Source organism: Sylvia atricapilla, chromosome W, assembly GCF_009819655.1.
Source record: "Sylvia atricapilla isolate bSylAtr1 chromosome W, bSylAtr1.pri, whole genome shotgun sequence".
Lineage (NCBI taxonomy): Eukaryota > Metazoa > Chordata > Aves > Passeriformes > Sylviidae > Sylvia > Sylvia atricapilla.
In genome coordinates this window covers 21,317,169-21,461,347 of record NC_089173.1, presented here as the reverse complement: position 1 = coordinate 21,461,347, position 144,179 = coordinate 21,317,169, and the positions used below count along the sequence as shown (strand labels likewise).

At 42.7% G+C, this 144,179-nt stretch overlaps 1 protein-coding gene and 1 long non-coding RNA gene across 2 annotated transcripts; one reads left to right on the top strand and one right to left on the bottom strand.

The window, feature by feature from the left end:
• Positions 1 to 19,667: 19,667 nt before the first annotated feature.
• Positions 19,668 to 22,056, bottom strand: LOC136373273 (uncharacterized). The gene is made up of 2 exons (XR_010745611.1): positions 21,917 to 22,056; positions 19,668 to 20,101 (listed from the first exon to the last, which is right to left on the bottom strand). It is a non-coding gene; the product is annotated as an uncharacterized lncRNA (long non-coding RNA).
• A 5,708-nt stretch (positions 22,057 to 27,764) lies between these two features.
• LOC136373267 (mothers against decapentaplegic homolog 2-like) lies at positions 27,765 to 127,072 on the top strand. The gene is made up of 11 exons (XM_066338173.1): positions 27,765 to 27,835; positions 49,139 to 49,431; positions 102,544 to 102,633; positions 103,772 to 103,965; positions 104,461 to 104,595; positions 114,944 to 115,018; positions 116,703 to 116,756; positions 117,814 to 118,026; positions 119,822 to 119,959; positions 120,121 to 120,265; positions 126,824 to 127,072. Exons 2-11 carry the CDS (start codon positions 49,196 to 49,198, stop codon positions 126,945 to 126,947), a joined length of 1,404 nt encoding a protein of 467 aa, XP_066194270.1. The 5' UTR covers positions 27,765 to 27,835; positions 49,139 to 49,195; the 3' UTR covers positions 126,948 to 127,072.
• The last annotated feature ends 17,107 nt before the right edge of the window (positions 127,073 to 144,179 follow it).

Below are 144,179 nucleotides of genomic sequence, written 5' to 3'. Positions count from 1 at the left end.
CCTTAGTATTACCACAGCACTTCTCTTTCAAATACTTTGCCACCTCAGCTGGGTTCTGAATTTGTTCAGATGGGAAGTCCCAGACTATAGGATCAGAAAATTCCTTTAAAATTTGGCCTATATCTTCCCATTTCCCACTCCACTCAAGATTTCTCTTTGTTGGCTTTACCCCTAAATCAGGAGTCTCATTAGCTCTTTTAGAAATCTCAGCTTTCATTTTATATAAACTGCAGACAGTATAGAAAAGACTTACTAGATTAAATGCCAGAAAGATGGTCTCTTTAACACTCAGGGGAAACTGAACATTTTCTAATAGAGATGTAAAAAATTCAAAGGAGAAGAGGGAAGACAGAGGCTGAAAAAACTCTTCCCCTGCTTCTCCCCTAACAAACTGAATGCACCACCATAACAATGAACTATACACTCCTGGAACAGATTTAAGCATCTTAACAGCCCTCCTATAAAACATCACAAGCAAGCCCAGCCCAATGAATATTCTGGTTAGTGCCCCACGGCCCCAAAAGCTACGTATTAGTAGCAATACCAGAGCTTTTTCTATATAAGGGAATAACCCTAGGTACCACAGAGGTATTAAAACCTCAAAAATCCCTGGGGACCAGAAATATTGGCAGGCTTTCACCACGAATGACATTATGAATCCAGAAAAAAACATCCCAATACACCCACAAAACAACTAGAACCACCAATATTATTATTAAGGTTTTTCCACTTTCTCTGGCCCTTTCCCGGCCAACGCACCAAGAAATGTCCTGGTTTGGAGTAAATTAGGGAAGAACCTCCAAAAGGAGTCCCCTAAACCAAACCTCCACCACCCCTTCCCCCCCCAGCCCTGGGTTCGGGAAGGAAAATACCTCGGAGGAAAGTGGAAAAACCGGTTTATTGACAAAAATACACTCCCCAACACCGAATAGTGGGAAAAGACAGGTTACTGTGACGATGGGGAGGGTGCTGACGCGTCTCTGTCTGGCCCGGGTCTTCTCCAACTTCTCAGGTCAGGTCAGGTCCGGAGCCGGTTCAAACCTTGGGGGGGGGGAGGGGGAGAGAAAGGAAGGAGGGGAAAAAAAACAAACAGAAGCAGCGGGGGGAAAGAAAAACGGCGGCAGGGGCAGCCGGAAAGCAGAGCGAAGCAAAGCAAAGCGAAGAAGACAAAAGCAGCCGAGCCAGCTGAAGCAAGAGCCGAAAACAGCCAAGAAGGAAAAAAGGAGGCAGGAACTGCAGGCTCCCGCCCAAGAGGGCGGGATTCAGCTGCGAGACATAACAACATATCCAAGATATGGGATGGATATATGGGATAGGAGGCAGCTCAACCCAGAACAGTCCCCAACATGAAGAATATGAGTTTGTAGTAGATACTGGGGCAGATCGATCTAGTCTCAAAAAACTCCCCACAGGAGTAGCTTTAGGAAATAAAATATGTGAACTTATGGGGGCAGAAGGAAAACCATTCAAGGCATCAGTCATAGAAAATGTTGAAATACGGGGGAACTCACGACAGACTGTAAGTGACTTTATCTATCTACCAGATGTGGAAAGTAATTTGCTGGGAAGGGATTTGCAAGTCCAGTTGAGGGTGGGAGTTGTCCCGGAAAAAGGAAGAATGGTAGTAAGAATTATGAAACTAACCACAGGAGATCTGGAAGAGATAAACCCAGAGGTCTGGGCAGAAGAGGGAAAAAGTGGCCTTCTTAACATCCCACCAATCAAGGTAGAAATACAGGCAGGGATCTCCCCGATTCGAATAAAACAATATCCGATATCCCCAGAAGGGAAGAGAGGGTTGGCACCAATAATTGAGCAATTAATAAAAGAGGGCATTTTAGAACCATGCATGTCTCCCCATAATACGCCCATCCTGGCTGTAAAAAAGACAGAAGGAAAGTATCGATTGGTTCAGGACCTAAGAGAAATTAACAAAAGAACTATCACCAGACATCCTGTAGTTCCCAACCCCTATACTCTTTTAAGTCAGATCCCCTGTAAACATGCCTGGTTTACTATTATTGATTTAAAAGATGCATTTTGGGCATGCCCTCTAGCAGAAGAGTGCAAGGACTGGTTCACATTTGAATGGGACCATCCGGAGAAAAAGAGGAAGAAGCAATTGAGGTGGACACGCTTGCCCCAGGGGTTCACTGAGTCACCAAACCTCTTTGGACAGGCCCTAGAGAAATTATTAGAACAATTTACCCCCGAGGAGCAGGTGCAAGTTTTACAGTATGTGGATGACCTATTAGTATCCGGAGAGAACCAAGTTAAAGTAAGAATTACAAGTATACAACTCTTAAATTTTCTAGGAGAAAAAGGATTAAAAGTATCCCAGAAGAAACTGCAGTTTGTTGAACCTGAAGTAACATACTTAGGACATCTAATTGGAAAAGGATACAAAAAGCTAAGCCCTGAAAGAATTACCGGCATATTATCAATACCTGCCCCAAAGACTAAAAAGGATATAAGGAAACTCCTGGGCCTCTTTGGGTACTGTAGGTTATGGCTAGATAAATACACCCAAAGTGTAAGATTCCTCTATGATAAATTGACTCACCCAGAACCAGTAGAATAGACAGAGGAAGATGAGAAACAACTGAAAGAATTAAAAACCAAACTATCCACAGCACCTGTTCTAAGTTTGCCAGATCTTAAAAAAGAATTTGACCTATTCGTAAATACTGAAGGGGGAATTGCCTATGGGGTAGTGACTCGGGAGTGGGGAGGGTGTAAAAAGCCAATAGCTTTCCTCTCTAAACTATTAGATCCAGTAGCCAGAGGGTGGCCCACCTGTTTACAAGCCATCGCTGCAACTGCAATGCTAGTGGAAGAAACTCAAAAGCTGACCTTACAGGGAAAGATACGGGTCCACACACCCCATGACTTAAAAACTATCTTGAGCCAAAAAGCCCCAGGATGGATGACAGATTCCCGAATCCTTAAATATGAAATCACCCTGGTAAACACCAAATATTTAGAGATAACTACTTCCAAAAATCTAAACCCAGCACAGTTTCTCTCCGGAGAACCCCCTTCGGAGTTGGAACATGATTGTTTAGAACTCATGAATTTTCAAACCAAAGTGAGAGAAGACTTAGAAAGTATACCCCTAACCTTTGGAAGAAAGTTGTTTACTGATGGGTCTTCAAAAGTAATAGAGGGGAGAAGAATTTCTGGATATGCAATTGTGGAGGGGTCAAACACAGAGAACATAAAGGTCACAGAAAAGGGAAGATTACCTTCTACATGGTCGGCTCAGCTTTGTGAAATTTATGCATTGAAGAGGGGGCTAGACTTATTAGAGAGGGACCGGGGAACAATTTACACAGACTCAAAATATGCTTTTGGAGTTGTCCATACATTTGGCAAAATCTGGGAAGAACGGGGGTATCTAAATTCAAAAGGAAAAGACCTGGTACATAAGGAACTAATAAAATTAATATTGGAATCCCTGCTAAAACCCATAGAAATAGCAGTAGTACATATAAAAGGACACCAAAGAGGAAATATACTGGAAACAAAAGGGAACCGATTGGCAGATGAAGAAGCAAAAAGGGCAGCTCAAAGCTCAGAAGAATCAATCAAAATTCTAGCATTAACCAAAGTTCCAGGGGAAAAAGAAAATGAAACAGAACCGATATATAATGAGAGGGAATTAAAAGCAATAGAAGAACTAAAAATGCAAAAAGGGGAACAAGGAGAGTGGTTAACTCCGGATGGGAGGAAATTTCTAAACAAGCCCCTAGCAAGAAAGATGCTAACTGAAATCCATAGATTAACCCACTGGGAAGTCCAAGGGTTATGTGACCACTTTCTCAGAGAAAATTTATGCCTGGGAGTATATAGTTTAGCAAAGGCGGTAACCCAAGGATGTGTCATTTGTCAGAAAATCAACCAAAAGGTAATGAGAGGAGTTACACCCAGGGGAAGAGAGCTAGCTTTGAGGCCGTTCCAAAGTGTCCAGGTAGACTTTACTGAAATGCCCCCTGTCCAAGGTTATAAGCATCTCTTGATAGTAGTTGATCATCTCACTCATTGGGTAGAGGCATTCCCAACAAGAAGAGAAACAGCAGAAGTAGTAATAAAAATTATTCTTGAACACATAGTCCCTCGGTATGGGTTAGTCAATAATATTGATTCAGATAGGGGACCCCACTTCACTGCTTGGATTTTACAGAAAACAGTTGAAGCATTAGGAATCAAATGGGAACTCCATACCCCCTGGCACCCACAGAGCTCAGGGAGGGTAGAACGAATGAATAGAACCCTTAAAGATGTGTTAACTAAATTAATTGAAGAAACACAACTAAATTGGCTTAAATGCTTGCCTCTTGCCCTTCCACGAATTAGAACCAGGCCCCGGTCAGATATAAAAGTGTCTCCTTATGAGATGATGTTCATACTCCCCTTCTTGCTAACCCCCTATAGCACCGGAGGTTACCAAGAAGGAGAGACTGGAACCCAGAAGTATATAATAACAATTGGAAAAACATTAGAAGATCTCAGGAAAAAAGGGTATCTTCCCCAAACCTCTCCCCTTGATTCAGACATTCACCAAATTAATCCTGGGGATTGGGTGTTAATTAAGTCCTGGAGTGGTACACCATTTACCCCAAAATATGAAGGTCCCTTCCAGGTGCTGCTTACTACCCATACCGCAGTCCGGACACAAGAAAAAGGCTGGACCCATGCCACCCGAGTAAAAGGACCAGTGCCACCCCCAAACAATTCATCAGGCCCGAACTCTCCGAGTAATCCTCACAGGTGGACTGTTGTCCAACATCCAGATCCTTTAAAAATAACCTTCAAGAAAAGACCAAAAACCCAGTAACTATCCAAAACGTCCTGGTATTACTGTTAAGAAGGTTATATTAGTAATAGTATTGTGGTTAAAAATTTGTATCAGTTGCTGAAGTTGTAATATTGTTAGAGGTTTATCACAGTTGTTTCGGGTTAATACGAATTATAGTATTGTATAAGTTGTTAAAATTATTGTTATAACAGTTAAGACAATTTAATTGTTGCAAAAGGTAATCACTGATACCAAGCACTTATTACAGGAAAAAGGAGTCAAAAATCTCTCATAGGGCACACTCCAGAAAGCTAACTAAAATTAACAGACAGGTGGAATCATATAAGGAAAGAACTCTGAAGGCCGAAAACCCAAAGAGCTCCTAAACCCAAGAGGCAAGGCCAGGTGAGACCGAAGGATGAAAATGGTTCATACTGGACTCTTGGGAGGACTGATGATAGTCCTAATGATGAGCAGATACATAGAGGGAGCTTGTTCAAAGTGCTATTCCCCCATATATGATGGGGAAAACCTGCAATCCCTAATCAGAGTTCATACAAATGTGAACCCCACCTGCTTTGACATCACCCAGCTCTCAACCTGTCAGGAAGAGGGAAAACAATATTGGGTCGCAAGAAATGCTGCCACCTTTAAGCAGCGCTTGACTGGAGAGTGTCCTATAAGAGAATGGTTTTGCCTAGAAGAAATAAATAACCTAGAAGGAGTCATAGACCTCATAAAAGAAAAAAACACTAACTATAAAGAAGGCTGAAATAAATGAACCCCTCAATAAGAATTTGTTTATTGATTTGATAGAAAGAATCAGTCATGAGTTACCAAAAGTTACAAAATGCATGTTCCCAAAAATAAAGAATTGATGCGGGTTAGAACCCGATCAAAGAAAAAGAGGGGGAATTGAAGTGAATAAAATTAAGGGACTCCTAGTTGTTCAAGTGTTAGAAGTTTGGTTACTGTTACTTGTTACTGTTGAGTGCACTGGTATCCATAGCAACTTGCATGCCCCTTACCTTCTCTGGAAAGTTTGTATCCCAAACCCCAGTTTCTCACCCCTTGTATTGTACACCCCTTGCCCTCTGCTGCTCCTCCCACCTGCCCTCTGCCTGCTCCACTTCCTGCGTGCTCCACTCCCTTTTCCTGACCAGTGCCCGGCCTGCCCATCAAACTGCTGTTGACACCCTTATGGAAAACCCAAGGACTCCCATGAAGCTCTGCTCCAAGAGGAAGTGGAGTTGCTGGCAAAATGGTCCAAAAGCTGCAACCCAACACAAAATCCAAATAAAAGAAAAACACTACAATACTGAGAGGACCCTCAGCTACCGGAGGACTGATTCTGCCTTCTCGCCATGACCAAAGGAGAACTGAGCAAAGGTGATGACCCTAGACTAAACGTGCCAAACTGAGTTCCTGAGAACACCCGTGAGGGCAAACTCCTGGCTCTGCAGCGCCTCTACAGCAATGAGGGCAGTGGCAGGACCGACTTGGACCTCCTCCTCGGTGGAGCAGCAGTGGCGTGGGCCATCCCTCGAGCTTCCCCTTCTTAAATAAAGGCATTTAAGGAGTTAATATCATCTCCTGCCCTGGTCATTTCTAACACAAGTGCTCCCCCTGACCCTGTGAGAGGCTCTTAATGGCGTTCCATAAGACACTTGTAGGAACCCAGAATGAGATCCTCTCCTCCCACAGCTCCATGCCAAAGGGAGCAGAGGCTCCTCTCTTCAGCAGCCCTGGCAGGAACTGCCCCCTCATTCTCCTTTACAGCTCTCACCTGGGGCCGTGTGTCCCTTCACCGTCCTGCGACAACTCGCACCTGCAGCTGCTGCCACTCCGAGTGTGAGGGCGGGGGCAGAGGGGACTTGCTGCTCATTCCCTGGACAGTTCCTTGTCTGCACCTGAGCCGCTGGGGCTCCGGGCTTTAGGACCCCTCTTCTCCCGCAGGTGCCCAAGGCTCAAACTGGGATTCCACCTCCAAAACTCCACATGCCTGAGATCCATCATTCCCAAGGAAATTCCCCAGCAACCGTTACCCTCCATTTACAATTTTTTCTTTGGAACCATTACTACCTTGTCTTTCTGTGGAAAGTGTTTCAAACATTCATTGAGAGTTCAGGAGCTGAGTTGGCTTTTTCATGACTCAGCTGACAAGCCCAGGCTAAATCCAAACCCCCAGAATTAAGGAATGTGTGGGGCAGGAATAGGGGAGGGAATCTATGGGGCAGAGATCTATGAGGCAGGAATGGGGTCAGGAATGTGTTGGGCAGAGATATGTGGGGCAGGAATGGGAGCAGGATGGGGGGCAGGAAAATCTGTAAGGCAGAGCTGGAGGGAGAAAGATGAGGTCAGAAAATCTCTGGGGCAGAGCAATCTATGGGGCAAGAATGTGTGGGGCAGAGATCTATGGGGTCAAGATGTGGGGCAGGGATCTATAGGGCAGGAAGAGGGTGAGGATGTCAGGCAGAACTGAGGGAGAGAAATGGGTCAAGAAAGCATAGGGCAGAAATGTGTAGAGCAGAGAAAAGGAGAAAAAAGGGGTGAGAAAATCTCTGGGGCAGGAATGGGGTCAGAAATGTGTGGGGAAGAAATGTGGGGCAAGGAATGGACTCAGGATGTGCGGCACGATTCGTGATCTGTGAGGAAGGGAATGTGCAGGAATGATGTTCCCTGCCCCACATATTGTCGCCTCATAGATTTCTCTGCCCCACAGATTTTCTGACCTCATATGTCCCACCCCCCAGCTCTGCCGCACACAGGTCTTGGGTAGACCTGTTGTCCCTGGCTGGCCTTCAGACCTGCCTCTGACCTCTTGGGTAGACCGATGGTCCCTAGCTGGCATTAATACACGCCTTTGGGCTCCTGGGTAGACCTGTTGTCATACGGCGGCCTTCGTACGTAGCTCTGGGTTCCAGGGTAGACCTATGTACCAGGCCGGCCTTGATACCTGGCTCTAGGGTCCTGCATAGACCTGTTGTTCTAGGGCTGGTTTTGTACCTGCCTCTGGCATCTCAGGCATTCCTGTTGTCCCTGGCTGGCTGCCAGACCTGCCTCTGGCCTCAAAAGTAGACCAGTAGTCCCTGGCTGGTCCTCAGACATCTGCCCTCTCAGGTAGATCTCTTGTCACCAGCTGAACTTAGTACCTGGAACTGGGCTCTTGGGCAGACAGAAACACCTCAGAATTCAACCACAAATCAACCCCAAATTCACCCCACATTGAGCCCAAAAATAGCCCCAAATCAATACAAAATTACCCCCCCAAATGGCCAAAACATGTTGAATATTGTCCCAAAATTATCCTAAAATTGTCTTAAAACAACCCCCAAAATACAGTCCCAAATTTTCTACAATCAGCCCAAAATTGCCCCCAAATTCAGACACAAAATCAGTGAAAATTCACCCCAAAAATGACCACAAATAAAACGAAAATTCTCCAAAAAATTAGCCCAGAATTGTCTCCAAATTGTCAAAAATTGAGCCCAAAAATCAGACAAAATCGGCCCAAAAACCACCCAAACATCTACTCCAAATGGTCCCCAAATCAGCTCAAAATTCAGCCCCAAATGACACAAATTTCTCCCAAAATACCGCAAAAAATTACCTCACAATCAGCTCAAAAATCAGCCAAGATTCAGCCCAAAATGCAGCCAAAAATGGCCCCAAATAACCCCCAAAACCACCCCAAATTTGGCTCAAAAATGGCCCAAAAATCAACCAAAATACTCCCAAACCAGCCCTAAAACCAGCCTCAAATTACTCCACAAACCAGTGAAAATACAGCACAAACTCACCTCAAAATTCAGCCCAAAATGACCCCCAAAATAAGCCCACCTCACCTCCAAATTCTCCTAAAATTCAGCCCCCAAAGTAGCCCAAAACAGTCCAAAATTCAGCAAAAATTACCCCCAATTCAGCCCAAAGTTTCCAAAGCTCAGCCCAAAATCAACCGCAATTTCAGCCCAAAAACAACACAAAATTACCCCCCAAATGCCCAAAACCTACTGAATATTGTCCCAAAACTCTCCCAAAATTATCCTAAAATTACCCCCAAAATTCAGCCCCAAAATCTATAAAATCAGCCCTAAAAATGATCCCAAATTCAGACCCAAAATCAGTGAAAATTCACCCCAAAATTGACCTCAAATTAAACCCAAAATTACCTCAAAATTCAGCCCAAAAATCAGCCAAGATCAGCCCAAAAACCACCCAAACATCTGCTCCAAATGCTCCCCAAATCAGCCCAACATTCAGCTCCAAATGACCCAAATTTCTCCCAAAAGAGCCAAAAAATTACCCCAAAATCAGCCCGAAATTCAGCCAAAAATGGCCCCAAATCACGCCCAAAACTGGCTTTAAATCAGCCCAATTTCAGCCCAAACAGTCCCAAAACCAGCCCCAAAAGCAGCCCCAAAATACCCCATAAATCACTGAAAATTCAGCACAAACTAACCTCAAAATTCAGCCCAAAATGACCCCCAAAATAAGCCCACATCACCTTCAAATTCTCCTAAAATTCAGCCCACAAATCAGCCCAGAACTGCCCAAAATTCAGCAAAATTACCCCAAAATTCAGCCCAAATTTTCCAAAATTCAGCCCAAACCAACCTCAAATTCAGCCCAAAAATATCCACAAATCAGCCCCAAATCAGTCAGCATTCAGCCCAAATTGCCTCTCACTTGTCCCCAAGTCTGCTAAAAATTCAGCCCCAAATCAGCCTGAGAATCCGCCTCCAAAGACATCCAAATCCACGTTCGGGCGGCAGCACTGCCCTCGAGCTCACAGCCCGGGGCTGCCGTGCGGCTCGCTGACGGGCACGGGGAGCAGCTGCAGTACCGCCCTCTGCCCACACGGTGGCAGCACCGCCGCACAGCCCGGCCCGGGGCAGCGGCGCACAGCGGGAGGCAAAGAAGCACGTGGCCAAAAATGCCCTTCCGAACATCCTCTCGAATAAACGACCCAAAAGACCCCTAACCACAACTGCAAGAACCCAGCCATCAGCCAAACTGAAACCAAAAAAGCCTTTCGTTTAAGCTATGTTTCAATTTTTTGTATTATTTTTTTTATATTTTATTTATCATCATTACCATTCGTCTTTTTTATTCATATCTATGTCTACTGCATATAATACGTTATAAATATATTTAACATGTAGCGGTATATATTGTACTTATTTTTATTACTGATATTTCTTGTTATTTATTTTTCTATTTTTTTAATTCGTGTTTAACATATTAACCAATAAACAATATTTTAAACTAGATGAAATCATCAACCTAACACATCATAACTGTTAAAAACGGGCCAGGAGACCTGCTCCTTTGAAAAGCCTTTATTAGTCAGCTCTTTCAAGGGGGAACTCGAGGGGTCGCCTGCGCCGCCGCTGCTCCTGTCGCCGCCCTCGCTCCTGTCGCCGCTGAGGATCAGGTGTCAGTCGGACCTTCTGCTCTCGCCGCAGCAGAGTCGGGAGGCTCCGATCTCGCGGGAATTCCCGGCAACCCAACTGGGCTCGTGTGGTCTAGGGGTGTCACTTCTTCCCAGTCCCTTTGTGGTCGTGGCGAGGCGGCAGAAGCAGAATTCAGTCCTTAGGTAGCTGAGGGTCTTCTCGGTGTTGTAGTGCCTCCCTTTTTACCTGGATTTGGTGCTGGGTCGCGGCTTTTGGGTCCGCTTGCCGGCAGCTGTACTTCGGTTTTGGAGCGGTGCACCATGGAAGTCCTTGGATTTTCCTATTAGGCGGGGCCGGCAGTTCGAGGAGCCGGCAGGGAACGGCGACAGCCTAGCCCGACGGAAGGGGGGGGCCCCGGGGTTTTAGAGGGGGTATACAACTTGGAATGAGATTTTTGAGGGTACAAACTTTGGTACAAACAGCTTAACAGACCGGTTTACAACTGGCATAATATTTGAAACAGTACAACTTTTTAACAAATGGCAGACTGTGTAAGAAAATGGGAATCTCTTACATTTTATTCATTTCAGTCCCCCCTCTATTTCTTTGATCGGGCCTTTGCCCGCATCAATTGGCAGTTTTTTTTGATTCATGGGAGTATATCTTTTTTAATTTCTGGTATTGGTTATATATTCTTTTGGCTTTATTCAGTTCTTCAGTTTGGGGTTCTAGTCTTATTTCAGTAGGTTTGGGGCTTGCTTGAATGGTTGCAGTTCGAATTAAACAGGGGAATATGCAGGGAAGGAGTAGGAAGCTGGCAAGGATGCTTATTACAATAAATAAGTCAATAGGTAAGTTTTTATTAAGGGGCTCATCAATTTCATTCAGTGGCTTTTCTTTTATTAAATTTGCAACTCCCTTTGGATTGTCTAATTTTTTTTGGTAAAACAATTCTCTTATAGGGCACTCTCCAGTTAGGTGCTGCATAAACGTTGCAGCAATTTTTACCATCCAATATTGTTTTTCATTTTTTTGGCAAGTAGATACTTGGGTTATATTAAAACACGTGGGACTCACATGAGTGTGAACTCTTATAAGGGACTGCAGATTCTCTTCATCATAGATGAGATGGTAGCCCCTAGAGCATGTTCCTTTGGCATGTTTGCTTATTAATGGGACTATAATTAGTCCTCCCAAGAGTCCAGTATGAACCATTATCTCGATCTCACCTGGTCTTGCCTCTTGGGTTAGGGAAGTGGGATAGTCATTCTTAGGGCATGCTCCTTCGGTGGGTTTGCTCATCAATAGGACTATAATTAGTCCTCCCAAGAGTCCAGTATGAACCATTATCTCGATCTCACCTGGTCTTGCCTCTTGGGTTGGGGAAGTTATTTAGCTGGCCTTATGGAGTTCCTTTCAGTGTGCTCCCACTTGTTCAGTTTTTGATTAGGCTTTCTGTGGTGTGCCCTATAAGAGATCTGTAATGATATTATTATCACAACCTTTTTAACACTTTATAATAACTTAGAACAACAACTTACAGAGAACATTTTATGATCTAATTGGGCTTTGGTCGTTTCTTGAAGGTTATTTTAAGTGTGTTTGGATCTCTAATGGTAGTCCATTCAGAGGGAGTCTCTGCTGGGGTAACAGAGTCACTGGGAAGTGGCAATGGTCCTTTTACTCGGGATATGTGTGTCCAACCCTTTTCTTGGGTTCTCACTGCAGTGTGGGTTGTGAGCAGGACCTGGAATGGACCTTCGAATTTGGGAGTTAGTGGAATGGTATTCCAAGATTTAATTAGGACCCAGTCCCCTGGCTTTATTTGGTGTACATCCGCATCTAAGGGGGAGGTTTGAGGAAGATACCCTCTTCTCTTAAGATCGGCCAATGTCTTTCCAATTGTTTGAATATATTCTTGAGTGGCTGCCTCCCCTTCTAAATAATTTGCAGTGCTGTAAGGAGTTAGTAAGAAAGGGAGTCCAAACATCATCTCATATGGTGAAGCCCCTATGTCTGACCTTGGCCGAACTCGGATTCTCAAGAGTGCTAGGGGCAGACATTTTAGCCAATTCATTCCAGTTTCTGTTATCAATTTAGTCAATACATTTTTGAGGGTTTTATTCATCCTCTCAACTCTCCCCGAGCTTTGGGGATGCCAGGGTGTATGCAACTGCCATTTAATTCCCAAGGCTTTAACAACATCATGCAGGACTTGTGCTACAAAGTGGGGGCCTCTGTCTGAATCGATGTTATTTACCAGTCCATATCGGGGGATGATGTGTTCTAATAGTATTTTTATTACTACTTGTGCTGTTTCTCTTTTTGTAGGGAAGGCTTCTATCCAATGTGTTAAGTGATCAACTATAACCAAAAGGTGCTTATATCCCTGTACTGGAGGCATTTCTGTGAAGTCTATTTGTATACTTTGAAAGGGTCTTAATGCTATTTGTCTTCCTCCTGGTGTGGGCTTTTTCATTACTTTTTGATTTACTTTTTGACAAATTAGGCATCCTTCAGTCACTGCTTTGGCTAGGTTATAGATTCCAACACATAGGTGTTCCCTCAGGAAATGATCACACAACCCTTGGGTGCCCCAGTGGGTTAAGCTATGGATTTCTGCCAGTATTTTTCGAGCTATTGCTTTATTTAGGAATGTTCTTCCATCTGGGGTCAGCCATTCCCCCTGCTTCCCTTGGTGTAAACCTAACTTTTTTATTTATTTTAATTCATTTTCATCATATATTGGTTCACTAACTTTGTTAGCTGGTACATCATTTAAAGTAAGAATTTTTATTGGTTCTCCCAGCCTTTGAGCTGCTAGTTTGGCTGCTTGATCAGCTACTTGGTTGCCCTTTCCTTCAAATGTGTCCTTTTTTTGATGTCCCTTGACATGTACAATTGCTATTTCTTGGGGCTTCATAAGAGATTCTAATACCAATTTAATTAATTCTTTATGTATCAGATTTTTCCCCTTTGAATTTAGGTAGCCTCTTTCTTCCCAGATTTTTCCAAATGTGTGTACTATTCCAAATGCATATCTCGAGTCTGTGTAGATTGTACCTTGGTCTTGTTCTAATAAATCTAATCCCCTCTTGAGGGCATAGATTTCACAACACTGGGCAGACCAATGGGGGGGGCAGTTTTTCTTTTTCTATAACTTTTAAATTGTCCCTTTCTGTACCTTCGACTATTGCATAGCCTGATATTCTCTTTCCCTCTATCACCCTAGATGATCCATCAATAAATAGCACCCTCCCACATGGTAGAGGTGTATCTTCAAGATCTTCCCTTACTTTTGTTTGTAAATCTATGATTTCCAGGCAATTGTGCTCTAAGTTTGGTGTGGGTTCCCCTGAGAGGAACTGGGCAGGATTTAGACTTTTTGATGTGATTAGCTCCAAATCACTGGTGCCGGTTAAAATCACTTCATATTTTAAAATTCTAGAGTCAGTCAGCCATTGTTGAGCCCTTTGGCTCAACACTGTCCTGAGATCATGGGGTGTGTGTGCAATGATTTTTCCCTGCAGTGTCAGTTTTTGTGCTTCCTCTACAAGAACAGCTGTGGCTGCTACAGCCTGGAGGCAAGCCGGCCACCCTCTTGCAACTGGATCCAAAAGTTTGGAAAGATATGCGACAGGCTTTTTGTGTCCTCCCCATTCTTGGGTTAATACTCCATAAGCTATTCCCCTTTCGGTGTTAATGAATAGGTCAAACTTTTTCTTAAGGTCTGGGAGACTCAGGACAGGGGCTGAAGACAATTTTGTCTTTAGGTCTTTCAATTGTTCTTCATCCTTATCAGTCCATTTTACAGGTTCAGGTTGGACTAACTTCTCATAGAGAAATTTAACACTTTGGGAATATTTTTCTATCCATAGCTTGCAATAACCAAATAGTCCTAATAATTTCCTTATATCTCTTTTTGTGGTTGGAGCTGGGATTGAGAGTATACCTGAGATTCTCTCAGGGCTTAATTTTTTACACCCTTCCCCAATGAGGTGTCCGAGGTATGTGACTTGTGATTCTACAAACTGTAATTTGTTCTTTGACACTTTGAGGCCTTTTTCTCCTAGAAAATTTAAGAGATTAATACTGGTTTTTTTCACTTCATCTTTCTCTCTCCCCGATATTAGGAGGTCATCTACATACTGCAGGATTTGTACATTATTTTTAGGGATAAACTGCCTTAGTAACTCTTCTAGGGCTTGTCCGAAAAGGTTTGGGCTTTCAGTGAACCCTTGAGGAAGACGAGTCCATCTTAGTTGCTGCTTTCTCTTACTTTCAGGGCACTCCCATTCGAAAGCAAACCAATCTCGGCTTCCTTCTGCCAAAGGACAGGCCCAAAAAGCATCTTTTAGATCTACTACAGTAAACCAGGAATGTTCTCTAGGGATCCTGCTCAGGAGTGTGTAGGGGTTTTGTACCACCGGGTGCCTGGTAATTGTTTTTTTGTTTACTTCTCTTAGGTCTTGCACTAATCTAAACTTATTTTCTGCCTTTTTTACAGCCAGAATAGGGGTGTTGTGGGGTGACATACAAGGTTCTAATATTCCTTCTGTGAGTAGATGGGTTATAATTGGCGTTAGTCCTTTTTTCCCTTCCAGAGAAATAGGATATTGCCTGACCCTTATAGGAGGCGTATTTTCTTGCATTTTTATTTCTATAGGTGGGATATCTAAATATCCATATTTTCCCTCCTCGGCCCAGACTTCTGGCTTGATTTCTTTCAAGTCTCCAATAGTCAGCCTCATCATTTGTACTACCATTTTTCCTTCTCTAGGAAGAATCCCTACTCCCAACTGAACTTGCAGGTCCCTTCCCAGCAAGTTACTGTCTATTTTGGGTAGATATATTAAATTAGTGACACATCTCTTGGAATTTCCTTTAATTTCTATATTTTCTATAACTGAGGCTTTGAAAGGCTCCCCTTCTGCTCCTAGGACTTCACAGGTTTTTCTTCCAATTGTAATTCCAACTGGAAGTCGGTTAATACACGATTTATCGGCACCAGTATCTACTAAAAATTCAAACTCTTCATGTTGGGGACCTACTTCAAAGTTTACTATGGGCCCTTCTTGATGTTTCGTGGGGTCCCCTAACGCATAGAGCCCATGACACCCCTAATCCTCTTTGACTTCTCCTTTCAATAATTTTTCCAATGCCTCTTGCTCCCCTACGACAGTCTCATCAAATGACAATTTTTTGCAATATTTTTTTAAGTGTCCTATTTCTCCACAATAAAAACAGGCTCGGGTCTCTCTCGGTCTCTGAGGAGTACCCCAAGATGGTGGGTTCCTTCCTCTTCCTTTTTCTGGTAAAGATTTTGTGTTCCTTTCACCCCTAGCATCCTCTTTGAGATCCCTTACACTCTCCCTGGCCACGGCTACCATAATCCTGGTTTTTGCTTTTGTTCTTTCTTCATCTCTCCTAAGATATACTCTTAGTGCTTCCCTTAATAATTCATTTATTTCTCGGTCTTGCCAGTCCTCCATCTTTTCAAGTTTTCTTCTGATATCTGGCCAGGATTTTGTGACAAACTGTAACTTTAATAATATCTGTCCCTCTGGGCTATCTGGATCCAAATTAGAATATTGCTGGAAATTCCGTCTGAGCCTGCTCAGCCAGGCTGCTGGGGTTTCATCTTTCTCTTGGGCCCTGTCAAAAGCTAATTTGGTGTTGCTACTCCGAGGAACTGATTCTTTAATACCTTTTATCATTAGGTTTCTATAATCCTCCATATTTCTCCTCCCTTCTTCTCTGTTTGGGTCCCACCCTGGGTCAGCTATTGGCAACTTCTGGTCACCGGGGGGGCCCATTCGGTTTTCTCTCTCCCAGATGCGCATTCCTGCTGCCCTAACCAACCGAAACTCGTCCGGATTGAAGAGTATATTTAAGATGGAGTTTAGTTCTCCCCATGTATAAATATTTGGGCCTAAAAACTGGTCAATCTGGTTGGCAATTCCCACTGGGTTTTCAACTAGATTCCCCAGTTCTTTCTTAAAATTTCTGACTTCTGACGCTGTTAAAGGTGCATTGACAAACCCTATTCCTCCAACTGCCCCACCCAATGGGACCTACCTCCCTTAGGGGAAAGAGTTTGGTTTTTGACCTGGTGTTACTGTAAGGTCCTTCTGGGGTTTTTATTGCCTGGCAGGACGCATTGTTAGTTGCCAGACCTAGCTCCCAGCTGTGAGGGGGTGCAGGGATTGTGGATGGTGAAGGAGAGGAGGTTAGACCAGTGTTAGGAAACGGCAGAGGGTAAGAGGGGTTATAAGCTGGAGGGGGGCAAGTTGGGGAAAGAACAGGGATTACAGTTTGAGAAGGTGGGATATGATTTTCAAATGAGGTTGGAGGATTAGTAGGGATAGTTTGTAGCCCTTCGGGATAAACTGGAGGAGGAGGCAAATGTTCTAAGGGGTCCCAATTATGGCTAGCTTCTTCTTGGTTCTCCTGCTTTTCATTCTTTTGTTTCCCTTGCTGTAACTTACATATTTTTGCTGTTTCATTTTTGACTACTTGTTTCTGCCAACAGATAGCATAGAGTATTTGTTCAGTACTTGAATCTCCTCGAGATTTCAAGTATTGAGTTAATTGTGAACACATCCAGGGGTCTCTAGTTCCACACCATGGCCATCTTTCAGGTAAATCTAGCTTAGGCCAAGCCTCTATGCAATAATGGATCATCTTGATCCTGTCCAAGCTTTTAGTGGCTTCATCAAACTCCCATAGCTCTAACATTTGTCCTAGTGGACTGTCTGGTGGAATTTGTTTTATCTTTTTCTCTCTCTCTTCAACTGGCTCCACTCTACTTATGTATGCCCCCATTTTCAGTGGGTCTCAAATAAAAACTACGCTGTTCTTATTCTGACAGAAACTTTACTTCAGGGCAACCCAAAGCAAAATTACTTGTCTTTGTTTTAATTAAACTTCTTTAAGGTGCCCCTATACCTACACAAGTTTAAAGGTGTGCAGCCCAAATTTTAACTCTCACTCACTCTTTGAGCACTCGTAAGTAGCCCCAGGGACCCCCTCAGGGTCTGGGCACTACCCCTGCCAGTGCTCGGAATGCCCCACAGGTAGCCTGGTGACCCGCCCTTAGGGCCTCAGCCACTACCCCTTAGCAAGCACTCCTTTACTCCCCTGCACCCGGACAGCGTACCTCTTCCCTGGGCACCCCCGACCAGTTCTACCTCTCGAACCCGGAAAGCGTACCCAAGATACCCCCGACCAATGCAGACTTTTATCCCAGCACCCTGACAGCTACCCCAGCCAGTCTCCAAAGCACCCGAAAGCAGCCTCTTTGCTACCCCAGCCAGTACTCAGACGCTCTGGGCCGTAGCCTCAGCCAGTACTCTTTATCCCAGCACCCCGACAGCTACCCCAGCCAGTCTCCAAAGCACCCCGAAAGCAGCCTATCTTTGCTACCCCAGCCGGTGCTCAGACGCTCTGGGCCGTAGCCTCAGCCAGTACTCTTTATCCCAGCACCCCGACAGCTACCCCAGCCAGTCTCCAAAGCACCCCGAAAGCAGCCTATCTTTGCTACCCCAGCCGGTGCTCAGACGCTCTGGGCCGTAGCCTCAGCCAGTACTCTTTATCCCAGCACCCCGACAGCTACCCCAGCCAGTGCCAACTCACAAGCCCCGAAAGTAGCCTGGGCAACCCGCCCTTAGGGTTCCAGCCGCTACCCCAGCCAGCGCTAGCCTCCTGTGACACCCCGGGCTATAGCCTCAGCCAGTGTGGTGCGTGCCTCACTTACTTCTTTGACGTGCCACTTACTCTCTAAATTCCTCCGCACGTCCAGAGGGGGGCGCCTATGCCCCTGGAGACGCCTCAGTCACTCTCAGTTCACTCGCTTCCTGCTTTTCCCGGCCGGCCCCCTCGCGGGGGTACCCAGCAGTCTAAACTTGCTTGGGGGGTCCGAGCTGCCGGCCCCCACTCATTCACTCCACATCCGCTCGTCTCCACTCCCGCCACCGGTTATTCTTACCGATGCTCCCTCAGTGGCGTCCCACGAGGCTGGCGAGCGAAGTCCTCTGCTCCGGGATGTCCAGCTGTCCAGGAGGTCCGAGGTCGGGCTGCGCCTTCCCGTCCTGGTCCTCTTCTGGGCGTGGCTTAAATCCCGGACGAGCCCCCAAATTGTTAAAAACGGGCCAGGAGACCTGCTCCTTTGAAAAGCCTTTATTAGTCAGCTCTTTAAAGGGGGAACTCGAGGGGTCGCCTGCGCCGCCGCTGCTCCTGTCGCCGCCCTCGCTCCTGTCGCCGCTGAGGATCAGGTGTCAGTCGGACCTTCTGCTCTCGCCGCAGCAGAGTCGGGAGGCTCCGATCTCGCGGGAATTCCCGGCAACCCAACTGGGCTCGTGTGGTCTAGGGGTGTCACTTCTTCCCAGTCCCTTTGTGGTCGTGGCGAGGCGGCAGAAGCAGAATTCAGTCTTTAGGTAGCTGAGGGTCTTCTCGGTGTTGTAGTGCCTCCCTTTTTACCTGGATTTGGTGCTGGGTCGCGGCTTTTGGGTCCGCTTGCCGGCAGCTGTACTTCGGTTTTGGAGCGGTGCACCATGGAAGTCCTTGGATTTTCCTATTAGGCGGGGCCGGCAGCTCGAGGAGCCGGCAGGGAACGGCGACAGCCTAGCCCGACGGAAGGGGGGGGCCCCGGGGTTTTAGAGGGGGTATACAACTTGGAATGAGATTTTTGAGGGTACAAACTTTGGTACAAACAGCTTAACAGACCGGTTTACAACTGGCATAATATTTGAAACAGTACAACTTTTTAACAAATGGCAGACTGTGTAAGAAAATGGGAATCTCTTACATTTTATTCATTTCAATAACCACACTTAATGAGGATTAAATGCACCTGGGTCTCTAAGGGGTCAAGATTTAATTTTTATTTGAAAATTACTGGCATATTTTCTCTTTCAGTGTTTTGTTCTTGGGGGAGTGGTTGTGAGGGGTTTTTTTTGCTTTGTTTTGGATTTCTTTGGTAATAGAAGTTATAAATAACGAGTCCAATTTCATTTAAAAGGGCCAATTTATTAATAGAATTTTGTGAATCAGTATTTTGTGGAAAAAGCCAACATCAATGGGACAGCATATAGCCCCCGGGATTAAATGCTGGGTGCACCTCAGGTGTGACTGCAAAGCCGCACCCCTCCCCGCTCACAGATTCTGCCCCAGACAGTCTCTGCTTGAAGAAAAAGGTTGCCTCTTTCTCTTGTCTACTCTGCAGCTGTTTTCAAATCTACATTTCTTTTCTTTTCCTCTGCTGCTCTGATGAGTGGGGCTCGGGGCAGATACTTCTGATTAGTTTTTCAGGAACTTGGCATACGCACGGCCCCGGGGCAGAGTGTGGATAAAGGCTCAGTCAGGCGAGGAGCATTGAGTCATCAGTAATGTCATCTCAGGAGAAGGCCCATCTCCTTCAGGGAACTCCTCCCTTTATTTTGTAGATGGGGGGTTAACGGCATCCTGGAAACAATCACGGAGCTGCAGAATACTTTTATTTCAAAGAGACATAGGCATTAGATATCGTACGTGTTTTATACAGAATGTTTTACTAAAAGAACAAATTAATTCCACCATGGCTATAATAATAACCAAGGAGGTTCGGGGAGTTACAAAAGAAAGCGTCGACTTTGTTTTGTGGCTGCCTGTGAAATACACCCCAACATCAGGCTGCTGCTGGCAATTCTGTGCACGGATGGGACGAGACCTGTTTGGGGGCTGAAAGGAAAAAAAATGGCCCCGGGGGGTTCAGGGCTTTCTCCGTTCAGCTGTTTGACCCGAGCAGAAAACACGGAGCTTTTGCTGAACTGCGCCCTCCATTCTATCCACACGTCCAGGGCACGTGGAGGTCATTTTTCAACTTCTTTCTTGCCAGCAGCCAAACTTCCACAGCCCCGGGGAAAGAAAGAGTCTGGGGAAAAAAGGAACAAAGAAAACATGAAAAAATAAAATAAAAATACATAAAATAAGAAACAAAATTAAATATAAAAAGGAAATAAAATTTAAAAGTAAAAAACTAAAACTAAAAATAAAAATAAATAAAATTGAATAAAAAAGTAAAATTACTAAAAGTAATTAAAATTAGCTAAAAAATAATAAAAGAATATTAAAATTAAAAAAATAGGAAGAAAAAGGTTTTAAAAAACACACTAATGAAAATAACACACAAAAAAATCACAAAAAATAAACATAAAGAAGACAAAATGAAACATAATAAATAAAATACAAAATCAAATAAATGCAGCTCTGCCCTCATGCCCCTGCCTAACACAGCTCCAGGAGTTTCCTGGATTATGCTGCAATATGGAAAAAACAAACCCAGTGCCTCCCACAAACTAAGGTTTTCTAGACAATGCCCAGTTTTGCTTGCAAACAAATTCTGTCTTAGCGGGAAGCTCACTTTGGATGAACATCCACACATGTGCCAAGGCAGGAAAGAACCACCTCACTGTGTCCCAGGAAGAGCAGCCAGGCCAGGACTGAAGTTTTAAGGGGATCCATGGAATTACAAATGCAGCAAATTGAACTTTACAAAGAGATGAATCATGGCCATGAAACACTTGGCAAGTTTTGCTGGGAATTCACAGAATTCTGTGGGTACGGTGCTGAACAATGCCTGATTTTACAACCTTAATTTGGTAAATTTCCTTGGAAACGTGCCCTAAGACATACTGAAATCCCAATTAGGATGGAAAACTAGCATTTGCAATAAACATTCCCTTACTAAAACCAGGGAGAGGAGAAACATGAAAGAAAATGAAGGAATAATACCAAAATCCCAGCTTGCCTGGAAAACAAGCTCACAAATTCCTAACACTGAAAACTTTTGGCACAGTCATCGAGTTAGTGGAAGTTCATGGAATGATGATTTAAAATCTGCTTCCTCTGCTCTGATTTTAAAGGGAAGTAGGAATTCAACAGGTCTACTTGCTCCTATCCAAGAGTCACCTGTAGTTTGTGGGAGTAGATGCAAAGAAACTCAAGACTCACTTGTATTTGACATCTGAAACTCTGTAGGGCAGGAATGTGTGGGGCAGAGAAACGAGGTCAGGATGTGGGGCAGGATAGGTGTAGGGCAGGATTATGTATGGGGCAGAGCTCAGGGAGAAAATCAGGGGTCAGAAAAATCCATGGGGCAGAGATCTGTGGGGCAGGAATGGGGGAAGGAATGTGTGGGGCAGAGCTGGGGGAGAGAAACAGAGCCAGGAAATCTACGGGGCAGAAAAATCCATGGGTCAGAAAAATGGGGTCAGAGAAATCTGTGGGGCCGGAATGTGTGGGGCAGGGAACATCATTTCCACACATTCCCTGCCCCACAGATCACAATCATGCCCCACATCCTGACCCCATTCCAGTCCCATAGATTTTCTAACCCCTTTTTTCTCCCCAGCTCTGCCCCACACATTCCTGGCCCTGTTTTTCTTCCCCCAGCACCGCCCCACACAGCTCCTGGGGAGACCTGTTGTCTATGAAGTTATGTCTTAAAAATGAAGTTTTTAGTTTAGTAAAGATCAATTTTTGCTGCTAAAAATTAAGGAGGTGGCATGCTGGTGCTGGTGCTTTAACCTTCTAACATTAGAGGGTATTTGCAGTAAAAATTCATTATTGAAGCAGCTAACTTCAAAATAAGACTTAACCACACTGGTAGCCAAAAGAGAGTCTCAAAATCAAGATACAAATCTCACAGCTATTAAAAAAACTTCTGCCTTTGGAGCCTGTAACTTACCAGCCCCTCATGTTTTCACGAAGACAACGCCAACATATGACTTATTCCATAACTATTAATTTTTACCAAGTTGATGATTAAAACCTACTAGAAAGCTTAAAAAATTTAAAAATCCATTTCCTCAAGTACCCTCAGCGGGGAGGTGTCTGGTCCCTGGGCTGCTCTGCCATGGATTTTATCCCTCTGCATCTGAAAGAAAGTTAGGACAACAGCCAAAGTGCTGCAGGGTAACTTGACAGCTCCAGACATCTCGTGTCAATCTAGGAATACCCTCGACAGGCCAGCTACACACTACGTGACAGATTCCAAGTCCCTGGGCCTTGCCCTATTACCCCTATCCCCAGACTAAGCAGCAAGGCAGAGCAGCTCCGGGCCAAACACACACAGATACCTGTGACACAGGGCAGGACAAACGAGGGGACACAACAGGGACAGAAATCTCTTGGCAAGAGGAATGACCGCAAGGACTGAGAGGACTCGGGATGAGATGACCGAGGTAAGACTGAGGGTGAGCTGACCAGGCTCAGAGAACCCTGCAGGAAGAAGATGCCAATGGGATGGCTTATGCCAAGAACCAAAAAGACGGATGCCCGAGAGTCCTACGGTCAGAATCCCCTACCTATCTTTGCATTCCTAAAAGACCTAATCCTCAAGAATGGATCGTGGCAGTGCACAGCTGTGGACACAGCTCAGAACAAGACCTGAAAAGGCACCAGACCGGATGCTTGTGAAGAGAGATGGATTCCAATGTGCCTCTGAGCTCCTGAGTCAAAGGCTCAATGGCATCAGCACCTGGCCAAGGAATAGGGAGATGTTAAGAATGATGCCTGATATTTCCCACAGGCTCCTCAAAGGGCTAAGGCAAAAGACACCCAAAAAAACCAGAGAGAGCACAACAGATAGTGACACACCATGCCCTGGGACTGCTCTGCCCTGCGCCCCTCAGCACTGTGAGACCTTCCCTTGCACAGCCTTGCTCAGCCCAGCACCATATTTGTATCCCCTCTGTGGCTCCAAGCCCTCCACTTATCTCTCGGATGTCAGGGGATGACATTCCACGTCGGGTGCCAGAGAAGGCTGCCTCGCCCTCAGGGAACTTCCTGCTGTCTCTCAGTCAGGTACCATAAAGAAATCCAAACATCGAGGCGTGATCTCGGCAGATCTGCCGGCTGGTCAGTGAGGGGGCCCCTGTATAATACAATGGACCACCTGAAACACACAAACAGTGACGGATGCTCAGAGCTGCACCAGAAACACCACTACCCTAACCACACAAATACATCAATTCCAAAAACAAAACCCCAAAAAATCCACAAAAAACCCCCAACTCTTATTCCTCATAGTCAAACCACCACATATAATAAAAATAACCTCATGCCTATTCCCCTTAAAAAAAACCTCCAAAATATCCACCCAGGACCTCCCCAACTCAAAGACCTGCCTCTAACCAAATAAAAAGCAGAAAACCCATGTCTTTTGAACTACATCAATTCGCTAACCTCACACATCCAAACTACAGAATTTTAAACCCTTAGTCAGGACTAGTACACCATACACACCAATCCCATCACTTACACAGAAAATGAAAACCTATTTTCTATTACTAATGTAACAAAAAAGTCACAACTTTTACTGCAATAAAACCTAAAAACACCTAATTAAAAAGAAAACAATCCCATTATAACTAACCTAAACCACCAAGCACTCCAAGCTAATTTCCTCCAAAACAAATCTTTTAAGTACCAAAAACCCTCAGAGACATAACTACTTCAAAAATGCCTTCTGTACCTTTCAGACTGATCTTGAGAGCAAGGCAAGGCAAGACAAAGCACACAGCTGGTTTTAAGAAGACAGTGCTCACTCCTGTGCATTCCTTCTCCAGTATATTCAGCTCAAGCACAGACAGACTGCAGCACAGAGAGATGCCTGGCTCTTAGCTTGTTCCACCTAACTAGGGCAGAGAAGTCCCTTGGACTATTTTGTTTCCTTTTTCTTAGGACTGATTAAACCTGCTGCAGACTGACAAACCCAGAGAAGCACCGAGAGCTGGCCCCTGCAGCCCACGGGGCCTGGGCCTCAGCATTTTATCAACACCAGAACAGCTGATAGGAGACCAAAGGAGCTCAGCTACAACCCACAGCAAGGACTTTCTAATTTTACCATCTCACTTAAAAATAGCAAGAAGTTTCATTATTTCATGCTATTCAATCTTTATGCTTGCACACACTTCTTCTGTCAAATAAACAGGTTTTTTTCCATTTTCTCCAAGGAAGTTCTTTCCCAAAGAGAGCGACCATTTGGGTTTACTTTCCAAAAAAAACTACATAAAAGTCTTCTCCCAAAATTACCCTAAACCATGACAACAACAAACAAATCAAACTACAAAAATAAAAAAATAACACAAATATATGTAAATTAACAACACCAAAAAAAGTTATCCCTAACCTGATACATCCATAATGCCTCAAAACCATCAAAACAAAAAGACCACCTATAAATACACACAAAACCAAAAGACCCGTTCAACTACAAACAATACCTCCTCAATTATCCATAACTAAGGAATATATACTGTTGTCCAACAAGACAAATTAGTAAATCCCTCTAACACAATAAACAATAATTCAATTGTAAGTGTTGGAAACCTTAAAAATGAACTACATCACCCTACCTCAAACCCACCAAAACAAACACTACACACTCATGGTGAAAGTCTGCACTATTTCTCACACCACAGCCAACTACATCATAAACCTTAGAAAATATATCCTTGGAAAACATAATACCCCACCCAAAAAAATTCAACAACAAAACTCAGCTCAAAAGTACTCTGATTAACACGTAAACTAAGAAACCTTACACAAAATAAATAGACCAAAATCCTCATCATACACCATCTACGAGCAAAACAGAGCTGTACAACAAAATATTTAAAAACACCTTAAAACCACTAAGCAGAAAAAACTGGTCCAAGCCAATCTCAATGCTTACACACAATAAACAAAACCCCAAAACCACATATCCCAAGTCTATAAAAAAGGCTATCTAAATTAACTCCTCCTCAAATACAGACAAACACATCCATAAAGTTATCTTCACTCAAAAAACAAACTACACACAAAAAACACCAAATAATCTAACAAAACTCTTCATACCACCCAAAACAGTAACACTGAGTGAAAAGCACATCTAAGTACCCCTATGTAGTCAAACTCCAAGTCAGGAGGCATTCCATGCAGTTTAAACACAGACAAGAACAAAACAGCAATTTCTTCATTCAACCTGAACTCCTTTTATCTTCATAACCCCTTCTCCTTCTGGGAGCACTGGGGAGGAACTCACAACACAAAGCTGAAAAGGGAAAAGAGAAAAATCCCCCTCATAAACCCACACTGACTTACCTGGTACTTGGCACGAAGGTTTGTTCCTCAGCACCCCTCAAAACAATAATCCCACCTGCAGGTCCTCTCCCAGACACACCAAGAGAATCACATCGTCACATCACAAACCACACAGAGCAGCTCAGCAAAACCACCCCTACTCACAAAACCCCCCTCAGGCTCCCCTCTTAAACCATCCCCAACAGGGACTGTCCCCTATTATCCTTTACAGCTCACACCTGGGGCCACTCTGTCCCCTCACCATCCTGTGACAACTCTCACCTGCAGCTGCTGCCACCCCGAGTGTGACGGCGGGGGCAGGACAGGGCCGGGGCCGGTGCTGGGGAAGAGGAGCCGGGGAGATCGGGGCCAGGATCGGGGCCAAGATCGGGACCAGGGCCAGGGGATCGGGGCCGGGGCCAGGATAGAGGCCAGGGCCGGGATCAGGACTGGAAAAACAACAGCAATAAAGTTTCAAACGTGGCCAGGACGCCCTTGCTTCAGGCAGACTCAAGTGCAGCTCCCAGGCAGAGAGGCCGGGCCGTGCCTCGGGCAGCTCCGGGAATCCGGGATCGCCCGTGGGATCCGAGGGCCGGAAAAGCGCACCCGCCTGCCGGGTTCAGTGCTGGGACACGGCGAGGCCTCGGCTCAGGGGCAGAAGTTGGAGCCGGGACTGCAGGAGAGCACCCCAAAGCCCCGTCAAACATCCAGCACTGCACGCAGCACGCTCCAGCAGAAACTCGGGTGGGATCCAAGGCCCCCGGACGCTCCGTGTTCCTTGCCCTCGGCAGCTTTGCCAGGGCCTCCCTCAGAACACTGACCTCACCGTGCAGCTCCTACAAAAGAGGAGAACTCACGGCAATCACCCAGCAACCCACGGATCTCCAGTAATTATTAAGAAGCAAAGCTGCAGCAAGATGTGTCCAAACTCCACTGCAAACCGGCAGGTCTGAGGAGACGCAGGAATTTATTCCACAGGGGTCATAAGTGTCCCTCAGCCAGCCAGGATTTCTCTCAGGCTCTGCCCACTGCTCTCTGAGGACACAAACAGCAGTTTTTCCCTGGAGCTCCCCTTTCCACCAATGCCAAGACTTCCGTCCTCCTCCAACTCCAGCGCCAGGTAGGAAAACAGGAATGTTACCATTGCACAGACCGGCCAGGAGAGTGTGCCTGAGGCAGGAGCACCAGCTCCCAATGCACTGCTGCCTCTGGATTTCTAAACAGTACCTACCATCCTGCCCTTCCTGATTTGTTAAAAAAATATGGATATTGATCTAATACCAATATCCAACTATGACGGACAAAGACTCTCTAACAGTTTGAAGTTACAAAGTGGATGTTTATTACGACGCCGGGCAGTGTGCGGGATAGCTCCCAAATACACACGCGCAATTTACAGATGATCACAGGGTCTTTTTATGTACAAAAGTGTTGAATACCCAAAACACAAATGCATATTCATGACTCTGGTCCACCACATTCCCCGCTTCGTATGGTAATTAGCCAAAAAGCAATTAAGCATGCGTAGTTTGTTCTTTGAAATGGGTCGGTGGTCCTTTTTAGGGGGTGGAGTCTCAAAATGATGAAGTAAGATGCGTCTTCCTCGCTTTGCCTTTTTAACCTTTTAGTGTTGGTGACACCTGGATCCTGTTTTCTCAAGACTATCTGATTTATGATCACATTGTGTTCTTGGGGTCTATTGATTAAGTTGACAGGTCTCCTGATTTATCGGTTCCTTAAATCCGGCTTATGTTAAAAAAAGGAAGTTTACCTCAGCAATGTCTAGTTAGTAAAAGGGGAGTCTACGTGCTAAAGTCTTTTATTCTTCAAAATGTAAAGGGAAGTCTACGTCAGCAAGTCCACGTCTAATTCTTTAACTAAAGTCCTTAATTCTTTAAAATTAATATCTCAGTTGGCCGCCTGAGGGCAGGAGGTCCGGATGAACAGAGCGGAGGGTGGTATCACCGTGCCGGACCCGCCTCGGTTCCTGAGGTAATTTATGTCGGGAAGCAGCGCGCTACTTTTTTCAGCTCCCACCTGCGCTCGGCGCGGAATGTTATGGCAGCGGTGCGCGCGTGCGCTCATCCTCAGTGCGGCTGCGCGCCTGCGGGTAACTCAAACTTTCGCTCCGGTTGTCCTTTCTTGATCAACCATTCCTAATGGGCGCGTGGAACGAGGAGTGATCAAAAAGCGCCGCGCCGCCCAGCCGGATCCATCACTCTTCCCCTCGCGTCTTTTTTTTCCCTTTTTTTTTTTTTTTTTTTTTTTTTTTTTTTTTTTTTTTTTTTTTTTTTCCGGGCCGCGTGCACTCTATTGGCGGCTCAATCCGCCAATCGGCGGCTGGGGTCGGGCCTTGGCAACCGTTGCCCAATCCTCGCCCACTGTTTCTCAAGTGACGAATGTCTGAACCAGTGCGCCACCTCCCTGCCCACTGCTGGAGGCGGGTCTGGGCGGGAGCCAATGGGTGTGGGGAGGGCGGGCGCCCAGGGGAGAGCAACGCTGAGGGAGTACGGCGGCTGGGCTGCTTGCTGAGACGGAGGTTGGTTTTGGGGTGGTTTCGGCGAGCGGTTCGGTTGCGCTGTGGGAAGGAGTGCCCCGGCGGCGGTGTATGGGCTGACTAGGCCTGGCCTGATCTCGGTGGGAGACGGGGGCTCGTCCCCGCGCACCTCTTCCCCCTTTGTTATGGTGGGGCACTGCTGGCGCTGAGGGCGGCAGAGGCGCGGTGGGCCCCAGTGGCGGCGGCTGCTCGGGAGGCTGCCTCTCTTGGCGGAAGGAAACTGCCGCGGGGGAAGGAGGGGGGGCGCGGGGCGGCTCCTGCTGACTGCTCCCAGGAAGAAGGGCCGGGGCGGAGAGTGTCGCTGTCACCCCCTCCGCCTTTCACACGCTGCAATAGCCCTCGGCGCGGGGTGTTAAAAGGTGGGAAGGGTTGGCCTGCGCCCTCAGTATGTGTATGAGGGGTGAGGGGAGGAAAAAAAAAATTGCTTTTCTGTTCTCTCCTCCCTCTCTTGCTTGGAGTTTTTTTTTTTTTTTTTTTTTTTTTTTTTTTTTTTTTTTTTTTGTGGAAGTTAGATGTGCAAAGACTGTGCCGGGGTGGTGGAGAAAGCTAGAAGCAAGTTGGAAAGAAGTGTTTAGGATTGCAAGGTTTCACTTCAGCCAGTGCTCTTTTGTGTATTCCAGAGCCATGGGTATGAAATATACACAGCTTACATGAGACATGTACATGCGAATTGATTAGTGGTTTTCTTCATGGTATTAGTATTAATGCTATGGCTATCCATACATTGTAAGATGTAAACAAACATCATCTGTTAAGTATGTCATCTACCTAGATAAGCACATGGGAAAAGTTGTGTTGTGATAAATGCAAGTAGTTGGTGTTACTGCTGAGTTCCTTTTGTAATTTTGTGGAGTTCCTATTTGTAATTTTTTTTGTAGGGGTGGAGGGGAAGAGAAAAAGTGTGACACTAGCCTTTTAGTCTTCATTCTGGGGAAATAAAAGAAGGCTAAAAAGTGGGTGAATGAAGAGCTCTTGTGATAGTCTTGGAGAGGTGTTGAATTGAACAGCTCAGTTCATACTGCAGCCTAGTCCCATGTATTTTTGTTTGTCTGTCACAGTTTTTGACTAAAAAAACCCCAACGGGGGTGTTGTGCTCTTTTCAAATCCTTTACAAACAAGTGGATAGCATTAAGAAAAAGTTTTGCTTACTGGGTTTACCATCAGATTATTTCTGAAAATAGTGCTAGTGAATGCTGCAATCTGTGTAGAGCTCATGTTATTACAGTTCATGATTATAAATCACAGTTCATGGTTATGAGTCAGATTCCATATGTAACAAGAAGTTTATAATAACAGCTTATTAGGAGACTGCACATAACAGCAGGTTTGTCTTTTCTTAAGTGTTCCTCTTAGCCTGGAGAGCTGTACTTTCAGATTGATTTGTGACATTATTTCTGTGGAGACTGGACTGTCTAGTGAGAGACTGATTAGTCTTTGTTCTGTTCTTCAAACTGGGAAAAAAACCCAAACCAGCAAAACTCCCTCTTATTAAAGTAAAAGGCTTCCCTTAGTCTATACAGGAACATCCTTCTTCTTTCCTATGCTCCAGTGTTGGAGCTTGCATTGTGTGAGTAGATTGACTGTGTGTTTTTTCTGAGGTATAGCTTTGAAAATTTATTGTTTACAAACTAGTGAATTAGAGGAGAATGAGAATGTAAGTAAATAGGTTTGTGAAGTCTCTTCCCCCGTTTGCTTAGCACTATCATGATGAAAGATAGCATTAGTTACAAATGCCTTTAAAAGAGAAAGGGGAGGGTCTCATTTAAAGTGGCTTAAATTTAACTCAAAGACTAGTCTAAGCACATATTTAAGAGCATATTGTGATTTTAATAGAGTAACCTGGTATTGATGTTCTGCAGTTATGTGGGCCAGACTCAGACTACACTGGCAGTTACCAAAAGGAATGAGTATTTGAAGATCCAGTTTTCTTTATGGAAGAAGCTGGGTTTGTGTAATATAATCTTGGAGAAGAATTTGTCAACTTCTCTGAGGTTCTGCCTGATGATTAATAAGAGTAACACAACTGGAAAAATGAGGTTAAAATCATTGGTCTCTTAACTAATCTCTTCTTTTAATCCACCTAGAAGCTAGATTAATGAACAAAATCAAATAATTACAGTGAATCTCCAAATGAAAGTCCCTTCTGGGTTCTCTGTTTTCCTGTTCCACTTGATCTTTCCAAAGTGTTGAGCACCGGTTGATATACTTGAGTTTATTTGAGCTCCAAAAACATCTCTGCTACTAAACACAACTTTAAAAAACTTGTTTCTACCTCTCCAATCTCTTTCCCACAAAAGCACTGTGAGAACAGGCCTGGATAATGACCCAGATCTCTGCTTGAGACTGAAATGAATTCTTAAGTTTTGTTTGTATGAAGAACAGTGAACAAAACTTTTAATTATTATCAAAAGTATTTATGAGCTTTCAAATGTATTCAAAGCTGCCTTAATGATTGTGCGTATAAACGCCCTGTAATTGACAGCATCCATTTATGGGCCTGACTTGCTTAGTGAGTTGTAATTTCTGCTTTTCAGATTGGATTTAATGACTTTTATCATAAAGCCATTAACTGATTGTCAGGTGTGCTGAGAGGCAAACAATACCTAAGCTTACTTTGCCAAAATATTAATAATTGTTGATTTGTTAAACTGAATTGCTGCAGGTCATGCAATGGGATTAGGGTTTTTTGTAATAGAGTGGAGAGTACAGGCAGGCCTGTGTTCAGTACTCTGGGCTACTGCAGGAAACCTTCTTAAACATTCCTCTCCACTTTCAATAGAGAAACTGTTACAAACAGTAAGACTTCGTTCCATATGACTTTTTATTATGGTGATGGATGATAGCCATAAGTGGTCAAGTAAGACCAAGAAGAGACTGTGAGAGAGCAGTTCCTGGGTGTCCTATCAGTTTTTGTCTGGGACTCAAGCTAGATTTAAGTACACTGGAGCAATATGAGCTTATGCAAAGTGAACTCTGCTTAACAAGGGGGTTTGATAAATGTTTATGTTTGGCCTGTATTGAAAGTGATCTTGTGTTAACTTATTGTTAAATGCAATTGTTTGGGGTTTAGTGAAGTGGAGAAGCTGCTAAGCTCTACAGATAAAAACTGAAACAGGTACCTAGGTACCTGTGAATATTCCTGTTAAAATTAGCCCAGGAGTATTTATTTTCTAAAATAATGAAGTTGACACTTTGTTACACATGAAAAATCTTAGTCAAAATTAATGAGGTAAGGGCTTTAACTCCAGTGGTTTGGAGTGTTTCATTGGTGCTTTTATGGGGCTATTATGGCCTTTTAGCTTTAAAGAGTTAAACTGTTAGGTTGTTCATAACACTAAGTGGAAGAAGTTTGCTGGTTTGCAGAGACAGGTGAATTGGCTGACTGCAGTTGTAATTTTCCTCATTTGCAATTCTAGGGGAGTTGCTAAAATACCTCGATCCTATTAGTAATTTCATCAAAGGTTAGTAAAATTAACGTCTTTCTTGTGTCTCCAGTTGCATGCAATTTTAGTATACTATGAATGAATGTGTCACAGAGTGCAATTTTCTAATAGCAATATAGCTTCTCATTACTACATTTGGATGTCATTTGCAGTAGTCCTTAGTAATTAAAAAAAAAAAAATCCAACTTCTGAAGCTTTCCTAATGTCATGATTGTGCTTATTTTAGTTCTGTGTATGAAAAATATGAGTTTTCTCATTTGATTCATAACCAAACTTCATGAAGAGAGTGCGAGGAAAAAAAGTCTACTTTCAAAGTAGATGGGTAATTCTGTTTTCAGTGAGCTATATAAAGGTACTACAGTTATGCAGAGTTTCAAGATGCATTGCAATAATAGAGCATAGTATACTTAAAAATTGTGAATGTTGAGTCTCTGTAGGCATGTTTGAAATTCTCATTCTTAAGCTGACCCAGAGCAAGAAGAATTTTCCTTGGTCCTGTCCCCGTTCCCCCCCCCCCCCCCCCCTCAGATCACGAGCAGCCTGCCTCATTGGCTCATGTCAATGCTCAACCAGGACCTTGGCTTTTTACTCCTTGGAACTTTGGGCTGTGAGCTGGCCAGATGGAGCCCCTTAGGAGGGAGCTCTTCAGAGCCATTCCCCACTGCTGGGCTAATTGACTGAAAAGCTGAACTGAGAGGTAGATTTGAGGGCACTGCTCAGTAGGGCTGCATTCCTCTTCCTCCAAAGCAACAAGATCTAAAACCTTAACACCCAAAAACCAGTAAGGGAATACTTGAAGCTGTCCTACGATGACTGAAATATTAGAAGATGAGCACCAACTCATTTTCTTGTGTGATTGTTTTTCAGAAAAGTATGTATGTGACAGTAGGCTTGAGTTTCTCCAGTATGACAAAAACAGGTGTCTAATATTCATTTGTAGAGAAAAAATTAGCCCTTATGAAATTGCGACAGGCAGTTTTTGGAGGGATTGTGGCTGCAGTAGAAGTGAAATGTCTTGTCTGTTACACTGTGTAATTTAACTAGAGTGTATTCTATCTGAAAGGGAAAAAACTGGCTTTGATTTTAGTTTGAAGTTCATGCAAAATTCAGATTTCCTGCAAGTTGAGATCATTAACATGGAGAACTTTCTCAGATTCCACAGAGAATAAACTGTCTCCTTGGATGAAATAACACAGCCTGAAGGATTGAGAAGCAGACAAGAAATTAGTTTTGTTTTTTCTTCTGTTCAATGCAAGATGAAATACTTGTTTTATTGTTTTTCTAAGTCTTAATGACTTTGACTTAATATAGGAGACATGCAAGTACTGCATAAGCTATGCCTTTTAAAACTTCAACTCTCACTATTGTTTAACCTAAGGTCTTGATTCTGCCTTAAATAGACTATGCTTCAATTAATGTCACTTTATTGTGAAACCAGTAATATCACAGGGATACATGTGAAGGGAAAGGGTGGATATACCCATGTTTTTGAAAGATCTGAAACATTGTGCAGTTGGTGAAATTGATAAAGAATCTTGTCCAAATTCTGGGAATAATGAAAAAAATTGCCTTTAAAAAATCTCAAAAATGGGACTAAAATTGTGAGGAAATGAGGTTGTAGACACTTTCTCAAATACCACTAATTATTTTCCTTGATATTCTTTCCTTAGGAGCTTAATTTCTGTCCTCTTTATTCCAGAACAGCTCTTGCAAATGAAATTCCTCTAAGACAGAATGTTTCTAGTAAAACTAAGAGAGATCAGATTTCTTTATTTTCAAGTTTAAGATGAATAAGTAGACTGATATGAAATATACTGCATAAGACTTTAGAATAATTTAGCCAGAAAGCACTTGATACTTTTGGTAGCAACAGTTTGTTTATAGTATGTTCCAGGTACTCAGGAAAGGAAAAATTCTCTTGAAAATGTTAGTCTGATAGCATGCTGTCTTTAAGGTTTACTTTGTATTTTATGCTTAGTTATTGCTGGGATAATGGGCTTAATATTTACTACTTGTTCCAGAGAACCACAGTAGAATGGAATAAATAGCAGACATGACTCAAGCTGTGACTTTAGAAGCTGCCAGCTATGACACTGTTTGACACACTATAGAAATGTGTGCATCAAGAAGCAGAGATACTATGAGGGCAGAGATGAAATTAATATCACCAGTTTGGCAGTTTGTAGCTTTTCTAGTATTAATCTGTTAGGAATAACAGCATGTGTTCCCTGTGTTCCATCAATCTAAATAAACTCTTGTACCTCTCTGGGCAACAGTGAGTGCACCTTGAGTATTCAAAGCTGCAGTTTTAAGGTACAATTCAGAGAATGTGGAAAGGGATAAAACAGTGGAAGTTTTCTGCTATGTGTTGCACTGCTGCCTTGATACTAATAGTTCACCTATAGCTGAGCTCAGAAAGGGGCCTTAAAAATCTCTCTGCAGTTACTCAGAGTCCCTGTATGTTGGTGTGTTGTAGTGGAAATTAAAATTAGTACGTGGGAATTAAAAATCAGATTTGGGCTGTGGTGTTGGGCCTCAGTAGAAGAGAGTGAGCAAAGGAAGAGGCAGTGAAAAGAATAAGTGATTGTGAAACACACTTAAAATCCTTAAGAGCAAAGGCTGTAAATGAGTACTTATTTTTTTGAGATGGTTGGTTGTAGACTACAAGGAAATCACAAAAACTATATGGCAAGGAAGAGAGGATATTACATATTTAGCATGTACTTAATTTGCAGCCAAATTAGCAATGTGGAAATGTTTCTTGCATTGTTGGCAAAGATTGTTTTCTGGGTGTGTTTGGGGAAAAAGCCTTTTTTTTTTTTTTTTTTTTTTGTGAGTGAAGAAAATGTACAAGGCAAAAGAACTGGAGCAATGTTTTTAGCAAGAGGCTAGTATCAACAGTGCCAGAGGATGATTCTTTAGGAACAAAGATCAAAACCTCTATTACTGTATCAATTTGAAGGCAAAAGTTACAGTTGAAATGGGATTTACTGGGCAAAAATGAGCTGCCAACAGTAACTCCTAAACCTGTTACCATAAACATGGTGTCTGAGACTGGATAGATATTTAGAACCCAACACAGGTGTAGGGCTCCTCATTTTTGAGTTCCTGCCAGATATTCAGCATCAGATATGCACTCTGCCTTCTGTGTCCAGTTCCTGAAGAGGTGTAGATTTCTGTCTTTGTACTTTTTATTTAAATTATAATGTTGAGAGCTTTAGGATAATGTGACCAAAAAGATAAGTGAGAAGATAACCATAGACTGATAACAATTTTTCTGTGGTCTTTAGGTCAGTCCTTAGGCAATGTCTTTGAGTATTTGTAATTTAATTGAAGTAGTAAAGCTTTCAGGCTTGGCATCTCTCCAGAGGAGCATCCCAAACTGTTTGAGCTGTGTTCAGATACTTCTTTATGACAAAAGGCTGATGATAGCCCTCCATTTGAGGGAGGGATGTGATTCAAATGTACAGAATCATGAAGCTTGCAGGCAAGATGAATACAAACAGTTCTTCAGCAAAGCTTGCAGTGGTAGTGTTACCCACAAAAATCAGATCCGTTACTTGGTGTGGAACAAGCCAGTAATTACACACTCGATGGAGATATTATTTATTTCAGAGTTGCACTAGCCTGAGTGATCAGTTGTATTCCACAAATCAAGCACACCAACTATTAAAACTTTTTACTATTTATGCATTTTAGCAAACAAAGGAATTAGTGTTCATTGGCTACAAGTTACATAGTTATCTTATTAATTAAAATTCTATCTTCTGTTGGTTAATGATTCCCTTGCTTCTAATGCTAATTATTCTGCATGCTCAGTCTTTCTTTTCTTTTGAGTCCGTGGGTTTCTTGGGTCAGTGGTTCATGAGTCTGTGGTTGTGAGCTGATTCAGCACAGTTGCTGTTGGCTTTAATAGTTTCTCCCTTATCTTGGGAGATCTGCCAAATGTCCTTGTGGCCCATAAATTCTGCATTCTTTGTGTCCACTATCAGTGGTCTATCTTTGTTTCCAAGCTTTGTTAACCTCCCCTTAGGTCTGAGATCATTGAAACACGTGAGCCCTAAACCTTAAGGCAATTCTACTAAGTAATTTGTCTTTGTAACACCTGGTGTTTTGGTTTGGGAAGACAGGTATCTGCCAGGGAAAGCCGGAGCTTCCCTTGGAATGGAGAATGTAAACTACCACCACCACCCTTCTTCTCAATTATATTTTTTTCAGTTAAAAGCTTTTAGGCAAAAGATTTTGGAAATAGAAATAGCAGTTCTTTACTAATATATAACAAAACAAACAAACACAACTACAGCATTGATAACAAAAACAGTACCAAGAACTTCGAGGATTTTGCTTCAGAAAAACCCAGGGCAGTTTGGTCTCGGTGCCTTTGTAGGATCCTCAGAGCACCAAGCTGGGAATAGTGGAAAAAAGAGTTTCGGGCTGGCAATTGCACAGTGGCAGAAATGTCCTGGCAGACCGCAGGCAAGTGTCCCAGCAGGGCAGGGGGATGCAGGGTCAGGCTGTAGCAAGAGGAGCAGCGCTGATGGAACTACCACGGCAGGGCAGAGCTGGCCCAGCTCTCCCAGGGCGGCAGAGGAGCCCAGAAGTCCAGGGTGAGCAAACGATGACAGACTTCCGGAGACTGGACCGCAGCAAAATCCTCCAGCAAGAGCACCCGAACGCCGAAAACCAGACTGCCTGGCTACCTGAAACACTGTCCTTTTTTCTGCCCCAAAACCCCACCCCCTTCGAGCTTCAACCATTCCTTTGTTTTGTTAAATAGTCTTAAGTACGACATTTAGTCTCCTTGGTAATTTATGGGGAAAAAATTCTTTAGAGTAAAAAGGAACAAAACCTAACCTCCAACACCTGGACATCACTTAGAGCTTGTTAGCTGCTCCCTGTTCCGTGCAATAAATCTCCCTTCTTGTTGATTAGGCTTGAAAGTATATAAAGATCAAAGAACATCCCTTCTTAAGAAAATTTTACATATTCTACATTTTGCAGCAGTAGGAACAAGAGACACTTTTTGAAACTAAAAAGATGATAAAGAAAATAGCTACAAGTAGTTCTTTAAACAGTGAGACGTTAAATTCTGGTACAGTCTGCCACGAGATTGTGGAGACAGGTTCAAAAAGTAGATTAATTTTTGGGCAGGAGGTCCATAAATGGCTGATAAAGGGAATGGGTAGGCATGTAGCCTTTAATTTACTGCTGTAACAGTTTAAGATGCTGAAGAATTATGAGAACAGGCTCAGAAAAGAGCCAGGTTCTTGTGCTTTCCTTGACTAGCATGTCCTTTAGTCACTTTGGAGATGGAGTGCTAGGCTGGATGTACCACTCCTGACAGAGCAGAGTATTTTTTATTAATTTCTTTATTGCTACATTTTCCTTGCATAATTTGCATTTATCTAAATTGCTCAATTCAACCTAACCATGCCTCACACTTTGCACTGTCTCTTCTAGGCTTGGAGCAGAGTGCTGCTCTCCTCACAATTGGCTGAAGTATTAAGATGAATGAAGTCCTGTCCTACTTGTGTCATATTTTCTCTGCTCCATCTCTTTGAAAGATACAGGGCCACTACTGAAATAACTTCGTGAAATTCTTATTGATACTCCTGGCAAATCCCTGATATGGCAAAACAATATCTAGAAACAAGTAGCTTGTTTAAACCTCCCAGACTTTGTCTGCAGCTGTGGTGTATGTTGTGGGTTTTTTTTTTTTTTAAATAAGCTGTAATAGTAATTGTAATAAAGGACTCTTTAAGTGTGTCCCTTTGTGGTTTATATTTTTAAAAAGCTACTTTTCAGTGGGGTTGATTTGTTAAAAAAATATGGATATTGATCTAATACCAATATCCAACTATGACGGACAAAGACTCTCTAACAGTTTGAAGTTAGAAAGTGGATGTTTATTACGACGCCGGGCAGCGTGCGGGATAGCTCCCAAATACACACCGCAATTTACAGATGATCACAGGGTCTTTTTATGTACAAAAGTGTTGAATACCCAAAACACAAATGCATATTCATGATTCTGGTCCATCCCATTCCCCCGCTTCGTATGGTAATTAGCCAAAAAGCAATTAAGCATGTGTAGTTTGTTCTTTGAAATGGGTCGGTGGTCCTTCTTATGGGGTGGGGTCTCAAAATGATGAAGTAAGATGCGTCTTCCTCGCTTTGCCTTTTTAACCTTTTAGTGTTGGTGACACCTGGATCCTGTTTTCTCAAGACTATCTGATTTATGATCACATTGTGTTCTTGGAGTCTATTGATTAAGTTGACAAGTCTCCTGATTTATCGGTTCCTTAAATCCGGCTTATGTTAAAAAAAGGAAGTTTCAATGTAAAAGGGGAGTCTACGTCAGCAATGTCTAGTTTAACTAAAGTCCTTTATTCTTAAAGGGAAGTCTACGTCAGCAAGTCCACGTCTACTTTAACTGAAGTCCTTAATTCTTTAAAATTAATATCTCAGGGTAGTGGATCAAACACTGACAGCTTCTAGAGAAGCTGGATGAGCCCGTCTGTAAGGGAACTGGTTTAAACTAGGTATGATATCTGGAAATTTCCAATTAGTTAGGTCTGAACTTAGAGTCTTTTGGAAGTGGGAAAAGAATGATTTATATTTTTTCCCCTCTGTGTATGTCAAAATAGTTTAAGTGTTTAAATATACAGAAAAACTGAAATGCATGGGACTTCTAAATTCTTTCCTGCTGCAAGACTTAAATTATTCAAATGTGCATTTGAAGCAGAAAGGCAAATCTTGGTTAAAAGAAAAAAAAAAGAACACCGGGGAATACAGAAAATGATACATAGATCAATCTTAAGGGAGAAAATACTGCAAAATTGGACACCTCATCAGAAGGAGTATTGTAAAGCTGAAAAATTGGATAAAAGTATTGAGAATCCTTAGAGGGCCTGGAAGAATAGGCAATTTACCTTGGTGGTAAATGAGACCATACTGAAGTGTGTGTTTTATAAGACTGACAATCAAAGGAGTATTCTGGGGCAATTAAAGATAAAAAATTTGAAGCTAAACAGGAAATATGTATCTCATTATATTATATCTCAGTGAACTTCATAGATGAGGAGAAGAAATGGTGTGTGGATAAGCAGTGATAGTGGTATTTGGTTGCCCACACCTTTCAACACTGAATTTAATGTTCAAATATTATACCATCAATTGCTAGTATTTAAAATGGGATCCTTAAAGCAAAAGAGATAATATTCTTTGGTCTTTTTCAATTTCTGTCATATGCCTCTGAAGCATCTGATGTTGGCCTTGCTCAAATACTGAAATATTTTTCTAACACTCAGTGTAACTGCTGTTCCCTGTTTCACAAACCTAGTGTGAGAGTTTAAAACAGTAGAGGACATGCAAGCCTCCTGTTTCATCTCTGGAGTTACTGAGTGTACTGCATTAGAGGACTAACATGTTTCACTTCCAGGCTTGTGAACAGTTCAGAACATGCGAAAAAGGCAATGTAAGACTGCCTATTTGGCTTTGCCACTAAAACAAATGATCTAAGTTAAAAGTATATGCCCAGACTTGCATTTCCAGCAAAGCAGTCAATGCTACAATGGCTGCTGAAGGCTGGGACTAGAGTCCTCCATACATACTCCTGTAACTCCCCTGACATCAGTTGGAGTACTTATAGTACTCTGAGCTACTGTAACTTGTTAACCTGAAAGAAAACTAACTCAGCAAAAAAGAAAACAAAACCCACCCCTAAATGGATCCGTTTTTACTTGGTTGTCTAGCTGAGTCTTTGTGGAAAGGTATTAGCACAAATGCAGAGGTGGTAGTGGTGGTGATACCACAGGGAAGAAAAGGAGGGCTGTGCTTCCTGTGGCAGGAAGCTGTTGGGTTGGCTTGCCTCCCTATGAAACTGTACCCTGAGTGTCCTAGTCAGTGTTTAATTTGAACATTTCTATGATTCTCTTATTTTGGATAGATTATTTTGAATGACTTGCATAAAGTTCCCAGTGTTAATCTTGAGTCCCTGTTAATTGGAACCTCTGTCTCCCAGATCTGAGAAAACTACATTTCTTGCTTCACCTGTGTTTTGATGTGCTCTCAGAAGCTGGTTTATGGAGGTATAATTTAGTTGAAACTGAAATGTCATGCCTACTGAATGTTGTTTTGTGGAAGTTGAAAAGTTATGATTTAAAGTTACTTGTAGAGTATAATCTGGTGTCTGTTGACTTGGTTCTCAGTGAAACTGCAAAGATGTGATAAGGCATAAATTACCCATAAATACTGTAGCCTGAAGTATCCTCAATCAACCATGCTGTTTTGCAGATAGGAAACTTCAGTAAGATTAAATTGGTGTATTTTGGATAGAAGTGAGGAGTGTACCTCTACAGGATGTAGAGACATGTAAGCTGCCTTGAAAGCTCAATTTGAGTAGACTGAATCTAGCGTTAAGTTTTAGCTAAAACAAGGTTTTTTCAGCTGACTGAAATAATTTATATAGCTTGGAAATAAGGGAACTTTCTGGAGCTTGTTGCCTGGAAATAAGATTGTTTTTTACTTCAGTGGCATACTTTTATCCATAAGACCATTATGTACTTGAGCCATTTCTAACAGCTGTCTGCCTGAAATAATGTGGTTGGTTTGGGGCTTATATTTTAATACATAAAACTAGTCTAATAGAAGCTCCAAAACCAAGATTTTTTTTTCTAAATGGCTATAATTTTTCTTTTAAATTAATTGAAGTGCAAGTTGTAGTTGTTAAAAACGGGCCAGGAGACCTGCTCCTTTGAAAAGCCTTTATTAGTCAGCTCTTTAAAGGGGGAACTCGAGGGGTCGCCTGCGCCGCCGCTGCTCCTGTCGCCGCCCTCGCTCCTGTCGCCGCTGAGGATCAGGTGTCAGGCGAATCTGCTGCTCTCCCCGCAGCAGAGTCGGGGGTTCCGGCCTCGCGGGAATTCCCGGCAACCCAACTGGGCTCGTGTGGTCTAGGGGTGTCACTTCTTCCCAGTCCCTTTGTGGTCGTGGCGAGGCGGCAGAAGCAGAATTCAGTCTTTAGGTAGCTGAGGGTCTTCTCGGTGTTGTAGTGCCTCCCTTTTTACCTGGATTTGGTGCTGGGTCGCGGCTTTTGCGTCCGTTTGCCGGCAACTGTACTTCGGTTTTGGAGCGGTGCACCATGGAAGTCCTTGGATTTTCCTATTAGGCGGGGCTGGCAGTTCGAGGAGCCGGCAGGGAACGGCGACAGCCTAGCCCGATGGAAGGGGGGGGGGGGGGGACCCCGGGGTTTTAGAGGGGGTATACAACTTGGAATAAGATGTTTGAGGGTACAAACTTTGGTACAAACAGCTTAACAGACCGGTTTACAACTGGCATAATATTTGAAACAGTACAACTTTTTAACAAATGACAGACTGTGTAAGAAAATGGGAATCTCTTACATTTTATTCATATCAGTCCCCCCTCTATTTCTTTGATCGGGCCTTTGCCCGCATCAATTGGCAGTTCTTGATTCATGGGAGTATATCTTTTTTAATTTCTGGTATTGGTTATATATTCTTTTGGCTTTATTCAGTTCTTCAGTTTGGGGTTCTAGTTTTATTTCAGTAGGTTTGGGGCTTGCTTGAATGGTTGCAGTTCGAATTAAACAGGGGAATATGCAGGGAAGGAGTAGAAAGCTGGCAAGGATGCTTATTACAATAAATAAGTCAATAGGTAAGTTTTTATTAAGGGGTTCATCAATTTCATTCAGTGGCTTTTCTTTTATTAAATTTGCAACTCCCTTTGGATTGTCTAATTTTTTTTTTTTTTTTTTTTTTTGGTAAAACAATTCTCTTATAGGGCACTCTCTCGTTAGGTGCTGCATAAACGTTGCAGCAATTTTTGCCATCCAATATTGTTTTTTTTATTTTTTACTTGGGTTATATTAAAACACGTGGGACTCACATGAGTGTGAACTCTTATAAGGGACTGCAGATTCTCTTCATCATAGATGAGATGGTAGCTCCTAGAGCATGTTCCTTTGGCATGTTTGCTTATTAATGGGACTATAATTAGTCCTCCCAAGAGTCCAGTATGAACCATTATCTCGATCTCACCTGGTCTTGCCTCTTGGGTTAGGGAAGTGGGATAGTCATTCTTAGAGCATGCTCCTTCGGTGGGTTTGCTCATCAATAGGACTATAATTAGTCCTCCCAAGAGTCCAGTATGAACCATTATCTCGATCTCACCTGGTCTTGCCTCTTGGGTTGGGAAGTTATTTAGCTGGCCTTATGGAGTTTCTTTCAGTGTGCCCCCACTTGTTCAGTTTTTGATTAGGCTTTCTGTGGTGTGCCCTATAAGAGATCTGTAATGATATTATTATCACAACCTTTTTAAAACAGCTTAACACTTAGAACAACTTACAGAGAACATTTTTAAATGACAGTTTTTGATAACAACTTGGAAAGATTTTGAACAACGGGTTTTTTGTTGGTTTTTTTTGTTTGTTTGTTTGTTTGTTTCTAATTGGGCTTTGGTTGTCTTTTGAAGGTTATTTTAAGTGTGTCTGGGTCTCTAATGGTGGTCTATTTGGAGGGAGTCTTTGCTGGGGTATCAGAGTCACTGGGAAGTGGCAATGGTTTTTTTATTCGGGATAGTTGTGTATGGTGAAGCCCCTATGTCTGACCTTGGTCGAACTCAGATTTTCAAGAGTGCTAGGGGCAAACATTTTAGCCAATTCATTCCAGTTTTTGTTATTAATTTAGTTAATACATTTTTGAAGGTTTTATTTATTCTCTCAATTCTTCTTGAGCTTTGAGGATGCCAGGGTGTATGTAACTGCCATTTCATTACTAAGGCTTTAACAATATCATGCAGGACTTGTGCTACAAAGTGGGGGCCTCTGTCTGAAACGATGTTATTTATCAGTCTATATCGGGGGATGATGTGTTCTAGTAGTATCTTTATTACTACTTGTGCTGTTTCCCTTTTTGTAGGGAAGGCTTTCACCCAATGCGTTAAGTGATCAACTATAACTAAAAGATGCTTATGTCCTTGTATTGGAGGCATTCCTGTGAAGTCTATTTGTATGCTTTGAAAGGGTCTTAATGCTATTTGTCTTCCTCCTGGTGTGGGCTTTTTTATTACTTTTTGATTTACTTTTTGACAAATTAGGCATCCTTCAGTAACTGCTTTGGCCAGGTTATAGATTCTAACACATAGGTGTTCTCTCAGGAAATGATCACACAACCTTTGGGTGCCCCAGTGTCTTAGGCTGTGGATTTCTGCCAGCATTTTTCGAGCTATTGCTTTATTTAGGAATTTTCTTCCATCTGGGGTCAGCCATTCCCCCCGCTTCCCTTGGTGTAAACCTAACTTTTTTATTTCTCTTAATTCATTTTCATCATATATGGGTTCACTAACTTTGTTAGCTGGTACATCATTTAAAGTAAGAATTTTTATTGGTTCTCCCAGCCTTTGAGCTGCTAGTTTGGCTGCTTGATCAGCTACTTGGTTGCCCTTTCCTTCAAATGTGTACTTTTTTTGATGTCCCTTGACATGTACAATTGCTATTTCTTGGGGCTTCATAAGAGATTCTAATACAAATTTAATTAATTCTTTATGTATCAGATTTTTCCCCTTTGAATTTAGGTAGCCTCTTTCTTCCCAGATTTTTCCAAATGTGTGTACTATTCCAAATACATATCTTGAGTCTGTGTAGATTGTACCTTGGTCTTGTTCTAATAAATCTAATCCCCTCTTGAGGGCATAGACTTCACAACACTGGGCAGACCAATGGGGGGGGCAGTTTTTCTTTTTCTATAACTTTTAAATTGTCCTTTTCTGTACCTTCGACTATTGCATAGCCTGATATTCTCTTTTCCTCTGTCATCCTAGATGATCCATCAATAAATAGCACCCTCCCACATGGTAGAGGTGTATCTTCAAGATCTTCCCTTACTTTTGTTTGTAAATCTATGATTTCCAGGCAATTGTGCTCTAAGTTTGGTGTGGGTTCCCCTGAGAGGATCTGGGCAGGATTTAGACTTTTTGATGTGATTAGCTCCAAATCACTGGTGCCGGTTAAAATCACTTCATATTTTAAAATTCTAGAGTCAGTCAGCCATTGTTGAGCCCTTTGGCTCAACACTGTCCTGAGATCATGGGGTGTGTGTGCAATGATTTTTCCCTGCAGTGTCAGTTTTTGTGCTTCCTCTACAAGAACAGCTGTGGCTGCTACAGCCTGGAGGCAAGCCAGCCACCCTCTTGCAACTGGATCCAAAGGTTTGGAAAGATATGCGACAGGCTTTTTGTGTCCTCCCCATTCTTGGGTTAATACTCCATAAGCTATTCCCCCTCCAGAGTTAATGAATAGGTCAAACTTTTTCTTAAGATCTGGGAGACTCAGGACAGGGGCTGAAGACAATTTTGTCTTTAGGTCTTTCAATTGTTCTTCATCCTTATCTGTCCATTTTACAGGTTCAGGTGGGACTAACTTTTTATAGAGAAATTTAACACTTCGGGAATATTTTTCTATCCATAGTTTGCAATAACCAAATAGTTCTAATAATTTTCTTATATCTCTTTTTGTGGTTGGAGCTGGGATTGAGAGTATACCTGAGATTCTCTCAGGGCTTAATTTCTTACACCCTTCCCCAATGAGGTGTCTGAGGCATGTGACCTGTGATTCTACAAACTGTAATTTGTTCTTTGACACTTTGAGGCCTTTTTCCTTTAGAAAATTTAGGAGATTAATACTGTTTTTTTTCACTTCATCTTTCTCTCTCTCCAATATTAGGAGGTCATCTACATACTGCAGGATTTGTACATTATTTTTAGGGATAAACTGCCTTAGTAACTCTTCTAGGGCTTGCCCGAAAAGGTTTGGGCTTTCAGTGAACCCTTGAGGAAGACGAGTCCATCTTAGTTGCTGCTTTCTCTTACTTTCAGGGCACTCCCATTCGAAAGCAAACCAATCTCGGCTTCCTTCTGCCAAAGGACAGGCCCAAAAAGCATCTTTTAAATCTACTACAGTAAACCAGGAATGTTCTTTAGGGATCCTGCTCAGGAGTGTGTAGGGGTTTTGTACCACCAGGTGCCTGGTAATTGTTTTTTTGTTTACTTCTCTTAGGTCTTGCACTAATCTAAACTTATTTTCTGCTTTTTTTACAGCCAGAATAGGGGTGTTGTGGGGTGACGTACAAGGTTCTAATATTCTTTCTGTGAGTAGATGGGTTATAACTGGGGTTAGTCCTTTTTTCCCTTCCAGAGAAATAGGATATTGCCTGACCCTTATAGGAGGCGTATTTTCTTGCATTTTTATTTCTATAGGTGGGATATCTAAATATCCATATTTTCCCTCCTCGGCCCAGACTTCTGGCTTGACTTCTCCTAAGTCTCTAACAGTCAGCCTCATGATTTGTAGCACCATTCTTCCTTTTCTAGGAAGAATCCTTACCCCTAACTGAACTTGCAGGTCCTTTCCCAGCAGGCTACTGTCTACTTTGGGTAGATATATCGAATTAGTGACACATCTTTTGGAATTTTCTTTAATTTCTACATTTTTTATAACTGAAGCCTCGAAAGGCTCCCCTTCTGCTCCTAGGACTCCACATGTCTTTCTTTTAATCGCAATTTTAGCTGGAAGTTGGTTAATACATGATTTATCTGCACCAGTATTCACTAAAAACTCAAACTCTTCATGTTGGGGACCTACTTCAAAATTTACTATGGGCCCTTCTTGATGTTTCATGGGGTCCCCTAACGCATAGAGCCCATGACACCCCCAATCCTCCTTGACCTCCTTCCTCAATAATTTTTCTAATGCCTCTTGTTCCCTCATGACAGTCTCATTAAATGACATTTTTTTGCAATGTTTCTTAAAGTGTCCTATTTCTCCACAATAATAACAGGCTCGGGTCTCTCCTGGTCTCTGAAGAGTATCCCAAGGTGGTGGGTTCCTTTCTCTTACCTTTCCTGGTAAAGATTTTGTGTTTCTTTTACTCTTAGTATCCTTTCTGAGATCCTTTACACTTTCCCTGGCCACGGCTACCATAATCCTGGTTTTTGCCTTTGTTTTTTCTTCTTCTCTCTTAAGGTATACTCTTAGGGCTTCCCTTAATAATTCATTTATTTCTCGGTCTTGCCAGTCTTTCATCTTTTCAAGTTTTTTTTTGATATCTGGCCAGGATTTTGTGACAAATTGTAACTTTAATAATATCTGTCCCTCTGGGCTATCTGGATCCAAATTAGAATATTGCTGGAAATTCCATCTGAGCCTGCTCAGCCAGGCTGCTGGGGTTTCATCTTTCTCTTGCATCCTGTTAAAAGCTAATTTGGTGTTGCTACTCTGAGGAACTGATTCTTTAATACCTCTTATCATTAGGTTTCTATAATCTTCCATATTTCTCCTCTCTTCTCCTCTGTTTGGGTCCCACCCTGGGTCAGCTATTGGCAACTTCTGGTCACCGGGTGGGCCCATTCGGTTTTCTCTTTCCCAGATGCGCATTCCTGCTGCCCTAACCAGCCGAACCTCGTCTGGATTGAATAGTATATTTAAGATGGAGTTTAGTTCTCCCCATGTATAAATATTTGGGCCCAAAAACTGGTCAATCTGGTTGGCAATTCTCACTGGGTTTTCAACTAGATTCCCCAGCTCTTTCTTAAAACTTCTGACTTCTGACGCTGTTAAAGGTGTATTGACAAATCCTATTCCTCCAACTGCCCCACCCAATGGGACCTCCTTTAGGGGAAGGAGTTTGGTTTTTGACCTGGTGTTACTGTAAGGGTAACTTTCTGGGTTTTTTATTGCCTGACAGGATGCATTGTTAGGTGCCAGACCTAACTCCCAGCTGTGAGGAGGTGCAGGGATTGTGGATGGTGAAGGAGAGGAGGTTAGACCAGTGTTAGGGAATGGCAGAGGGTAAGAGGGGTTATAAATTGGAGGGGGGTAAGCTGGGGAAGGAACAGGGATTACAGTTTGGGAAGGTATGATTTTTAGGTGAGGTTGGAGGATTACTTCGGGATAAACTGTAGGAGGAGGCAAATGTTCTAAGGGGTCCCAATTATGGCTAGCTTCTTTTTGGTTCTTCTGCTTTTCATTCCCTTGTTTCCCTTGCTGTAACTTACATATTTTTGTTGTTTTATTTTTGACTACTTGTTTTTGCCAACAGATAGCATAGGGTATCTGTTCAATACTTGAATCTCCTCGAGATTTCAAGTATTGAGTTAATTGTGAACACATCCAGGGGTCTCTAGTTCCACACCATGGCCATTTTGCAGGTAAATTTAGGTTAGGCCAAGCTTCTATGCAATAATGGATCATCTTGATTCTGTCTAAGCTTTTAGTGGCCTCATCAACCTCCCATAGTTCTAACATTTGTCCTAGTGGACTGTCTGGTGGAATATTTCTTATCTTTTTCTCTCTCTTCTCCTCAACTGGCTCCACTCTACTTATGTATGCCCCCATTTTCACTGGGTTTCAAATAAAAACTACAGTGCTCTTACCCTGACAGAAACTTTACTTCAGGGCAATACAAAGCAAAATTATCTGACTTTGTTTTAACTAAACTTCTTTAAGGTGCCCCTACACACACATAAGTTTAAAGGCGGGCAGCCCAAATTTTAACTCTCACTCACTCTTTGAACACTCGTAAGTAGCCCCAGGGACCCTCTCCTAGGGTCTGGGCACTACCCCTGCCAGTGCTCGGAATGCCCCACAGGTAGCCTGGTGACCCGCCCTTAGGGCCTCAGCCACTACCCCTACCTAAAAGTCCCTCACACTCTGGGACTCCCTTGACTCTTACTCCTCTGCACCCGGACAGCGTACCTCTTCTCTGGGTACCCCCGACCAATGCAGACTCTTTTGTCCCAGCACCCCGACAGCTACCCCAGCCAGTCTCCAAAGCACCCCAAAAGCAGCTTATCTTTGCTACCCCAGCCGGTACTCAGACGCTCTGGGCCGTAGCCTCAGCCAGTGTGGTGCGTGCTTTACACTGCTCGAGCCCTGTTGCACGCTTGAAATTGGCCCAAGCCTTTTCTGTCACCCACTGCTTTGACGTGCCACTCACTCTCTCCTCCGCACGTCCGGAGGGGGGCGCCTATGCCCCTGGAGACGCCTCAGTCTCTCCCAGTTCACTCGCTTCCTGCTTTGGGGGGTCCGAGCTGCCGGCCCCCCCCCATTCACTCCACATTCGCTCGTCTCCACTCCCGCCACCGGTTATTCTTACCGATGCTGCTCAGTGGCGTCCCGCGAGGCTGGCGAGCGTTGTCTTCTGGTCCGGGATGTCCAGCTGTCCAGGAGGTCCGAGGTCGGGCTGCGCCTTCCCGTCCTGGTCCTCTTCTGGGCGTGGTTTAGATCCCGGCGAGCCCCCAAATTGTTAAAAACGGGCCAGGAGACCTGCTCCTTTGAAAAGCCTTTATTAGTCAGCTCTTTAAAGGGGGAACTCGAGGGGTCGCCTGCGCCGCCGCTGCTCCTGTCGCCGCCCTCGCTCCTGTCGCCGCTGAGGATCAGGTGTCAGGCGAATCTGCTGCTCTCCCCGCAGCAGAGTCGGGGGTTCCGGCCTCGCGGGAATTCCCGGCAACCCAACTGGGCTCGTGTGGTCTAGGGGTGTCACTTCTTCCCAGTCCCTTTGTGGTCGTGGCGAGGCGGCAGAAGCAGAATTCAGTCTTTAGGTAGCTGAGGGTCTTCTCGGTGTTGTAGTGCCTCCCTTTTTACCTGGATTTGGTGCTGGGTCGCGGCTTTTGCGTCCGTTTGCCGGCAACTGTACTTCGGTTTTGGAGCGGTGCACCATGGAAGTCCTTGGATTTTCCTATTAGGCGGGGCTGGCAGTTCGAGGAGCCGGCAGGGAACGGCGACAGCCTAGCCCGATGGAAGGGGGGGGGGGGGGGACCCCGGGGTTTTAGAGGGGGTATACAACTTGGAATAAGATGTTTGAGGGTACAAACTTTGGTACAAACAGCTTAACAGACCGGTTTACAACTGGCATAATATTTGAAACAGTACAACTTTTTAACAAATGACAGACTGTGTAAGAAAATGGGAATCTCTTACATTTTATTCATATCAGTAGTGAATGTTAAACATAGCCCAACTTTCAGCATATCTTCTAATGTTTCATTTCATATAAACATCTTGATCAGGTAGTTGATACTGAAAGGCTATCAAAATTGAAAATGGACAGTTCTACTACCCATGTATCTGCAAACTAAGATTTAATCCTTAAATAAATTTTGAAAGACTTGATGATTTTGAGCACTGCCAGTTGAGAAGATTAATTATCTGTAAGCCATTGAACTCTAGACTGAAAGATGGGAATAAGCTTATTACCATATTTATAAGTGAATTTCAAATTGGTGTCCCCAGTGGAAAAAAAAATTGGTAGTTATTTAAAGTATGACAAACAAGGAGAAAAGGCTTGTGAAACGGCTGGCTGTTGGAAGACTTCTGTCAAACTGTCATGACTAAATGACATTTCAAACACAATTTTGCTTGCTAAATAATTTGGAGATGGGCAGAATGTGCATATCACTTGTGGAAAATTTTAATAAACAGACTCAGCTAGCCTAGGTACAAAGCTAGACTAAAGTTAACTTTTTTTTTTTTTTTTTTTTTTTTTTTTTTTTTTTTTTTTTTTTCTGGAGATGATTTAGCCAGAAAAGACTTGAGGAAAAATTAAATGTCCAATCCAACAATAACCTTAGTCTGTGCTAACTGTTCAAGAGTCTGCAGCAAACTTGCATTTGAATTTTATTGGTGAAGTACCTAACCTTTATGCAGACCTATCTGACTTATTGTAGGATTCGGGGTCCTATGGCATTTGGTAATAAAAAGTCTGAAGCAAGGTATTTGTTTCATGTGAAACCTCAGTGGTAATTTGTCTGTTTTGGTTTGTGTTTTTAGGGATCAGACAGGAATCTCTAATTTATTGCTTGCTGACTGTTCTGTCTGGTGAAAGTCATGTCATCCATATTGCCATTCACTCCACCAGTTGTGAAGAGACTTCTGGGGTGGAAAAAATCTGCTGGTGGCTCTGGAGGGGCTGCTGGTAGTGAGCAGAATGGTCAGGAGGAAAAGTGGTGTGAAAAAGCAGTGAAAAGCTTGGTCAAGAAGCTGAAGAAAACAGGACAGCTGGATGAGCTTGAGAAGGCAATTACGACTCAGAATTGCAGTACAAAATGTGTGACAATTCCAAGGTAAGTGCTGTTGGGTTTGAAATTGTTACAACCACTTAGGAAATAAGTAAATGGATGTTTAGGCTTTCTTATCAAATGACTAAAAAATCAGTTGCATGCTTTGATTCTTTACAAATTCTTTAAAACCTATTTTGATTTTATGTAGCACTTGCTTATAAGTGAATTGCATGCTTTGTAAAGTTACAATTTCTAATAATATCTTTGTTTCAATTTTCATTGCTACTTAGTTTCAAATTCTATGTATTCTGGTGGTGTTTAGCACAGTTCTTAGTTTGTAGCACTGCCTTATGGTTTTATTTAATAACCCTGTCTATAATCAGAGGGGCATACTTGAACTTCCATTTTAAAAATAAGACTAGTTTTTCCTTGGTCAACACTTCAGTCATCTATTTATTTTCTGTTGTGTCTGGTAGTTTCAGTTAAATTGTACAAGCTGTTCTGTTCTCCCTTTTAAAGTTTTGTCTTTAGAGGCACACTGTCTGAAGACCATTTTAATTTTGTTATTGCTTAATGTAAATGCTTTTTTATTTAATAACTTGGAGTATTTCTAGAACTGTTCTTCCACTCCTGGTATGTATATACATTTAGGTAAATAACTCACATTCTCCTCCTTTGTCTTTCTCAACTTAATTCATAGCAACTGCTGTGCGAGGGGCAAGGGTTATGTTTGTAAGTATAATGCGGTCTGTTTTCCATTCATGTTGTACAGAAATACTACTAAGGTGCCTGTGCAAGCTCATTATGTGCAACACAAGTATCAAATCACTTCACAGATGTGTTTTTCTATGAAAAAGAGGATCTGGTGACATGGGAATATTTTGGGTGTTTAGTGCCTTGACACTTAAAATAATTTCTTGGGGAGAGAAACTGCATCTGGTTTATGACACTTAATTTTTGTATTAGCACATTCATCCCAACTACTTTTAAACTTTGTATTAATCATAGCACAAACTAGGTTTGACTGGTGTCACTAATGATTTCCATATATCAATTGTGTTATAGCTCTTATAATGGTTCTAGTGTTCTCTTTTAGATTTGACACAGCTGTTTGGGAAAATCATGAGTATGCTCTGAATAAATGACTTCTTTAATTGTGTTTTCTATCCACCTTTTGTTTCTAATGCTGCCCTTTGCTTGTATTTTCTTCCCTAGAGTAGTTGCAAAATTCTCTGGGTTTCCCTTCTGCTTTCTTCCTTTTGCTGGCTGGAAAACAATCGGAAATAAAATATTAGCTCTTTCTTGTCTTGGTGTATATCAGTAGACTAAGATTGGAACCTGTAGGGGTATGTATTTCTTGACTTGACATGACTCTTATGTATTTAGCAGGTCTTTACCATGATAAAGACAGAATGCTTTAATTGCGAGGTGTTTCATATGACAGAAGCTAAATATCCCATACAGAGATTCACTTGATATAAAATGTGTATCTGTCTTCTAGAGCTCTCCTGAAGGGGTACTGGGGCAGTAAATATTGGTATTTCAGAAGAACAGTTGTCTGATTTTTCTAGAGGATGCAAACAATATGCTAATATATCATTGTTTTCCTAGTCTACATTGGGTATGTCCTTCTGCTTGCATGACCTTTGGTGTGACATACTAAATAATTCTTAAAAACAGAATACAAAGATCTATGATACTCTGTATAGTCTCCATGTTGTGACCAGCAGTTCTTGCCGGGCTGTGATATACTGTTCTCCTCTATCCTCCAGTAAGCTGTAAAAAGTACTAGACCTAGGTTTTACTTTTCTTAACTACCTTAGGAGTAAGCTAGTATCTAGAGAGCTCTTGAAGTGATGTTGACAATTGTACAAGGTTTAATTTTAAACTAAGAAATGGCTTTGGTATTGTTATAAATGATTAGAAGCCAATCCAAAATAAAAGAATTTATTTAGCAGTTTTTCCAAAATCAAATTGAAAGGCCACAATAAAATTGGACAACATCGATCGAATGTTGGGTGGACAGAGTGACAGTAACAATGGTACCATCCAACCTCTGACCACAAATATTGGGTCTTGGCATACGGTTTTTATACAGTTTATTTATCCCGAGGCTAAGTTCATTGAAAGTCCAAATATTCATGTATTCCTTTATTTCCAAGTGAGATTTTGAAAGGGGTTCCTGTAGGTATGAAAAGACGATTCAATAGTCTTCCTGGATTTCTTCTTTGGGGTGCTGATTTGATCATCCTCTCGATCCCCCATCAAGATTGATATCAGATGTCGAGCAGCTGTGAAGTGGAGGCCCATCCTTGATGAATGGGCCATTTCCAGTCCAGCCATGTCATTTCTGTTGCAAATGTTGTGGTTTCACAGCTTGCACCATAGGCCTTGGAATCTCGGAGATGCCTTGGAGTAGCTTTTAATAGACCAAACTTTTGATACAATATTATATCCATGAATTTATACATTACATTTACCACAGGTATTAAGGGATGAGATTATATCAGGATTGCCAGAATTCTTGAGTTTCATAGTTTAGTTTTGGACTGTTGATATTATTTCACTTTGATAGCAGGAGTCTGGGTTCCCAGGAAATAACAAATGTCAACTCAGTACTGTAATGACTTCTGGAGATTCTTGTTCTTGGATTTAGAAAGTTAACAATACTGCTGATTGAGACCTATTTAATGAATGTCTTAAAGATCTGCAGATCTGACAGGATAAATAATAAAATGCTGAATTTGGAACTTTTTTCCTTCCTAGTCAACAGAAAGTTTGAGGTGTTAAGATGCTGTGATATAATTCTGATGTGACAGCTGGGCTAACTTTCCAAACCTTGTTTTGCTTGGGGAGGATTTTTGTGTTTGGTTTTGTGTGGGTTTTTTTAAACTTCCTTTAGATTTACTTACTAATGCTCAGTGTAGATATTGATAAAAGTGGCATGTTTCTGTTTGCCACTGTTGCATTATTTCCTCAACACAAGTTTCATTTGTGATTTCCCAAGTTTCTGCTCACCTTGGAGATTTCCAGAGCATTTGATACAGTACTTAATTCTAGTATACTTTTTCATCATTGAAATCTAAAGCAACTATACACCTACAAGCTTTTCTCAAAACTGAGAGCAGCTTGGACAGAGGTTGTATGAAATTGCCTCTTCAGAAATCTGCATATCATATATTACTGTATGTCATTGATAATCCTGTTGAATTAGGATTGCTCTGTTCCTATGCTGTTTGTCAGATTACTACATACTAAGTGAGGCTGTTACTGTGTGTGCTATGCAAAAGCTGCTCATGTGGTAATTAACAGAACTTCTTATGCAGACTAATAGAGGTTCTGAGAAAGCAGAAGCAAACAGATGGAGTGGGTGCTGGTATTGCACAGCAGGGATGCTTAGATCTTCATAAGTGGTTCAGTAATCTAGAGCAGAGGCTAAATAAGTAGAGGTCCTCTTGACACTAGCCCTCTAAGTAATTTGTAGTTATCTTGCTGAATTCTCCCAGCAAGCCAGTGGGATTTTAACCACATAATCCCTGAGTGTCTTGAAACTTAATATTGGCATGTGAGTTCACCATTTATGAGTCTTCTAATGGAGCAGTTTCTTTCCTATTATCATGGATTGTTCTTTTGAAATAGAATCATAGAATGGTTTGAGTTGGAAGGGACTTTAAAGATCACCTAGTTTGAATCTGCCTGCCATGGGCAGGGATGCCTTCCACTAACTAAGCAAGGTTGCTCAAAACCCTGTCCATAAATACTCTGTAATTAGTGGTAGCTAAAATCCAAGCCTTTAACAAACCAAACCATGCCACATAGTGAATAGTCAAATGGCATATTCATAGTCTTTGTCATTAAAAAGTTCTTTCAGTGATGACAGTACAGAGTATTAGAATCCAAAGCAGGGAAACAAATAGCTAGTTTCATCATCTCAGTATTTTGGTGTGATCAGCTGCATGGCTTTTCTGTCATTAAAAGAGTATAGATACGCTTCATGCCTTCTTCTTGCTTCTTTTAAATAGACTTGCCAAATGCAGTTGCTTTTATAAAATGCCTGATAATGTACAACTAATAAGAGTTTAGTTGGGGCAGGTTTTGGATAATGTTGGCCTGGAATGTTGTAGCTCCTATGTTTTTAAAACTGAAAAAAAGATGGTCAAAGGGAAGCACTGAGTTTAGATTCCTTTGTCATGTCCTGTGTTCCTTTAGAGCATACATGTCTGAAACCTAGTGCAGAACTGACTGTGTCCTTCCTGAGCTGTAACTGGGTACATCCATATCACAGGTTGAGTTCTGCTTCCATGCAAACTTTTGTGTAATATGGTGACTGTATTAGGTATTTATTTTATATGAAGTACTACTGCTAAAACTGCAGAATCTGGTGAAAGTTCATCAGCATGTGAAAGCAAGACCATTTTACATGGCCAAAATTCTCTAAAGAAACTATGAATTTCTCAAGTATACTAATGTTATTCCTTTGCTTGCTCGTCCTGCAGCCCTTTTTTTCATTCTCTGCTGTGAGTTGGCACTAAGGATAAATAAGCAGCCTAGGCATAGCTTATGGTACATATTTAACTTGTTTTCTAAAGGCTGACTCTTTTTATTAGTTAATATGAGCCTCCATACATGGAACTTTGGAGCTGATCACAGTGTCTACAAAGGAGTTAACAGCAGAAGTAAACTAGGCAAAGAGGGGATAACTGGCTTGGAACTGCTGTATCAGAACAAAAAAATCTTTTAAAATTATGACATTTTGAGGCCTTTTCTTCTCATAACTGAATAAAAAATAATTTCTAATTTAGGTGTAAACGACACAGTTTTTCTTGAATATAACCTGTGCTACTTGTTAGCATGTTTTCTTTAATTCCTCGGGAATATTTGTCGGGAAAGTGATCACATAGCTGCACGCAATGACCTAGTTTTAGGGGATGTTTTTGATCACCAGCAGGGCAGAGGTGTCAAGCTAATGTGCCTTTTAGAATAGTTTGTTTTCAAGTTTAACATCTTTCCCCAAAATAGGTTGCTTCAGAGTATAGCAATACAGGTTAAAGCCATAGGAAATGAAAGATTTCAACAATTACACTGTGGAGAATGGAAAGTTCCTCTGGAAACTGTTTTAAGAGAGTTCACAACATCTGCTGCTAAGCTATGAGTGCATTAGGTAAGGCGACAACAGCAGGCAGTTGGATTGACACAGTAGATCCTAAAATGATATTGTAGATATTTTAGTAGATCCTAAAATAAATAAAAATTTTCTGGATGATGTTGTTTTAATTATAAGAAGCCAATTCAGAATAACAGAATTTATTTAGCAAATTTCCAAAAACCAAATTAAAAGCCACAATAAATTCGGCCAACATCGATTGAATGCTGGGTGGGCAGAGTGACAGTAACAACGGTACCGTCCAACCTGAACCACACATACGGGTCTTGGCATACGGTTTTTATACAGTTTATTTATCCTGAGGCTAAGTCCATTGAAAGTCCAAATATTCATGTATTTCTTTATTTCCAAGTGAGGTTCTGAAAGGGGTTCCCATAAGTATGAAAAGACGATTCAGGAGTCTTTCCGGATCTCGTCTTTGGGGTGCTGATTTGATTATCCTCTGGAACCCCATCAAGATTGACATCAGATGTCAAGCAGCTGTGAAGTGGAGGCCCATCATTGATGAAGGGCCATCTCCAGTCCGGCTATGTCATTTCTGTTGCAAATGTTGTGGTTTCACAGCTTGCACCATAGGCCTTGGAATCTCGGAGATGCCTTGGAGTAGCTTTTTAATAGACCAATCTTGATACATTATATACACGATTTTATCCATTACATTTACCACAGTCCCCCACCTTTTTATTTATCCAAGAAATTCATGTTCTACAGACCTTAGTTTTCTATTTATCAATTATTCTTATATCGTCCATTCATCCTGTGTTATCTCACAGTTTCTGGAAGGATAAATTTTCTTCTTTGACTTTATTTTTAAATTTTTCTAAGGCTTTTGCCACTCTGTTTCTCTCTTTTAACTTCATTAATCTAGATGCTTTGGAAAACTGTCCAGTTTTTCCTCCAGCTAGTTCAGGGTCAGTGGTAAAGCAGCAATTTGCATGCCTTGTACCACTGAGTGAATCAGCCAAATGAAACAGGGGATGAGACAAGGTAGAAATATGATTCTGGCTATTAAGCATAAGATAAAAAATATTAACTTTTTCCACCAGATACCTTGCCCAAACAGCTGGTTCCACCATGAGTTCTGAAGTATAGAATTCCATTTCTGGACAGGCACATGGGCTATGTTTAAATTTCAGCTGCAATCTTCTTATTGTTTCTCCATAATCACCAATTTCTGAAATGAATCCCCCGTAGCCTCCTGGGGCTAGCTCAGTTTCTTGGAAGCTTTGGGGGAATATTTCACGGATAGGGCAAAAGATCCAACAGAGGCTCTTACCCCCAGGGTTGATCCAAGACATTATTCCAGGAGGGGAAACGAGGGCAGGAGGCCCAGAGGGCAAGAGAGATCCAGAAGGAGGGCAGGAGGGCTGGAGCCTTGGAGGGCCTTATCAAGGCTTCTATCCAGGGGGGAGGGCTGGACCTCAGCCAATTGGGTCAAGAAAGGAAGGAAGGGTCAAACTACATGGTTACAGGCTTCTTGGGTCCTGGGGAAAAACCATTCACCAGAGAAATACAACAATTCCCCCTTTTTTGTTTAACAAAGTTACAAGAAAAACATTAGGTTCATTTTGACACGGAATATGGGTTTTCTCAAAAAGTGAAAACCAAACATTTTAAAACATGGTAGAAGTTCCTGTTTCTGCCAGAAGGAATCCACACCTAGGAAGATTCTATTTTCTTCATTCGGCGTCGTCTTCTCTTTGAAGCAATGGCTACTTGCCTCTTATCCCCTTCTGCTAAAGCTGGATTTTTGGGGACAAAAGGTTTCACCCACTTCTGAGGAATCCACCGATGGCCTGAGGGAGTAGCCACACATGCATAGCCACGACCCCAGGTCACGAGCTCATAGGAACCTTTGGTTTTCTAAGTTGCTGGATCCCTAATCAAGACTGGTGGACGCTGGGATAATTTGAACTGATTTCCACTGTTAAAATGACGTACCACTGGTGGACTCATATTTTCAAATGAGCAGTTTCAGAAAATTGATGGTAAACATGGCTTTGCAGAGCTTCTGCTGCGGAGACATCCACACAGTTGAACTGCTCTGTCTAGCCAAGACTTGCTTGAGCGTCTGGTGTGCATGCTCAACCACAGCTTGACCTGTGGGGGAGTGAGGGATGCCAGTTTTACGTTTCACTCCCCCACTGCTGGACAAACTCCAGGAACTCCTTGGACACATACGCTGGGCCGTTATCAGTTTTGATTTCTTTTGGGATCCCCAACACTGAAAAGCTTGCACTAGGTGCTGCTTGGCATGCACAGACTTTTCTCCTGCATGGGCAGAGGCATAAACTGGCGCCTGAATATGTGTCAATGCTTACAGGAACGTATTTGAGGCGACCAAAACTAGGAATGTGTGTGATGTCTGTCTGCCCACACTTCACAACTGCCAAGGCCCCGGGGGTTAAACCCCCATGCCCATAGATGGCATGGCTTGAGCTGGCAGTTGGGACAGGTGGCCACAATGGCTCGAGCCTGACTCCATGTTAGCTGGAACTGACGGATCAGACCCTGGCACATTTTGATGGTATTGTTGGTGACTCAGCTTTGCCTGTTGGAAGACATCAGGGAGACGTGCTTTTTCAACTGGTGCAGCAAGGGAGTCTGCCTGACGATTCCCCTCTACAATTTCACCTGGCAAATCAGTGTGGGACCTTACATGCATCACATAATGTGGATGCTCTCTGTGAGAAACTAAATAAATTAGCCTTGAAAGTAATCTGAAGAGATGTTCATTCTCGATTTCTTTGAGCACAGCCTGCTCCGCTCTGGACACTACCCCCGCTACGTATGCAGAGTCCGTTACCAAGTTAATTGGTTCTGAGAACTTCTCAAAAGCTCTTACCACTGCAGCCAGTTCAGCCACTTGGGGGAATCCCTCCACAAACTCAACATCAGCTTCCCAGTGCTGAGTCTGTAGATTTCTCCAAGTCATCACCAACTTGTGGGAAGCCCCGGAAGCGTCCGTGAACACTGTGAGAGCCTTGAGTGGTCTCTGACTCCTTTTCTCACAAGGAATGAGGTGGAATTCCTCGTTGAATAACTTGTGAGATGGGGCATGGACTCATATTTGTCCTCTGTAGCTGTCCAGAGATAACTGGAGACTGGCATTGCTCTGGAGCAAATGCTAAAACATCTCTTTGGTCAGTCTCTCAGGAGAGTTTCTTCTCTCCTCAGAAAATGTGACCGGAAGGTGAATACATGTAAAGTCACAACCAGCCAGTTCACACAATCTCACCCTGGCCTTCCGAATCAGCTGAGCTATCAACTCTTGTGGCTCAGTGATGGTCTTGGATCTCTGGTAAGAGAGGAAGACCCACTTGATGATCAAGAGTGAATCTCTCTGTCCCTCGATTCATTGGAAAATTAAACAATGCAAATGTGGCAGCTTTCCTAGAATAATGAAATGGAAAGGCACGTTTGGCTCACACTGATGAGCCTGCCTCTCTGACAAGGCCTTCTGTACCTTTTCGATTGCCGTCTTTGCCTCTGGGGTCAGTTCCCTGGGAGAAACCAGCTCCCTCTCCCCCTTCAATAAATTGAAGAGGGGGGCTAAATCCTCATTCGTGAGGCCTAGCCAGGGTCTTACCCAATCCAAAGACCCACACAAGGAGTAGAGATCCACTAGGGTTTTGGGATTGCACTCAATTTCCAATTTCTGCGGAACAATGGTCCTTGCAGTGATTTCGCAACCCAGGTACTTCCAAGGTGGCATCCTTTGAACTTTGTCTTCCTGCAATTGAAATCCAGCAGAGGTTAAAACCTTAACCACTAGGTCAAGCGTGTGTTCAAGTATAGTGTTTTCGGGGCCACACACTAATACATCATCTATGTAGTGAAGGATGATGGCATCCTTTCTCTCGGCACATACCGAAGATAGCAGTGAGGCTGCGTACTGTTGGCATATGAAAGGGCTCACCTTAAGGCCTTGGGGCAAAACTCTCCAGTGATAGCGCTTCATTGAGGCTTCTTGATTAATGGTGGGAACCGAGAATGCAAACCATGGGGCATCTTCTGGGTGCAACTGTATTTGGAAGAAACAGTCCTTGATATCTAGAACAGCCAATTGCCAATCTCGAGGGAGCACTGTTGGAGTAGGCATCCCTGGTTGGAGTGGTCCCATGTCCTCTACAATTTTGTTTATTTCCCGGAGATCATGGAGCAACCTCCACTTGTCCTTCCCGGTTTCTTTACTATGAAGACTGGAGAATTCCAAGGGCTTGTTGTCTCTTCTAGGTGTCCTTGAGCCAATTGCTCCTCCACGAGCTCCTCAAGCGCCTTGAGCTTCTCTTTACTCAATGGCCACTGTGCTACCCATCTTGGGGTATTATCCAACCACATTAACTTTTGGGTAGGGCGCTCCACAGTGGCTATTTGCAAAAATCCTGGGGCGTCTTAGGAATGACCAACTGGACTCCCCACTGGGACATGGTGTCTCTCCCCCACAGGGAGGCCTTATATTCTGCAACAAATGGACGGACACTGGCCAATTTTCCATCGGGTCCCTCAATTTGCGCAACGTTTTTTGAAATTTTGCCAGTGTGATTCCACCTATGCCCTGAAGTTTGCCCGTTACAGGTTGCAATTCCCAATGTGATGGCCGCGTGTCCAGGACCCTTCACATGGAGGCGATCTGACCTACAGGCTAGGTTGCATGCCATAGAGGGTTTATTCTCTCCCACCACCTCAGCCCAGTAGACTTCTGTGATTTTCCATCTGCTGTGATCTCTGCTGGAACAGGAATGGCCTGAGCAAGAATTTGCCCCTCTACTAGGTAAAATGGTGGGTGCATGCAGCGTGCCAACAGCTAAGGCTTGTTATCTCTCCCTTAATGGTCATGGGAGCTACCTCATCTCCAAAGGTGTGTGTGCTGTGTCCCCAATAAAAATACTCACTGTCCAGTCCCATGTGGTAAACCGTCAGATCCTGTGAGATGCTTTACAGGTCCACTGTAATGACTGTCCAATCAGTAGACCTGAAATGAAAACCTTTGGTAGTCATGAGCCTAAATCGGCCTCGCGGCTGCCAAACCTTGTTAATTGACATTGACATTATTATTTTTCTGCACCCCCACACCGTGTGTCCTGTCCCCCCTTTTTTGTTAAGAGAGAGACATTCGCCAGTGTGGGTCCCGCTATATTTATATCTTTGCGCGTATTTTATCAACAGCGGTACGCGCTGTAAGCTCAGTTTTTTTGTTTGTTGAACTTCTTCTGTTCTGGTTTTGTGGGCAGGCTCTGGCGAAGTGTCCTGGCTTTTTGCAACGGAGGCAGGTGATGTGCTGCAGCTGTTCTGGTGACATTGGTTGCCTCCTTGTCTGGTACCGCAGCTGCCGCATGCTGTGGGTGTGCCAGTCCTGGATTCCTTTCAGGTGCACTGAACAATTCTGCTTTCCTGGTACAGGCTTCAATCATATGTGCAAGACTAGGCGATGGGTCGAGGGAAGGCTGAGAATAATTCTATGACAGGTCTCATTAGCATTCCTCTGAGCCGTCTCCTTGATCAATTCTGCCTGTACCACCGGATCTTTCACTTGTCTTTTCACTTGTGTTCTCAGTCGATGCACAAACTGCAAGAAATTCTCTGAAGGAAACTGTTTAATGTTAACATAACTGCCCTTAACTTATTGTTGGTAGCTGAAAAACATTTTTTCTGCAACATTACAGGTCTTATCTAAGACTGACTTGGAAAACACTTGAGTTGCTCTTCTGGACAGTGCCACCCTTCACCACACAAATGATCATGTGTGATATCATTATCATCATTGTCTTTTGCTTCGCCAGGAGTTTGGTGAATCTCCTGTAATACTGTTATCAAATCTCTTTTCCATCAACTTTCCCATAAATCATATTCTGAGGGACTTAGCGGCATCTGAATAGGTCTTTGATGTCAGTGGGTACCATTTCATTTGAATTAAAAGTTGCCCTCAACATACCTTTAAAAATTTCACTGGATCTTCCAAATTCTCTCTGTATTTTGCAAAGCTCCTTTTTATCTTGATATGATAATGGCTGATAAGTTCTCCTGCCGTTTCTCTTACCAAGATAAACTACAGGTGCCACAGAGGGTATGCCTTCATCAACATCTTTCTGAGTTACTAAAATTTCTGCTGCTCTTCCATTGCCCAGGGAGACAGGAGGTATTCCCTCCCCCATCCCCTGGGGTGTGGCATGAGTCAGCTCTCCTCCCCTCTCCTGGGGTCCCAGAGGAGGCTGCCCATGTCCCCTTGCTGCGAGGAAATCGCCCCCCCCCCCCCTCCCCCACTGGGCCGTTGAGCTGGGAGCTGCCCATCCCCCATCCCCACCGGGGCTGCAGGCTGCAAGGGGCCCAGCCCCGTCCCCGTCCCCGCCGCTCGGAGGGAGGGGGAGGCACTGGGAGGAAGGATGGGGTGGGACAGCCAGAGGCGTGTATGGATCAGGGAAGGGATATGGGGTAGGGGCGGGGAACTGGGGAAGAGAAGGGGTCGTTGGGAGAAGGAGCAAGCACATGGTGTCTGCCATTCTCCCCCACCACGTGGTACTGTGGGGGACTCAGGAGCCCGAGTCCTGTTTCTGCTGGGGAGATTTGCTCAGCCTCTCCAGTCGGGAAAGGAGGAATCAGGGAAAAGGGAAAGGGCATTTGGAAATTTTATCTGTGGCTGTCTGCTGTTTTTTGCTTCTAACAGCTGTTTGCGAGCTTGTAGAAATGTCAGAATGAACAGAGAAGCTTTTTTTATCACATTCTCGATTTTTAAAGTTAATAAATGTTCAATTTTATCCCAAAATGAAACGGAATTAGGTCTTGCAAGTCAGAATCTGGGATTTCAGCTGACAGCCAGCAGATGAAATGTGTTAGTAAGTTTTTTAGGTATTTTAACATTAATTAAATACTTTTAAGCTGTTGTAATAAACTCTTTTGGTGAACAGATAGCCATACGCTGATGTTTTAAAGAGCTATCTGTCCAAGATCTACCTTCTGACGCGAAAAATCCACAGAACAAAATTTTCCCTATACTCAGTATCCCGAAACGTGGGCTGTGCCAGCCTGGGGTAGCACCGCTCGCTGCGGAGCTCCAGCCAGGGAAAACCCCCCCCCGTTTACTCAAACCCGCGTCTGCTGGGTCCTAGCGCACCCTGCAGCCATGCAGTTCCAGGAAACACTGGTAAATCCCCCCCCAGCTAGGAGCATTCCTGGGGTAGCCGCAACACGAGGGGATTGTACCTGTCTGCTGTGTATTGTGGGTTGTCGTGCAGCTGCGTCAGAAGTCCCTGTCCTGAGCCGACTTGCTTCAGGCATAAAGCAAGCTACCAGCCCAATCCAAACCACTCAGAGCCGCGCAAAAAGCAACTCATAGATGGTAGGGTATTTGACTGCTCATATAGCTTTTGAGACCCTTGGATAAAGGCTCCAGTTACTGCGTGGGCTTTTAATATTTCATAAAAACCAACGTTTGGGCGCCAACTGAAACGAATCCCCTGCAGCCTCCTGGGGCTAGCTCAGTTTCTTGGGAGGCTTTGGGGGAATATTTCACGTATAGGGCAAAAGATCCAACAGAGGCCTTACCCCCAGGGTTGATCCAAGACGTTTATTCCAGGAGGGGAAACGAGGGCAGGAGGCCCAGAGGGCAAGAGAGATCCAAAAGGAGGGAAAGAGAGGGCTGGAGCCAGAGGGCAAGAGGTCTGGAGCCTTGGAGGGCCGGAGGGCAACCGGGCTGGAGCCTTGGAGGGCCTTATCTAGACTTCTACCCAGGAGGGATGTCTGGACCTCAGCCAATTGGGTCAAGAAGGAAGGAAGGGTCAAAACTACATGGTTACAGGCTTCTTGGGTCCTGGGGAAAAACCATTCCCCAGAGAAACACAACAAATTTCAATGTAACATTCTGATTCATTGAATTTTTCACAGGCTCCCCCTTCTTCTGCCAGTAAGTAATCGAGGGCCAACCCTATTTTGATAAACAAATGCCCTCATTTGAGAATGCTGTTTTGGCCAGTAATTCCAAAGCCTCTGAGTTGTGGCTGGAGACTATTTTTACTACTGCCTGTAATCTTATCAGTCTGTTTAAAAGATAGATAGGGGTTTGGTAACCCCAACTCCATCATTTGCCCAAGTTGCAGGACCATAATATTCTGTTATTCTTTTAGCAGGCCATTCTTCTTTGCATTTTTGACTTCTCCCTACTAAAGGCAGCTCTTTTTCACATCTCTTTTCTGTCTATCTAAGGTTTCATATAGTAGGTGCCTCCAGAGATTACTTTCTGTCCTGGGTAAAACTGAAAAATGAGGGCCTAATAATTCCCAAAGTGCAAGATCCCTTCCACTTTTGAGGTAGGGTCACTATAAGCCTTTTTCCCACATATCCAGTAGATCCATCAGGGCTTTGCACTTTCTGTTTACCTTTTCAGGCTCTTTCCAGTACTCTCTCAAATCTTCAAAGGACTGATAAGGGTTAGCTCCAGGACTCTTATACCAACATAATCCAATTGACTCAAACCATTTTGCAATTGTCCATTTTTTCTTGGTTCCAAAACCCCTTTGGGGGATCAGGCTGCCAGACTTTTGACTTGTTATTTGAATTTATTGCTAGGGTGGATATGCAGGGGGTTTAGTCTACTAATTCAGTGTATTCCTTACCTTCCTTGCTGATTCCAAATCGTTCTAATGATTCTTTTGTCTAGAATCCACCCTTCAGGTCTTTGAATAGTTTTGATAATCTGGGTATTGTCCCATTTTAGGAATTGTTCTGGGAGTCAAACCCTCACCTTTCCATGGCCAATTTTTTCTGCTGATTTTAATCCTCTGCAAATCCAGCAATTAGATAGACCTAATTCAGTGGCCATTTTCTTGCATCAGATCTATAAATAGGTTCTGATTTGGGGCAGGTAATCCCCCAATCTTTATATTGTTTTTTCCAACTGCTCATTAATGTTCACTTATGTTTTTAATATTTCTTGTTCAATATTTTTTTTTTTTGCTTCTGATTCTTGTTTCTTTAATTATTCTGTTAACATTTGCACCTTACTTAGAGGGCCGAGTCCTTCCTCATTTCTTGAAAAACAGAAGGTCTCATCCAATTGTAAACATGCCCTATCATCTTCTTGATTGAGGAGATCCAATACTATGGGTTCATTTCCTGAAAGTATTTTTAACCTCATGCTTTAGGTTCTTTCCTACCCAATAGATTTTTCCATCCATAGTACATATTTCTAATTTGTTTTTGTCATAGCATAGTCTATTAATTTGATAGTACCCAAAAAAAAAATTTTTTTTCTCCCACCTATCTACACAGTCTGGTTACATTGGTCACACATAGGTATAATTGATATCTTTCCTGTTTCCCAGTTTGTAAATTCTGTGTGCTTTTGACTGTCCGTCACTAGTAATTGTCCTCGGGTCATGGCATACCACCCCCTTTTTCTGATTCACAAATTTTATATTGACTACCATTAAAGAAATAATATCCCTTTCTCTTCTCCCCTGGACAATCATAATATGGTTGATACTTCAGGTTTTTATTTTGTCCCTTTTGTGTAACTTCCAGGCATAGTTCACACTCCTTCATGAGGGTCAGCCTCTGCAGATTCTCGGGGTGAGATCCCCCCACTTCGCTCAGGACTAGGCTCAGGTCTACGAGGACTTTCCACCACAACATTCTTCTGCCTTTCCCTTCGCCCACGGGGCAGCAGTCCGCGGCAGGGTAACCCATTTTCTTGGCAGCAGGCATATGTTTCTGGGGTCTGTTGGCCTGAGCTGCAAACCTCTTTTTAAAGACACTCCACCGGGACAACCTGATTGTATCTGAGTAGCAAGGTACTTAGATTGTGTTTCGGCACTCAACATCGAGCATTTCGGCCTCTGCATCCAATTGTCCTTTTATTCCCTTTTTATATATTTGATACCACTCTGGAGAATCTAAACTCCAGTAGACCCAAGCTAGTGGCAATTACTAAAAGCGGCTTGTCTCTTTTTGCTCTTCTTCCAAACAATTAGTACACAATCCACTTGGTCTATGCCCCCCTTTACAATGGGTAGCCCAAATCTGCTTACAGTATACACACTTAAAGTAAACAAAGGGAAAACAATCACAGTTTGGTTTTATACAACTTATCTGATCCCCTCTGTTCATTTGTGGTAGTGTTGTAATCTGATTTTCAAGTCTCTAGGAGATGAAGACACTCTCCATTTTGAGGCACTCCCTTGAGACTCAATCTTTTTACTCTCAAAGCGTGTGTCCACCCTTTTTCTGCAGTCCTGATTGCTGTATTTGTAGTAAGAAGGACAGTGAAAGGACCTTCCATAGAGGTGCCAGAGGGACTTTGTATCGGTAATTGATGGAGAGACGGGAGACTGATTCATGATCAGAATTTGATTTTACTCAGGTTTTCCAAGTCTTATATACCATTTCAGTGAGGTTAATAATTGCTACTACAGTAATTAGGTTAAAAGATCATACAAGCAACTCATGCATTTTACAACATCTTTATCGTAGGGGGTTGATTGAATCTTTTCCCTTAAGCAGGTTTTAATCCCATCTTCTCACAAGCTCAAAGTTCTGTTTGTCCTTGCCATGGCATCCTAGTCACCAGACTAGTTATGCTAATTAAGTCTGTCTTACTCTGGTCTTGTGTATTCCCACATCTCCCCCTTCTGTATTAACCAAAAACACTCCTTTAACAGCCTTATTGTTGTGGTTTGAAAACAAACCGAGTGAGAGGCTCCAAGTCAGAAATACAATTTAATGAGAAGAAAAGGAAAAAAATAAAATAAAATAAAATAAAATAAAATAAATAAAATAAAATAAAATAAATGCAATAATACAAAAAAACCCCAAAACAACCAAACACTGACAGAGTCAGAATACAACCTGATCAGTGTGATGGAAGCAGTCCAGGTGAGGTGGTCTTCCTGAAGCAGTGATCTCATAGAAAGGTCTGGTAGCTCCAGTCCTCTGGGAATCCAATGGATGAGGGCTGCTTCTACTGTCCAAATCTCGGCTTCTATCCAGGTGAGAATGCTTGGCTCCTCCCCTTGGGCAACGCATCTCACAATGGGATGATGAGTCATACAAGAGGTCCCTTGATGGCCCATAAAGAGAGAAAACTCCCGGAGGGAGTTATCTCTGAGTCATGCAAAAGGCATTGATGGGCCATTAACTGAAGATGGTGATAGAATACATCCTAAATACAACCCAGGACACTTATCAATCAATCTCTGCACACATTCAAGCAAGCAAGGTATCATAACTAACATAATAATTATTAAAATCATAACATGCATTCCTATTCTAAGAAAATCTTTTAGCCAAGGTGTCAAACCCAGCCACTAAACAAGTTATCTTGCCAAGATCCACATTCTTCATTTAGTTTAAACACACTATCCTTCAGCAGCTGAATGCTTTTATGGATAGATTCTGAGTGATCAGAAAGATTCATAAATAAGCATAGCATCTGATTCAGTCCCATGTTTTTTTGCTAGTTTGTTTTGAACTATGTTGTGGCAAGAAAAAGATTCCTTTTAGCGTATTTCCTTTTTAAAAGATCAGTCAAATAGAAGGCACTCACTTAATTGTTTTGTCTGCATTCCAGTTTGCAAATATGGCTATTTTTGGATTTCCTCAGTACTTGCCTCCTTAGAGTAGGGAGTGAGCACTATCCTTTCCTTGTGTCCTGGTATAATTAAAACTTCAATGGCTGTTTACCTGAATTACACCAAAAGGACTCCGTAATATCTCTAGTTTTTCACACCCTTATACTGACACAAAACTCAAAGTTCACAGTTTCCTAGACAGGACAAAAGAACATCAGCTGCAGTCTGGGTGGGGTTCCTCCTCTTCCTCCTAGCCTGTGGACTCGGTGGTGTGGCTGCTTGTAGAGGTTCTTGGAAAGGCTTTACGTTCTTTGCAGGAATCCAGCGAGGTCCTCTTTCTGAGGAGATACAAGCAAAGCCCCTTCCCCAAGTGATCAGGGGTAAGGGCCCAGGATTTTACCAGATTCTGGGTCACAGATTAGTACTGGTGGTTTTTTCTTGCAGGAAAGCGATGTGGATGATGCAAAATGCCTAGTCATGGGGGGATTCAAGTTTGTCATTGAACAGTTTAAGAAATTAAAAACGTATAGGGCTTTTGCATAGCCTTTCAGCAGGAGTGTCTCCAGCTCCCCCCTTTTGTTGTACCAGAAGGTGTTTGAGGGTGCCATGGGCACGCTCTATAATGGACTGCCCTGTGGGTGAGTGTGGTATGCCTCTTTTGTGGGTGATACCCCACAAGGAGAAAAAATCTGCAACTGTGTGGGAAATGTATGCAGGTCCATTGTCTGTCTTAATCTGTTGGGGGATTCCTAGTGTGGCAAAGGCAGCAGCGAAGTGACGACAGACATCCTTTTGATTGTTAAAAAAATATGGATATTGATCTAATACCAATATCCAACTATGACGGACAAAGACTCTCTAACAGTTTGAAGTTAGAAAGTGTATGTTTATTACGACGCCGGGCAGCGTGAGGGATAGCTCCCAAATACACACGCGCAATTTACAGATGATCACAGGGTCTTTTTATGTACAAAAGTGTTGAATACCCAAAACACAAATGCATATTCATGATTCTGGTCCATCCCATTTCCCCCGCTTTGTATGGTAATTAGCCAAAAAGCAATTAAGCATGTGTAGTTTGTTCTTTGAAATGGATCGGTGGTCCTTTTTATGGGGTGGGGTCTCAAAATGATGAAGTAAGATGCGTCTTCCTCGCTTTGCCTTTTTAACCTTTTAGTGTTGGTGACACCTGGATCCTGTTTTCTCAAGACTATCTGATTTATGATCACATTGTGTTCTTGGAGTCTATTGATTAAGTTGACAGGTCTCCTGATTATCGGTTCCTTAAATCCGGCTTATGTTAAAAAAAGGGAAGTTTACCTCAACAATGTCTAGTTAGTAAAAGGGAAGTCTCGTCAGCAATATCTAGTTTAACTAAAGTCCTTAATTCTTCAAAATTAATATCTCACTTTGCTGTCTCTCCTGTGTGAGCTGAGGCAAACAGAGCACCTGATATGTGTCAATGGAAGCATGCACAAATTTCAGAGGCTGAATTCAGCAAAGTGCATTACATCTGTTTGCCAAATCTGTAGGCTTTGTAAACTCTTGGGTTGACTCCTGTGTTTGCATTAGGAAGGGTACAACGCTGACAGTTGGGACATGTGGTGATGATACTAGAAACCTGAGCTGTAGGTAAATCAAAAAGTCTTACTTAGGCTCCAGCATTCTGAAGGAAAAAGGCATGACTCAGCCTTGCTTGCTCTATTTTGTTTGGTAAAACATGCTGCACGGGTAAAGCCAGCAAGTCTGCCTGGGTGTTACCTTCAGTGAGATAACCTGGGAGGTTGGAATGTGACCTAATATGCATAACAAAGTAAGGAGCCATCCTCTTGTCTAACAGAGTAACCACCAGTTTCAACCAGGAAAAAAGAGTGTCATTTTTAACAGTTTCAAAAGAGAATTCTCTGCTCTTTGAACAATACCTGAAACATACGCAGAGTCAGTAACCAGATTAAAAGGTGTGCTGAACTTGTGAAACACTCTGACCATAGCGGCTAATTCCAGTATTTGTGGAGACCCTTCAACGACAGCAATATCAGATTGCCAGGTTCCAGTTTCAGAACTCTTCCATAGAATGACTGATTTATGGGTGTTCCCAGAACCTTCTGTTAATATTGCCCATAGCTCGCAAAGGAGTCTCACTTCTCTTTGGCTTAGGGAGTAAGTTAAAAGAAGAATTTAACAATTTGTGTTTAGGTGGATGGATAGATATCTGTCCTGGGTAATCTGCTAAAGCAATTGCAATTTTTCAGACATCTGTGTTATAAATGGGCCAGGAGACCTGCTCCTTTGAAAAGCCTTTATTAGTTAGCTCTTTCAAGGGGAACTCGAGGGGTCGCCTGCGCCGTCGCTGTTCCTGTTGCCGTTCTCGCTCCTGTCGCCACTGAGGATCAGGTGTCAGGCGAATCTGCTGCTCTCGCCGCAGCAGAGTCGGGAGTTCCTGCCTCGCGGGAATCCCAGGAACTCAACTGGGCTTGGGTGGTCTAGGGGCGTCACTTCTTCCCAGTCTCTTTGTGGTCATGGCGAGGCGGCAGAAGCAGAATTCGGTCTCTAGGTAGCTGAGGGTCTTCTCGGTGTTGTAGTGTTTCCCTTTTATCTGGATTTTGTGCTGGGTCGCGGCTTTTGGGTCCGTTTGCCGGCAACTGCACTTTGGTTTTGGAGCGGTGCACCATGGAAGTCCTTGGATTTTCCTATTAGGCAGAGCCGGCAGTTCGAGGAGCCGGCGGGGAACAGCGACAGTCTAGCCTGACGGAAGGGGACGGGAACCCGGGGTTTAGAGGGGGTATACAACTTGGAATAAGGTTTTGAGGGTACAAATTTTGGTACAAACAGCGTAACTTTCTTAACAGACAGGGTACAACTGGCATAACATTTTAAACAGCATAACTTTCTTAACAAATGACAGACTGTGTCAAAAAATGGGAATTTCTTATATCTCATTCATTTCAGTCCCCCCTCTATTTCTTTGATCGGGCCTTTGCCCGCAGCAATTGGCAGTTTTGATTCATGGGAATATCTTTTATTTAGTTCTTCAGTTTGAGGTTCTAATTAAAGTAAAAACTATTTTCTTATAGGGCACTTTCCAGTTAGGCGCTGCTTAAATGTTGCAGCATTTCATGCAATCTAATACTGCTTTATATCAAAACACGTGGGATTCACATGAATGTGAACTCTTATAAGGGACTGCAGGTTCTCCCCGTCATAGATGGGATGGTGTGTATGTTTATTAATAGGATTATGATTAGTCCTCCCAAGAGTCCAGTATGAACTATTGTCTCGATCTCACCTGGTCTTGCCTTTTGGGTTGGGGAAGGTATTCAGCTGGCCTTATGGAGTTCCTTTCAGTGTATTCCCACTTCTTTTTCAGTTTTTGATTAGCCCTTCTGTGGTGTGCCCTATAAAAGATCTGTAATGATATTATCACAACTTTTTAAAACAGCTTAACGCTTCATGATAACTTAGAACAATTTACAGAGAACATTTTTAAATGACAGCTTTTGATAACAACTTGGAAAGATTTTGAACAACGGGTTTTTTGGTTTTTGTTTTTGGTTTTTTTTTTTTTTTTCTAATTGGGCTTTGGTTGTCTCTTGAAGGTTATTTTAAGTGTGTCTGGGTTTCTAATGGTGGTCCATTCGGAGGGAGTCTTTGCTGGGGTATCAGAGTCACTGGGAAGTGGCAATGGTCTTTTTATTCGGGATAGTTGTGTATGGTGAAGCCCCTATGTCCGACCTTGGTCGAACTCAGATTTTCAAGAGTGCTAGGGGCAGACATTTTAGCCAATACATTCCAGTTTTGTTATTAATTTAGTTATACATTTTTGAAGGTTTTATTCATTTTCTCAGCTCTTCTTGAGCTTTGAGGATGCCAGGGTGTATGTAACTGCCATTTCATTCCTAAGGCTTTAACAACATCATGCAGGACTTGTGCTACAAAGTGGGGGCCTCTGTCTGAAACGATGTTATTTACCAGTCCATACCGGGGATGATGTGTTCTAGTAGTATCTTTATTACTACTTGTGCTGTTTCCCTTTTTGTAAGGAAGGCTTCCACCCAATGTGTTAAGTGATCAACTATAACCAAAGATGCTTATGTCCCTGTACTGGAGGCATTTCTGTGTAGTCTGTTTGTATATTTTGAAAGGGTCTTAATGCTATTTGTCTTCCCCCTGGTGTGGGCTTTCTCATTACTTTTTGATTTACTTTTTGACAAATTAGGCATCTTTCAGTAACTGCTCTAGTCAGGTTATAGATTCCAACACATAGGTGTTCTCTCAGAAAATCATCATACAACTCTTGGGTGCCCCAGTGAGTTAAGTTGTGTATTTCTGCCAGCATTTTTCGAGCTATTGCCTTATTTAGGAATTTCTTTCCATTTGGGTTCAGCCATTCCCTTTGCTATTTTGGTGTAAACCTAACTTTTTTTTTTTTGTAATTCATTTTTATCATACATTGGTTTATTAATTTTGTCAGCTGGTATATCATTCAAGGTAAGAATTTTTATTGGTTCTCCCAGCTTTTGAGCTGCTAGTTTGGCTGCTTGATCAGCTACTTGGTTGCCTCTTCTTTCAAATGTGTCTCCTTTTTCATATCCCTTGACATGTACAATTGCTATTTCTTGGGGCTTCATAAGAGATTCTAATACCAATTTAATTAATTCTTTATGTATCAGATCTTTCCCTTTTGAATTTAGGTAGCTTCTTTCTTCCCAGATCTTTCCAAATGTGTGTACTATTTTAAATACATATCGCGAGTTTGTGTAGATTGCACCTCGGTCTTGTTCCAATAAATCTAATTCTCTTTTGAGGGCATAGACTTCACAATACTGGGCAGACCAGTTTGGGGGTAGTTTTTTTTTTTTCTGTAACTTTTAAATTGTCTCTTTTTTTACCTTCGACTATTGCATAGCCTGATATCCTTTTTCCTTCAGTCAGCCTAGATGATCTATCAATAAATAGCACCCTCCCATATGGTAGAGGTATATCTTCAAGATCCTCTCTTGCTTTTGTTTGTAAATCTATGATTTCTATGCAATTGTGCTCTACGTTTGGTGTGGGTTCCCCTGAGAGGGACTGGGCAGGATTTAGACTTTTTGATGTGGTTAGCTCTAAATTACTGGTGCCAGTTAAAATCACTTTATATTTTAAAATTCTAGAGTCAGTCAGCCATTGTTGAGCTTTTTGGCTCAACACTGTCCTGAGATCATGGGAGGTGTGTGCAATGATTTTTTTTTGCAGTGTTAGGTATTGTGCTTCTTCCACAAGAACAGCTGTGGCTGCTACAGCCTGGAGGCAAGCCGGCCACCCTCTTGCAACTGGATCCAGAAGTTTGAAAAGATATGCGACAGGCTTTTTTGTGTCCTCCCCATTCTTGGGTTAATACTCCATAAGCTATTCCCCCTTCGGAGTTAATGAATAGGTTAAACTTTTTTCTTAAGGTCTGGGAGACTCAGGACAGGGGCTGAAGACAATTTTGTCTTTAGGTCTTTCAACTGTTCTTCATCTCTATCTGTCTATTTCACAGGTTCAGGTTGGACTAATTTCTTATATAGAAATTTAACACTTTGGGAATATTTTTTTATCCACAGCTTGCAATAGCCAAATAGTCTTAATAATTTTTTTTTATCTTTCTTTGTGGTTGGAGCTGGGACTGAGAGCATACCTGAGATTCTCCTAGGGCTTAATTTTTTACACCCTTCCCCAATGAGGTGTCCGAAGCAGGTGACCCACGATTCTATAAACTGCAGTCTGTTCTTTGACACTTTGAGGCCTTTTTCCCCTAGAAAATTCAGGAGATTAATACTGATTCCCTTCACTTCATCCCGTTCTTTCCCCGACATTAGGAGGTCATCTACATACTGCAGGATCTGCACACCGTTTTTAGGGATAAACTGTCTCAGTAACTCTTCTAGGGCTTGCCCGAAGAGGTTTGGGCTTTCAGTGCACCCCCGAGGAAGACGAGTCCATCTCAGTTGCTGCCCTCTCTTACTTTCAGGGCACTCCCACTCAAAAGCAAACCAATCTCGGCCCCCCTCTGCCAAAGGACAGGCCCAAAAAGCATCCCTTAGATTTCCTACAGTAAACCAGGACTGCTCTCCAGGAATCCTGCTCAGGAGCGGGTAGGGGTTTCGTACCACCACCGGGTGCCTGGTAATTGTCTTTTTGTTCACTTCTCTTAGGTTTTGCACTACTCTAAACTTATTTTCTGCCTTTTTTACAGCCAGAATAGGAGTGTTGTGGGGTGACATACAAGGTTCTAATAATCCTTTTGTGAGTAGATGGGTTATAATTGGGGTTAGTCCTTTTTTCCCTTCGAGAGAAATAGGATATTGCCTGACCCTTATAGGAGGTGTCTTTTCTTGTATTTTTATTTCTACAGATGGGATATTTAAATATCCATATTTTTCCTCCTCAGCCCAGACTTCTGGCCTGACTTCTCCCAAGTTTCTAACAGTCAGCCTCATCATTTGTACCACCATTCTTCCTTCTCTAGGAAGAATCCTTACTTCTAACTGAACTTGCAGGTCCTTCCCAGCAGGTTACGGTCTACTTTGGGTAGATATATTGAATTAGTGACACATCTTTTGGGATTTCTTTTAATTTTTACATTTTCTATAACTGAAGCCTTGAAAGGCTCCCCTTCTGCTTCTAGGACTTCACATGTCTTTCTTCTAATCGCAATTCCAACTGGAAGTTGGTTATACATGATTTATCTGCACCAGTATTCACTAAAAACTCAAACTCTTCATGTTGGGGACCTACTTCAAAATTTACTATGGGCCCTTCTTGATGTTTCATGGGGTCCCCTAAGGCATAGAGCCCATGACAACCCCAATCTTCCTTGACCTCTTCCCTCAATAATTTTTCTAATGCCTCTTGTTCCCTCATGACAGTCTCATCAAATGATATTTTTTTGCAATGTTTCTTAAAGTGTCCTATTCCTCCACAATAATAACAGGCTCGGGTCTCTCCTGGTCTCTGAAGAGTACCCCAAGGTGGTGGGTTCTTTCCTCTTACCTTTCCCGGTAAAGATTTTGTGTTTCCTTTACCCTTAGTATCCTTTCTGAGATCCTTTACACTTTCCCTGGCCACGGCTACCATAATCCTGGTTTTTGCCTTTGTTTTTTCTTCTTCTCTCCTAAGGTATACTCTTAGGGCTTCCCTTAATAATTCATTTATTTCTCGGTCTTGCCAGTCTTTCATCTTTTCAAGTTTTCTTCTGATATCTGGCCAGGATTTGTGACAAACCGTAATTTAATAATATCTGTCCCTCTGGGCTATCTGGATCTAAATTGGAATATTGCTGGAAATTCCATCTGAGCCTGCCAGCCAGGCTTGCTGGGGTTTCATCTTTCTCTTGGGTTCCTGTCAAAGCTAATTTGGTGTTGCTACTCTGAGGAACGATTCTTTAATACCTTTTATCATTAGGTTTCTATAATCTTCCATATTTCTCCTCCCTTCTCCTCTGTTTGGGTCCCACCCTGGGTCAGCTATTGGCATCTTCTGGTCACCGGGGGGGCCCATTCGGTTTTCTCTTTTCCAGATGCGCATCCCTGCTGTCCTAACCAGCCGAACCTCGTCTGGATTGAATAGTATATTTAAGATGGAGTTTAGTTCTCCCCATGTATAAATATTTGGGCCCAAAAACTGGTCAATCTGGTTGGCACTTCTCACTGGGTTTTCAATAGATTCCCCAGCTCTTTCTTAAAACTTCTGACTTCTGACACTGTTAAAGGTGTATTGACAAATCCTATTCCTCCAACTGCTCCACCCATCGGGACCTCCCTTAGGGGAAAGAGTTTGGTTTTTGACCTGGTGTTACTGTAAGGGTAACTTTCTGGGTTTTTTATTGCCTGACAGGATGCATTGTTAGGTGCCAGACCTAACTCCCAGCTGTGAGGGACTGCAGGGATTGTGGATGGTAAAGGAGAGGAGGTTAGACCAGTGTTAGGGAATGGCAGAGGGTAAGAGGGGTTATAAATTGGAGGGGGGCAAGCTGGGGAAGGAACAGGGATTACAGTTTGGGAAGGTATGATTTTCAGGTGAGGTTGGAGGATTACTTCGGGATAAACTGTAGCAGGAGGCAAATGGTTCTAAGGGGTCCCAATTATGGCTAGCTTCTTTTGGTTCTTCTGCTTTTCATTCCTTTGTTTCCCTTGCTGTAACTTACATATTTTGTTGTTTTATTTTTGACTACTTGTTTTTGTGAACAGATAGCATAGAGTATCTGTTCAATACTTGAATCTGTCGGAGTCGCGGGATGGCCAGCCTCATGCTATCATGGTCAGCTGGCATCGATTTATTGCTCTAAAGTCATCATACTTATACAGACAGTATTAGCTCATACATATGCACAAGCGAACATTCTTATTGGTGCCTACATCCTTACCTAAGTATTACATACATGTCTCTTAGTAACAACCACAAATCCTTATCATGTCCTTCAGTTCCCTTATCTTGGCAGCTACAACTTATCACATAAGCAGGATGTACATCCTGTTGTTGCATTCCGACCTTGATGTCTAAATTCCAACCAGCTGCATAGCATCGTGGCTTTTCTATGCAGCCACTCTGTAGCAAGACCTCTCCACATGAATCTCCTCGAGATTTCAAGTATTGAGTTAATGTGAACACATCAGGGGTCTCTAGTTCCACACCATGGCCATTTTGCAGGTAAATTTAGTTAGGCCAAGCTTCTATGCAATAATGGATCATCTTGATTCTGTCTAAGCTTTAGTGGCCTCATCAACCTCCCATAGTTCTAACATTTGTCCTAGTGGACTGTCTGGTGGAATATTTCTTATCTTTTCTCTCTTTTCTCCTCAACTGGCTCCACTCTACCTTATGTACGCCCCCCATTTTCACTGGGTTTCAAATAAAAACTACGGTGCCTTACCCTGACAGCAACTTTACTTCAGGGCAACACAAAAGCAAAATTATCTGACCTTGTTTTAACTAAACTTCTTTAAGGTGCCCCTACACACACATAAGTTTAAAAGGCGGGCAACCCAAATTTTAACTCTCACTCACTCTGTGAACACTCGTAAGTAGCCCCAGGGACCCTCTCTTAGGGTTTGGGCACTACCCCTGCCAGTGCTCGGAATGCTCCACAGGTAGCCTGGTGACCCGCCCTTAGGGCCTCAGCCGCTACCCCTTAACAAGCACTCCTTTACTCCCCTGCACCCGGACAGCGTACCTCTTCCCTGGGCACCCCTGACAGTTCTACCTCTCGAACCCGGAAAGCGTACCCAAGATACCCCCGACCAATGCAGACTCTTTTATCCCAGCACCGAAAGCTACCCCAGCCAGTCTCCAAAGCACCCCGAAAGCAGCCTATCTTTGCTACCCCAGCCGGTACTCAGACGCTCTGGGCCGTAGCCTCAGCCAGTGCTCTCTTCCTCTCCCCCACACCCTGGTAGTTACCCCAGCCAGTGCCAACTCACAAGCCCTGAAAGTAGCCTGGGCAACCCGCCCTTAGGTTCCAGCCGCTACCCCAGCCAGCACTAGTCTCCTGGACACCCCGGGCTATAACCTCAGCCAGTGCGATGCGTGCTTTACACTGCTTGAGCCCTTTTTTCACGCTTGAAATTGGCCCCAGTCTTTTCTGTCACTTACTTCTTTGACGTGCCACTTACTCTCTAAATTCCTCCGCACGTCCACAGGGGGGCGCCTATGCCCCTGGAGACGCCTCAGTCTCTCTCAGTTCACGTCGCTTCCTGCTTTGGGGGTCCGAGCTGCCGGCCCCCCCCCCCCCTCATTCACTCCACATTCGCTTGTCTCCCACTCCCGCCACCGGTTGTTCTTACCGATGCTCTTCAGTGGCGTCCCACGAGGCTGGCGAGCGTCGTCCTCTGGTCCGGGATGTCCAGCTGTCTAGGAGGTTCGAGGTCGGGCTGCGCCTTCCCGTCCTGGTTCTCTTCTGGGCGTGGCTTAGATCCCGGCGAGCCCCCAATTGTTATAAATGGGCCAGGAGACCTGCTCCTTTGAAAAGCCTTTTTTAGTTAGCTCTTCAAGGGGGAACTCGAGGGGTCGCCTGCGTCGTCGCTGTTCCTGTTGCCGTTCTCGCTCCTGTCGCCACTGAGGATCAGGTGTCAGGCGAATCTGCTGCTCTCGCCGCAGCAGAGTCGGAGTTCCTGCCTCGCGGGAATCCCCAGGAACTCAACTGGGCTTGGGTGGTCTAGGGGCGTCACTTCTTCCCAGTCTCTTTGTGGTCATGGCGAGGCGGCAGAAGCAGAATTCGGTCTCTAGGTAGCTGAGGGTCTTCTCAGTGTTTGTAGTGTTTCCCTTTTATCTGGATTTTGTGCTGGGTCGCAGCTTTTGGGTCCGTTTGCCGGCAACTGCACTTTGGTTTTGGAGCGGTGCACCATGGAAGTCCTTGGATTTTCTTTTTAGGCGGGGCCAACATTTCGAGGAGCCGGTGTGAATGGCGACAGTCTAGCCCGACGGAAGGTGAAGGGAAATCGGGATTTTGGGGGTTATACAACTTGGAATAAGGTTTTGAGGGTACAAATCTTGGTACAAACAGCATAACTTTCTTAAAAGACAAGGTACAACTGGCATAACATTTTAAAACAGCATAACTTTCTTAACAAATGACAGACTGTGTCAAAAAATGGAATTTCTTATATCTCATTCATTTCAATTTGTAGCAACCAATTCAAATAAAACATAGTGAGAGGCAGAAAGATGCAATCAAAATCTTTCCCAGCCAAGGAGGTCAGCCTTTGATGAGCCTTGATAATCAACATGGCCATAAGTTCATCCTGCATGAAATAGTCTTGGGCATATTATTAGGCAAAAAGGACTCATTCGATGATTAGTAAGAGGGTCTGCTTTTTCTGAGTCCCACTGAAATATTAAAGCATGGAGTTGCTTGCTGGGGTTCAGAACGATTAACCACAATGGTAATTCAGGGGCCCAACGGGCTGATTGTCTCTGAGAGATAGCATCAGCCACTTTCTGAAGTGCAATCTTTGCTTCTTTGTTTAAATGCCTAGGTGATAAAAGGTCGGGCTCTCCCCCCAGGAGGGCAAACAAAGGCTCTCAATCTGCATTTGAAATCCCAAGCAGGGGACGAACCCAATTTATCGTTCCCAGCAGTTTTTGTGCATCATGTAAAGTTTTGATTTCAGTTGAAATTTTGCAAGGGTTGTGCTGAAATAGAATGCATGCTTATTCGCCAGCCCAAATATTTTCAGGGAGATTTCTTTTGAACCTTTTCAGAAGCAATGGTCAGGCCCACTGTTGTAACAGCCTGGCAGACCACTCGCATTGCTTCCTCCACAACGACCACAGTTTCTGCAGAGATGAGGATATCATCCAATAATGATACACAGAACATCAGGCATTTTTTCCCGTACCTGGACTCAGAATTTTTGCCACATACCACTGGCATATGTCAGGCTGTCTCGCAATCCTTGAGGCAGTACTAACCAATGATATCGATCAAGTGGTGCCTGCATATTAATGTTTGGCACAGAAAAGCTAAATTTGGGTGCATTTCTGGATGCAGTGGTAGATCAAAAAAGCAATCCTTTAAATCAACACTATTAGATGCCAATTTCTAGGGATCTTGGAAGGAGAAGGGAGCCCCGGTTGTAGGGGCCTCATTCCCTCAATTGCCTCATTATTTTCCTCAAGTCATGCAACGCCTCCACCCTCCCAGACCGCTTTTTAATTACGAACACGGGCGAATTCAAGGGACTATTAGATGGGATTATATGTCCCTTTTTTATCTGTTCTTGTACAAGTTCCTGCAATACGGGCAGTTTTTCTAATAACACGGGTTGTTGATCTACTCAAACTGAATCAGAGCTTTTCCAAGTCAGTTTGGGGTGCGCATGCACCAATGACCCTTATGCAAAATTTGACTGCATAAAAATTCCCCTCTGTGATAAAACATCTCTCCCCATAAGACCAGCGGTGCAGAGACCACAAAGGGTCTAACAGAACCTACTCTTCTCTCAGGTCCTTAATTTGCACTAAGTGTTGGCTCTGATAGCTTTGACTGTTCCCACCCACCCCTGAAAGGACTTGGGGGACCGGGCATTAGTGGCCAATCATTAGGCCATTGACTTCGAGAGATAAGACTAATGTTAGCACCGGTACCAAGGTACCAATAAGTCCGGTTAAAATTAACTCCTTCCCTTTCAGAGACACTTTGCATTGGCATGTGGGACACAGAGATGTGATAAGTTGTGTCCAGAAAATCTGTGGCACCCCTGTGGAACCAAACCCGCCCCCCCCCCCCCCCCCCCCCCCGTGTAGCTATCGGGGGTGTGGACGAGGGGGCTGCCGGAAAAGTATAAGCTGAGCAATTTTGCTGCCTGCGGGATCACGCAGGGGGCTGTGGAGTCCAAGCCATAATTTTTATTTCCCCAACTGTATCAGAGTCAATGACTCCTGGCAAAACAAGTAGTCCTGTTACTGAGGTAGAAGATCTACCTAAAAGCAAAGCATGGTAGCCCTGCGGCAAAGGACCACAAATCCCTGTGGGGAGACAAAATACAGAGCTGTTGGTTAATGTTACTGGGTTACTGGTTGATATGTCCAACCCGGCGCTTCTTGGAGTGGCTGCCCGTAGTTCTGCGATGGTCCGGGTGGCTGGGGCAGGGCCAGCTGGAAACTGAAGGCTGGTTCTGGCAGCTGTGCCTGGGGAGGCTGTGGAACTTGTGTCTTCATGCGGTCGCCATCCCGCACTGTGAGATGAGTTTCCCTGCAAAGGCTGGCCATTTTTTGTGAATTTAGAGCAATGGAAATTAGCAAAGTGAGGATCCTTCTGGCAGCGAGGGTATAAACTCAGTGTCTTTGCTTTTGGCGCCTTTCGGCAGTCTTTTTTTAATGTGCCCGGCCGAAACAACCGACTGCTTTCCCGGGCAATATTTCAAAGCGGCAAAGGCATCAGCTATACCTTGCCCCATGGCTTGGTAAGTAACTGCTGTTGTGTGCTGCAATGTCCCCAGGCGATTGCAAGCTTCAGTCATTTGTAGCAATGTGGGCTCTGGTTCTGTGGGCAGGGTTTTCAAAAGACGTTTGCAGTCCTCATTAGCATTTTCAACAGAAAGTTTTAGTAGTACAACTTCCCTGCTTGATCATTATCAGTTTGTCTTTCCAGAGTTGTTTCAGTCTGTCCACAAACTGCATATAGGGTTCTTGTGGAGCCTTCTTAATATTTATGAAGGATTGTTGCGGGGTTTTGGCATCAGGCACTTTGAGAAATGCATACGTGGCTGCCTTGGTGATTCCCCTCCAGGGCTTCCCTCGGTAAAGCAGCCTGGCCATTAGGATCGGTGTGCACCCCCTCGCCAGCCAATTGGTCAATAGTTAAGGCAGCCAGGGCTTGGGCTGCATGCCCTGCATATGTTAAAATTAAGTTTTCCAGTCTTTTTTTCCATTGTGCCATGAATATTGCATATTGCGTTGGGGTGAGCAAAAGGTTTGCCAAGAATTTAACGTCATGAGGAGTCATCAGGTGGGTAGTGAAGGTTGCTCTTAGTAAATTACTGAAGTAAGGGGATCCCAACCATATTCTGTCGCTGTACGGCGCAGTTTCCTTAATTTCTGAGTGGCCTAAGGGCTCCATCGTGGATTCCCCCACCTCGGGCCGAGTTGCACGGGGGCTACAAAGATTTCTGCCGAAGTTTCAAAGTCCCTGTCCTTAAGGGCTTTCTTTTTTATCCGTAACCAATTGTTATGCATATTTTGGAGGGAATAGGTCCGGATCTTTTCGGGGCCAGGGTCGAAAGGCTCTCCGTCGCTACTAGAGTCACTGTCCGCATAATCAGTTAACGTTTTGGCTGCTCTGGGGTCACTGGTGGGATATTGGCAATGCTACAGGTGGCGTCTGTGCTCTGTCCCTGGCTTTCGTCGGAGAAGGAGTGCAGACAGGAGAGGGAGAGTGTGACCTGGGCCGATCAGGGTTAACACGGCTGCAGGGACCGTCTCTGCGGTTGCCTCACAGGTTACCTCGCTTCCCCTCTCTTTTTTAATTGCATCCATGACCGCCCTCCAAGCAGGGAGCAGGCGAAGCTCTGGCTCATGGCCAGGCAGCATAGCCAGGTCATAGAGTTTTACACTGACCTGTCCCAGTAGCAGAGAGTAAAATAGAGGAAGCGGTGGTATCGGGAAATATGCGTGACACCCATCGTAGAAGTGACTTAAGGTCCCTCTTAGGGATGGGGGATCCATGCTTGCTTAGGAGGCATAGCATGGGTTTCATAGACGTCTCTCTCGGTGGACATTCCCTGTCCCATATTTTTAGTTCCCCTGGCTCACCTGTCACGTCGCAGTGTACAAATAGCCTCATACTTCAGGAGCTTGGCATCTGTGAGCCATTTATCTGCCTTTTGTTGCAGAATGCTCCTCACATTGTGTGGTCAGTATACTACCAGGGGAGCCCCAAATGTTACCTTTTTGGCTTCTTCCACCAGCAGGGCTACTGCCAGAATGGCCTGCAAGCAAGTAGGCCATCGTCTGCTTACTGGATCTAAAAACTTAGAGATATATCCTACTGATTTCTTGGTCTCTGCCCAGTCCTGAGTTAAAACACCATGAGCAGTGTGATTACTGACATCCACAAACAGCTGAAACTGCCTTTTTTATATCTGGCAAACTCAACACAGGAGCAGTTATTAGTGCCTCCTTTAACTTCTTAAATTCTAATTATTTGTTCAGTCTATTTCACTCTTATCTATGTTTAGTCTTTCATAAAGAAACTGTCTTTTATTATATCTTTTATTGTCTGCAGTATCCTAATAGTCCCAACAATTGCCTGATTTCCCTCTTTGTCCGTGGGGAGGGCAGAGCTATAATTCCGACTACCCTTTCAGGATCTAATTTCTATTTACATTTGATATCCAGTGTCCTAGGTACCTTGCCTCCCATTCAGCAAATTGTAGCTTTGATTCTGAAACCTTTAATCCCTTTTCTCCCAAAAAATTCAACAATGAGATTTACATTCTCTCACTTGCTCCTCCCTTGGGCCAGCTATTAACAAATCATCAACATATTGTAATAACTTAATTCCTTCTGCTGGCACGAATTGACTTAATAATTGTTCAAGGGCCTGACCAAAAAGGTTAGGAGAATCCATAAATCTCTGAGGCAGAGATGTCCACCTAAGCTGCTGCTTTCAGTTTGTTTCAGGATCCTCCCATTGAAAGGCAAAATAATCTCGACTTTTCTCGGCCAGAGGGCAAGTCCAAAAGGCATCTTTTAAATCTATTACACTGTACCACACATCTTCCGGAGGGACCCTGTTTAGAATGGTATAGGGATTAGCCACCACAGGGAAAACTATTAATCGAAATTGGTTCAATTTTCAACCTCCCCATCCGGGACTGACACGGGGCTGGGACCGGGAAGGGATGCCGCGCCTGATTCGTTGGTGGGTGCTCTGGAGAGGGCTGTCTGTCGTGGCAGTGGCAGCGAGCCTGCCAGAGGGGGTTAGGTTACAGGGGCTGGGTGAGACAGGACTCCCAGGGCTGGGGAGCGAGCAAGCATGGGCGGAGACTGCACTATTGCTGGGGGAGGAGCTGCAGGTGCGCACAGACACTGAATCCGTCAGCCGGGAGGGAAGGGGTGGTTTTCGCCTGCCAGGTTGGAGCGGGGGCAGAGCCTGGGTTTGTATGGGTTTGGGGGTAAAAGTTTTACCTTACACACAAGACTCTTTTTGGTGTTTGCATTTCCCTTGCCCATTATATTTAAAAAAACCCAAAACTTTCTTACCTTTTTTGGTGGTGGGTCTTGCGCTGAATTCTTTCTTAGCTTCCGCTTAGAGCTGGGATCCTTTCCCAAACTATTTTGTCACAAACCGGGTTCCGCGTTTTGGATTACCTACCCGTCCAGCGAGCTGAGCTGTGGGTCTGTTCATCCAGTGATAAATCTTTGGTTTGTGTTCTGGCTTCTCACCAAGCCCGTAGCTAAAAGGCTTACCAGTTTCCCGAACTCAAAGGAGCGTCTCTTTTCTTTTTAGCTTGCTTGTGATCGGTTCCCCAGACTCCCCTGAGTCTGGGTTTGATGAGCAAAATGAGTTTTTCCCGACTCGCTTCCCTGTCAGCTGACCAAGTCCCTGGCGGTATTTTGGAACTGCGACTTTCAGGTCCACACTTGCGCTGTGACCAGGTCACGTCTCATACACTCACCCAATCACCCTCACTCAAGCAGCAATACTTACAGCTATTTTCTTGTGTGGAATCTTCGTGCATGGAGAAATTTTACGAGTGAAAACAATAGCCGCGTCTCCGAAAGACCCCCCCAGGTATTTCCTGAGTTCTTTTGATCCAAAAACCCCTCTTTTATTGTGGCGCTTAACCTAAATTTGTTCGTGATACAATAGGTGCTACGGGGTTTCCTGCTTCGCTGGGCCACCGAAATAGGCGGGGCGCCTCCCGTGCAAAGGGGTTCCACAGCGCCGATATTGTAATCCGAGTCACGGCACCAATCTGTTGTAAAGGATAAGAAGACAGTTCAAAATAACAGAATTTATTTAGCAAATTTCCAAAACCAAATTAAAAAGCCACAATAAATTCGGCCAACATCGTATCAAATGCTGGGTGAGCAGAGTGACAGTAACAACGGTACCATTCAGCCTCGACCACACACACTGGGTCTTGGCGTATGGTTTTTATACAGTTTATTTATCCTGAGGCTAAGTCCATTGAAAGTCCAAATATTCATGTATTTCTTTATTTCCAAGTGAGGTCTTTAGAGGAGTTCCCATAAGTATGAAAAGACGATTCAGGAGTCTTCCCGGATCTCGTCTTTGGGGTGCTGATTTGATCATCCTCCAGATCCCCCATCAAGATTGATATCAGATGTTGAGCAGCTGTGAAGTGGAGGCCCGTCCTTGATGTATGGGCCATCTCCAGTCTGGCTATGTCATTTCTGTTGCAAATGTTGTGGTTTCACAGCTTGCACCACAGGTCTTGGAGTCTCAGAGATGCTCTGGAGTAGCTTTTTAATAGACCAAATCTTTGATACATGAATTTATCCACTACATTTACTACAAACCCAAATAATTTCAATATCTGTATACAGAAGAACATATGTGCATCGGTAGGGCACTGCCCAGACACTGTCTATTACAGCCGTTAGGGCCTTGCAAATTAGTCATTCTTTAGAACATTAATTTGAAGATTTAAGTTTTCTAGCCTTCTAACAGTGCTGATTGAAGTTATGAATAATGATTGTGTTTAAGTGTAATTGAGTTTTAATATAAATACTAAAATATAGCCGATAACTTGGTTTGTTGCACAGGTGGTTATGAGGACTGAATTGCTATAACTAAGGTTAAGCTTTAGTGTAGGCATAGTTCAGGTTACAGCATCCTATAATGATGTCACCCTGAAAAAGGAAGTCTTAGAGTAATAAAGATACTTAGGGCTACCAGTTTTAAGCTTGTGCAATTCAGGAAGCCATGTGACCTACCCACATAGTTTGTTAGAGTTGGTGTGCCAAGCAGAAAGTATCGACATGTCTTTTGAGGTAGGTCAACATGTAAAAATAGAAATGTACAAGATACTTAACCAGTAGCAAAATGCTGTATAGTTCAGAGGAGCTTGTCTCTCAAGTCAGGAGGAAAAAAACATTGAATTTTAGGGACTATACTTTATACTTACTGGAGCACTGGATAAAGGCTCAGGGTATGTGGATTCTGGCCTTAGCTCTGCTGCTTTTTCTCAGGTAACCTTACAAGTTTTAATTTGCTGTCATTTTTCAGTCTATAAATTGAGATACTTTTTTTGTAAGGTGTAGGATAATGCAATTTCTTCACCTCAGTGGTATAAGCTGTATTATTTGTTTAGGGAGTAAGTTTAAGGCATTGTTCCCATTGGAGTATCTGTGATGTGGAAAGCAAGTTTATGGGTGAAAAAATGTTGGAATTTGTGCAAGTTCAAGTTAGTGTTGCTCCTCATTAGGATTGTCTTAATAGTAAGCAGGAAGAATCAGAATCAAAAATAAGTGTTAAACCTTGCTTGATTTTTATATGCCATTTATTGTTTGTCAGGTTAACAACTGATGCTAGGACTGCTGAGGTTTTAAGCAAATTAAAAAGAGCTATTGTGATTAGTTTAGTAGCTTACCTGCTCAGTGAATACTGGTATAAAGCTCTAACTAGTTAGAATAATATCTGTATCTGGCACTTCATGCTGCCATTAAGAAGACAAATTAGTCACTCAAGAAAAATGTGACTGTACTTTATTGTCAATACTGAGCCCCAAATTATCTCATAAATAGTACTTATTTTCCCTCCAGTAATGAAATCAATCAAGGCTTTAGTTGGCTTCAGTCAATTCTAAACTTTCCTGGTTTACTGTGTAATTTGCTTTTATATCAGGCCAGCTATTCAATGTGACAAAGATTCCTCTCCTCATTAATTTTTCTTCTGTAGAAGTTAGCCAATTTAGTTTTCTTGGGACTGTAACAAAACAGCTGCATGCTGGTTTTACTGGTGTGAATGTTTTATGACAACCAGAGCAATTTTACAGAAAAAAACCTTTCCTGGTTGTGTTGCTCAAGCAGTTAGCTTTCTAAGAATTTCTAGGATAAACAACATACCGCAGTTCTTTTACTGCTACAGCTTTGAACACAAATAGCTAGTTAATAGGCTCCCTACTGATTTAATCCTGCTTGTAATCTATACCTGCTAATTTAATAAAAGTAACTTCCCGTGTCTTGTTTACTACTTATTTTTGTTTACTTAGTCTGACTGAGTTGCAGTGCTGATTGGTGGAAAACTAAATTTTCTGTATAAAATACTGTAGTCTCATAATGAACAACTTTCTTTGGCTTCTGTCATGCTCTGTTATTTGAAGCTGACCAGCAGGATACAAGAGAACAATCTAGAGCTGGAGTAAGTTCACATCTTGCTGCATATGCTTAAAAATTGGCAGAAGAACAATGACATTGGAAAAATCCCCTTGAACAAATGCTGCACAGTAATCTGACTTGAGCATTTGTTCAGAAAAGATTCCCCAAATTGTGGCTTTTCATTCTGAATTGTACAAGCAAATTTAGTAGGTCAGGAATTGAGAGTTTTCACTTAGAATCTGCCTGTAATTGTAGATAAACTGACTATTTCTTTGGGTGCTTGGGTTGCCTTTTCTTGGGTATTGAATGGAGTAAAACCTGATGCAAAAGAAGCATACTCTAGGTTTTGCTAAATGTGCAATTATAAAGTTATTGTTTAGTTGAATTGGCAAGTTACATTCCAGAGCTGGTCTTCACTTCCTCTTAGTTTTGTGGGAGAGTACAAATCATGTTCCCTCTGATATTTGAAATAATTGTACCTCATGCTGTAGTTTGCAATTTTGAACATAAAGAAAGGCTGACAGCTGGCATGGAATTTTGCAGCTTTGTGCCGTGGAAAGTTGTGTTTGAAACAATGTTTGATTCTCAGGTGTTTTGTTGAAATCTTTTCTGTTTAATAGATAACTCAAATGTTGATTTCATGGACTCCAAATACATTTTCCAAGATTGACTTCTGAACATTGCTGTGTTAGTGTAAGCCTACGGCAGTGCAGCCTCTAATCTCTGAAGCTTATGATAGTTCTTTACTGTCTTTCTGTGATAAATCTCCTCTTCTGTATGGGGAAGGGGGTGGTGGTGGGAGGAACTTGAATATAAGGTTAGCAGCCATACCAGGGAAAGAATTCAAGTGTGTCCATACTGATGAATTCCACAAAGTTAATAATGAAAATACCTTTTTAGTCCTTTTGTATTTAAGTTTGAGTGTCTAATGTTCTGCTTGTTCCATGTCTCGCTGACTGATGCCTTGTCTAAGCATAGTAACAAAAAAAAAATCTATGTTTTGCTGTCACCCATGCATCTCAAATTAGGTGAATGTAGTAAGAGAACAGAAGGGCCTTTTACCTGTTGCAGACTGCATTGGTGGCAGCCATTTAAAAAATGCTGTAATAGGCTGTTTAATGATAAGAAGAAGTTTTTACTCAAGTCCAGTATCAGTGCGTCTTTCATCATGTGGGAAACCTTCAGTGTTTTGACCAACAACCACAGACATTCCAATAAGGATTTAAATGGCTCCTTCCAGCAAGAAGACATATAACTGTTTATTTGAGTGCTAATGTTCCTCAAGCCTTTGAAACTCCCATCTTTTTGGCTGCAATAGGACAGAGAAAGAGAGCAGAGTAACTGCCACCTCAGCAGAGGGCAAATGATGGTAGGGCATGGTTGACTCCTGCTAGGTGGAGCGAGGAAAAGAAATTGTTGCATGTCCTGGGAAACTGCTTAACTGTTAAGCACTTGCATGTGAGGCAAGAGCACTTGTGGTTATCATCTTCAGATGCATGTTCTGGTTGTGGATTGTGAGCAAGATTCCGAAGGCGTCAGGACTTGTCTGTGATCTTAACACATCCTTTCTCTCCACCTCTAGGCAGTGAAGCTCAGGAAACAGATTTTGATTCTTGTTCTACGGATGTCCCCTGTATACTCAATTTTCTGTCAACAGTATCAAATATGGGGTCCTGTGTTATGTTCTGGGTCTGAGGAGAGCAGGGTCCTATAGTTAGACACCTTGGCTAAGTTGCTTTCTTGATTTTTGCCTTAGCAAAAACACATAGGTAATATAATATAATATAATGTCAGGAAAGATGCTAAGTTAATTTTAAAAATGAATGCTGACCCAAATTGACCAAAGGGATATTCCATACCATACGATGTCAGGTCAGATATTGAAACGCGGCAGAAAGAACTCCACAACTAATAATAGTTGTTAGAGAGGTATGTGTTGAGTTGACATCGAGATGCATGGGGAACAATTTCACCAAAGACATGCACAAGCACCAGAGAACTTGCCCCCTTATTATTCCCTGAGGTCTTACATATGCATGACATTTCACAGTCCCCCCCTCATACATATTCATTCCCTGACCGCACCTGTCCTCACTTTGTATGGTAATTAACTTCACACTCTTCTGGGCATGCTCAGTTCGTTATGGTGGTCTCTGGTGGTCTTCCAAGGTTGAAGGAACAAGTTTTTCTTCGTGTGTCCCTTCACCTTTATCTCTCTCACGTGTGCTTTGGTCCCTTGGCACTTTTCAAGGAACACACCATCTTAGAGTCTGTGTTCTTTTCTTATCTGCATTCATAGTCCTGTTTAGGCTAGTTCTTCTCATATCACTGAAGGTTCCTGATGCTTGTAGTGCTTAAAAATATGCAAAAGGGTAACAGGCACAGCGTTCGGTATATCCGGATGTCTTCTAAAGTGTGATCTCATATATTCTAAAGCATTATTCTAACATACTGTGCATGTTCTTAAATTTACTATAAAGGATCAGTTGGAATTTCCAAATCTATGTCTCAGATATAAAAGCTGAGGAAGCAGGGGGCCATTGTTATTTACAATGTTTGTCTTCCAGAGTAATTGCTACTTGTGCTGAAGCCCTGCTTCCTGGCAAGTGGCTAGACATAACCTTGCTGATGAGAACTAGAGGATCAAATTTTTTTTTGTCTTTGTTTGCACGTGTGCAAACTTTTGCTTTGCTTTGGTAAACTACTTATTCTAATCTATTATTGTTTTTCCATCTTATTTGTCTCCCTTGTCCAGCTGGTAGTGATAGAGCAGCTTAGTGGGCAAGTGGGGTCCCAGAGAACCGAGGTCAGCTCACCACAGTCCTTTTTGGCACCCAATTGGGGCAAGACAAAGGAAATTTTATCATATATATGTTGTCCTCGTATAGGGCAAAATTTGGGAGGAAACCTAACAAATGGGATTCCTCTGGAGACAAACCCAAATGGCCCCTCCACCCAGCTGGTCCAGAGAAAATAACTATCCTCGTAGAAGAGTGGAAAAAACATATTTATTTAACAAACAAAATGCCCACAAGCATAAAGAATGAATATATGAAACAATAAAACTCTACACCGCTCCGAAGAGAGATGGCAAAACTGAGAGAAGTCCTTGCCAGGATTAGCTCAGCTCTCTCAGTCTCTTATCAGTCCCCAGTCCCTTCGGTGCATGGAAAATGCCGAGGTCCAGGCCTGTTTGGGCCGCAGGGCATGAGATCCTGGTCCTCCTCTGGGTTTTTCAGTCCAGGGGCAGATTTAAAACAGTCCCCAGAAAAAGGAAAAAAAGCAGTCCAGGAAGCTTCTTTGCCTCAGCTAGCTAAACTAACTAAAAGGAAAAAAAACCCTCTCTTTGGCTGTTGTCCATGCATCCGACGAACACACAGTCCCAAGGACGAAGAAAAAAGATGCAGAGGAGTGAATGCTGTTTTTCAAAACAAACAGCATGCTGCTTCTTTCCCTGCTTCGCTCTCAGAAGCACTCTTAAAGGTACAGAACACAACATACAGCATAGACAGAACAGACGATTGGGGATACAAGCATCATACGTCACCCTAGGACATATGTGTATGTATATATAGTTTATGTATATCTCGGGTTAGGTTTCTTCATTTGAGATTCAGGTGGTTGAGAGTCTTTTGCCTCTGAAAGCCCTGAGCCATGTCGCAAGAAAGAAGTGAGTCTTCCAGGTCTTTTTTTTCAAGGTTTCTCGTGTTATTATTTCTTATCTACAGTTCTCTCTGTGCCCAGCTGAGGTCTGTTAAGCTGCAATTTCTTTGACTACTTTGTGCCACCATCACAGCCGAAGATGGAGGCCAAAGGAGAAGAAGAACCCCGGGTACCGCCCTAAATCCTCATCTTGTCCCCATTCACCTCCATTCTAAGAACTTCAAAACTACAAAATTTCCACCCAGTGATATCTACACTACTGTCTGTCACACCTTTGTGACTTGCAATTCTTCTCTCAGTGTTGGAAGTTTTTTCCATGGACTGAAGTCAAGACTGTATCCTCCTGGGCTCTGTGCCAGGGTCTACTACAACCCCCCTGTGCAAATTCCAAACCCTCTTGCTCGGGTCCCAGACCTCTCTGACGAGGTCTGTGACCTTCCAAATCACCCAAAGGGATGCCTGGACTCTGACATGTATATATATATATTTATATGTTGTATATATATATATAGCATGCTATAGTAATAGAAGTTACCATGTACAAGCTCCTGTGTGGGACATGGAGGTTATCAGCTGCACTGCTTATCTTTTGCTGAGTTTGGAACACGTTAATACAAGCAATGGTTCTGTGCTTTGTCCTTATGTTGACGGCCTTGTGGTACCACCCAAATTTCCACCATCTTGTCCCCATTTACTTCTATTCTATAAATTCTAAACTACTGAATTCTGTATCGTCTACTGTGCTAACTACTATTTTCACATCCCAGTGGTTTGTAATTCCTTTTGCAATGTTGGAAGCTTTTCCAATGGATTAAAATCAAACCCGGTGTTTTTCCTGGGCTCTGTGCCAAGGTCTCCGAGCCCCTGGACCGGCTCCACACCCCCCTGTCCAGGGCTCAAATTCCCTTCCTCGTGTCCCAGGCCATCCAAGGGAATGTCCTGGACTCCAACACTGGGGGAGCTATCTTCTGTGGACGATGAGGGAATACACTTCCCTCTGCCTGCCCAAGATTGATGTGAATGGTTTTATAATGCAGACTCCTGTGGTTCATGTTCATCCTTATGTGAGCTGTTTATTACTATTAATTATATGGTTACATATCATGTGTTTTTTGGAATCTGGTGTTGTTCTGGTGTAAGAGAAAACACTAGGTGAGGAGCTGTTGAAATCTGCCCTGAGCCCTCCAGTTCCTGGGTGGCAGGGTACATGGAAGGATTGGGCAGGTATTTAAGGTGGTTATCACCTAACATAAACTGGGATTTTTGACCTGAACAGGAAAACATCCTAAGAAACTGACCCATCAACTTATAGCAGGGTGCCTTGCCTACACTAATGAAAATCAGAGGCTTCTTGCCCTGTGCTAGGGCCTGATCTGTGCCTACGGAGCCACTGTTCAGTACTTTCAGAGGACTGTAGTGGAGGCAGGAACCCAAACTGCATTAGAGGACACTATGCCTGAGACAGGGACTCAAACCACAGCAACTAGAATAATTGCTCAAGTAGTGAAAAAGAAAAATTATGAGAACTACAGGTCCATATCATCAATTAGAAAGGGAGAATCACACACAGAATCACTAGGTTGGAAGAGACTTTCAAGATCATCGAGTCAAACTCATGCCCTAACACCTCAACTAAACCATGGCACTGAGTGCCACATCCAATCTTTTTTTAGACACATCCAGGGATGGTGACTCTACCACCTCCCTGGCAGACCATTCCAGTACTTTATCACTCTTTCCATAAAAAACTTCTTCCTAATATCCAACCTATATTTCCCTTGGCGCAGCTAAAGACACTGTTCTCTCGTACTGTCAGTTGCTGCTTGGAAAAGAGACCAACCCCACCTGACTACAACCACCCTTCAGGAGGTTGTAGAGAGTGATAAGGTCACCTCGGAGTCTCCTTTTCTCCATGTTAAACAACCCCAGCTCCCTCAGTCATTCTTCATTAGCTTGTATTCCAAGCCCTTCACCAGCCTTGTTGCCTTCTTTGGATGCATTCAAGTGTCTCAACATCCTTCCTAAACTGAGAGGCCCAAAACTGGACACAGTACTCAAGGTGTGGCCTGACCAGTGCTGAGTACAAGGGAAATATGACCTCCCTGGTCCTGCTGGCCACACTATTCCTGATACAGGCCAGAATGCCATTGGCCTTCTGGCCACCAGGGCACACTGCTGGCTCATGTTCAGTTGGCTGTCGACCAGTACCCCCATGTCCCTTTCTGCTTGGGCACTGTCCAGCCACACTGTCCCCAGCCTATAGCATTGCGGAGGTTATTGTGGCCAAAATGCAGAACTGGCACTTCAACTTATTAAACTTCATCTTATTGGATTCTGCCCATCTATCCAACCAAGGAGGAAGAAGGAGAATCAGCAAAGGAGGGGTTAGATCAAGAAGCTGCTTCTTCAACACAGAAATTGAAGGAGTGAGGGCAAATCAAACAGGAAACCAAAGTTACTTGGTCTCTGACCTAATCAGAACTTCGAGACTTGCGTAAAGATGCCACTGCCAGCCAAGTGAGCAGATTCTGCATGGCTGCTTTGATGCTGGGATAATGAGGCCAACAGTCAGCAGTTAGAAGGTCATGAAGCCTCACAGCTGCGATCCTTTGCTAAGATCAGGAAATTGAAAAGAGGAATTGGAAAGGAAGGAGCAATTTGTAGCCTTTGGAAATGGCTTTATTCATTTAAGGAAGATCTTGTGAACTCCCCAGGGAAGTAGACCACTGCTGACGAAGGTATCCAGTTTGTGAGAGAATTAGCAGTGCTGGAAATTGTCTATAGTGATCTAAAGAATGACAGTGTCTCTAAAGATCCAGAGGATGTCCCTTGCACACTCACCATGTGAAGGAAGATGGTTCAAAGCGCCCTGCATCATATTCCAGCAGCTTGGTAGCAATGTATTACCTGAAAATGGATATGCCAACTGTAGAGATGGAGCCAGGAAGACACTGAAACTTAGAAGAAACTCTAGGTACTTCCACATCCCTACAGGGCCAGCACCTCAGCTTTTAGGGGCAGCCCAAGAGATCAGTTCTTTCCTGCCCCAGTCCAGAGGAAGCCCCAAGTGCCAGCCACGTAATGAACTCTGGTTCTTTGTGACCAGAGGGGAAGACATGAGGAAGTCGGATGGTGAACCCACCTCTAAGCTGGAAGCCCATGTCAGTGAGCTGAGAGGGAAGAGAATTGTTAAGAAGAGGTCACTCAAGAAGGCTGTCAGTGTAGTTGCTGCAGAGACAAGAAGACAATCAGCCATCTCCCAGACACAACTGAAATCACTTCCTTTGACCCTGGTGAGGGGACATCTGGGGACATTGCAAAGGTCAGACAGCAAGTACTCTGACCAGGAACAGGAATAGAGAGTCCCTACCTTTGCCCAGGAGGAAGAAAGGGATGACTGGGCATACTGGACTATGTGGATTCGATAGCCTGGCACATCAGATCCACAGAAGTATAAAGCTTTAGTAGATATTGGTGCACAGTGTACACTGGTGCCATCAGGGTACAGGGGCACAGAACCCATCTGGATCTCTGGAGTGACAGGGGGATGCCAAGAATTGTCTGTATTGGAGACTGAGGTGAGCTTAACGGGGCAGATGGCAAAATCACCCCATTGTGACTGGCCCAGAGGCCCCCTGTCTCCTTGGTGTGGACTACCTCAGGAGAGGGTACTTCAAGGATCCAAAAGGGTATTGATGGGCTTTTGGTGTCGCTACAGTGAATACAGAGAAGGTCAAACAATTATCCACCCTGCTAGGCCTCTCAGAAGATCCCTTCATCTTGGGATTGCTGCAGGTTGAAGACCATCAGGAGCCAATTGCTACTAGGATGTTGCACTGGCAACAATATTGCACAAACTGAGGCTCCCTGGCTCACATCCATGAGCTGATTCATCAGCTGGAGAGCCAAGGAGTGATCAGCAAGACTCATTTGCCTTTTAATAGTCCATTTGGCCAGTGCCAGTCTGATGCAGGGTATAGGTTAACAGTAGGCTATTGTGGCCTAAATGAAGTAATGCCACCATTGAGTGCTGCTGTAACAGACATTAGAGTTGCAGTATGAACTGGAGTCAAAGGCAGCCAGATGGTGAGCTACAATTGACATTGCCAATGCATTTTTCTCAATTCCTTTGGATGCAGGGTGCAGGCTACAGTTTACTTTCATTTGGGGAGATTTCCAATACACCTGGAATTGACTGCCCCAAGGGTGGAAGCACAGCTCTACTATTTGTCATGGACTGATCCAAACTGAACTGGAAAAAAGTGATGCCCCTGAACATCTACAATATATTGATAATGTCATTGTGTGGGACAATAAGGCAGAAGAAGTGTTTGAGAAAGGGAAGAAAATAATTCAGATTCTTTGGAAAACTGAGTTTTCCAAAAAGAAAAGGAAGGTCAAGGGACCTTGGGAATTTAATGGCAGGGTGGACGCTGTCATGTGCCTACAGAGGTGGTTAACAAAATTTCAACTTTCTCCGCCAGCTAACAAGAAGGAAGCACAAGCTTTTCTAGGCCTCGTAGGATTCTGGAGAATGCATGTTCTAGGTTATAGCCAGCTTCTGAGCCCTCTCTATCAAATGACCTGAAAGAAGAACCGCTTCAAGTGGGGCCTTGAGCAACAAAAGGTCTTTCATGAGAAAGGAGAGAGAGAAAGTGGGGGAGAGAAAGGAGGAGAAAGAGAAAGAGGAGGAGAGAGGGAGCAGGACAGAAAGGAGAGAGAGAGAAAAGAGAGACAAATAGGAATGTGTGAGGAGAGGGAAAGAGAGGGAGAGAAAAGAGGAGAGAGCAGAAGACAAGTCACCACCTGTGGATCCAACAGCATCCTCTGGGTTCTCCTTTGCCCTGGACCTCTTTGTTGTGGGGGTGCCAAGACATTCTTCTGGGGGTATCAACTTTACACAGTCCAAGTTTTGGGTATCTATGGGGTGATCACAGTGACGTTCCTATAACTTGGAGTGATATCTGTATGAGCAATTGCTTCCTTTCCTACAGTTTGCCATGGTTGGAATTTTTGTCCAGATGCGTTAACCAGCATGTGCTAGCCAGATCTCACCTCTGCCTGGTCTGGAATTAGCACCTTCCTGTCACAAATTCCTCCCCTCTATGCTTATCTCAAGTTCCTGTTCTTGTGGCTTTTGGCAAGTTCTTTCCATGGCCTTGACAGTGTTTGAGATGGCAACTCTGTCTTTCAAGTCCTTATGCCACCCAGAACTACCAGTGTAACCCCTAAGCTATATCTCCCAGTGCCAGATCTAGATGCCTCTTGAACACCTCCAGGGATGGTGACTCTTCCACTTCCCTGGGAAACCTATTCCAATGCCTGACCACCTTAACAGTGAATTTTTTTTTTCTAATATCTAATCTGAATCTCCTCTGTCTCAACTTAAGGCCATTTCCTCTGGTCCTCTCACTGCAGGTATGGCAGAAGAGACTGGCCCCCACCTCACTACAACCTCCTTTCCTTTCGTGTAATTGTAGAGGGAGATGAGGTCTACTTGAGCCTCCTCTTCTCTAGACTAAACAAACCCAGCTCCCTCAACCGTTCCTCATAGGACATGCTTTCTAGACCCTTCACAAGCCTTGTTGCCATTCTCTGGACACGCTCCAGCACCTCAATGTCCTTTTTGAAGTGAGGGGTCCAAAACTGAACACAGTAATCAAGGTGCGGCCTCACCAGTGCCGAGTACAAGGGGATGATCACTGCTCTAGTCCTGATGCCTGTGCTATTTCTGATACAGGCCAAGATGCTGTTGGCCTCCTTGGCCACACTGCTGGTTCATATTGAGCCAAGTGTCAACCAGCACTCCCAGGTCCCTTTCTCCCAAACAGCTCTCAAGCCACTCTTCCCGCAGCCTGTAGTGTTGCATGGGCTTCCTGTGACCCAAGTGCAGGAGGCGGCACTTTGCTTATTTAACCTCATGTAGTTGTCCTCAGCTCATTGATGGAGTCTATCCATGTCTTGGTTTGGGAAGACAGGTATCTGTCAGGGAAAGCTGGAGCTTCCCTTGGAATGGAGAATGTAAACTACAACCACCATCACCCTTTTTCCCAATTATAATTTTTTCAGTTAAAAGCTTTTAGGCAAAAGATTTTGGAAATAGAAATAGCAGTTCTTTATTAATATATAACAAAACAAACAAACAAACAAAAACAACTACAGCATTGATAACAAAAAACAGTACCAAGAACTTCAAGGACTTTGCTTCACAAAAAAAAAAAAACAAAACCCCAGGGCAGTTTGGTCTCGGTGCTTTTGTAGGATCCTCAGAGCACCAAGCTGGGAACAGTGGAAAAAAAGTCTCAAGCTGGTAACTGTAGAGTGGCAGAAATGTCCTGGCAGAACAGAGGCAGGGTCCCGGTAAGACAGGGGGATGCAGGGTCATGCTGTAGCAGAAGAGCAGCGCTGATGGAACCACGACGGCAGGGCAGGACGGGCCCGCTCTCGCAGAGTGGCAGAGAAGCTCAGAATTCCAGCGTGAGCAGATGATGGCAGATTTCCCAAGACTGGACTGCAGTGAAATCCTCCAGCAGGAGCACCAGTGCTTTCTCCCCGAATGCCGAAAACCAGACAGCCTGGCTACCTGAAACTTTGTCCTTTTTTCTGCCCCAAAACCCCACCCCCCTCCGAGCTTCAACCATTCTTTTATTTTGTTAAATAGTCTTAAGTACGACATTTAGTCTCCTTGGTAACTTATGGGGAAAAAATTCTTTAGAGTAAAAAGGAACAAAACTTAACCCCCAACAATCCAGATGTCTCTGCAGAGCCCTCCTACCCTTGAGCAGATCGGCACTCCCACCCAACTTGGTGTTGTCTGCAAATTTACTGAGGATTCACTTGATCCCCTTGTCCAGATCATCAATAAAGACATTAAACAGGACCAGCCCCAAAACTGAGCCCTGGGGAACACCGCTAGTGACTGGCCACCAACTGGATTTAGCTCCATATAACATAACTTTCTGGGCCTGTCCATCCAACTGGTTTTTTACCCGTCTAAGAGTCCACCCATGCAAGCCACAAGCAGTCAGTTTTTCTAAGAGGGTGTTGTGGGAGATGATGTCAGATGCTTTACTGAACTCTAGATAGACTACATCCACAGCATTTCTCTCATCTACTAAGTGGGTCACTTTGTCATAGAAGGTGTCTTGGTTTGAGACAATTTACGATGGACACTGAAATGAGTTACCTCTTTAGTTTTAATGAATCCCTTTCCACCAATAAGGAGAAACTAATACAAGTAGATAAGTGAAAAAATAAGTTTGCTAAAAAATGAAACAGCAACAGGCAAAAAGTAAGTTACAGACACTAGTTACAAAGTTGCTGAAATCCCACATACTCCCTGTGAACAGAGAAACCCAAAATGGCAGTGTGTCTCCTTCCCCAAGAGAGTGCCCACCATGTGTGTAGAGAGACAGAGGGAAAAGACAGTGGCAGCCCTCCCTCCAAGATGGTGCGCTCTTCAGGTAACTGTGTGGTCTGTGAGACAAATGGGAGATGGCAGACTAACCCCGCTCGTACACCCTTGCCCCTGGAAGAAAAAAACCCAGGAAGGTAGGAGCTTATGAAGCAGTTTAGTGGCAGATGGGAATTGCTGAAGTTTGTGGGGGTCAGTGCTACCGCTTGTTGCTGCCTGCCACCCACTGGACTTTGCCGGTGGTGGCACTGCTGTCTTGGGTCCCCACTTTCATGGCCGGGGAAGAAAATTGACTCTCAGGCACTGATGAATGGCAGCCCAACCCTGGACCAGTTTAGGCTTTGCACTGCTGACAGATGTTGCAAATTTTACTCTGAAACAGTTTTTGATCATGAAATGCAGCTTCTTGAGTTGCTACTTTTGAGAGTCCCGAAACCTGCCTGAAATAACCCCCTCCAGAGGCCAGAGATAAACAGAAAATAAACCACAAAAAGGAGCCTCTGCCTTGAGCAAGAGCTACAAGGCAAAAGAGAGAGCCAAAATGGCAAGAGAGAGGGCTCCCTGCATGCTCCAACTTTTAAAAGCCCTGGGCACCCTCTGCCCCACTGTTGCGTTTCTGGCTGCATTGCAGGGTCTTAAAGAGACAGTAACAATTTTTTGGCACAGATAGATATAGAATACAGTAACATTTTAGGTTACCCAGGACAAAGGAGATCAGGTTGGTCAAGCAAGACCTTCCTTTTGTAAATCCACTGATTGTCCTGCATGTGCCATGTAGTGGCACTCAGGATCATCTCGTCCATAACCTTCCTTGCCTGGCACCGAAGTAAGGCTGACAGGCCTATAGTTCCCTGGATCATTCCTCCAACTCTTCTTGTAGATAAGCATTGCATTTACTAATTTCCAATTAGCTGGAACTTCTCTGGTTAACCAGGACTGCTGGTATATGATTGAGTGATGTGGCAAGTTCTTTTGCCAGTTTCTTCATTACTCTGGTGTGATCCCCTCTGGGCCCATAGACCTGTGGGTATCTAATTGGCATAGCAGGTCACTAACCATCACATCCTGGATTATAGGGGCTTCACTCAGCTCCCAGTCCCTACCTTCCAGCTCAGGGAGATGGTTATCCTGAGGACAACTTGTCTTGATACTCAGGCAAAGAAGGCATTAAATTACCTCTGCCTTTTCTTCATACCCTGACACTACACCACCCTCTACATTCAGTAAATGGAGACTGTCCTTGACCTTCCTTTTGCTGCAAATGTATTTATAGAAACTTTTTGTTGTCTTTAACTGCAGCAGCTAAATCAAGTTCTAGTTGGGCTTTTGTCCTTCTCATCTTCTCCCTATATATGTCCCTCATGACATCCTTATAGTCCTCCCAAATTATCTGACCCTTCTTCCAGAGATGATAGACTTTTGTTTTTTTCCCCTTAAGTTCCAGCCTAAATTTTCTGTTTTACCAGGCTGGTCTTTCCCTGACAACTTGTCTTTCTACACATGAGGACAGCCTGCTCCTGAATATTTAACATTTCCTTTTTAAAGCACATCTAGCCTTCCTAAACACCTTTGCCCTTCAGGAATAACTCCCCAGGTACTCTGTCAATAAATGTCCTAAACAGGCCAAAGACTGCCTGCCAGAAGTCCAAGGTGGAATTTGGCAGACTTTGTAGGAACTGTCTGTGCTGAATACAATATTGTGTGTAAGCCAATGAACTATATTACACCTAAGCTTATCAAATCAGGCTTTCCTATTACTGTTGTCTTTGAGACCCTCTCTGAACTAGTTCCAAAAGTTTGGTATGTTTCCCTCCCAGCTGTTCTTGAACCTTAGGTGCATCAGGAAGAAGATAACTGGTATGAGAGGAAGGATTCTGTTTTTATTCATCGATTCGTTGATCCTTTTCTCAAAGTTAGTATCAGTGGAGTGTAATGGGACAGTGTCTTCACAGGAGCTTCACCAGTGATGAACCAAAAAAAAAAAAAAAAATCCACAAAAAACCCCAACCAACCAACTAAAAACCAATTAGTATGCAGGGTACAGATCTTCAATCTGTAGACTTCAACCTGTTTTCTCAGGCAAATTTTACACAAGCAGCCAGGAGCAATGTTAATGCATTGGCATTTGCCCATTTGTTGTGTGAAAATTGGATTCTATAAATCTAGTGGTCATTTCTTACTGCTCTAACTCTTGTTTGGATAGCTTGGTGTAGCTCTCAAAGCAAATTCTGCACCTCTTTTCTACCCCACTGTCCTGGGGTGACTTTGTGATGCTTGTATCCCCACTTGTCTGTTCTGTTTGTGCTGGATATTAAGTTCTGCACCTTTAAGACTGGTTTCTGAGAGCACTACAAATGCCTCAGAAAATGTAGGGGTAGACAGATTAAATGGAAGAAAGGCTTGTGATAATAAGATGCAGGGGAAAAAACCCAAATGGAGTCGATTGCCTTGAATGTGGACTTGGCAAACTTGTTAGCGGCTGTAGATTCTAAAAGATATTAAAGATTCAGTAGAAATGTTAGTGGCTCAGTATAATATTTCACAAATAATCAAGTTAAATGTCCAAGACCATTCTGTAATGATTTCTGTGTAATGTAGGCTTTGACTAGCATGATCCTATTTGCATTTTAGGTTTTATTTGCCATTTTTCTAGTGCTACCACTTCAGGTAAAGAGGAGGCTGTCAACTGAACTTGGTGCCTTTTAAGCTCCTTTACAGTTCTGCTTTCTGAGACTGAAGAAGAAGAAAATTATATTTAGCAACTTCTGTATAAACTTTCTGGTACTTTGTATGTAAATATCTTTGAAGTGGTTCTGATGATGTGCCATTCACAAACCTGGGAATTGTGTAGAAGAACAGTAATTGGTGTGGCCCGGTGCTGGGGAATGCCCTAGCTGCTTTCAAGCATAAATTATCACATTCCAGGGCATGAGAGTGTTTCTAGACAAGACTTAACTTATGAGTACAGATGTTAATCCTTGATTCTCCTAAATTCTTTATGGAATCAAGCACAGAAAAGGACTCTTCACAAGGGGTTTTGGATGCTTCAGAATGGTAGATTTAGGAGAGAATGCATCCTATTTATTTTGGGACAATAATTATGTACTCCTGTTTCCCTTTCAGAGGATTTTAGTGGTTGTTTAAACATCTTTCAGAATGCAGTCACCTTTCCGGCTCCACCTTTCTGGGATGAATAGATGTGTCTGCCCTCTGTCAGGCTATTGCTTGCATATGAATGAACATATTTTGGTCTTTCATGGAAATGCTGTGCATGAAGTATGCTTTTTAGGGTTGTGAGGAATTTAATTCTGATTTAGCGTGTATGTGTGTGAACACATACAAGGGGCCTTGTTTACTGTGTAGGTGATGTAGTGGGGGACAGTCTTGCATCTCATGCAATGGGTCTTTTATGTGAGCAGGAGAGTGGAGAGACCACTATTTCCTCAGATGTTTCTTCCAGTGGACAGTTAAAGCTATTTTGAGCTGACTTTATTGATCATATGGGTATATTTCCTGCAAACTCTTTTGTGTTTGTGGATTATTGGAGTTGAGTATAGTCATAGTGTAGATGAACCAGTAAAACATTTCTATTAATCCTAACTCTAAGCAGACATACATCCTGGAAGATAGCATGTCATATAAGCTGCTGTATATTAGAGCAGTTTTGCTCTAACTTCTAACTGTTCACTTTTTCTGTACCTCATGGCCTGCCTTCCCTCCACGGTGTCCTGAGCTTCATTGTAACCTATGACTCTGTTGCAGTCACTTCAGGATATGGTTTGTCTTTCTGTAGGTTTCGAAATATGCTGTCAGCTTTGATAGTTTGAATATTTATAGAGAGAAGAGGTTAGCAATATAAAATATTGTTCCTATTCATCATGCTTTGTCAGGAACTGTGAAATTTTACTTTTGCATGTGCTGTCTTAAGTCTTGTGCAGCAAATGTGTGGCATGCCATGCTTACACCAGTGATGCACCCCACAATTTTGGGAATGTGTAATCTGTAACAGTGTCAGCTTTGGAGCACTGCTTTGTATAAAGGATCCATTGCTCAAAGGTAATGAGCTGACTGTGTCAATTAATATGCAGCAGGCTTTGTGTCTACTGATTGTTCTTCTAATTTAGTGTGTGCAATGGTCTGTCTTACAAGCAGCAGTGGTGAATATTTAAGGATACAGTACAGTGTTGGAATGCTCCCTGGCTGTTGTAATAAGTCAGCCGAGACTCCATTATCTTCATGCAGGGAAAGCCTATTCTTTATTCTCACAATTCATTTTATACAGTTTTTACAGACCTCATGTGGAACTTTAAGTGGTTAATAGCTTTCTTGCCAATTACTCTATTGGTTAGTAAAAGGTATTTTACTTGTCTATCAAATCTCTCTATTCTTGCACTGTTTACATATTTTCTTTACTGATTCTCATGGGACAAATCCCTTGTTATTGCAGGTGCATTTGGTTTTCAACCCAGGAATAGGTTGTTATGCTAACAGGTTCTCATACCAAGATTGTTTTCCCATGGAAATTTGCAAATTGTTTAACTACACTTAGAAGACATGATAGGCTAGCTATTAATTTAATAGAGCAGCCCTGACATTATGAGGCCTTTCTTTTATAATTCTTCTACCTGTCATGATACCTGGCATCCCACAGGCTCCATATGTGTCTTCAGGGCAGTTATTTCAATCATTACGCAGCTTCTGGCAGTCTACCATCCTAGAGACATCTTAGGAACATGAAAAAGAGTGTCTGTATGCTCTGCTGATATAGTGATGCTCGGGATCCCTCTCTACCGACTTTCAAGAGATCTGTGATTGCTGCCTGTGTCTGAGATAGATGTAACTTGTTCAGGAGAGTTGGCTCTTTTGAAGAGCTGGATCTAAATCAGAGAATGGGCCTTCTCATCTGACACTGCTGCTCTCTACTAGACAAATGTTCTCTACCACAAGATTTTACTTGTGTCCGTAATCAGTAAAATGTCAAAGGCCATATTTTACGTAACAATTTTATTTGTGATAAATGCAGGCTGTTGTCCACAATTATAGTCTTATTCCTCATTTGTAGTGCTCATGTAGCTCTACAGTGAATAGAAGTGATCTAGATGAAAAGTAACTCAAAAGTTAAATTTTCTGCCATGTATGTTCTGTGGTCAGATAGCCAGTTGATAGATTTGGGTTGCTGCTCAATTGCATGAACATTTCAGCCTCCCTGGAATGGCACTAAAAATGAGGTGTTTGGGACAGGCAAGAAGGGGACAAGAACCATTTATTCCCTTCATCAGTAGCCCACACTTATGTCTTCTTGTTTCATAACACTAATGAATTTTCCCTGTGTAGGGAGGAGAAATAAAAATACCTACTTCACTTCTCTTCCATTAAGCACTCAATCCAAACTTGTGACTGTATCAACTAAGTTTAGTAGTTTAAATCGCAACAGCTATATTTAAAACCGGGAGTTTGGTGAACATGGATTTTTTTCTTTGTGTTGCAACTTTTCACAGGCTATTAATTTTAAAGGGACTGTAGCACACAGTCAGACTCCAGGCTCTGTAATTAGGAAGTAGAGATGTAAGTTGCTTGTGAACCAAATTCTTGTAATTTCTGAGATGCAAAGTCTAGTTGTATGTCACATATAAAAAATAAATTGTCCATTTTTAGTGGTCACAGAGCAAGTCTGTGATAGAGCTGAGTTGGATTTATGCTTCTGAGTCTGCTTTCTATTTACAAAGCCATGCTGTTTTCTTGCTTTGTTTAAATCTGATGCTACTTTTAGTTTGTGCCTATGACTGAAGGCTCCTTTTTCTTTACTGTTGTGATCTTGTCCTTAAACCAGTTTGGTAAAAAATTAGTTGTCTCTCTTTTCCTCCTCCTCGATTTAGCAATTAAAGGTTTGTTTTCTTGTAGTTGAATCCTAAAATGCTATACTGTAAAACTGTGTTAAACATTCTGTGTTTTGTATATTTTGGAAAAGAATATTTAGTTCTTTAATCAAGGAGAGTACTGAAAACAGTGAGAAGTATTAGCTACAATGTGCTTTTCTTTAAAGTCTGAATTTTCCTCTTTTGGGGAAAGCAGCAAATTAGTATGTGCATGGAGAATGAGATTAATGCTTAAGTGGTGGTACCTGAAAGTTAGATTGTGATGTTCAGTTTCAGATATACATGGCATTTGTTTGAAATATTAGGGAATCTTATGTTTAAAAACAAACAAAAAAAACCCAAGAAACAAACCCAGAAATTACCCTTTAAAACTGATTTTTTTAAGAGCTAGGCTGAAGTTTTTCCTGTTTTAAGTAACGTTACAACTGTACTGACTACTTAAAAGCAGATAACTTGTTCAACTTTTAAAAACATTTATCATTTACCTTGAATCACTTGTTCCATTTTGATAGCCTCCTTCATATAGAAAATATAGCATGTGATGTCAGTCTAAATGCAAGTCTAACAATGCTCTATCTTCTATGTGAAAGGAAGTATTCTGTATGTTTTTCCATGTTTGACACCATAGTGTTTTGAATAACCATGTTCCATATTCATATCAATTTTTTGTTTTCAATTTATTATGCACAGCACTTGTTCTGAAATTTGGGGACTGAGTACACCAAACACGATAGATCAGTGGGATACAACAGGCCTTTACAGCTTCTCTGAACAAACCAGGTGAATATTCTGCCCTCTTGCATCATAGAAATCTTGTGGGAGGGATTGGCTTTGGAGGGTCTGTAATGGGATACTTTAGCTGTAAAATAGACTAAAATGTTTCCTAGGCCTCTCATGGTACAGCATTTTAAGATATTTGCTTGCCAGTGTAGAAATCCAAGTGTTATCAGCTGATGTTTTGACCAATGAAACGCTAATTCTGCAATATTGATTTTTCATGACAGTGCTATTGAAAGAATGGGAAGACTTGTTAAATGCAAGCTTTAATGATTTGGTATTTATATTAACAAAGCTGGGAAGCTTGATTCTTTAGGCCTAATCTTACAAAGTGTTTAAACTGCTTTGTATGTCACAAGCTTTCAGTTAAATCTTGCTACTTGGCTCAGATATGAGCTACTAAAAAATTGTTTGTAAATTCTTCAGTAGTTAATGGCAGGCAAATTCTAAACAGGGTTTTTATTTTTTCATGTCACATTACTTGATTTGTGTATTGAGGTTTGTCTCTCATCTCATAATCATAAACATCTGTATTTGTGTAAGCATATGCAGTCTATCTTAAAACTAGCAAAATTATTTCAGCTGGTAGTAAGGCAGACAAAGTCAAGAAGATAAACTGTACAGTCCTTAAAAGATGTGCATTCATGCTTTTTGCATTACAGTTATACTGCCATGTGGATCACTTGGGCAGCTGACTGCTTAAAGGCTTATTTGCAGTCCTGTGGGAATTCTTAAACTTAAAGCCTTAAAGCATCTATGCCATAGCAAAGCTTTGAGGCTTAGTAATGGAAGGGACCATTAAGTGTGTGATTTTATTTTTGGTTTTTAACAACTCTCTTCTGCATTTAAAAAAATATAGGAAGCAATCATCCTAAATACTTGGTTGGAGGTAAAGTGACTTATAATGAAGTCTAAATTTACTGGCAATGATTTGAGCAACTCAAATATAACTTAAGAGACTGCTGATATGATCATTTTTATCACATTTGAAGCCTTTCAACAAGAGTATAAATGTCACTAGCAGTATCAATCCACTGAATTCTGAGAATTAATAAACTACTCATCCTATGAGTGTACACTCTTGCTTGAGTGACTAAGAGCATGCAGTCTGTAAAAACTTTTTAACATCTTTCCCCTCCAGATCTCTCGATGGCCGTCTACAGGTATCTCATCGTAAGGGATTGCCGCATGTTATTTACTGTCGTTTGTGGCGCTGGCCAGATCTTCACAGTCACCATGAACTTAAAGCAATTGAAAACTGTGAATATGCTTTTAATCTTAAAAAGGATGAAGTATGTGTAAACCCTTACCACTACCAGAGGGTGGAGACACCAGGTAGGAAGACTACTTCTGACTTTGTGTAGCATCTGTACGTACTTGATCAGCATAATGTTATAAGTGAAAAAAAGAAAGATGATTCTTTCTCTTGCCAAAACTATAAGATTCTTAGATACAGCTTTTGAGAAAATCACCCCTAATAGTTTTTAATAATAAAGTTACTGAAAAATCTTTATGAATGGGGAGATACCTTTACCCCTGATAAACAGTTCCAGGGCTGCTAGTAGTTTCCAGACGGCTAAATACAACCCAGACTTAAAAGGAGAACAGAGATGATTCACCTTTGCTAATGTGGAATAGTCTTACTCAAGAGGCACTTCAGGAATCTGTCTCTAACACTAGCAGTACAATTGTAATACTAGTAGAGATTCAGAAAATTTCAAACATCGGAAGAAATTGTTAGATTGTTTAGAAATATATTTTTTTTCCTTTTAGCTCACAGAAGCATGCATTTTGAGGGTCTTACTAATGCTTTGAATTTTGCTTTTCCAGTCTTGCCTCCTGTACTAGTGCCACGGCATGCTGAGATTTTAACAGAACTGCCGCCTCTCGATGACTATACCCATTCCATTCCTGAAAACACTAACTTTCCAGCTGGAATTGAACCACAGAGCAATTACATACCAGGTATTTTCTTAACTTTCGCTGTAAACACTACATTTAACATTGTGCTGATGAAACAAAGATGGTAATTTTATGCTCCTGAGTGATCAAATTAATTGCAAGATGTGCCAATAAGTTAGATCTAGTTGATTTTGTGTATTAGTTCCAATGGAAATGCCTGAATATTGCTGTTTGCAGAACATGATCCTGTGTGAAACTATATTGCTTACTTGGTTTCAGTAGCTTATTTAAGACTCAGAATGCTAATGAGAGAGAAATAGACCTTTATCTTATGCTTTCAATCTGTTTTACAAGCATATAGGGGTTGCAAAATGCTGTGTGTTGGAGATTGAGCACCAGTTTACTACTCAATCTCACCACATGTAGTTTGTGGAGAAAACTTTAAGTTGCAAATCAGAGATTTAGTGTTTTGATCTGTAGTCCACAATGGATCAAGGTCTGCGTTGTGTATTTGTTACTATTGTGTGCACAGTTTTGTCTTTTTAGTATGAAAGAAAAACCTAACAGTACTGAAATCAAAGAATTCCTTCTTCCCCTTCTTTGCCCCTTCCCCACCCCAAGACTAACTGTCCTAGGGTGCCGTTTTGATGCTTGTATCCCCAATCGTCTGTTCTGTCTGTGTTGGATATTGAGTTCTGTGCCTTTAAGACTGGTTTTGAGAGGGAAGCAGGGAGAAGAAGAAGTACACTGTTTGTTTTGGAGAAACTGCTCACTCCTCCACATTCCTTCTCCGGAGACTGTTTGTCTGAGGCACGGACAGCAGCGGGACAGAGATCTCTTGTGCTTTTACTTAGTTTTAGCTAGCTAGGGCAGAGAAGTTCCCTGGACTGTTTCTTTACTTTTTCTTGGGACTTTTTAAATCTGCTCCGGACTGAAAGACCCAGAGGAGCACTGGGAGCTTGCACCTGTGGCCCACTGGGGCCTGGACCTCCGGAGGGACTGATAAGAGACCAAGTGAGCTGAGCTACCCACGACAAGGATTTTGTGAATTTACCATCTCGCTCCAGAGCAACAAAAGGTTTTATTGTTTCATATTATTGATTCTTTGTGCTTCTGGGCACTTTGTTTGTTAAATAAATAGTTTTTTCCACTTTTCTCCGAGGAAGTTCTTTCTCGGACCATTTGGGATAGGGGCCGTTTGGGTTTGTTCTCCAGAGGAACCCCATTTGGGGGTTTCCTCCCAAATTTGCCCTAAACCAGGACAATGCATTTTTAATTGGTGCCCAACTGTGTGGCTTGAGAGAGAGTGGAAAAAACTTGTATTGATTATTGATTGCATTTTGGTTGTACTTGTGTGGGGACAGAGTACTCAGTAGCCATGTTCTTCTTGAATTCATAATGTCTCTTGGAATGGAGTTCTTTCTGTGTTTCTGTTCACTAGGCTTCTTTGAGGTTTTAATACCTTTTTGGTCCCTAGGTTTGTTTTCTTATCCAGAAATAGCCCCAGTGTTGTCCCTAACACATAGCTTTTACAGTAGAGCTGCACGGATTAGAATTGCTATTTTGTTGGGCTCAGTGGTAATGATTTATAGGAAGTTTATACAGGTACTAGAGTTTGTGCCAGGTATGTTTGGTTTATGGCTTCTTCATCCTACCTTGTGTCCTAGTTCCAGCAGTGTGTTTTGGGGATTTATTAGTAACTGCAACCAGTTTGCTAGAGGAGGAATAGGGGATGAAGCTTTTCAGCCTCTCCTGTCCCTCTTCTCTTTTCAATCTGTTACATCACTTTTGAAAAATGTTCAGTGTCCCCTGAATGTAAAGAGACCACCTTCCTGGTATTTCATCTGGTAAGCTTCCTCTATATAGTCTGTAGCTTGTCTAGAATGAGGGCTGAGATGTCCAGAGGAGCTGATGAGACCCCTGATCCAGAAGTAGGCCCAGGTGTGGAAAATCCTGAGTGGTGTGGAGAATGGGAGGGAATGGGCCGAACCTTGAAGGAATTTTCTGACCCTATAGCCTGGGACTTTTCACGTGAAAAAATTCAGAACCCAGACAAGGTTGGGAAATATCTGGAAGAGAAGTGCCATGATGACTCTAAGGAGGAAAAGCTCATTGCAATAAGCTGGGCCCTGGCATATGCTTATTGCATGCTGCTAGATACTGTAGGGCAGCAGATAAAGAAAGGGTGGACAGGGAGATAAATCAGCAGCTACCCTAGTCACTCAGGCTGCAGCCAACCCCACAGCTACTCAGATTGTAGCTAAACCAGACAGGGAGCCTAAGACATTGGCAGTTCCTAAGAGAAAAAAGCACACATGCAAGACTGATCAACCAGTGGACAGTGATCCAGGTGAAGGACTATCAATACTTCCTGACACCCAATCAGAAGCCCAACCAATTGACATCCAATCAGAAGCTGAAGCAACTGACACAAGATTAGGAGCCTGACCAGCTGGCACAAGATCAGGAGCCACTATTGAGTCCCTTTCCCTGAAGGGCCTTGGTGGCCTAAGAAAGGATTACACTCGACGACCTAATGAATCTATAATTAGTTGGTTAGTCTGTCTTTGGGATGCTGCAGGCGAGGCTACAGTGCTGGACGGCACTGAAGCAAGGCATTTGGGCTCCCTGTCACATGATCCGGTTATCAACCAAGGAATGATGAGGGAGTATCACCCTTGCAGTCTTGGGGAACGGGTACAGGGAAGTCTGGCACAAACAAATCTGTGTGCAGACAATCTCTATATGCAGCAAACCCAGTGGAAGACCATAGAACAAGGAATTCAACACTTGAGAGAAATGGCAGTGGTTGAGATTGTCTTCTCAGATGACCTAAACACTAAGAACCCAGACTTGGTATCATGTACACCCATGATGCGGTGAAAACTTTTATGACATGGGCCACAAGAATACTCTTCTGCTTTAGCAATAATGAAGTGGGATGACACGGGGGAGAGTGTGCTGGATATGGCAAGGAAGCTTCGAACATATGCAGATGCCGTGCATGGTCCAACACATGCAAGAATCGCAGCTGTGGAAACCTGTCTGCAGAAATTAGAAGGCAAAATAGAGGAGAACCACAGGAAACTCAGGGAGGAGATTAAAGAGGACCTTCTCCAAGTCTCTGCATTACAGGTCAGAGGTTCTGACACCAAACGCAGATGTTCCCCAGATAAAGAGAGAAGGGACACACTATGAGATGAGCTGTGGTACTTCCTGCGTGATTGTGGAGAAAATATCAGGAGATGGGATGGAAAATCTACTGCTGATCAGGTGAGATGTGTGTCTGAATTAGAAGACAGCAAGACTCAGAGAGGAAGTTCCACCAAAAAGGAAGTAGCTCCAGTTACCCAGGGAAAGAAGGATAACCAGGCTTAGAGAGGCCCTGCCTCTAGCCAGGTAGAGGCTAGGGAAATCCATGTTTTTTGGACTGTGTAGATTCGTTGGCCTGGCACATTAGAACCACAAAAATATGAGGCCTTGGTTGACCCTGGTGCACAGTGCACATTACTCCCATAAAGACATCTGGGGGAAGAATCTATTTCTATTGCTGACATGACAGGGGGATCACAGGATTTGACTTTGGTGGAAGCTGATGTGAGCCTGGCTGGAAATGAGTGGAAGAGACACTCTATTGTGACTGGCCCAGAGGCTCCATGCATTTTGGGCATAGACTTCCTCCGAAATGGATATTTCAAAGACCCAAAGGGATTCAGGTGGGCGTTCAGGATAGCAGCTGTAGAGACACAGGGTGTTAAGCAATTGAACACCTTGCCTGTACTATCAGAGAACCCATCTGCAGTAGGACTTCTGAAGGGGGAAGAGCAACAAGTACCAGTTGCCACTTCGACAGTGCATCACTGACAGTACAGAAAAACTCGAGATGCTGTGATTGCCATCCACAAGTTGATCCGTGAGCTGGAGAGTCAAGGGGTGGTCAGCAAAACATACTCACCCTTCAACTGCCCCATTTAGCCTCTGCGTAAATCTGAAGGAGAATGGAGATTGAATGTGGACTATCATGCCTTGAATGAAGTGACTCCACCATTGAGTGCTGCTGTGCCAGACATGTTAGAGCTCCAGTATGAGCTGGAGTCCAAGGCAGCAAAGTGGTATGCCACTACTGACATTACCAATGCATTTTTCTCCATTCCTTTGGCAGCAGAATGCAGGTCTCAGTTTGCTTTCACGTGGAGGGGAGTGCAGTACACCTGGAACCGACTGCCCCAGGGGTGGAAGCACAGTCCTACCATCTGCCATGGACTGATCCAGACTGCACTAGAAAAGGGTGAGGCTCCAGAAGATCTGCAGTACATCGATGACATCATTGTATGGGGGAACACTGCAGCAGAAGTGTTTGAGAAAGGAGAGAAAATAATCCAGATTCTCCTGGAAGCCAGTTTTGCCATCAAGAAAAGCAAAGTTAAGGGACTTGCCTGAGAGATCCAGTTCCTGGGAATGAAGTGGGAAGATGGATGGTGGCAGATTCCCACTGAGGTCATCAAGATCACAGCAATGTCTTCACCAACCAACAAGAAGGAAACACAAGCTCTCTTAGGTACCATAGGCTTTTGGAGAATGCATATTCCTGAGTACAGCCAGATTGTGAGCCCTCTACCTGGTCACCTGGAAGAAGAACACTTTCCAGTGGAGCCCTTAACAGCAACATGCCTTTCCCCAGATCAAACAAGAGATCGCTCATTCAGTAGCCCTTGGCCCAGTCAGGACAGGACCCAATGTGAAGAACGTGCTCTATTCTGCAGCCGGGAGCCATGGTCTGTCCTGGAACCTTTGGCAGAAGGTGCCTGGGGAGACTCGAGGCTGACCACTGGGATTCTGGAGTTGAAGCTACAGAGAGTCTGAAGCCAACTCCACTCCAACAGAGAAGGAAATTTTAGCAGCCTATGAAGGAGTCTGAGCTGCCTCAGAGGTAATAGGCGCTGAAACACAACTCCTCCTGGCACCCCGACTACCGGTGCTGGGGTGGATGTTCAAAGCAGAGGTTCCCTCCACCCACCATGCCACCAGTGCCACATGGAGTAAGTGCATTGCTCTCATCACACAGCGTGCCCGTAATGGAAAACTGAATCGCCCTGGATTTTGGACATAATTACAAATTGGCCTGAAGGTGAAAATTTTAGTCTCACTGATGAAAAGGAACAAGAGCAAGTGACATGTGCTGAAGAAGCTCCACCGTATAACCAACTGCCAGCAGAAGAAACACGCTATGCTCTTTTCACTGATGGTTCCTGTCGCATCACAGGGATGAACCAGAAGTGGAAAGCAGCCATATGGAGCCTCACACAACAGGCTGCACAAGCCACTGAAGGAGAAGGTGGATCGAGCCAACTCACTGAACTCAAAGCCGTTCAATTGGCCCTGGACATTGCTGAAAGAGAGAAGTGGCCAAAGCTCTGCCTCTTCACTGATTCGTGGATGGTAGCCAGGACTCTATGGGGATGGTTGAAGAAGTGGGAAAAGGCTAATTTTCAGCGTAGAGAAAAACCAATTTGGGCTGCTGATGAGTGGAAAGACATCGCTAATAGGGTAGAGAAACTACCTGTCAAAGTCCATCATGTAGATGCCCATGTCCCCAAGAGTTGAGCTAATATGGTGCACCAAAACAACGAGCAGGTAGATCAGGCTGCAAAGATAGAGGTGTCAAAGACAGACGTAGATTGGCAACACAAGGGAGAGTTGTTCCTAGCTCCATGGGCCCAAGATGCCTCAGGTCATCAGGGCAGAGATGCCACCTATAAGTGGGCACGAGACCAAGGGGTGGATCTCACCATGGACAGTATTTCTCAGGTTATCCATGACCGTGAGACGTGTGCTGTGATCAAGCAAGCCAAGTAAATGAAGCCCTTATGGTATGGTGGGCGGTGGTCCAAATATAAGTATGGTGAGGCCTGGCAGACTGATTATATTACACTGCCCCAGACACACCAAGGTAAGCGCTATGTGCTCACAATGGTCGAAGCCACCACAGGATGGCTGGAGACCTACCCTGTGCCTCATGCTACAGCCCGTAACACCCTTCTAGGCCTTGAAATTCAAGTTCTTTGGAGGCATGGTACCCCTGAGAGGATTGAGTCAGACAATGGGACTCATTTCAAGAATAGCCTGATCAACAGCTGGGCTAGGGAACATGGCATTGAGTGGGTGTACCAAATACCCTACCATGCACTAGCTGCCAAAAAAGTGGAGAGATACAATGGACTATTAAAAACCACCTTGAAAGCTTTAGGTGGGGGATCTTTCAAAAATTTGGAGCAGAATTTAGCAGAGGCCACCTGGTTAGTTACCACCCAAGGCTCCACCTACAGAGTAGGCCTTGCCCAGTCTGAGCTTCTACATACAGTAGATGGAGATAAAGTCCCTGTAGCACATGTAAGAGGTTTTTTAGGGAAGATAGTTTGGATCAATTCTGCCTCAAGTAGAGACAAACCCATTCGTGAGATTGTCTTTGCTCAGGGTCCAGGTTGCACATGGTGGGTAATGCAGAAAGATGGAACAACACGATGTGTACCTCAGGGAGATCTGACTGTTGGGTGAGAACCATGTGCAAATGTCACTTTTTGTTGAATGTCACTGCCGTTGCCTATATATAGCAGTATATTGTTTTTATATAGATATATATATGTATAATGTATGTGTTTCTATAGCTAGAATTTATTTAGTTTTGGTAATAAGTTGACAATATGGGGATAAGGGGTTCAATGTCCTAGGGTGCCGTTTTGATGCTTGTATCCCCAATCGTCTGTTCTGTCTGTGTTGGATATTGAGTTCTGTGCCTTTAAGACTGGTTTTGAGAGGGAAGCAGGGAGAAGAAGAAGTACACTGTTTGTTTTGGAGAAACTGCTCACTCCTCCACATTCCTTCTCCGGAGACTGTTCGTCTGAGGCACGGACAGCAGCGGGACAGAGATCTCTTGTGCTTTTACTTAGTTTTAGCTAGCTAGGGCAGAGAAGTTCCCTGGACTGTTTCTTTACTTTTTCTTGGGACTTTTTAAATCTGCTCCGGACTGAAAGACCCAGAGGAGCACTGGGAGCTTGCACCTGTGGCCCACTGGGGCCTGGACCTCCGGAGGGACTGATAAGAGACCAAGTGAGCTGAGCTACCCACGACAAGGATTTTGTGAATTTACCATCTCGCTCCAGAGCAACAAAAGGTTTTATTGTTTCATATTATTGATTCTTTGTGCTTCTGGGCACTTTGTTTGTTAAATAAATAGTTTTTTCCACTTTTCTCCGAGGAAGTTCTTTCTCGGACCATTTGGGATAGGGGCCGTTTGGGTTTGTTCTCCAGAGGAACCCCATTTGGGGGTTTCCTCCCAAATTTGCCCTAAACCAGGACACTAACCTGCTACAGTGCACCCAGAAGCTGGTTCTATTACTGTAACATAAAATTGGTGACCTCTCTTTCATGCCTCAACTTTGTGTTTCCTATCCCTTCAGGAAGTTGCCTGGAGTGTAAAACCAAGTGAAGCTGAAGTTTTCTCATAAATGTTTAGTGCAGCTATGTTATGAACAAGCTGGAAATTCAGATCTGGCCTCTCTTGAAGAATAAAATGACTTTAAACTCAAATATGTGCAATGTATAAATTGTATCTATTTGTCTTAAAGAGGTCGTTGATTGTGTTTTCTTTAAATGTTACAAAGAATTGAAATGGCATTAAAAATGCAATAAATTTGTTCTCATCTGTTTAATCTGGGCCATGTGTGTTTCCAGCTCAGGACAGCAGATCTTTAAAGAGCAATTTAAGGGGATAGAAATTGGTGCTGCTTTCCTAAATGATGTATGCCTTTTTTGACTCAGTCTGAGGGTGTTGCTTTTTTATCTTCTTTTTTGTTAGTTGGGATTGAATGCTCAAGAGACAGTGTTTCGTGTTCGGACTCAGATATTTAATAATTCATATCTACATTACAGTCTCACAAGCTGTGAGTTCTAGCTAACAAAGTAAAAAAATTACTCCGTCTCTTTCTTTACAAGGCCTTTTAAGGATAAACTGTCCAATTATGAAATGACACCTGAATTATTTTTACTTTTAACCCAATAACCAACCACCCATGGTCCGCAATGCGGATTTTTCTATCCAGTTACAAAATACCACCCAGACCCATAAGGAAGAAGGTGAAAAAGGAGAACTAGCCTACACCCTAAAACCTCCATCTTGCTTTATATAAATTACTCTATTCTAAAACCTTAAACTTTTAAGTTTCCCACCATGTGGTATTACACACTTCTATTCAAACTACACACCCATAATCCCAGTGCTATCATTCAATTTTGGAAGCCTTTTCCAAGGCCTCAGGTCAAACATAGTGTTTTCTTGGGAGATCAGTGCCTGTCAGCATAGAGTCTTAAATTCTCAGTAGCCAGGGTTACAACATGAGGGCTTTTGATACCATTTGCTAACAACTTACTGGAAAGCTACCATTTGCAAATTCAATGCTAAGGAAATGAGCTAAAGCAGCTAGGTAGTTATTTGCAGGAAGTATGTTCAAGGTAATTGTGGGTATTCACATGATTTTCAAATAGTTATGCATCTAACCACACCTTGCCTCCTTATCTTTGTCACTTTGACCCTCCTGTGTATTCATGGCATCTTACTTTATTTGACCTTGCTGAATTAATCTTGAACACTCTAGCTAGGTTTTGATAAATCTTATGTGTCTTGACAGCCTGCTTCAGAGAACCATTTTCTTTAGCAATAGGCCAGACTAAGATCATGGTAGCTTTGCACAACAATACTGTCTCAGTATATGGTCTATAGAGAGGTTGGTTTCACTTACAGCTGGGAAGATGGCAGTCGTGAAGGTGCAGGATGGCCGTTGGGGCTGTATGTTTCATTACTACTACTATGTGGAGGAAACCTCTATTCAGACAGAGATTAGTTATGGAAAATAATTTGTGCCAAAGACTCTAAATTAGCAACTGGAAACAGGAGGCATGGATTGGATTGGAAATGGTTATTGACCTTTTACCATGGCTGTGGGCTTAACTATAGTAAATGATTTGGAGAAGGGTGGAGTCCACTTTATCACAATGAATTCAATAAAAGTGTTCAAAATTAGTATGATTTTTGTTATCATAATTCTTGATAGTGAAAATTTCCCTTAAATTCCTTTTAAATTCTCTTTTGAATTTTGTTGCATCTATATTTGGCTCACTAGTTTTACAGAGTGAGCCAAAGATATATTTCTTTTGGTTAATTTTTTTAATCAACTGACTTAATCTAGTTTCCTCTCTGACTTCCTTCTGACCTTACTATATTGCTGTAAATCTCAGACATGATGTTTGATATAATTTGATTTTAATTCTTAGGCAAAAAGTTTTAAATTTCTGCTGTTTGATAATAATGTAATTAAGTGTATTTAATCCCTCAGATGTCTCAGAGACAATTCTAAGGTGATTGTAGTTATAGTTAGCTTCAAACACTTTCATTAAAGCAGTCCAGGTTTTGCCTTTAATATATAGAATCATAGAATATCCTGAGTTGGAAGGGACCCACAAGGATCATCAAAATCCAACTCCATATAGGAAAATACATTTGCCCAGTTCAAAGAAAATTATTTCCTGAAAGGCAATTGGTTAACTTATCTGGATTACAAAGTACCTTTTGAATGGAGAAAAGGAACATGCATACTCTTCTGGGTTTTGAAGGTATTTCTGTTGAATTAGGCAAAGTTTCTAGTATCAGAATGCTTCAAACTTGTTACTGAGTTTGCTTTGGTTAGTGAAACTCCATCTTTAAAGAAAACTAGTTAAAAGAATAGATGATTGTTTTAATATAGTTTGGAAGTAACAATGATAATAAGAGCTTGTGCAGTGTAACTAGTAAATAATATAGTTATTATTGAGTGAAATCAACTTTTAGGTAATGAAGAAAGATGGATTTGAGAATTGAACTGAAAAGTAACCTTTAAATCTATAAGGCATGGGAAGGTATCTGATCTCATGGTTATAGTACATTAAGACAGCTCACATGATTTTATTTTTTTTTTGTGCAAGTCACCAGATGGGTTTTTTTCATTTGTAATTCTACTAAATGTGAAAGCTGTTGATCACAACTGCAAAACTCTTACTTATTCTAGTGAAAATATCTTATGTTAAATGGAAAAGACAAGAATTATCTGTTAATTATATGACATATTTGAACAGTTGACTGGCATACAAGAGATGATACATTTTACATAGACAATTAAGGCAGGTAATGTGTTTGAAGACCTACTGGAAGGAGAAAGGGATGGCAAAATGACATTCTAATAAAGCATTTAGATATTGAATGCAGCTCATGAGGACTTGAGAACAAAAACCCCAAATGCTAAATCTTACAAATTTCCCCAGTCATTGAACCATTAGGTGTTTTGTTGGGGTGTTTTTTGTTTTGTTTTTTTTTTTTTGACAGAAACACCACCTCCAGGATATATCAGTGAAGATGGAGAAACAAATGACCAGCAGTTGAACCAAAGCATGGATACAGGTAACTACTTTCAAAATTTAGGATCACCAGCTGCGATCCCTCTGCATAGCAGAATGAATTCAGCCTAAAAGATGATGGCAGTTTTCCTTTGTACAACCTGGTGTTTTCTGTTTAAAATATCACTTTCAGTCTTTTGTGAACAAATTAATATTTTTTCAGGGGAATGCTGTTAAAACATTCTGTGCCATATTAAGTACATTACATTTGTTTTGTAACAAAAGCATACAGGTCTAATTAAGTCTTCATCAGATTTTAATAGCTGATTTTTTTTAACCATCCCCAACTTTACCTTCTGGAAACAGGTTCATTGAAGCAATGTGTCTGTTGGCCTAAACAAGTTACAGACTCTGAATTCTGAGAACCTGTCTCTTACCTCTGGTACCTTATCACTTCTGCCATGTTTCAAATCAGTTCTTGTATGGAAGGCTCTATGGAAAGAGTAGTAGAAATATTAAGCACGTGTGCCTTTGTATGAAAGAGTTTCTAGGTAATGTGGTTAGCTTTAGACTTGGTCAAAGAACAGTTAATGTGCTGGATAAGAACATCCTGCTATCTGCTGGCAGACTTGAGTGTATTTGGTTAGCTAATGTTAGCAATCTTTTTCAGTTAGTTGGAATCAACTGCACCAGTTTTTGAAAGAACTGCAATATTTTCCCACTATGTCATAATGGCTACCTTAATTTAAAAAGTCTGATATCCGCAATGATTGTAGGAATGATTCTGTGCAAAGCCTCTTTGTATTTTGTCTACAAGTGCACAAATTGTGTTGGAGAGTTCATGTTTTTCCAAATTTTTTCCTTCCTCCTTCCAGGAAAGAATAATCTCAAATGAGGAAATCCAGCTTGTTCTTCTAGAGACAAACCCTCTCATTTGAGAATAGAGGCAATATCTTGGTTGTCTCATCGCCTTTTTTCTTAGCTGTTTTTCCACTGAATTTGGGAAGAAGTCACTACCTTCTCACTGGGCTGAAGCACCTCTCTTATGAAGACAGGCTGAGAGAGTTGGGATTGTCCAGCCTGGAGAAGAGAAGGCTCCAGGGAGACCTTAGAGCACCTTCCAGTACCTAAAGGGGCTACAAGAGAGCTGGAGAGGGACTTTGAACAAGGGCATGGAGTGATAGGACAAGGGGGAATGGCTTCAGACTAACAGAGAGTAGGATTAGATTAGATATTGGCAAGAAATTCTTTCCTGTGAAGGTGGTGAGGCACTGGCACAGGTTGCCCAGAGAAGTTGTGGCTGCATTCTCCCTGGAAGTGTTCAAGGCCAGGTTGGATGGAGCTTTAAGTAACCTGGTCTAGTGGAAGGTGTCCCTGCCCATGGCAGGGGGATTAGAACTAGATGATCTTGAAGGTCCTTTCCAATCCAAACCATTTTATGATTCTGTGACAAGCGCATAAATAAAGTTATGTTCACAGAGTGTTCATGAAGTGAAGGCTCTGCCAAATACAACACTAAGATGTTAATTAAGTTTATGAGGAGGGGTAGAGTCCCATGAGTCTGGAAAATTAAATGCAGTCTTAATTCACAATAAGTGTGTGATATGCTGGAAAAGCGGTGTTAGTATTTCTAAGGTTTCTTATTCCGAAGAATTTCAATGTAAAACTATGTCTAGATAATGGTTATTCCTACTTATCTGAAATAATGAGAGTCATTTGCTCTGAAACAATCTGTATTGCTTCAACAGGATCTCCAGCAGAGCTGTCTCCTAGTAGTCTTTCTCCAGTTAATCATAGCCTGGGTAAGCTGGAAATACTTGTAATTGTTTCTCTGTGTGATGACTCTTCCTTATGTATATATTACATTAAAACTGAAAACGTACTTTAAAAAATTAAGAACTATATTAGGAGGAGACTATTGGGTTGGCTTCCTGATGATAAACATAATAGGGCTGGGTAAATAACTTCTTAACTACTACTCTATTTCTGTAACTGTTGAGTTCCTAGCAAAGAGAAAGAATAATATGGTTGTGTGTGCAGGACTAGCATTTATAAAATAAATAGTTTAAAGGATGTTAGCCAATCCATAGTGCTTCCCAGACTTGCTGACTCCCTTGTATATATGTTCTGCTACTCTTCTTGTGTACTGTTTCGCCTGTAATCACAACACAATCATTGCTCCTACATTAGTTGCCCACCTGCTTTGATCAGGTGCCATTGCTGTGTATTTGTATAAATGCCTCAGGAAGATCAGATTCCCCTGGGTTTGTTTAAGGAATGATGACAGAAAAATGCTGTTCAGAATGCTTAGTAAGTAATGATGGTAGGTAAAAAGGGGAAGCAGCTCAGGAAAAGCTGAAGATGCACAGGGAAGATAATGAGATCTCATAGGGGAGAGTAAAGGGAGTTTAGAACTGCTTTTAGATAGAGATGATATAAGATCTAGTGTAATATAAGGAAACATTTTAATATTAATATTTTTTCTCTTGTGTGGTTCAGTGTTTGATAGTTTAATCTTTTCTTTAACATTGCCAAAATGTTTGCAAGTTATAGAAAAGCAACAGAAATGTCTCAATGTCTGGCACACACAGCAGCATTAGCTTAATCATTTTGCCAAGCAAAATGCAAGTACTGAACTAAATGAGCTGTGGTCAGATTAGATCACCCCCTCTTTCCCTACTTCTTTCTTTGTGTGAAGGTCTAAATTCCAATCTGTTTACTGGAGTAGGTAAAAATGACATCAAGTAAAATATAATTTGAGGAGACTATGGCTGTTGGTTTTGGGAAAGACAACTAGCAGGGCAGATAGATTTCAGCCTCGAATTCTGTATTAAGCTTGTTTTTAAAATTTTTTTATAGACTTGCAACCGGTTACTTACTCGGAGCCTGCATTTTGGTGTTCAATAGCATATTATGAACTGAATCAGAGAGTGGGAGAAACCTTCCATGCATCCCAGCCTTCCCTGACTGTAGATGGCTTTACAGATCCATCAAATTCAGAACGATTTTGTCTAGGTTTGCTTTCCAACGTAAACAGAAATGCTACAGTGGAAATGACAAGGCGACACATAGGTAAAGATCTCTGATCTTTAATTTCATTTTAGACATTAAATTATCTGCAATGATCCAGGTAGGATGGGCAGATCTGTGTTTTGGGTTCTTTTCACCCTTGTGCAGCCAGCCATAGAATTTCTCTTTTGGGGTTTGCCAAGAAGAGCTTGATCTCTCTTGCTAAGGATAGAAGTGGAAAGACAGAGAGGTTACTGCTTCTGAATTTGAGGAGAAATATAGCTGCTTCTGTTACCACAGCCTGTTGCAATTGGGAAGAGATGTAGTGATGGCTCGAGCTGAAAGGAGCTCCCTTTCCTTGATCAGTAGTCACTAAGTTGATGGCAGTAGCAGTCACACAACTGTCAGGATGCAAGCGGCATAGGAGGAAGCCACTCAGCTGTAGGGGATTTCTGTTGCTCATGTTGCTGTTCTCTGCCTTCTGGATAAAGATGACACACGAAAGTATCCCAAAGGGCAGATTTTTCGCTTTCAGGCTCCTCATTGGACTGCTCTGCCCTAGGTAGCATTTATATTCAGAGTTGCTTATAACTGAAATGTAAGCTTTAATTGCAAAATATTAGCATGTTGCTCAGTTTATTCTAATTTATAAAATGCAGAATGAACATTGCTAGTACTTGAATGCTTTTCTGAAATGGGAAAAGCTGCAGTTGAGATAACATGCTGTTTTGACATGATTAAGATTTTCTTTGTAATGGTTAGTAAAGAATATTGTTTTCTACAATGCAGTGTCTTGGCTTTAGGTTCTTCAATAAATTATCCTTTTTTTCTGGATTAATTTATTTAGCAGTATTCATGAGGCTTTTTGGTTTGATTTTTAGTAAAAATTTCAACCTCTTTAATAGAACCTTCTGATTTCCTCTATGCCAAACCCAAATGCTTGTCTAATGAAAATTTAGATGTGCAGAAGCCCAGGCTACACCTGTGCCAACTAATCAAAATGATCAATGATGAGGAAAGGCAAAAATGTAAGGAACTCTAACTTTTTTAATAGAGTAATTCACATTTTGTTTGAAAAATTCTTTTAAAGAAAAGAGGAAATAGAAACTATGGCCTTTAAAGAACCTGTTAATTATAAATAGCTTTCTTTGAGAGCTCAATTGTACATTACTTATCTTCTTCTAGAAATAAGCCATACAGGGTTTTTTGCCACTCAGAGAGAGAGAACAAAACCACAATTTAAAAGTGAACAGTAATATTTCCTATGGGTTTGTTGTTTTGTTTTGGGTTTTTGGGGTTTTTTTTGTAATAGAGCTAAATTAAGTCCTGTTGGTTTTGTTCAAGTAGTACAGAGAAAGGGGTATGCAGTGGGTTGTGAAATAGTATGGGTGCATGTAAGCAGAGAGTGTTGAAGTGGTACACTGTGTTTTCCTTTTTTGCCATAGTGGCCTGTGCTGCTTCATATACAACATTTTAATACTAGCACAAGTTTTAACTCTGTTGAACCTAATATTTATATTTTGATTCTGGTATTTCTTAAAGTAAAAAGTTATTTGGTAATTAACACTGCTTTCTAATTTTGATTTGTTTACAAGCCATTACATGGCTAGAAAATTCTATCTCGCTCTTGACCAAAAATTATTCTGCTTCTCCTTCAAATATTTTGAGTTTGTGGGAGGAAAAATGCAAGTTAATTGTGTTCTGCTCCTGCTACAGCTGTCAGCCCAGCAGTGTTGTCCTGTAGATAATTGATTTCTGCTATAAAGAAAAACCTCGGCCTTCTCTGAAACAAAATACTCTCATTTGTTAATCTTCTTGGGTCATATTATGACTAGAGTTCTTTTGAATTTTGCTGCAGGAAGGGGAGTACGTCTCTATTATATTGGTGGAGAAGTTTTTGCTGAGTGCTTAAGCGATAGCGCAATTTTTGTTCAGAGCCCCAACTGTAATCAAAGATATGGCTGGCATCCTGCAACTGTGTGCAAAATTCCACCAGGTTAGTAGCTTACCAAAGGTCTTGTGTAAAAATATTCAGTGAATGTATTCACTGGACATTTGCTTTCCTTTTCATAGTTTCTTCATAGTTTTGGGTTTCTGTGTAGCAAACACAAGTATTCATTGATTGATTGTACTCTTTGGACTTTTTTTTCTTTGTAGGATGCAACCTAAAAATATTTAATAACCAAGAATTTGCTGCTCTTCTGGCTCAATCTGTGAATCAGGGTTTTGAAGCAGTTTATCAGCTTACTAGAATGTGTACCATAAGAATGAGTTTTGTTAAAGGATGGGGAGCTGAATACAGGTAAAAACCTTTTGTTTTTAGTTTTAGAGTTATTTTTTCTTCTTTCACTAATGTACTGTTTCTGTCTGGTTTGAAAGCTGTGCCTACAGGCTTCTTAATGTTACTGTAGACATGCTGTCTGCAAGTTGAACCCCATATTTTCTTTTTTCTCCCTTCTCAGCTATTGAGTTAAGTTATAAAGACCAGAAATTGATTTTAGTATTACAGTCAGCTGTTGAGCAAGCATTGTTGTCAGTTGTTTCCTCACTTGGTTCTGCTTGCTTGTTTATTATGGCAAAATCACTGACAATATCTAGAAGTTTCACAGTTTGTGCTGTGAGATTATTTGCTGTTTGTTAGATGTACAGTCATTTTGGTCTCTATCCTGTTCTGTGTGGAGTATGAGTTCATTAGATTGTGGTGAGGGATGCAGTTGATAGTATCTGACAGAAAGAATTGAAGTCATTTGGAGTGCATTCTGCAGAATGAAACAGCTGGAGAACATGCATTTAAGGGATGACAAATATTTTGGAACTTGTAATGGAAAAAACTTTGTGGGAGTAAGATGACTGTGTTTATGTAGTAAAACCGCTAAAACATTTTTGAGTGGAAAAAATAGCCTTTTATCTGCTTTTTGAATAGATTTCAATTGTATTCTTTATTTAAACATGTATTGGTTTGGAAAGACAGGTATCTGCCAGTGAAAGCTGGAGTTTCCCTTGGAATGGAGAATGTAAACCACCCTCCCTCCCTTTTTTCCAATTATAAATTTGCAGTTAGAGGCTTTCAGGCAAAGATTTGGGGGTAGGAATAGCAATTCTTTACTAGTATGTATAACAAACAAGAACAACAACTACATCATTAATAACAAAACAGTACCAAGAACCTTGAGGCCTTTGCTTCACAAAAAAAAAACCCAGGGCAGTTTTGGTCTTGGTGCCTCTGCAGGAATTCTCAGAACACCAAGCTGGAAACAGTGGAAAGTCCCAGGCTGGCAGCTGAATGGCAGAATGTCCCTGGCAGGCAGGGGCAGGGTGTCCCGGCAGGGCAGGGGAGTGCAGGGTCACACTGTAGCAAAAAGAGCAGCGCTGAAGAAGCCGCGACAGCAGGGCAGGGCTGGCCCAGCTCCAGCAGGGCCAGCGGAGAAGCTCAGAATTCCAGGGCAGGAGAGCAGGTGATGGCAGACCTCTCAGAACTGGACCCCTCCAGCGACAGTGAACTCCTCTCCACAGCAAGCAGCAACCCAGCTGTTCTCTCTCCTGAACGCCAAAAAAACAGAGAGCGAAGCTGCCTCCAGCTAAGTCCTTCTTTACCTGCCCCAAAACTCAAGTTATCTCCCCATTCGAGCTTTGGCCACCTCTTTGTTTTGGTCAAGCACCCTTTAAGTACCCACCACTTAATCTCCTTAGTAACTTATGGGGAAAAAAATCTTTAGAGTAAAAAACAAAGGAACAAACCTAACCCCCAACAAAACAAATTCCTTAAACCTCTCTAGAAATTGTCCTCTGAAAGAATGAAGTGTGACATATCAATACCCTTTTGTAATACATAATGACTTTTTAAAAATCCATATAATTTCTGAAATTGAATAATGGTGTGTAGGTTCCACTGTGAGTCTTGGAGATTTGTTTCTTTTATCTGCTCTTGAAATACATGCATGTAAATAGCAGTGTCAGTATGTGGGGGAGGCTTCTCAGATAAATGAAACCAGTTTTGTATGTCTAATTAGATGAAATGAGAAATTTGAGTAATGGAATAAAGAGGTACCTCTTTGTTAGTAAGAGATACACAAAAAAGAATGTGGCTCAAGTTTAAAGAACTATTGGATTTGTCTCAAAAGAAGTATGTATACACTTAGATATAATTAAATACAATATTCAAATCAGAACAGAAGAGGCTTAATCAGTCAGACTATATGGAGACAACTTGAAGTGAATGGAGTGTAACTGCTGAATTAAACCAGTGAGGAACCTTTTGGTAAATTTGTTTCTAAGGAGGGAGAATGTTGGTTGTTAGTAGTCTAGAAACTGTTAAGAGATCATAGGATTAAAAATGCTGCAGTGCAAACACTGCCAGAACACCACAGAAACTGATTACTGGCATAATGCTGAACTAGTTTCTTTGCATCTCTATTTAAGATGATGCTAATAAAGTATTGATTCACAAAACCTGTAAGTTATGCTGCAGTTTTGATTAAAGCAAAATGAGGTTGCTCCTGCAAACACAACCTTGAATTTAAATGAATGTAGTGTGAATTGTCAAAATAGACTAGGAGGCACTGAAAAATCCATCATTATTGTTAAAACTTCTGTGCTTCATCATTATGTCAAAAAGGTTTTTTATAGAACTGATGCCTTGAGAAGGCTGACCTGAAACAGAGACTGGACAGAGCTAGAGAATAAAGTAGATATTTATTGAATGGCCTCTAGAATCCACCTTGGGCAGGAGAGGAGCCTGACCAGGGCTACACCCAAGATGGACTAAGAATGGTCACAAAATGGCTGACCGGTCACAAGATCTTACATTTTTATAAGTTTTGGTGCATTTGCATATTGGGGTTTAATTGTCCAATTACAGTTTCAGGTTGTGAGGTCTCATCCTTGTTTTCTCTCTTCAGTCTGCCATTGTTTATGCTGTTGGGCCTGAAAGTTGTCCTTGGTCTTCAGCAGGAAAAGAATTTGTTGTGCCTACCTACCCCATGAAGAGAGCTTACTGGCACTTAATATGAGGCTCAGAACTACACACCTAAGCAGCAAAGAATTTGAAAAACATGAAAGCTAAAACTTAAGGCATCAGAACAGGCATGGGCAAAGCCATAGCATTACTTACATTTTATGCTATGTTGGTAAATGCACAAGTATGGCAAAGTGGTACACTGTGATTATTTACCAAGCTTATAAGCTTGGTAGACAAAATAGTTTACAACTTTGTGATGGTTTTAGTTCGAACGGGCAGAAACACCAAATTCATGTAGTGGTTTCCCATTCACTGATTTCTGTTTCTCAAAATTAGTTTAGTGGTTTGAGTGTCTCCCAGAATCATCTACTCCTTTTCCTACTGTGCGATAGGATTAGGAGAAAAGCAAAGCAGGCCCAAATCTTAAAAGATATAAAGATAGATTTATTAACAAAACTAAAAGAAAATAATGAGAATCAAAATGAAACCTTCAAAACACCTCCTCCCTCCCCCCCAACTGTTTACTTTCTCACTAACAACATAAAGAGACAAAACCTGGGATTTTCAGTCAGTTTTACCACTCTAAAATAGCCTTGCATCAATTCTTAAGGAGAGGAGCCTCTCTTAGAACTCCCACGGAGACATCACCACAAGAAACAGTTCTTTGGTGGCTCCCATGTCACGAATCTGCAGCCACCTGAGGAATCCTGCAAACCGTGAAGTCCCTCCCATTTAGCAGCTTTTCCCAAAACTGCATATGGGCCAAATCAGCTTTTTTAGGCTACAGTTTAAGGATGACTATTCTAGTACAAAACAAAGGTTCTCTTCATCTATCTCCAAAATCATCGTCATCTCAACAGACAGAGGTCTTCTTTTTTTTCCTGGGGGCAGAGGGCATCTCTTTCTCTCTGTCTTTCTCTGTTCAAAAATTCTTCACTGGATCACAGCTATTTCAGTCCATGGTTATGACTAGAACTTTGCATCCCCCTGTTATAAATGATTAGAAGCCAATTCAAAATAACAGAATTTATTTAGCAAATTTCCAAAACCAAATTAAAAAGCCACAATAAAATCGGACAACATCAATCAAATGCTGGGTGGGCAGAGTGACAGTAACAACAGTACCATCCAACCTCGACCACACACACTGGGTCTCGGGGCGTATGGTTTTTATACAGTTTATTTATCCTGAGGCTAAGTCCATTGAAAGTCCAAATATTCATGTATTTCTTTATTTCCAAGTGAGGTTTTGAAACGGGTTCCCGTAAGTATGAAAAGACGATTCAGGAGTCTTCCCGGATTTCTTCTTTGGGGTGCTGATTTGATCATCCTTTGGATCCCTCCATCTAGATTGATATCAGATGTCGAGCAGCTGTGAAGTGGAGACCCATCCTTGATGAATGGGCCATCTCCAGTCTGACCATGTCATTTCTGTTGCAAATGTTGTGGTTTCACAGCTTGCACAATAGGCCTTGGAATCTCGGAGATGCCTTGGAGTAGCTTTTTAATAGACCAAATCTTTGATACATTATATACACGAATTTATCCATTACATTTACCACATCCCTAAAAAGCATTCTATAAGTTACAGGGATATTTTAGTCCATTCTCCATGGCCTCACAAGAGAATTCCAGCCCAAACTAAGCAACTCCTCAGTCCTTCCTCCAACTCAGGACTTTTACTCTCTCTTCACTGACTTCAGTTTCATTCTGTGTCTCCTTATGTCTCAGTCACTCTGTCCTCACTCAGAGAGAGGATTAGTGCTTTGTAAGTCCCATCTGTCAAGGAAAGAGTTAACATCTCGCCCGGGCCTGTAGATGGTCATGTGATCTCTGCCAGGCTGGCAGTCCACCGGAGATCGGAGTGGCCCGGGCAAATGGTGGTCAGGAATCTCAGCATCCAGGATCTCAGTTAGGTAGGCTGATGGATGCCTCCCCCCACCCGGCTGCTGCACGGTCGGTGTTACCTGCTGGCAAGCCAGAAGGAAGAGAGAGATTCATGGAGTCCTTCTGATTTTTAACCTGTGTAGCTCAGAGGCATATCTAACTCTCTAATTGGTCAATCAAGCTGTCAACATTTTGCCACAACTTCCATAGAAAAAATCACTTCTCTGCCAAACCAGCACAAATTTTTGCTCAACACATGTTGGCTAGAATCGAGGATGGTGGAAGAAGTTCAGATCAGCAGTCAAGTGTTCATGTTATCACAAGAGCTATACAGGTCTAGGATCATCTTCTGAAGTGAGTTCAGTAGAAACATAATTACAGCAAACAGACAGTGGTATGTGAACTGGAAATCTGTGGGTAGAAGAAGCTGGGTTTTAGCTTTGAGACAGCTACTAAGTAACTGTTGCTATTTTATTGACTTCTGCCAGTGTAGTGCAAAGCTAGGGTTATTGAACACAACCAGTTATAAAATTCTGAGGAAGTGTGTTGCGGAACACATTGTAGGGGTACAGCATTGGGGTAATGAACTTCCTTCTTTGGGAACGGATTTGAGACCAAATGGAATTATATTTTCTGTAATTTAGGTTGTTCTATTGGAGCACTTCATTTTGGCATAGGCATTTGGGGCTAAGATAAACAATGTTTTTTAGAGTGCTTAGAATGCATAGACCTCAGCTGCTTTCTTTTCCTAGAAAATTTGAAATCACCAACAACTTTGGAAATTCATCTTCTTTCTGGGTAATTTTTCTGCCTTTTTAGTTCCTCTGTATAAACAGATTTCCTCAAAGTGAAGGGTTGCAGTGCCAACAGTAAAAATGAAGGGGCTGGGTTTGTGTCTGACTAATCTGCTGCCTTTGAATCTTAATGCCTCCTTGCTTTGACTTTGGGATAGTTAGAATTACTAGGAAAAACTGGCTTAGCAACAGTAGTCTTGGCAATCTAGTTTGAGAAAATTCCCATGCCTGGAGCAGGTATAGTGAAAAAAACAGGATTTTTTCAGGCAGAGTATGTCTGATACTGATTTTTTTAATTTGGAGATGAGAAGGAAAAATTTTGAACAACAGGTCTCTGAAACAAGGATATATGGGAGAGTGAATGAAACTTTTTGGTTGTCAGCCCTTCAGCTTTATTGAGACTTGCAATATGGTTTTTAATTAAGGGCTTCTATTGTGAAAATTTATAGGTAAGTTTATACAGAAGACAATGGAAACAAAATTTTTACTTTGGTTGTTTTTGTGATGATGTTGCAGTACAAAACATGTAGAAGTGTAAGATTACAGAAAACTGGAGATAAAAGTTTAGTGCTCCTTTGAGATAGCATCAGTTAGCACAATATAACCACACACTGTGTTTTTAGAGTGTTTCTGACAACATCTAGCAGTTTCCCTATACATTTATCTTGTCATTTGCTCAAAAAAAGCCAGACCTTATGATCATCATAGCATTGTGCTGTTTGGCCATGCTAATAGTGTAGTCAAGGGTTTCTAGTTTGTGTTTCTCAGTAACTGTCTACAAAATTCAAACCCAGTTATGCATACAGACTCTTTTAAAGTTGTGATGCGGCTGCACACAGCTGTCTGTGACGTGAATACTACATTGGTTGGACAATCTTCAGTTCTGAATTTCTTTTTACATGTAAAGCTCTTGGTGTGGTACTTGAAGCATACTTCAAGCAAAACCTGAAGCTCTTATTCTCCAGAGTGGAATATTCTCAATGTATTATGGACAAGCATGTACTTATTGATGTGTCTTACAGATGTGGAGCGTTTTGAAGTTTTTGTTGGGTTTTTTTCCTTCAAAGACTGTCTGAAAAAAGTTTAGTAACAATTATGGTTATGGTTGTGGATTTTTATCTTTCTGTGTATGAGATATAGATGGAAACAGATTTGATCATTTGATGGAGAACTTTATGGTAGCTAAAGCTGCTTTCTGACTTCCCTATTCTTTATTTTCTAGGCGGCAAACAGTAACAAGCACTCCTTGCTGGATTGAACTTCATCTGAATGGACCTCTACAATGGTTGGATAAAGTATTGACTCAGATGGGCTCCCCTTCAGTACGCTGCTCCAGCATGTCGTAAAACTCTTTCCTCTGTTACCAGTGGGCTAAATATCAAGTCTAATCAACAAACTTAATATAACACCTCGTCTGTCATAGTATTTGTGTGTGGTCCCCATGAGCTGTTTACTATCTAAAAAGGGTTTTTTTTTTAAAAAAGAAAAAGAAAAACAGCACTTGAAGTCTCATCAATTAAAGCACCTTGTGGATTCTGTTTCCTATACTCTGCTACTAGATGAAAATTTAGTGTATAGAAATGCCTTCTTCAGAAATAAGATGTGGGTCTGTTCTCAAGACTCTTAATGGTGTTTTTATTTGGTATGTAATTGAGTGTCCTAATGGTTTATCAATAACATGAATAACTAAGTATATGTACAGGAAATGCATCATGATCTCAAATATCACAGTATTGTGATGTTCTACATTTTAGTTCCCATAAATAGTTGCTTGGGTTTTTTTTATTTGGGTAAATGTCTTATAAAATTCCAAGACTCTACTCACTTATTCTTTTATATTTTTAAATATAAGCAGATTTTTTGAGTTGTCCTAAACATAAAAAGCTCAACTTTTTGCTGCCTTCTTAAAGAAAAAGAAAATCTCTCAATTGGAAGGGAAAGAAATGTCTTGAAATTTACCTGTGAAATTTTAAGACACTATATACTTAATGGGGCCTAAATTAATTCATATTATAAATTCCAAGTATTCATCACACTGAAAATCTACTTTTCCCTACCCATCTGAGTTGATGAATCTCATTCCAGCATTATTGCTGGCAATGGTGTAATTTGGGACTTTTTTGTTTACCTTGAGTCATTGAAGTCAGTGGTTTTTTCTCATGAAATGATAATTTATCATAGGATTGGATACTGGATTAAGTACACAAGGTTATTGGCTTACCCCTTACATTTGTATTTTTTCATTGAACAGATGTCACTAAAAATCATGGGGTTTAGTTTTTGGAGCTAAATACCTTGAAAAACTCTTTCCCAAGGTAAACTACTCTTTCATATAGGTTTTAAATAGATGTATCTTAATATATTTCAGTAACAGATTTTAAATTTCTGATCTGTCTGGCTTTGTATAGCTTACTTGCATACCAGATCATACACATTGATTATGTTATAATGGGTCTTGTTAATAAAAGTAGTTGCTTTTGCAATACCTCTAGGATAGTGGTTGCTGAGGTATGACCAGCAAAGGACTTCTAGGTTCTTTGTGACTGTGCATGTTATTGTGAACCCTTGGACACTACAGCTGCACCATAATAAAATATTCAGAAATATATCCTACAAATAGGTCTGGGTTGGGGATGGGTTGGGAAGCTATATAGAAGGGTTATTATGACTTTAAAAATATATATCTTACTAACAAGCTTGTGATCTACCTGTCTGACATTCTTTTGTTATTGTGGTAGTAGCAGGAATGTCTTTGTTTTTCCCATTGTTTCATCCATTACACTAGTACTGTACTTCGTAAGTACAGCTAGTGATAGCTTTTAGAACAAAAATGGGGCCAGTGTTACAGCTTTTAATCTGTTAACTGAATTGACAATAGTGATAGATATTTTATGCCATAATGACTAGGGCGTAGAAGCAATACCAATAATCAAACCTTGAAAAAGTGGGACAGACACCTTTCAAAAATTGGGAAAGAAGTTACCAATTTATGCTAGTTTTACCACTAGACTAATGTATTGGTAGAACTTGTGAACCTAAGAAATAAGCTTAATGTGTGTTGCATTTGCCTAATATGTGAATACACTAATAAAACTTTTAATTCTCATGATGGTTGAGTTTTTTATTAATTGTTGTCTATATTTTCTGTTGAAGGTAAGGAATCATTCTAACCCACCCAAATAAATGTCACAACTGTCCCGCATGTTGTGGCTGGAAAGGTATAGTGTAGGTGTAAAATCACTTCTCATACAGCTGTTGTGCAGGTTCTGGATCTATGTGTGTTTAGTGATACAGATTTCTACTCGATCAAGTTTATTAAAGCAGTTGCTTTTTCCTACCACAATCAAATTGCATCCTACTATCTCAGATGATTACTTTCACCTGTGAAACAGATAAGAGAGATTTGTCTGGGTGAAAGACTCTCATTGCATTTATGAGCAGTTTGCAACTTGAATCAGTTGGATGACCTAATTCTGTAGTCCCTTTACTGTGGATTTCTGTATATGTTCTTTCAGTTATGGCAATATTACTTACTTTGCCTTGAATATTGTAATTGATAACCTTGACCATACCCTTTTTTTGGTGGGCACTTCCAAATAGACAAAGACACCACACACATTATCTGTGGACCTGTTGTGCTGCCTGCATGCAAGGCCATCTCAGTCTATGTAGGTCGAGTTTTTTAACTTCTGTTAGTACCACTAAGATATTGTCTCCTGCAATTGCTGTTTCAGCCACAGCTTAGTGGCACAAGGGAATTTATCTGCATTTGAAACATTTGCTTGCCTGTATTTCATTTAAATTCTTTTGTTAGTTCTTGAGTAACTTTACCTACTCCTGTTTCTTAATCCAGTGCCTTTCTGACTTATCCCACTGCTGTTCTGCTCTTCAAAATCTGACCAGTGCCTGCTCAAGCATCTTAATGTGGAATGCCTGTGGTACATAAGGAATGCAACTTCATCCCTCTTCTCTTCTGCCAAAGTACTGATGTCCAAAGTACATATAAAAAGTTAATTTTTTTTTCAGTGAGGCTGTTTTGTAAAATAAAATAGTTACCAAGCAGGGAGTACTCAAATGGAGATGTTTAAAGCATGGGTAGCCAGCTGCTTATCTGTATTGTCAAGCTGGAAAAAGTCTGCATGTAATTGGTGCCTTAAGTTTGGACTGTGATTCTGTAACCCTGGGTTCTGATCTCTCTCTTGTCACCAGCCCTGTCTGAGCTTGAATTTCATAGTATTGCCAAAGCCAAGTAATCAAAAATCAGATAGTTGATGTAAAAATCCAGGCCTAAAAATTATTTTTGAGTTGCCTTTTGGCAACGTGGGTACGCTGAATTAACATTTAAGAATCCCTTTCCCTCAAAAAAAAACACCCTGTTTTCATTTTGATGTTGGTTCAAGGCTGAGGCTTTGAGAATAATGTCAAACGCCTGGACTTTTGCGGCTTTTAATTGTGAGAACTGATAGTAGAGCATTTTCTCGGTCTATTTCCCCCTTACTTTAGTGCACGTTTCCTGTCTAGGTGGTAAGCTCTCTGCAACAGGAATTCTCTGCTGTTACTTTAGCATCTTGCAGAGTACTTTGGCTTTCAGGTGCTGTTATACAAATCTAGAGCAGTGAGAGCTGTGGTATTTTCCTGCTCTTATTCAGGACATTGTGCTTAATCAGAACTTAACTTCCTTGAGACTGATTGCAGGCAAGCAGCATAAACAGTTTAATTTCAGACTACCTGTATAATCAGAACAGAGAGGTAAAGTCTGAATTTGGGGCTCTGAATTGCTCTCTGGTAGAGAACCTAGGCTGTTGGCTGAAGTGCCTGATTTAAATGCATAAGGTAAGTAGGAATATATGCCTGTCTTGGTTCTGGCCAGGGCAGGGTTAATTTTTGCCAGGAGGGGGCATGCCTAGCACACAGAGATTATTCTTTACAACCTCATGTCATTTTCTGGGAACAAGGGAAGGGGGGTCCCTTTGGGATCATGTAGTGTGGTGGGTGGGCATGTATTGCTAGGCTCTGTGTGGCGAACAAATCCTGTGTGAATCATTCACCGCCCTCATACACTTTTGTTATTAATATTGTTGCTATTACTTTTTGTTTCCTGATTTCATTGCTGTTTCCAGTAAATTGTTCTTATCTCAACCCATGATCTTTATCTTTTGTGCTTCCAGTTCTCCTCTCCAGCCTGCCACAGGGGAAAGGGAGGAGTGAGCGAGCAGCTCATGGTTTGGAACATTTCACTGGGAACACTAAATTGGGGAATAACATTCGTAAACCATGACAGCCTTATTTGGTGCCAATTTGGGGCTCAAGGGGTTGAGATAACAACAGATCTGACCAGAGAAGGTTGGAATCAAATTTGATCTAAGCATTTGTTGTATTAGGTTCGAAGCCACTGGTCACAATGTTGCTTGGTCTGTTCACATGGTTGTGGCACCTAACCCTGTATATCTTCCCATATATGCAACATGTCCTCCTTGTGATGATTTTCAGAACAGGGAGAGGGATCAGGAGTGTTTTGTTGATGTACTGTGTGATATCAGTTTATGACACAACATCAAGGGCAATGAGGGTAATTTGGGATGTCTCTTCAGTGTTTCCCTTCTGCCCTTACCTTGCGTGCTACTTCTAGGAGTCCTTTAATAATCTTACCCAACCTGTGAGAGGAACAGGGGAGGATGAATTTCCCCAGCTTTTCATTCCCTTTTCCTCCTTCATGCCTGTTACAGCAGGTTTTGAAAATTTTGAATTCCCTTTGGGTGTTAAGGAAAGCATGTTCTTGTTGCTGTCTGCCAGGTCTCCTCAGTGAAGTCCATACCATGTTTCGAATTACAATAAATTTTTAGGAGGATCTTTCAGAAATCTGCCCTGAGAGTGGATAATCACGAGTCACTGACAGAACAAGAGGACACAGTCTTAGTCTATGCCAAGGGAAATATAGGTTGGATATTAGGAAAAAGTTTTTTACAGAAATGGTGATAAAGTACTGGAATGGTCTGCCCAGGGAGATGGTAGAGTCACCATTTCTGGATGTGTTTAAAAAAAGACTAGATGTGGCACTCGGTGCCATGGTTTAGTTGGAGTGTTAGGGCTGAGTTGGACTCAATGATCTTGAAGGTCTCTTCAACCTAGTGATTCTCTGTGATTCTGTGATGAATGGCATGGAAGGTGGGAGAGAAAATCAGCCAGCTTTTGAAGGACTATTCTGCTCCAATGGTCTGGAAGTTTACCCCTGAACAACTACAGGATCCTGATAAAGCAGCAGAATATTTGAAAGAAAATTGCTGTTGCAGTTCTAGAGAGGCGCGAAGTTATGCAAGGTGCTAGGCCCTGGCTACTATTTATCGAACACTGCCCATTACTAGACAGCACCCTCAGGGGGAGGAGGAAGAGGAAAGCAAACCAACAGGCACTATGACCACTCAAACTGCAGCTGAACCAGAGGAACAACCTGTGCTGGCAGCACTTGCCCCTGTACAGAAGAAGAAAGCCATGACAAAATCAGTTTTTTTAGGGATGAAGAAGTAGGGCCCTCACAGCAGGCGGAAAAGGCAGGGCCAGAGATAATAATCCAATCGCTATTCCTGGGTAAGCTGTGAGTTATGCAAAAAGATTTCAACTGCCAGTTGGGTGAGCCCCTGGTGACCTGGTTGCTCTGATGCTGGGATGTCATAGCCCACAATCTGAAACTAGATGATAGTGAAGCCAAGCAATTTGGATTCCTGTTCCAGGATGTGGGCATTGACCAGGAGATTGTGAAAAGAATAGAAACTCAGCCTCTGGAGGCAACTCCTGTCTGGCTTGAGGGAAAGATATCTTTTCAAGGATGATCTAGTAGTGCACCAAGACAGGTGGAACACCATGGAGAAAGGTATCCAGCACCTGAGAGAATTAGCTGTGTTGGAGGTACTCTTTAAGGATTCAAATAATGAGCAATCCCCTATAAATCTATAGTCAAGTGTACACAAACTGTGCAGCAGAAGTTCCTCTAGAGAGTGCCATTGTCATGCATCAGCTCATTGGCATTGATGTCAATGAAAGAAAGAGAACAAAGAGTGAATAATTTGGTTACCAAACTCCAGCAATATGAAGAAAATATCTCTTACCCTATATGGGCCTGTGTCTTGTCTGTGTAAAGACTGTCCAAGGACCTCCATCAATTTAAAGAGGACTACCAGAGATTTAAAGGAGTGTCCCATGCCCTACTAGTACAAACAAGAGTCTCTGCTATTGGGAGAAAGTACCCCCCTGCTCAAAAGAAAGGGTACACACCACAAGGTCACTTGTGGTCATCTTACCTACATGGCCACGGAGAGGACATGAGGAAGTGGAATGGAAAACCCACCTCTACCCTAACAGCATGGGGATGTGAGTTGAGAGGAAGAACAAGCACTGCAAGAAATCCTTCAAGGATAAATGCTGCTCCATTTTCCAGTGGGCAAGTCCTCAGACAGAAGAGGAGGATGTAGTGGTTTGACCTTGGCCAGGTGCCCAGTAAGCCACTCTATCACTCCCTCTCCCAGTGGGACAGGGGAGGGAGAATAAGGTGGAAAACAGCTAGGAGGTTTAGATAAGGTGGTTTACGAAAGCAAAGAAATAAACAAGAGAAAGCTTGCACGTGCATGAGCAAAGGAAAAAGTTAATCTCTGCTTCCCATCAGTGAACGATGTTCAGCCACTTCCCAGGAAGCAGGGCTTCAACACATGCAGCAGTTGCTCTGAAAGGCAAACATTGTAGAATAACAAATGCCCCCCATTCCTGCTCCTTCCCTTAGCTTTTATATCTGAGCTGACATCATATGGTATGGAATATCCCTTTGGTTAATTTGAGTCAGCTGGCCTGGTTGTGTCCCCTCCCAGAATCTTGCCCACTCCCAGCCCCTTGATTGGGGGGGAAGGAATGTTAGAGGGACAGCGTTGCTCAGCAGTAGCCAAAACACTACCAATGCAAAGCACAGAACTGTGAGGGGTGCTAAGGAAAAATGAACTCTATCTCAGTCACACCCAATACTGAGGGCTGATGTCACTTGTGATCCTCTTGAAAGGACCTCTAGTTCATATTTACAAGAAGTAAGTAACAAGTACTATGACCAGGACTAAAGGCCTCTGGCCAGGTGGAGAAAACAATCAGATCTATTGGACTGTGTGGATCCAATGGTCTGGCACATCAGGCCCACAAGAGTATAAGGCTTTAGTTGACACCGATGCACAATGTACCCTGATGCCATTGACATATGTAGGAACAGAATCCATCTCTATTTCTGGGGTGACAGGGGAATCCCAACAGCTGACTGTACTGGAAGCTGAAGTGAGCCTGACTGGGAGCAAATGGCAAAAACACCCCATTGTGACTTGCCCAGAGGCCCCGTGCATCCTTGGCATAGATTACTTCAGGAGAGGGTATTTCAAGGGCCCAAAAAATACATCATTGGTGTTTTGGGATAGCTACTTTGGAGACAGAGGAAGTTAGACAGCTGAATACCTTTCCTGGTCTCTCAGAGGACCCTTCTGTGGGACTGCTGAGGGTCAAAGAACAGCAGGTACTGATTGCTATCACAACAGTGCACTGTCAACAATGTCACACCAACCAGGACTTTGTGACCCCCATCCATGCATTGATTTATGAACTGGAGAGCCAGGGAGTGGTTAGCAAGACTCACTCACCCTTCAATAGCCCTATATGGCCAGTGTGTAAGTCCAGTGGAGAGTGGAGACTGACAGTGGACTATTGTGGCCTGAACAAAGTCACACCACCACTAAGTGCTGCTGTGCCAGACATGTTGGAAATTCAGTAGGAACTGGAATCCAAGGCAGCAAAGTGGTGCCACCTCTGACATTGCTAATGTGTTTTTCTCCATTCCTTTAGTAGCAGAGTACAGGCCACAGTTTGCTTTTACCTGGAGGGGTGTCCAGTACACCTGGAACCACCTGCCCCAGGGGTGGAAACACAGCCCCATGATTTGCCATGGACTGATCCAGACTGTACTGGAAAAGGGTGATGCTCCACTTGCAATACATTGATGATATCATCGTATGGTGCAACACAGCAGAGGAAGTCTTTGAGAAAGGGGAGAAGATAATCCAGATTGTCTTGAAGGCCATTTTTTCCATAAAGCAAAGTATGGTCTAGGGACCTGTCCAGAAAATTCAGGTTTTAGAAGTAAAATGGCAAGATGGATGTATTCAGATTCCAATAAATGTGGTCAACAAAATAGCAGCTATGTCCCCACTGACCAGCAAGAAGGAAACACAGACTTTCCTAAGTACTGTGGGTTTTTGGAGAATGGAGATTCCAGATTACAGTCAGATTGTAAAACATCTCTTTCACCTGACCCAGAAGAAAAAGTTTCAAGTGGGGTCCTGAACAACAAGCCTTTAAACAGATTAAACAGGAGATTGTTCATGCAGTAGCCCTTGGGCCATTCAGGACAGGACAAGATGAGAAAGACATGCTCTATACCACAGCTGGGGAGAATGGTCCTTCCTGAAGCCTCTAGCAGAAGGTACCTGGGGAGACTCGAGGACAACCCCTGGGGTTCTGGAGTTGGGGATACAAAAAATCTGGGGCCTGTTACACCTCACCTGAAAAGGCATTCCTGGCAGTTTATGAAGGGGGTTGAGGTGCTTCAGAAGTGATTGGCATCGAAGCACAGCTCCTCCTGGCACCCTGACTTCAAGTGCTGGGCTGAATGTTCAAAGGGAAAGTCCCTTTTAGACACTATGCCATTGGTGCTACATGGAGTAAGTGGATTGCTCTGATAACACAGCGAGTTTGAATAAGTAACCCCAATTACCCAGGGATCTTGGAAGTCATCATGAACTGGTCTGAAGGAGAAAATTTCAGACTATCGGAGGAGAAGGAAAAGCTGACTCATGCTGAGAAGGCCTCACCATATAATCAGCTACCAGAAAACGAAAAGTGGTACATGCTCTTTACTGATGGTTCCTGCCGTATTGTAGGGATACATAGAAAATGGAAAGCTGCCATATGGAGTGGTACATTGTCGCTGTAGGACACAAAAGACTCCAAATAATTCAGAAGGTGAAGAGTATAGAAAAAGAAGGCTTTATTTTCTAAATTCTTGCTATCTTTTATAAGGTGTTCCAATACAGACTTAACATGATTGGTGAATAGGAACGACACCTCTAATGCCATTGGTTAAACTAGAGAAACAGAAAACACCAGCTGGACAAAGATTCTTTTGAGAAAGGATAGTTGTTTACCAAGATTGTTTTGAAAAAAGCTTTCTTGAGAAACTTTTCCTTGGGAAAAGGTAGCAGGTGCTAGCAGCCTAAAAATCTCTCAGGGCCACAGTACATAACAAGTCACAGAAGCTATTGAGGGACAAGGAGGATTGAGTCAGGTTGCAGACTCAAAGTTGTCCAGCTGGCATTAGATATCTCTGAATTTAAAAAATGGCTAGTGCTCTACCTCTACACTGACTAATGGATGGTAGAAAATGCTCTGTGGGAGTGGTTAGACTGATGGAAAAAGACCAATTGGCAGTGCAGAGGGAAACCCATCTGGGCTGCTGAATTGTGGCAAGACATTGCTGCCCAGTTAGAGAAGCTGGTTGTAAAAGTATGTCATGTAGATGCACATGTACCCAAGGGTCAGGCTACTGAAGAATATCACAGCAATGGACTGGTGGATCAGGCTTCCAAGATGTATTGTTTTTGCATGGCCTGGTTTTTGGTAGCAGGAGGGCTACAGGGGTGGCTTCTGTAACAAGCTTCTAGAAGCTTCTTCCATGTCCAGCAGAGCCAATCCCTGGTGGCTCCTAAGATGGACCTGCTGCTGGTGAAGGCTGGACCAATTAGAAATAGTGGTAATGCCTCTGTGATAACATATTTGAGAAGAAAGATAAGAAGTGGTGGTGCAGTTTTAATTCCAAGCAGAGAAGAGTGGAGTGAGAACACATGAGGAAAACAAGGAGGAGGGGGAAGAGGTGCTCCAGGCACAAGAGCCAAGATTCCTCTGCAGCCCATGGTGAAGCAGGCTGTCCCCCTGCAGCCTTTAGGAGGTCCATGGGGGTTGAAAAGATCCACCTGCAGCCTGTGGAGGAGCTCCATTCTGGAGCAGGTGGATGCCTAGAGTAGTGTGTGAGCCTGAGGGAGACCTTTGGAGAGAGGGGGCCTGCTCCCATGCTGGAGCAGTGTCTTGGGGTCATTTTATGATGATTACTCTATTCCCTGATTGTCTGTTTTATGCCCAAAAATGGTTGCTGTAACTATAAGGTAGGTCCAGGGAGAGGAGGGAGCCTTGGGGATCTTTTTCAAAGCCTCACTCCCCAGGCATCCAGCATGCTGTGCGGTCTGGGGTTTTTGCTTGGCTATCTTGGGGTTTTTTGTTAGCCCAGCCAGGTTTTTTTCTTTCCCTGGCCTTGGAGAGGCTGCAGCATCAATCCTTCATCAGCTTTTCAAAGTGACCTGGACAATTTGGTTTTGGTCCCAGATCAGAGAGAACAACTGGCAGGAAAGGCGTGGCGGGGGAGTTGGTGGTTTTTTTCCCTGGCATTTTGGGTTTTTTTGTTTCAATGTGGAAGGGAGGGGGAGAAGGTCTGACAGCTCAATATCAAGCATTTATTTACCATTTACTGTGTGGGCACTCTGTTGGTCAATAAATGGATGGAGGTTTTTTTCACTTTCATTCACTAGTATTCACTTCTTATTGACATAAAGGGATTGTTGGAACCCTTTTTTTTAAAGGAAACACTTATTCCAGAGTGTTTTTCTAAACTTGTCTCTAAACCAAGACAAGCAGCCTGTCCTTGAAGGACTGTATCCTGTCGAAGAGTGAGTGACCTATGCTGCAGCAGTTTGATGGGTACTGTTGCCTGTGGGATGGACTCACGCTGCAACAGTGTGCAGAGAGCTGTTGCTTATGAGATGGACTCATGTTGGAGAAATTCACAGAGAACTGTCTCCCATGGGAGGGGCCCCACAGTGCAGCAAGGGAAATGACTTCTCTCCCTGAACAGTGGGAGAAACTACAGATGAACTGACCATAACCCCCATTGCCTGTCTCCACTGAGGGAGGAGGTAGAGCTGGGAAGGAGGGAGGGGTGGGGGGAAGATGTTTTTAAGGGCTTATTTTACTTCTCTTTATCTTGCTCTGATTTTGTTAGTAGTAAATTCATTTCATATCTCTAATTTGAGTCTGTTTTGCCCATTATGGTATTTGATAAGTGATCTCCTCCAGTCCTTATCTCAACCCATGAACCCTTCGTTAATTTTCTCTTCCCCGTCCAGCTGCAGAGGGGAGTGAGCAGCCTTTGTGGGTGCTTGGCATCTGGCCAGCATCAACCTACAACACAGGATTAAAGTGTCTCAGGTGAATCTGGACTGGCAACATAAGCATGAATTATTTCTGATTCAGTGGGCCCATGACTCCTCAGGTCATCAGGGAAGAGATGAAACAGATGGGCTCATGGTTGAGGAGGGGGGGCTTAACCATGGAGACTATCTCCCAGGTTATCCATAACTGTGAATCATGCACTGCGATCAAGCAGGCCAAGTGGGTAAAGACTCTGTATGGTGGATGATGGTTGAAATATAAGTATGGGGAGGCCTGGCAGATCAATTACATCACACTCCCGCAAACTCACCAAGGCAAGCACTACATGCTTACAATGGTAGAAACAACCCCTGGGTGGATGAAGACGTACCCTATGCCTCACACCACTGCCCAGAACACCATCTTGGGCTGTTAAAAGCATGTTCTGTGGCATCGTGGCACCCCAAAAAGAATTGAGTTGGACAACAGGACTCATTTCAAAAATAGCTTCATAGACACCTGGGCCAGAGAGCACAGTATTGAGTGGGTCTATCATATTCCCTATCACACACTAGCCTCTGGGAAAGTTGAATGGTACAATGGACTGTCAAAAACAACACTGAAAGCAATTGGTGGTGAGATTTTCAAACATTGGTGTCTACATTTAACAAAGGCCACCTGGTTAGTTAACACTAGAGGCTCTACCAATCAAGCTGGCCCTGCCCAATCAAAGGAACTTTATCTAAAGTTCCTCTGGTACATATGAGGAATATGTTAGGGAAGACAGCTTGGATTAATCCTGCCTCAAGCAAAGTCAAAACCAGCCATGGGATTATTTTTGCTCAAGGACCTATGTACACTTGGTGGGTAATCAGAGGGATGGGGAAACGCCGTGTGGACCTTAACAGGTTTTAGTTTTTTGGTGAGAACAGTCATCAGTGTTGAATTGTATGATACTACTTTCTGAAAGACACTGCCACTGTATTCCATAACTACCATAGACCATGAGGATGGATTGTTCCAGATACACCAGTTGTGAGCTCCCAATGCAGTTTGCAACCATCTGACAGCACATCAGCCCTCCTTCCCTTGAAGACATCTAGGGTTGATAGAACCCGTAGTCATGGACTAAATGAACCCAACAGACTTTTTTGAGGGATGGCAATTGACTACAGAAATTATACTCATAGGCACACAGTTTGTGGTGATTGGGAATGGGGCTGTGGCCAAGCCTCATCCCTAATGGGCTACAGCTGTGTATGACAGGTGACCAGTATTGAAGGTAATGAAACATGGAGTGCTGAGGTGTACTGACCAATCACAAAAGGGTAGAGAGGGCACACAGGTGTAATGCATGTAAGATGAATAGTATAAAAGGCTGTACTAAAGAACAGTGAAGTGCTGATGCTTGAAGCCTTCTTTGGTGTCTGTCCTACCTCCTCTGTCATCTGGTGACCCTGACATGATACCGAGGTAATTTTGGTAAGGGACTGTGGATGTAAAAGCAGTGAGACGATGGAGCCCAGCCAGATGAAGCCAGGCTGACCAAAAGCCTGAAAAAACCAAAACACCAACTCCAGGTGAGCAGCTGGGTACATAGAAATGGGGGCTCAGATATAAGGAGAGGAGGAATCCATATTGGACACTATGCTGCAAATTCTACAAAGAAAAGGTAAAAGGTGTGAGGAGTGGGCGCTACGTATCTTGTTTGTTTGGTGTGGACGAAACAGCATGAGAATGAACACACAGACTGCCTTCTTTGTTGAAACATGGGAAGAAGCAGGGCACACCCTGTGGAATGCAGCTACATTGGGGCATGAGATAGCCACAGGGTTGCTTATGACATGGCGTTTACTTTGGGAAGCTTTGTTACGAATACGAGCCGATAGAGCTGCCACTTCCCCAGTTCCGATTGCAGTCACTGCTCCAGCAGCCGACTCCCCTTCTCCAACCATCTCCCCTTTGTCTCCTCCTCCCTCCATGACTGCTCCTTCTGGGAAGGGTCCTATTCTACCAATAGCACCTGAGAACTGCACTCTCCCCCAAGACGCTGATGATGACATCCCAATGTCTCAGGGGGAAGCGCTGACCGGGTCCGGCCATGGCAGAGCCACCACGCCTCTGCCACTACAGAGGCAGCACGGAGCTAACCAGGAGCTGCTTCTGTGCGCTGCTGCCACAGAGGGAGCTGGGGCTGCCGAGCCCTGAGGAGAGTTGGCGGGGCTGTACCAAAAACATCAAATGGCTCCTGTCTGTGCCCTACAGCCAGTAAACCTCTGTGGCAGAGACTGGGCAAAGGCTGCAGATGGGCAAGCACACTCCCTGCCGGCAAAAGCTGATGGTGCATCCCGTTGACAACCAGAGTATGTTTTGATGGATTCATCAGGGCCAGCAGAGTTAAAGGAGGTGAGATGCCCTCCAACCGCCCCTGCACTGCAAGATATACTTACACCAGAACCAGTGGCCGTTCCAGTAAGAGGGACAGATCCAAAAAGATTTTGGGCAAAATTGTATGAACAAGCAGGGAGACGGGGGAGTTAGACTTGGCAAATCAGATTCTAGCATATCCCGTGATCTGAAATAATGACAACAGCCCGGATGAGTGGGAGCCTTTTCATTGGAGTGTAATCAAAGACTTAAGAAACACAGTGATGCAGCATGGCTTTACTTCTCATTTTGCTCAGTCTATGCTGTGAGGTATCTTTACTAATGAGTTAACCCCCTTCGATTGTCAGCAGATAGCACAGATTTGCTTCTCCCCAACTCAGATGTTAATTTTTGAGTCACAGTGGAGACGGTTAGTGAATGAGGTTGCCTTAAGTAACTTAGAATGTTCTCAGGATGACCCTTGCTTTGGAGCAGGTCTGCCCCAGCTCATGGGGGACCCTCTGACTAACACCTGCAGCTCCAAGCCAGACTGTACCCCTTAGTGCTACAGCAAGGGAAAGAGCTCGCATTTCTCGTGATGCAGCGTGTACCAGATATAGGGGCTCCTTGTCAGTCATGGACAATGATTAAACAAAAGCCTAGTAAGCCATATATCAAGTTTATATATTGCCTTAGAGAGGTGATTGAGAAATAAATTGATAACGTAGCAGCCCAAGAAACTCTGCTTTTGCAATTGGCTAAAGATAATGCAAATACTGAGTGTGAACAAGTCTTATTGCTGCTGCAGAATCCTACGCTGGTAGATATGATTGAGGTTTGCAGCAAAGTCAGGACAACACAATATCAGAGATGGAGCAGCTTGCAAAACAAGTTACTGCAGCTCTGCAAATCTCCAAAAGTTCTTTCCAATGCAGTCAAAGAGTGCATTTCAGGAGAAATTTCCCTAATCAGCCTGGCAGTTTTTCAGTGCCAAGGAACTGCAAGCATTGCCCTGTCAGGCTGTGTGTATGCTGTGGCAGACTGGGACACTATGCCAAAGAGTGCCGTTCTAATTTTGATTGCAAGGGATGAGCGCTGCCACCCAGAGGGCTGCCGGGAGCTGGGAATACGTCCAGCTACTCCTTCCAGGCTTATGCAGCACACTCAGTGCCAGAACCGAAGGAAGTGCTAAGGTGGATGTCATCACACCTCTCTCAGTCACCATAGGCAACACCAAGGTACATGAAATATCAGAGATGTTTTTGAACCTTTGGGATACAGGTTAAGTGCATTTCTGGTGAGATGTTCAAGTGTTACTTTGCAAGGGCTGTTTGTGTTACCTGGAGTTATTGATGCCGACTATCTTGGGCAGATTTGTGCCATGGTGTGAACACTGTCATCCCCAGTCACCATACCTAAGCAAAGTCATGTTGCTTAATTGATGTATATATATATATATATACAGATACATAACTTGGCAGGTGAATAATATAAGGAAGCAAATGTCACAGGGTATTCCTATTTTCTTTTTCATTACATTATTTTTCTGAAATATTTCTCTGTAAAAGGTGGTTTGCACTTATGCACTGATCCAAAACATTTTGAGTATACCCTAGATCTCAGTTAAAGGTGAGAGGAATCAGGAATTTTGAAGTCACTATAATGCATTTGTAAGGATCTGGTGTTAGAAAGAGGTGCAGTTAGATTAGTTAGTCTCTTAAGAAGGGACAGAAATAGGTCATTGGAGGCCATAGGAAAGCAGGGAAAAGTATGAAGGATACTAAGAAAGCAGTGATGTTTCAATATGCAGTCCCTCTTGCAGATACCTTTTGCGATGCATTTGTGGAGAGAGGCAGCTGAGTATCAGCGATTGAGAGACAGGGACATTGAGTTCTAATCAGAAGCCAAATTTATTGAGCATACAAGGTGTTTATATAGGGTTTTTCTTGTACGGCACTTATATATAGGATTCTATTTTTGGTAACAATTTCCCATTGGTTATACATTCTTCATGTCATCAGTTACTTGGTAATCATTACAAAGTTTCATAACATGTTTCTTGGTCACTTCTACCCCAGGGAGCCTTTATCTCTGTCTGTCTCTCCCATGGTTTTTGCTCTGTCAGGACTGTCTCATCTCCCATAGCTGACCTCATGCCACAGTGCCCCCTGCAGCCATGGGAGAATCATTGTATCTGCCCTGCCCAGCCAGGAGCCAACAACACCCCTGCGGCAGTGATCATAACTACACCAAAGGAGAAAGTGCTTGATAGACGAGAGAAGGCTGTTGTTGGGTGAAGCCCTCCCCCGCAGCCCCCCGGGGCTAGCTCTGTTTCTTGGGAGGCTTTGGGGGAAATGATTCAAGGGGACCAGGGCAAAAGATTCCAAAAGAGGCTCTTACCCCCAGGGTTGATCCAAGACGTTTATTCCATACGGGGAGGCGAAGGCAGGAGGGCCAAGAGGCAAGGGCCCAGAGGGTAGGAGGCAGGGCCCCCAGGAGGCAAGAGGGGACCCAGGAGGTAAGAGAAGGCCCCAGGAGGTAAGAGGGCGAGAAGAGGAAGAGCAGGACCTTATCAAGGCTCCTGCCAGGGGGGATGGCTGGAACTCAGCCAATTAGGTCCAGAAAGGAAGGAAGGGTCAAACTATAGGGTTGCAAGCTCCAGGGGCCCTGGGAAAAACCCATTCCCCAGAGAAATACAACAATTCCCCCTTTTTTGTTTAACAAAGTTACAAGAAAAGCATTAGGTTCATTTTGACTTGGAATGCTGATTTCCCCACCACTCACAATTGGTGGGAAAGTCAGACTGCTTTAGGTTTGTCAACTCTATGTGGTTGACTTCTGAGGTAGAAGGTATGAGACTATTGATAGCTTTGAAAATCAAACAACGTAGGATCCCGAACGCTATGGTTACAAGGAAAAGAATAACAAGAAACAACAAAATGGTTTTAACTATAGAAATCCACCACCCTGTGAATCCCCAACCCTTGAACAGTTCCTTGACCCAATCTTCAGATTCTTGTTTCACTTGTCACTAACAAGATGACAGCTTGGATGGGGTTCATCACAGGGTTGAGTGGGAGGTAGGTTTTCTCTAAAAGGGAAAAACAGACATTTTAAAACATGGTAGGAGTTTCTGTTTCTGCCGGAAGGAGTCCACACCTAGGAAGACTCTATTTTCTTCATTCGGTGTCGTCTTCTCTTTGAGGCAACGGCTACTTGCCTGTCATCCCCTTCTGCTAGAGGTAGATTTTTGGGGACAAAAGGTTTCACCCACTTCTGAGGAATCCATCGAGGGCCTGAGGGAGTAGCCACACATGCATAGCCACGACCCCAGGTCACGAGCTCATAGGGACCTTTGGTTTCCCAAGTTTCAGGATCCCTAATCAAGACTGGTGGACGCTGAGACAATTTGAATTGATTGCCACTGTTAAAATGACGTACCACGGGTGGACTCATATTTTCAAATGAACAGTTCAGAAAATTGATAGTAAACATGGCTTTGCAGAGCTTCTGCTGCGGAGACATCCACGCAGTTGAACTGCTCTGTCTAGCCAAGACTTGCTTGAGCGTCTGGTGTGCACGCTCAACCACAGCTTGACCTGTGTGGGAGTGAGGGATGCCAGTCTTACGTTTCACTCCCCCACTGCTGGACAAACTCCAGGAACTCCTTGGACACATACGCTGGGCCGTTATCAGTTTTGATTTCTTTTGGGATTCCCAACACTGAAAAAGCTTGCACTAGGTGCTGCTTGGCATGCACAGACTTTTCTCCTGCGTGGGCAGAGGCATAAACTGCGCCTGAATATGTGTCAATGCTTACATGAACATACTTGAGGCAACCAAAACTAGGAATGTGTGTGATGTCTGTCTGCCACACTTCACAACTGCCAAGGCCCCGGGGGTTAACCCCCATGCCCATAGATGGCATGGCTTGGAGC

What these genes read in the sequence shown, in the direction of transcription:
- LOC136373267 (XM_066338173.1), top strand. Translation starts at nt 49,196, where the DNA reads ATGTCATCCATATTGCCATTCACTCCACCAGTTGTGAAGAGACTTCTG. An exon ending in AATGACAAGGCGACACATAG is followed by an intron (nt 118,027 to 119,821) that starts GTAAAGATCTCT and finishes ATTTTGCTGCAG; the next exon opens with GAAGGGGAGTACGTCTCTAT. An exon ending in TGTGTGCAAAATTCCACCAG is followed by an intron (nt 119,960 to 120,120) that starts GTTAGTAGCTTA and finishes TTTTCTTTGTAG; the next exon opens with GATGCAACCTAAAAATATTT.